This window comes from Bufo gargarizans, chromosome 1 (assembly GCF_014858855.1).
Source record: "Bufo gargarizans isolate SCDJY-AF-19 chromosome 1, ASM1485885v1, whole genome shotgun sequence".
In the NCBI taxonomy this organism is placed as follows: domain Eukaryota; kingdom Metazoa; phylum Chordata; class Amphibia; order Anura; family Bufonidae; genus Bufo; species Bufo gargarizans.
The window spans coordinates 34,107,737-34,251,915 of NC_058080.1; the positions used below are offsets into that span (position 1 = coordinate 34,107,737).

Consider the following 144,179-nt stretch of genomic DNA (forward strand, 5'->3'; position numbering starts at 1 on the left):
CAATATGGTTGACAAAAGCTTGCGCCAACGTTTTAGCACTGGGTAAACCAGGGAAGGGTACGAAATGAGCCATCTTGCTAAAACGGTCCACCACCACCAGGATCACCGACTTCACTGAGGAACGAGGAAGATCCGTGATAAAGTCCATGGAGAGGTGTGTCCAAGGACGGGAAGGTATGGGTAACGATAACGGGAGAAGGGGACCTGAAGGCCGAAAACGAGGGACCTTAGCGCGAGCGCACGTCTCACAAGCAGCCACAAAACCCTCCACCGACTTACGGAGAGCCGGCCACCAAAATCTCTGAGCAATGAGATCTACGATGGCTCTACTCCCGGGGTGACCAGCAAGAACGGTATCATGATGTTCCTTGAAGAGTTTGTGACGTAACTCAGGAGGCACAAACAACTTCCCAGGAGGACAACGGGGAGGTACCTCAGTCTGGGCAGCCTGGACCTCGGCCTCCAAATCAGAATACAGGGCAGAAACAACCACCCCCTCCGCTAAAATGGGACCCGGGTCCTCGGAGTTTCCTCCTCCCAGAAAACAGCGAGAGAGAGCATCAGCCTTCACATTTTTGATCCCAGGGCGGAATGTAACAACAAAATTGAATCTGGAGAAGAAGAGAGACCATCTGGCCAGATTCTTATGGTCGGTAAACACGGTGATAGGGTGCCTGGCTCCCTCCAACCAATGGCGCCACTCCTCGAAAGCCAACTTGATGGCCAACAACTCCCTATCCCCCACATCATAGTTTCTCTCTACCGGGGAGAGCTTTTTAGAGAAAGAGAAAAAAGCACAGGGTCGCCACTTGGCAGGAGAAGGGCCCTGGGACAAAACCGCACCCACACCCACCTCGGAAGCATCCACAATAAAAGGTAAGGAAACATCGGGATGCACCAAGACGGGAGCAGACGCAAAACTCTTTTTAATCTTAGAAAAAGCTGCAAGCGCCTCCTCCGACCAAGAGGAAAAATCCGCCCCCTTTTTTGTCATGTCAGTGAGGGGTTTGACAACAGAGGAATAATTCAAAATGAACTTTCTGTAATAGTTCACAAAACCCAGAAAGCGCATCAATGCCTTCTGATTCTCAGGAAGCTCCCACTCCAGCACAGCACGGACCTTCTCCGGATCCATGCGAAAACCAGAAGCAGAGAGGAAAAAACCCAGAAATCGAATCTCCGATACCATAAAAACACATTTCTCCAGCTTGGCGTACAATTTATTCTCCCGCAGAATCCGCAGAACCTGAAAAAGATGATCCTGATGGGTCTGAACATCAGGGGAAAAAATCTAAATATCATCAAGATACTAGAGTTGTTGCGATACCAAATTTTTGATTCGGTTTCGATACCATGAAAAAGTATTGCGATGCTCGATACCATTCGATACCACGCGAAAAAAAATAAACCAAAAAAGCCACGTGCATTCCGCATGTTTAAAAATGGCGAATCGCGCAGTTTTTATTAATTTTTTTCTGTTCCGGCGTTCACCACCTAGATTTTTTTTTATATTTTAATAGTTTGGACTTTTCTGACGTGGCGATATGTAATATGTTTATTATTTATATATTTTATATATGTGAAATTGGGAAAAGGGGGTCATTTATACTTCATATTTTGGTGGGGGGTTTTTTCCTTTTTTTTTTACACTTTTTATTTAATAACTATTTCCCCCCTTAAGCTACTTTCACACTAGCGTTCGGGTGTCCGCTTGTGAGCTCCGTTTGAAGGGGCTCACAAGCGGCCCCGAACGCATCCGTCCAGCCCTAATGCATTCTGAGTGGATGCGGATCCGCTCAGAATGCATCAGTCTGGCAGCGTTCAGCCTCCGCTCCGCTCAGCAGGCGGACACCTGAACGCTCCTTGCAGCTGCGCCTGGCCGTGCGGAGGCAAGCGGATCCGTCCAGACATACAATGTTTACAATGGAAGTCAATGGGGACGGATCCGTTTGAAGATGACACAATATGGCTCAATCTTCAAACGGATCCGTCCCCTATTGACTTTCAATGTAAAAGTCTGGACGGATCCGTTCAGGCTACTTTCACAGTTAGAATTTTTTTTTACAATATAATGCAGACGGATCCGTTCTGAACGGATCCACCATCTGCATTATATGAGCGGATCCGTCTCAGACGGATCCGTTCTTAACGCAAGTGTGAAAGTAGCCTTAGGGGCTAGAACCTGGGATCTTTCATCCCTTGTCCTATTCAGCTCTATCAGGGTGAATAGGACTTCACACTGTCCCTGCTGCTCTGTGCCTTGTGCACACAGCATCAGGGATGTTACCATGGCAACCAGGGCTTCTGTAGCGTCCTGGCTGCCATGGTAACTGATCGGAGCCCCAGGCTTACACAGCTGGGGCTCCGATCAGAAGCTGCCACTGCACCACCAATGAGGGGGAGGGGAGAGGTCCCTGTGGCCACTGCCACCAATGATTTTAATACTGGGGGGTTGAGAGGGGCCGGCGCACTGTGCCACCAATGATTTTAATGGGATGGGGGGTTGAGGGGCACACTGAACCACCAATGATAAATTACCCCTTTATACAGGAGGCGGGTACTGGCAGATCAGCAGTTAACCCCTTAGGTGCCGCACCTGAGGGGTTAACTGCCTCTGATCGCAGCTCCCTGTCAGGGGCAGGGTGCCGGCAATGCGATTCTGCTGCCGGCACCCGCCTCCTGTATTGTGTTAGTGAAAGTCAGTCTATCAGGCCACACAGAGCGACGCCCAGCGATGTCCCAGCACTCACCATTAGTCCTGGGCGCCGCTCCGTTCGCCTGCAGTGCTCCATTACTGTCTCCTCTCCTGCTCCACATGCTGCTGAATCTTACTATCGGAGCGATGGGAGGAGACATCAGCTTCACTAGTGGGCGTTCCTTCTTCCTGGCTGTAGCGCTGTCCAATCGCAGCGCAGGGAGAAGGAACGCCCACTAGTGAAGCTGATGTCTCCTCCCATCACTCCGATAGTAATCAGCAGCATGTGGAGCAGGAGAGGAGACAGTAATGGGGCACTGCGGGCGAACGGAGCGGCGCCCAGGACTAATGGTGAGTGCTGGGGCATCGATGGGCGCCGCTCTGTGGGAAATGGGAATAGTCCTATTTGGTAGCGCAGAGCGCCCGCCCCTCCTCCGCCCCTCTATCCTCATTGGTGGCGCAGTGCGCCCGCCCCTCCTCCCCCCCTCTCTTCTCATTGGTGGCAGCGGTAGCAGCACAGGGGGAGGGAGGACAGCTTCCTTCTCCCTGTGCTGCTGAGAGAACATGAGCGCGCCGATAGCAGTGCGCTCATGTTCAGAGATACTAGGCTGCGCAGAAGCGCAGCCCAGTATCGAAAAAACGGAAATCCCGGTATCGTATCGATACCGGGACAAAAGTATCGATTGGGTATCGAAATTTCGATACCCGCAACAACCCTACAAGATACACCAATACAAATTTCCCCATTAAATGGTAGAAAATACTGTTAACAAAATGCTGAAAGACGGCCGGAGCATTCATCAGGCTGAAAGGCATAACGAGATTCTCAAAATGCCCATTAGGGGTATTAAAGGCCGTTTTCCATTCATCCCCCTCTCTGACCCTGACCAGGTTGTATTCGCCTCTCAAATCCAACTTGGAAAAAACCTTGGCCCCAACAATTTGGTTGAAGAGGTCCGGGATCAGAGGAAGGGGATAGGGATCGCGAATCGTGATACGGTTCAGCTCCCTAAAATCTAGGCAAGGTCTCAGAGAGCCATGTTTCTTTTTAACAAAAAAAAACCAGCGGCAACAGGAGATTTTGAGGGACGAATATGCCCCTCATCGAGACTCTCAGAAATATAAGTTCGCATTGCGATTCTTTCCGGTTGTGAGAGGTTGTAGAGGCGTGCTTTTGGCAGCTTGGCGCCGGGAATGAGGTTAATGGGACAGTCAAACTCCCGGTGAGGAGGTAGCTCCTGAACACCGCTCTCGGAAAACACGTCCGAGAACTCAGAGAGAAATGATGGCACCGTTTTAGTAGACACCTCTGCAAAAATCGCTGTGAGACAATTCTCTCTACAAAACTCACTCCACTCAATTATTTGCCTTCCTTGCCAATCAATAGTGGGGTTATGTCTAATAAGCCAGGGTAACCCCAAAACTAGAGGAGAAGGCAATCCGTTAAGGACAAAACAAGATATATCCTCCACATGAGTGTCACCTATCGCTAACCGGATATTGTGAACAATGCCCTTCAGAGATCTCTGTGAGAGTGGAGCAGAGTCAATAGCAAAAACAGGTATATCCTTTTCTAATGTGCAAACCTGAAAACCATGCAAGGCTACAAATTGAGTATCAATAAGATTGACGGCCGCTCCACTATCGACAAAATTTTCACAAGAAATGACTTTGCTCCCTAGCACTACCCTGGCAGAAAGGAGAAAACGGGAACTGCAGGTCAGAGGAAAAGCATCAATTCCTACATCAACTTTGCCCAAAGTAGCAGATGAAGCAGAATTTGATGATTTACTTTTTGAGGTGTTTCTCTTATTATAACTCTTAGTACAGTTCAAGAATCTCCTAGACGGACAAACATTAGCCAAATGACCTATGCCCCCACAACAAAAACACACCATTCTCTGAGGACTAAATCCTCCTTTATCTGGGGCAAGTCGACCTAGCTGCATGGGCTCCTCCACAGAGGGAACCGAGAGAGGATGAGGCCCCTGCACACTAAATGAGTCTGCACCATTGCCCCATGACTGAAAATGACTGGACAGAGAGGTCTCGTTTCTTTCTCTTAGACGCCTGTCAAGGCGTACCGCCAATGACATGGCAGACTCTAAGGATGTTGGTCTCTCATGGAAAGCAAACGCATCTTTCAATCTCTGTGAGAGACCATGAGAGAACTGACTCCGGAGTGCAGCATCATTCCAACCTGTATCAGCTGCCCATCTCCGAAATTCTGAACAATAAAGCTCAGCAGACAGTTTGTCCAGGCATAACAAACGTAAGTTAGATTCAGCCAGAGCAACACGATCCGGGTCATCATATATCTGCCCCAGGGCTAAAAAAAATCTTTCTACGGATCGAAGGGAGGGATCCCCCGATGGCAACGAGAAAGCCCAAGTCTGAGCATTACCCCTGAGCAGGGAGATGACAATCCTCACCCTTTGTTCCTCATTACCAGAGGAATGGGGACACAAGCAAAAATGGAGTTTGCATGCCTCTCTGAAACAAACAAAATTCTCACTGCCCCCGGAGAACGTCTCCGGAAGTGAGACCTTTGGCTCGCAACAGACTCCATGAGCCGGAGCAGAGCCCAATGCTTGAAGCTGAGTCATAGATTGACGGAGATCCGCTACCTCTAAAGAAAGACCCTGCATGCGGTCAACCAGGTCAGAAAGCGGATCCATGTCAAAAAAGGACGGTTTGGCGGATTATAATGTCACGGCTGTAAATGAGCAACAAGAGTGTACACAGAGAATAACAACTGACGGACCCACTCTAGGGAGGAATAAGGGTGACCCCTGCCAGACCCTAAAAGCTCTCCCTAGGCTGCTATGCGCATGTCCGGATCCGAATGGTAGATCGAGACATGCCCGCGTACCTAAGGCTGAAGACCACTGAAACCCCTACAATAGTGGAAGGGGCACGGCCACCAGTGCCCTGCTCAGTATATGGACGGAACCGGGGTCGCCTCGGATCCAGTCAGCAAAGAACAGATAAACACAATGTCTGTACACTTAACTGAGGCGCTGCAGCCGCAGTGCAACAGATCCGAAGTCAGCAGACGATATCTGAAGTACTCGCATCAGCAGGACACAGATCCAGTGAAGAGAAGTAACACAGGTGAAGACACTCAAGCGAGAGATACAGCTCAAAATGAAGAGTATAATCCGCAGCTCTACAAAGGAGGAGGGGTGATTTAAAGGCAGCAAAATCAAACACAGGAGGAACAGCTGGGAGGAAGGAAACCAAAAGTAAAGACCTCATCACAGAGGCGGAGAAACAGGGAAGAGAACTCCTCCTAGCTCTAGTAGTGACATCATCACAGGGGTGTGGAAACAGAGCTATGAGAACGTCTCAAAGCTCTGGTAGTGACAGCATGTCATAGCAGAGAATCAGGCTTCACGTCAGCCACCACTGCAACAGTCCATTGTCACATATTTACGCCCAGGTACCCAGTTAGAGGAGAGAGGTCCCGTAACAGAGAATCTGGCTTCATGTCAGCAGAGAATCAGTCTGCATGTCATAGCAGAGAATCAGGCTTCACGTCAGCCACCACTGTAACAGTCCATTGTCATATATTTAGGCCCAGGTACCCAGTTAGAGGAGAGAGGTCCCGTAACAGAGAATCTGGCTTCATGTCAGCAGAGAATCAGTCTGCATGTCATAGCAGAGAATCAGGCTTCACGTCACCCACCACTGTAACAGTCCATTGTCATATATTTAGGCCCAGGCACCCAGCCAGAGGAGAGAGGTCCCGTAACAGAGAATCTGGCTTCATGTCAGCAGAGAATCAGTCTGCATGTCATAGCAGAGAATCAGGCTTCACGACACCCAACATTGGAACAGTCCATTGGCATATATTTAGGCCCAGGCACCCAGGCAGAGGAGAGAGGTCCCGTAATAGATAAACTGGCTTCATGTCAGCAGAGAATCAGTCTGCATGTCATAGCAGAGAATCAGGCTTCTCGTCACCCAACATTGGAACAGTCCATTGTCATATATTTAGTCATTCAACTTTGAGTTGCCCCGCAATATAATGGTAAAATGAAAATAAAAATAGGATTGAATGAGGAAGTGCCCTGGAGTACAATAATATATGGTTAAGGGGAGGTAATGTCTAATCTGCACAAGGGATGGACAGGTCCTGTGGGATCCATGCCTGGTTCATTTTTATGAACGTCAGCTTGTCCACATTGGCTGTAGACAGGCGGCTGCGTTTGTCTGTAATGACGCCTCCTGCCGTGCTGAATACACGTTCAGACAAAACGCTGGCCGCCGGGCAGGCCAGCACCTCCAAGGTATAAAAGGCTAGCTCTGGCCACGTGGACAATTTAGAGACCCAGAAGTTGAATGGGGCCGAACCATCAGTCAGTACGTGTAGGGGTGTGTACACGTACTGTTCCACCATGCTAGTGAAATGTTGCCTCCTGCTAACACGTTGCGTATCAGGTGGTGGTGCAGTTAGCTGTGGCATGTTGACAAAACTTTTCCACATCTCTGCCATGCTAACCCTGCCCTCAGAGGAGCTGGCCGTGACACAGCTGCCTTGGCGACCTCTTGCTCCTCCTCTGCCTTGCCCTTGGGCTTCCACTTGTTCCCCTGTGACATTTGGGAATGCTCTCAGTAGCGCGTCTACCAACGTGCGCTTGTACTCGCGCATCTTCTTATCACGCTCCAGTGCAGGAAGTAAGGTGGGCACATTGTCTTTGTAGCGTGGATTCAGCAGGGTGGCAACCCAGTAGTCCGCACACGTTAAAATGTGGGCAACTCTGCTGTCGTTGCGCAGGCACTGCAGCATGTAGTCGCTCATGTGTGCCAGGCTGTCCAGAGGTAAGGACAAGCTGTCCTCTGTGGGAGGCGTATCGTCATCGTCCTGCCTTTCCCCCCAGCCACGCACCAGTGATGGGCCCGAGCTGCGTTGGGTGCCACCCCTCTGTGACCATGCTTCATCCTCATCCTCCTCCACCTCCTCCTAATCCTGGTCCTCCTCGTCCTCCAGTAGTTGGCTCTGGCTGGCCACATTTGTACCTGGCCTCTGCTGTTGCAAAAAACCTCCCTCTGAGTCACTTCGAAGAGACTGGCCTGAAAGTGCTAAAAATGACCCCTCTTCCTCTTCCTCCTCCTCCTGGGCCACCTCCTCTTCCATCATCGCCCTAAGTGTTTTCTCAAGGAGACATAGAAGTGGTATTGTAACGCTGATAACGGCGTCATCGCCACTGGCCATGTTGGTGGAGTACTCGAAACAGCGCAACAGGGCACACAGGTCTCGCATGGAGGCCCAGTCATTGGTGGTGAAGTGGTGCTGTTCCGCAGTGCGACTGACCCGTGCGTGCTGCAGCTTAAACTCCACTATGGCCTGCTGCTGCTCGCACAGTCTGTCTAGCATGTGCAAGGTGGAGTTCCACCTGGTGGGCACGTCGCATATGAGGCGGTGAGCGGGAAGGCCGAAGTTACGCTGTAGCGCAGACAGGCGAGCAGCAGCAGGATGTGAACGCCGGAAGCGCGAACAGACGGCCCGCACTTTATGCAGCAGCTCTGACATGTCGGGCTAGTTGTGAATGAACTTCTGCACCACCAAATTCAGCACATGCGCCAAGCAAGGGATGTGCGTCAAACCGGTTAGTCCCAGAGCTGCAACGAGATTTCGCCCATTATCGCACACCACCAGGCCGGGCTTGAGGCTCACCGGCAGCAACCACTCGTCGGTCTGTTGTTCTATACCCCGCCACAACTCCTGTGCGGTGTGGGGCCTGTCCCCCAAACATATGAGTTTCAGAATGGCCTGCTGACGTTTACCCCGGGCTGTGCTGAAGTTGGTGGTGAAGGTGTGTGGCTGACTGGATGAGCAGGTGGAAGAAGAGGAGGAGGAAGCTGAGTAGGAGGAGGTGGCAACAGGAGGCAAAGAATGTTGCCCTGCGATCCTTGGCGGCGGAAGGACGTGCGCCAAACAGCTCTCCGCCTGGGGCCTAGCTGCCACTACATTTACCCAGTGTGCAGTTAGGGAGATATAGCGTCCCTGGCCGTGCTTACTGGTCCACGAATCTGTGGTTAGGTGGACCCTGCCACAGATGGCGTTGCGCAGTGCACACTTGATTTTATCGGATACTTGGTTGTGCAGGGAAGGCACGGCTCTCTTGGAGAAGTAGTGCCGGCTAGGAACAGCATACTGTGGGACAACAAGCGACATGAGCTGTTTGAAGCTGTCTGTGTCCACCAGCCTAAATGACAGCATTTCATAGGCCAGTAGTTTAGAAATACTGGCATTCAGGGCCAGGGATCGAGGGTGGCTAGGTGGGAATTTACGCTTTCTATCAAATGTTTGTGAGATGGAGAGCTGAACGCTGCCGTGTGACATGGTTGAGATGCTTGGTGACGGAGGTGGTGGTGTTCGTGGTACATCCCCTGTTTGCTGGGCGGCAGGTGCCAACGTTCCTCCAGAGGCGGAGGAAGAGGCCGAGGCAGCTGCAGCAGAAGAGGCCGAGGCGGCAGCAGCAGAAGAGGCCGAGGCGGCAGCAGCAGAAGAGGCCGAGGCGGCAGCAGCAGAAGAGGTAGCAGGGGGAGCCTGAGTGACTTCCTTGGTTTTAAGGTGTTTACTCCACTGCAGTTCATGCTTTGCATGCAGGTGCCTGGTCATGCAGGTTGTGCTAAGGTTCAGAACGTTAATGCCTCGCTTCAGGCTATGATGGCACAGTGTGCAAACCACTCGGGTCTTGTCGTCAGCACATTGTTTGAAGAAGTGCCATGCCAGGGAACTCCTTGAAGCTGCCTTTGGGGTGCTCGGTCCCAGATGGCGGCGGTCAGTAGCAGGCGGAGTCTCTTGGCGGCGGGTGTTCTGCTTTTGCCCACTGCTCCCTCTTTTGCTACGCTGTTGGCTCGGTCTCACCACTGCCTCTTCCTCTGAACTGTGAAAGTCAGTGGCACGACCTTCATTCCATGTGGGGTCTAGGACCTCATCGTCCCCTGCATCATCTTCCACCCAGTCTTGATTCCTGACCTCCTGTTCAGTCTGCACACTGCAGAAAGACGCAGCAGTTGGCACCTGTGTTTCGTCATCATCAGAGACGTGCTGAGATGGTATTCCCATGTCCTCATCATCAGGAAACATAAGTGGTTGTGCGTCAGTGCATTCTATGTCTTCCACCGCTGGGGAAGGGCTAGGTGGATGCCCTTGGGAAACCCTGCCAGCGGAGTCTTCAAACAGCATAAGAGACTGCTGCATAACTTGAGGCTCAGACAGTTTCCCTGGTAGGCATGGGAGTGATGTGACAGACTGATGGGGTTGGTGTTCAGGCGCCATCTGTGCGCTTTCTGCAGAAGACTGGGAGGGAGATAATGTGAACGTGCTGGATCCACTGTCGGCCAGCCAATTGACTAATGCCTGTACCTACTCAGGCCTTACCATCCTTAGAACGGCATTGGGCCCCACCAAATATCGCTGTAAATTATGGCGGCTACTGGGACCTGAGGTAGTTGGTACACTAGGACGTGTGGCTGTGGCAGAACGGCCACGTCCTCTCCCGGCACCAGAGGGTCCACTAACACCACCACGACCATGTCCGCATCCGCGTCCTTTACTAGATGTTTTCCTCATTGTTATCGTTCACCACAACAATAAAAATATTATTTGACCCAATGTATTGAATTCAAATTCAGGCCTTTTTTTTAAGACACCTAACACTATCTGGCTATCTATTTAGGTACCGTATTACACTAATACAGGCACAGCAGTAACCACTGATTTAGCTGACTATAAATTTGAGGCCTAGTATTTAGGCGCTGGGTGACAGGTATACGTTTACTGACAGAATTAGACTTGGATATGCACAGTAGCGTGTGTGTGCAGTTATTCAGAATGACCCTATCTGCACCTTGAATATTATATACCCTTTTAGGGATAGATTTAAAATAGCTCTGATACAGCAGAAACCACTAAATTAGGAAATTGCTAAATTGGGAATTGTTCAACCCAGAACAAAAACTGTGCTTTGACGGACACTAAATAAATTGACCAGCCACAGCAGTAACGACAGATTTAGCTGAATATAAATTTGAGGCCTATTATTTAGGCGCTTGGTGACAGGTATACGTTTACTGACAGAATTAGACTGGGATATGGCCAAAAAATAACCACACTATTGATGGTTAAATGCACTTGGTGTAACAGCTTGACCAACCACACTATTGAGGGTTAAGTGCACTTGGTGACAGCTTGCCCCTGATGTAGTATATGGCCAAAAAATAACCAGACTATTGATGGTTAAATGCACTTGGTGTAACAGCTTGACCCTGATGTAGGATTTAGCCAAAAAACAACCACACCATTGAGGGTTAAATGCACTTGGTGACACTTGCCCCTGATGTAGTATATGGCCAAAAAATAACCACACTATTGATGGTTAAATGCACTTGGTGTGACAGCTTGACCCTGATGTAGGATTCAGCCAAAAAACAACCACACCATTGAGGGTTAAATGCACTTGGTGACAGCTTGCCCCTGATGTAGTATATGGCCAAAAAATAACCAGACTATTGATGGTTAAATGCACTTGGTGTGACAGCTTGACCCTGATGTAGGATTTAGCTTAAAAACAACCACACTATTGAGGGTTAAATGCACTTGGTGGCAGCTTGTGCTGGCGCACCACAAGACACAAAATGGCCGCTGATCACCCCAGAAAAAAGTGACTGAAAAACGCTCTGGGCAGCCTAAAAACAGTGAGCAATTCAATAGCAGCAGTTCAATCATCCACAGCTGCAGATCGATCTCTGAATGAAGTCTTTTGGAGGAGTTAATCACTGCCTAATCTCGCCCTAACGTCGCAGCTGCAACCTCTCCCTATGCTGATCAGAGCAGAGTGACGGGCGGCGCTATGTGACTCCAGCTTAAATAGAGGCTGGGTCACATGGTGCTCTGGCCAATCACAGCCATGCCAATAGTAGGCATGGCTGTGACGGCCTCTTGGGGCAAGTAGTATGACGCTTGTTGATTGGCTGCTTTGCAGCCTTTCAAAAAGCGCCAAGAAAGCGACGAACACCGAACCCGAACCCGGACTTTTACGAAAATGTCCGGGTTCGGGTCCGTGTCACGGACACCCCAAAATTCGGTACGAACCCGAACTATACAGTTCGGGTTCGCTCATCCCTAATCCCTACATGTGTAAGAGGGGGCTTAGAAATGATAGACACCATTAAGTGCTTAACCCTGAGGTAATTGAATATCTCTCCAGCAGAAAGCTGGAACATCTGTTGGGCAGTGGTGAACGGGAGGACTCCCTCAGAACAAATAAGCTGAGAGACCCTCTCGATCCCCTGATCACGCCATATGCGTAGACTGATGTCCTTCAAAATCCACTCCAGAGAGCAGGTTTCTAAGTGGGAAAATAGGGCGTCAGTAGAGTCTGTGTATGCGTTGTGAAAATGTAACCAGAACTTCCCCACATGCTTTACGGTCCGAAGGTAAAGATCAGGTACCTTCCTGCTCCATAAAATACTAATCAACAAGTCCCTTAAGATGCCTCCTTAATTGAGTGAGATTCAATTTGATGCCAAGCTTTATTGCAATCCTTGTCCCACCATTCCCTAGCAAGTGACAGTCCAATGGCCCTGTGATAATCACTGATACAAGGTAGTCCCAACCCTCCTGCTCTTTTCCGTAGGAAAAGCTGTTTTTGGGAAATTCTGGGTTTAGACGGTTTCCAAACATATTTGGACAGTATTGCCTGCGCTTTTCGAAAAAACAGATCAGGAACTGAGATAGGGAGAGCTCTAAATATATATATCAATTTAGGAAGTGTCATCATCTGAAACGCTGCTACCCTACCAACCCACGATATTTCCTTCATGGAGTAGAGGGAGAAATCAGACGACATAGTTTCGAGGAGGGGTTCATAATTCCGTTTATACAAAAGAGAGCAGGGGTACGTCAGCTTGATTCCCAAGTATGGAAGTTCCAATCCTGCCAGTCTAGGGGAAATCGGGACTTTAACACCCCAACATCCTCCTGAGGAATATTGAGTAATAGTAATAAAGCTTGGGACTTGGAATTATTAATTTTATAATATGAAAGTGTGCCAAAATGTGCTATTATGTCAAAGGCCGAGCTTAAAGGGATTCTGTCACCAGGTTTCACCCCCTCCAGATAAAAATATGGTTATGTTCAGTGAGCTTTAACCATTCCTAATGTGGTCTTATAAATGTAATCTGTAGGCTAATTTTGCTAAAACTACGCTATTACTAACCTGTCATTCATAAAAATAAGGTGCCCAAGGGGATGTAAATGGATCCAAGCTGCCGCCCGCACCAGACCCCGTTCGTGCCCAGCTCCGCCTCATAATCTTCTGTGACGCCTCCCGCTCTCCCTCCCCCTCCTCCTGCTGTAAGATTGCTGTGACGCCTCCCCCTCCTCCTGCTGTAAGATTGCTGTGACGCCTCCCCCTCCTCCTGCTGTAAGATTGCTGTGACGCCTCCCGCTCTCCCTCCCTCCCCCCTCCTCCTGCTGTAAGATTGCTGTGACGCCTCCCGCTCTCCCTCTCTCCCTCCCCCTCCTCCTGCTGTAAGGCCGGGAGGCGTCACAGCAATCTTACAGCAGGAGGAGGGGGGTGGGAGGGAGGGAGAGCGGGAGGCGTCACAGCAATCTTACAGCAGGAGGAGGGGGGATCAATCTTCTAGTGTTATCTGATGATATACGGCCCTTAACAAACCCTGTTTGGTCATCTTTGATCAAGGAAGGGAGTATAGCTGACAATCTATTGGCTATTAACTCGGCGAAAAATTTGATGTCTGAATTCAGTAGCGAAATTGGCCTGAAATTTTGAGGAGCGTCTGGGGTTTTCCCGGGTTTTGGTAGTGTAACTATAAAGGCCGTGAGCATCTCGGGTGGGAATGGGGTTCCTTCAAGGGCGCGGTTAAAAATATCCAGGATATAGGGGGATAGTACGGGAAGGAAATGTTTGTAGTACTCATTAGACAAGCCGTCCGGGCCTGGGGATTTATCTGAGGGGAGGGTTGCTATTAGTTTTTAAAGTTCTATGGACGTGAGGGGGACATTTAATGAATGGAGCTGGTCGGGAGAGAGGGTAAGTTGATCGGATTGAGTCAGGAAGTTCTCCACCAATTCAGGGTAACTATCGGGTAGGGCAACTGTGTCCTTAAGGTTATATAAGCTGTCATAGTAGGTGCAGAATTGTTCCGCGATATCTCTAGGGTCTAGTAGTTTTGCTTTAGATGTCGGGTGGATGAGGAATGGGATTTTAGATTTGGTTTGCTGAGCCTTGAGTTGATTAGCCAATAGTTTGCCAGCCCTGTTCCCCTGAGCATAATACCTCGACTTTAATCTGAGCAGGGATCTAGAATAGTTACGTGACAGCAGACTGCCCAATTTGTCCCTCTCTAGTCTCAGTAGGGAGGATGTTTGAGTTGTAGGTGACGTCTTATTCCGATTCTCGAGGTCTGCAATGGATTTAAGCAGCTGAGAATTTTCCCTTTCTTTAACTTTCTTTAGTTTGCATTTCAATCTAATCAGGAAGCCTCGAAGGAACGCCTTCATGGGTCTGCCACAGGATATATTTATCCGCGACAGAGCCATCATTGAAGGTGAAAAACTCCCGCATTTCAGCAGACATCTCCCTAATTTATTCTGGGTTGGAAAATAAATATGGATCATTGCGCCATATGGGAGCACGTGGGAATTGGTATAGATCCTCTAGGGTCAATGTTCTTGGGGCATGGTCGGACCACTGAATGAGTCCAATATCAGAAAATATTGTATGCAGCAAGGTGGCTTGATCTACAAAAAACATATCAATGCGCAAATATGAGAGATGAGGAGTAGAGAAAAAGGTATAGTCTCTTTCCACACTATGTTGAGCTCTCCACACATCAATGAGACCTTCTGCAATAGCCGCAGAAAGATGGTTAAGGCAGCAAATTGGTGAGGAGAATTGATGGGTAGGGAAAAACAACAGGGAAAGGGAAAAGTAATACAACTCCAGACGATCAGACCCGTCTGTGCAATATTGGTGGCGTAAATCCACTGGTGAGGCTGAGAGGAGCCTTAACTATACGGGATATGCAAGCATAAAGACCGCACCTAAACATAAAAGGTTAGACAGCAGACCCCATTTGAACAATGCAATATTGTCTCCACTCCACTGAACCTCTGATGATCCATGGTAAAATACTAGTAACAACTCCTTCTTTTTCAACCTGGATCCATGTTAGTCCCGTTGAGGAAATCAACTGTCCTGAGTTCCAGTCGCGGATATTTGATCATCCCGTCTGCGATTCCCTCTTCTTTCCAACTGAAGAGGAATGTCCCAAGACAGTAGTAATTCTCGCCCGTCTGTTACGGATTTCACCACATGGGTTTTTCCATCTTTCCGGATCAGCATTTTTTGCGGATAACCCCATTTATATTGGATGTCATTATCCCTGAGGGCAAGGGTGACCGGCTGCAGTTCCCACCTTTGCCTCAATGTCGCCATGGAAAGATCGGCAAAAAGCCTGACTATTTAAAAAGGAGCAGGTAGTTTGTCGCAGTTTCTAGCTGCCAACATTAAGGCCTCTTTAGTGTGGAAAAAATGAATCCGAGCTAGCGTGTCCCTTGGGATATCTGCACTGAGATGCGACGGCTTTGGAATTCTATGAGCCCTGTCAATGATCATGTCAGGGACAGGGATTCTTGGTAGCAACGCTTTAATGAGGCTCTTGAGATATGACTGTAGGTCTCGAGGTGCTATTTCCTCTGAAATGCTCTGGAATTTTACATTATTCCTTCTGGAGCGATCCTCCATATCTGCTAATTTGCTTTTGATAATCTCCAGTTAATCTGCCATGTCATTATGGGCATCTATAATGTTATTTTGTGAAGTGGCAAAGTCTGCCATCTTACTCTCCACATGCATGATTTTATCTGCAGTTTCTTTAACTTTGGACGCCAGAGGGTTAATCAACCCTGCCATATCTGAGCGCAGGGACTGGTGCAAAGCCAATAGCATGTTCTTAATGGAGGCCTCACATAAGGGCTTATCTGAGGTCTGATAGGCATTGATGGGGATTACTGAGGGAGTCTTAGATTTTTGAGTAGAAGTTATGTTAACAACATTGGTATACTCCCATTAGGCTAGTAAGGGGTTAACACAGGTGTGTAGTGAAATTAGGTCCTGGAGGTGTGCTACCTTTTTATGATGCAATTGGACTTCTCCAGGTTCTTTCTTTTTAGATTTTTTTTGGCACATTATAAGTTTATGAAATGTTGGAGGGCGGCATGCGTTCGTCTGAAACGCGTAGCATGTGAATTAGCACAATATGCACTTTCTAAGAAGTGACCAATAAAGAATTGCTTTTATCAACATGCTGTGCTGGATTGTTCTCATGTGTAACCCTACATATTAGAGATGAATTTGGAATTCATCCGGCTTGTTTTGCAATTTGTTTTGAGTAAATCAAGAAAGATCCGCATGTGAAAAACGTGCAGTTCAACTTTCAACCCAAAAGGATTAAAAAACAGCATAGCCACCCAGTCATTGCTCTGCCATTTAAACAGACATGTAGCATAAGGCCTCATGCACACGGACATTTTTTTTTTGCGGTCCGCAAAAACGGGTCCCATAGTTCCGTGATCCGTGTCCGTTTTTCCTTCCGTGGGTCTTCCTTGATTTTTGGAGGATCCACGGACATGAAGGAAAAAGTCGTTTTGGTGTCCGTCTGGCCGTGCGGAGCCAAACGGATCTGTCCTGACTTACAATGAAAGTCAATGGGGACGGATCCGTTTGACGTTGACACAATATGGTGCAATTGCAAACGGATTCGTCCCCATTGACTTTCAATGTAAAGTCAGGAGTCCCTATTATACCATCAGATCTGAGTTTTCTCCAATCCGATGGTATATTTTAACTTGAAGCGTCCCCATCACCATGGGAACGCCTCTATGTTAGAATATACCATCGGATTTGAGTTACATCGTGGAAACTCATATCCGACAGTATATTCTAACACAGAGGCGTTCCCATGGTGATGGGGACGCTTCTAGTTAGAATATACTGAGAACTGTACATGACTGCCCCCTGCTGCCTGGCAGCACCCGATCTCTTACAGGGGGCAGTGATCCGCACAATTAACCCCTCAGGTACCGCACCTGAGGGGTTAATTGTGTGTATCATAGCCCCCTGTAAGAGATCAGGGGCTGCCAGGCAGCAGGGGGCAGACCCCTCTCCCTCCCCAGTTTTAATGTCATTGGTGGCCAGTGCTGCCCCCTCCCTCCCTCTATTGAATTAATTTTAATGGTGGCCAGTGTGCGGCCTCCTCTCTCCCCCCCCTTCCCCCGATCATTGGTGGCAGTGGAGAGTTACGAATCGTTGGGGCTCCGATCGGTAACCATGGCAACCAGGATGCTACTGCAGTCCTGGTTGCCATGGTTACTTAGCAATATTAGAAGCATTATACTTACCTGCTGGCTGCTGCGCTGTCTGTGACCGGCCGGGAGCTACTTCTACTGGTAAGTGACAGGTCTGTGCGGCGCATTGCTTAATGATCTGTCACTTACCAGTAGGAGGAGCTCCCGGCCGGTCACAGACAGCGCAGCAGGTAAGTATGATGCTTCTAATATTGCTAAGTAACCATGGCAAGGCAACCAGGACTACAGTAGCATCCTGGTTGCCATGGTTACCGATCGGAGCCCCAGCGATTAAACTGGGACTCCTATCGGAACTCTCCGCTGCCACCAATGATCGGGGGGGTGCGGGGGGGCCTGCACACTGGCCACCAATGAAATTAATACAATAGAGGGAGGGAGGGGGGCCGGGGGGGATGCACACTGGCCACCAATGAAATTAATACAATAGAGGGAGGGGGGCCGCACTGGCCACCAATGAAATTAAAACTGGGAGGGAGGGGGGTCTTCCCCCTGCTGCCTGGCAGCCCCTGATCTCTTATAGGGGGCTATGATGTGGCACCTGAGGGGTTAATTGTGCGGATCACAGCCCCCTGTAAGAGATCGGGTGCTGCAGGGGGGCAGTCATGTACACAGTTCGTAGTATATTCTAACTAGAAGCGTCCCCATCACTATGTGAAAACTCAGCTCTGAAAAAGCTTTTATGCAGACTGATCTTCGGCTCCGTCTGTATGAAAGTAGCCTACGGACACGGATCACGGACACGGATGCTAATCTTGTGTGCATCCGTGTTTTTCCACGGACCCATTGACTTGAATGGGTCCATGAACCGTTGTCAGTCAAAAAAATAGGACAGGTCTTATTTTTTTGATGGACAGGATACACGGATCACGGAGGCGGATGACAAACGGTGCATTTTCCGAGTTTTCAACGGGCCCATTGAAAGTCAATGGGTCCCAGAAAATCACGGAAAACGGAACAACGGCCACGGCCCACGGGTGCACACAACGGTCGTGTGCATGAGGCCTAACTAGGAGAACAGCTAAGTCACAGCTACAACTAGCTTTTTTATTTTAAAACCATTCACATGGCTTAAAATATAATTTGGGGGGGGGGCCTGACTGCTGTCTGTGATGGATGCTTGAGCCTACAGCTCCATCACACTAAACACTGGAATACCGCCACACAGAGAGCAGTACTTGCTTATAATGGTCAAAACTGGGAGAGAAAAGAGAGGTGACATACCGAAACACCTAAAGCCCATAAAGTCCAGAAGGAATTTCAGAAATCCTCTAGACAAAAGGGTGCTTGCTCAATGAATAAGTCTTTCAAGATGGCTCCAGGGGCAGACGAAGCAGGAGCAAATGGCGAAGCTACCGACATGGAGAGTGAACAAGGCACTGCGAACAATGCACCGCGCTTGCGCCTAGCTCAACACCATATCTGAAAAATACATTATTACAGGCTATAAAACCTGTGTTGTCTGAGCTAGCTGACATTGAGACTGATGTACAACAGATTGCTCAGAGTGTAGAGTTTGGAGACCGTGCAAGCTGGAGTGACTACTATCTCAGGGGTCTTGGCCTCACAGGTGGCCTATCAAGCTAATAATATTTGTAAGGCACTAGCTGTTATAGAAGACCAGCAGAACCGCAGGGCAGGAGGAAGAAATTTGAATCAAATGCCTACCAGAATTTAGGGCACTAGACACATTACCCACCGTGTCAAATCTACCATACTCCTGTAGACCTGTATAAAGCCACCCAGAGTCAATTGCATATGGAACCACTGGAGGTCCCTTCATGGCTGCCGTTGCAAGATCAAGAGACTTTGCTATCTTTCCACATGGAGCCCTGGAAGAAAGCAGCCAGTGCCAAGTCTCCTAAAAAGAAGATGTCTGCAGAACATCCTATTTGAGTGATATGCTTAACCTTACTTGGTAATTTTTGGTTATTTATGCTGTTGTTTCTTCTAGGTGGTTGGGTATACACAAGTTTTTGTTTTAACCCTTCTGGGCTTAAAGCCTACTACCTCATGGAGATGCAGAGAAGTTGTACTCTATATGTTCTATGGTTTGGGGTTTCTTTACCCACTTGGTCAAGCAAGAATGCAGTACTTGTGATCCCCTGGTTCTCTGACGATTCCAGAGGGCGAGTTATGAAGTCAGTGTAACACCTGTAGCTGGATGTCTGGCTGATAGCCCTGTGTCGTGCATACTCCTATTGGTTTCTATAGACACTGTTTTCCGCCCTAGGCTTGGGATGTGATGTCCGATTTCACTTGCCTTACAGAATGGATCATTATTTGCCATTTTTCTCATAAATTCTGACCTGATGCCATAATTCTAGTTCATTGTTGTTCTCCAAGCTACCGGGACACACAACGCTGATCACTTCTGACCAGAGATGAGTGAATCAAAGCTAATGAAGTCAAATTTGTTCAGAATTTCAGGAAATATTAGTTTCTGAACAAATGCAATTTTCCTTGTGCTTCGTTGTAACAAATTGCATTTTTTCCTAACATGGCGGCTAAAATGGTGGCTACATGTGTGAGGACATGGGGCAAGGAACTCTGGGAAGGCGGGATGACCCATAATGCCATGCATGCAGCCAATCAGCAGCGGTGATGTCACAGCCCTATAAAGATGGCGGCCATCTTAGAGTCTGCCATTCACTCTCGTACTTTGTTCAGGGACAGACGTGTATGCAGGCGCTCGGGAGAGTGAAAGAAAAACTAATTGTTAAAAAAGAAAAGGAAATAAGCGATTTACTAGTGCAGGGAGAGGATAGTGAGAGGAATAATTTCACAGGCAGGGAGAGACGTGTGCAGATGCCGGGGAGTCATAGGAAAATCCTCATTGTGAAAAAAGTCTCATAACAGTCTCATAATACCTCTCTGTCCTTTCAGCTATTAGTTATCGGGCTGGTTGTGCTTTGTGGGAAGCCTTTAGTGGCTTTTATCTGTGGAAAAAGAGATATATATACGCAGGTCACGTTTGCGGTTAACTGCACTGATATAATTTAGTGGCCTATTTCACTACAATACCAGAAATATATACTGTACGCAGGTCACTTTTGTTGTTATTTTCGCTGAAAGCATTTCTTGTCATATTTCACTACAATACGAGAAAATTAGACACAGTTCACATTTGGTGTTATTTGCGCTAAAAGCGTTTATTGTATAAATCAATTCCTTAGAAAAAGGACCTTGGCTGAATACATCTAAAACATAACTTTTACTGATGATATTTTAAATCTAAACCAACATCGTGCTCGTATAAACGGTGAAAAAATAGAAAAAAATATAAAAAAAAAAAAAAAAAAGGGGGGTATTAAATATACCAGTAGACAGTAGCGTTTATTGCCATATTTCTAGAGAAAAAGAGAAAAACAGACTTAGTTCATATTTGGTGTTATTTGCTCTAAAAGCGTTTCTTGTCATATTTTGCTACAATACGAGAAAAATAAACGCAGTTCACATTTGTTGTTATTTGCGCTAAACATGTTTATTGCCATATTTCTAGAGAAAAAAAGAAAAATAGACGCAGTTCACAATTGGCGTTATTTACTCTAAAAGCATTTTTTTGTCATATTTCCAGAGAAAAATACACGTCGTTCACATTTAATGTTATTTGCGGTAAAACCATTTATTGTCAGTTCAGTACATTACGAGATAATTTGACGCATTTGGTGTTATTTGTACTAAAAGCGTTTCTTGTCACATTTCTAGAGAAAAAGAGAAAAATACACGCCGTTCACATTTGGTGTTATTTGCGCTAAAGAAGTGTATTGCCATATTTCACTACAATACGAGAAAAATAGACCAAGTTCACTTTTGCTATTATTTTTGCTAAAAAGCATTTATTATCATATGTAAGAAAAAAAGAGAGAAAAATATACACCGTTAACTTTTTCTGTTATTTACGCTAAAATAATTTAGTGGCCTTTTTTAGTAGAATACGAGAAATATATAGGCAGTTCACGTTTACTAGTATTTGTGCTAAAAGCGGTTAGTGGACTATTTCTGTCCAAAAAGAGATATAGGGGCTTTTAGGTGTTTTATTTATTATTTATTTAGTTCAGCTAAAAGTATGTCAGGCAGAGAAGTGCCAGGCCGTGCACAGAGGAGTGGCCGAGGCATACATGTTTCTGGGGCAGGAAGAGGTTGCAGCAGATTAATGGGGAATGGCAGCAGGAGTCGCAGCGAGAGGCCTGAGCTCCTGGTGTTATCTAGCAGTCGTGTCTTGACCAGCAACCCAGCGGTTCTTAATTGGTTAACTCTGTCATCCACTTCATAACAAGTGTCATCAGACATCCCCAGCCAACAGTCGGTGGGTTTGTCAGACACAACCCTTAGTTGGCATGGCCCAGGAGCAGGCCCTGTTCCCTCACCTGTCCTCAACCTGCCTCTGTCCTTTGCTGTTCTCTCAGCCAGAGAAATACAATATGCTGTGGTCTCAACTACACTATACAGTGAGAACGAGGTACTAGAGGACAGTCAGCAGCTACTGCCCAGCCAAGATCTAGAGGAGACATCTACCGCTTCCTCCACTAGATGGGCAAGTAGTGTTGAGGAGTGGCATTGGAGATGGTGTTCTGAGCGGTCAGGCTACTGACTCAGAGACTGTCGAGGAGGACATCAGTGACGTGCAGACACTACTCCATGATGATGTAGCCGATTGGACTTGGGAGCCGGGTGAAAAAGGGGCTTCATCGTCATCGGGAGAAGAGGGTGGCAGCATGCCCATGAGGCAGCGGTGGAGCTAACAAGGTGGTAGCATGGCTGGGAGGCAGCAGGGTGGCAGCAGTGGGAGGTCGGTAGTCAAACTGGCCCGGGTAGACCACCCGCTTTGCAGCAGCCTACCTGCCCGGAAAGGAGTGGTGCATGGGTTCATGGTAGCAGTGGCACTAGCAGTCAGTCAGTGCGGAGTGTCAAGACTCCAGAGGAGGTGAACATGGCCATATGTTGAATCTGTGGGCAGAAGGTGAAGCGTAGCCAGGGTACCAATGTTGGCACCACTGCCCTGCGACAACATATGCAGCGACACCATAAAGTGGCATGGGACAACCGTGGCTCTGATGTGGTGATCCAGCCTGCCGCAACAACCGCTGCATCACCCAGTGGCACGCACCCCATTGCAGGCACTCAAGGCTCCACCAGCTCAGCCGAAGTGTCCTTTACGGCCAACTGGTTGAATGTGATTCCTGAACAGCCACACCAGCAACTTGGCCAGGTGACGCCACTTCCGCCTCCATGTTGTCACGCCGTTGGTCCTGCGACATGTCCTCCTCTGCCTCCTCATCCTCTACCGTGTTCTCATCCTCCACTGCATGGACAAGTCAAAGTGCCCCTCCAGCATACCACATGTGCAGGGCATGGCGGTATCATGCGGTTCTGCACCTAGTTTGCCTGGGCGAACGTAGTCACACAAGGGAGGAACTGCTCTGTGTCCTTCAGAATGAAATGCTGGCTTTCTCTGCGACAACTGAAAATCAGAACCAAGGTGACCGACAATGGGAAGAACATGGTGTTGGCGCTGCTTGTAGGAAGGCTGAGCCATGCGCCGGCGTGCCACACGTGTTTAATCTGGTTGTCAAGCGATTCCTAAAGTCTTCCACTCATCTGCAAGCCATCCTAAAATGGCCAGGAAACTTTGCCTGCACTTCAGCCACTCATACACAGCAAAGCACACCCTCCTTTATCTGCAGCGGCAGAATGGCATCCCCCAACATAGACAGATATGCGACGTTTCCACCCGTTGGAATTCCACCCTCCATATATTGGACCGACTACACGAACAGAGAAAGGCCATAAACGATTTCTTGATGATCCAAGCGGATAGGAGTACTCCCCGGTGTATCTTCGATGTCAGCCAGTGGCAGCTAATGCTTGACACCTGCCGTTTGCTCAGGACCTTTTAGGAGGCCACGTTATTTGTCAGTCGCCAGGACTACGGGATGAACATGTCATTCCACTTATTCATGTCCTGGAACAGATGCTGATGAATCTGGCTTTTCAGGGGACATGTGAGCCCTGTGGGGGCTGAACTGGAAGAGGAGGAGGAGAGGGAGGAGGACATTGGAGCACAGGCAATGTGTAGAGAAATGGGTAGTTTTTCTACTCAGGTGACAGGAGAGGAGGAGCAGGAGCAGCCGGAGGAGCAAGATCGTGATGAGGAAGATGAGACAGAGGACCCAGACACACCGTGACAGTATGCAGTGGAGATGGAGGCAGGGAATCCCTCCGAGTCACTTGCACAATTGGCCCGCTGCATGCTCACTTGTTTGCGTAGTGACTGCAGATTTGTCACCATTCGGAAGAGGGATGACTTCTGGCTCTCCACCATGTTGGACCCTCGGTACCAGTCCAAATTGGGGGCATTTTTTACACCCACTGAGAGGGGGGATAAACTGAAGTACTACAGAGACATCCTATGTAGTCAGTTGGCCACTGCCTATCTGCGCCATCGTCCATCCTCTCGCAGGTCTGACTGGGGGGGGCCCTCTGTGCTCACATTCCACTGCCATGGCTCCTGGGGAGGGGTGGCAGGAACAGTAGCAGCTCCATCAGCAGCAGCCTGAGTCTAGAGTCCATGATGAGCTGCTTTCTTCACTCGCATAGTGAAGAAACTACTCACCAACAGCAGCAACTAGACCTGGAGCAGGACCTGAACCAGCAGGTGGTGGCATACTTGGACAGCAAAACCAATAACCCCAAAGAAAAGTGGGAGACACACATATAAAATCTATGTAATTTATTGAGACATGATCAAATAACAAACAATATATGAAACATAAGGCACAAGTGTACGGAGGGGGGGGGGGGGGGAGACCTCATGTAAGGAGGTCAGATACAACCTCTCTCCCAAACACACAACTGGCTCCTGATGAAGCCGCTCCAGGTGAAACGTACGTTGAGGTGCAGCCTTTGGTCACACGCTCTGGGTCCAGCATATCATGGGTAATACATGTTTTGTTGTTTTGCTCAGTTAGTTATTTTTATATCTCTATTACCACCTGCACTTGGCACACTTGCCTCTGTCTGTACTGTACAGTTCAATGGCTATGTGCATATCTTATGCGGTCATCCCAGGTCTTTGGGTGGGCTAGTTTGCCTTGTGCTAGTTGTACATTTTTTCATTTATCTTTCTGTGCATGCGACATACAGACCAGTACATGTTACTTTGAGTGAACCTACAGTTCTCACAATTTTCATGCTGATGTAGACCTAGGGCTGTGACATCTTTTTCCCTGCCAGTTGGGTGTTTGGGAGAGAGGTTGTATCTGACCTCCTTACATGAGGTCTCCCCCGTCCCCCCCTGTACACTTGTGCCTTATGTCTCATATATTGTTTGTTATGTGATCATGTCTCAATAAATTACATATATTTTATATGTGTGTCTCCCACTTTTCTTTGGGGTTATTGGTTTTGTTTTTGGGTTGGCTCAGCATATTATACTAGACCCCAGTGTTATCTACACATTATATGTGAGTTTTTTTTTATAGGTTGGTTATACTTTGACAGCACCCTGCCACCCCACATTGAAGATCCACTGGACTACTGGGCAGCCAAACAGGATTTGTGGCCGCAACTGGCCGAGTTTGCCCTGGAAAAGCTGTCCTGTCCGGTCTGTAGTGTGGTATCAGAGTGGGTGTTTAGTGCGGTGGGGGCCATAGTTACCCCAAACTATGGAGAGACTTAATTTTGTCAAGATGAATCAGAAATGGATCCGCCAGGATTTCCACCCACCGATGCCTGATGCATCAGATTAGATCATCCATGTCACCATGCCACTCTGTGGCATCCTGATGCTGCCATCTCCACACAATGTCACCATGCCACTCTGTGGTATCATGCTGCTGCTGTTGCTGCCATCTGCACACTAAGTCACCTTGCCACTCTGTGGCCTACTAATACTGCTGCTGTCATCTCCACACTTTGTCATTGTGCCACTCTGTGGCCTCCTAAAGCTGCCGCCACCTCCAGACCCGTTCATTCTGCCACTTGATGTTCTTCGCATGACGGGGTCGCTATTGTCCTTGTTTGGACTTCTTGAAATCGGTCACAAGGAAGGAAAAATTAGATGCACACCGGATCCTGTCTGTGTAGCAGCTGTAAGGACTGTATGATTTGGTAGCCAAAAGCAGGAGTGGGTGCAAAACACAGAAGACATGCAAATATTCAATTCACGTGTCATCTCTGATTTGGATCCACTCCTGTTTCATTTTGGCATTAGCAATACTGATGGATTACTGACCAAATGTTTACCGAGTGAAGGCGGAGGCTCCACAGACAGGATCCGTTTTTTGTGGGTTATTGTTGTGACGGATCAGAGGAAGGGCAAATTAATCAGTAACGTCAACACACACTTACTGCTGACCCCCTCTCCACTCTGTCGGGGGCTCTACTTGTATAAGCATTTAATAGAACAGGTTCTGTAGACATCTATGTGGAATCAGCTGACGACAGTGTAAAAGGAGTGCGCTTCTTCTTGGCGCTAACATCGACCTGTAAGGCTGAGTTCATAGTTATTTGGTCAAATTTGGCCCCGTAACTGCCCAAATAAGTGCAGTGTGTAGTGATTCTAAGAGCGACGCCTGTCATCTGCATGTCATACGGAATCACAGTATTATTTCACTACCACAGCAGACTCCCTATGCGTGTTACTGCAAGGCGCACTGTTCTACACCACTATACAGGCACAGTGTTCTACACCGCTATACAGGCACAGTGTTCTACACCACTATACAGGCACAGTGTTCTACACCGCTATACAGGCACAGTGTTCTACACCACTATACAGGCACAGTGTTCTACACCGCTATACAGGCACAGTGTTCTACACCACTATACAGGCACAGTGTTCTACACCGCTATACAGGCACAGTGTTCTACACCACTATACAGGCACAGTGTTCTACACCGCTATACAGGCACAGTGTTCTACACCACTATACAGGCACAGTGTTCTACACCACTATACAGGCACAGTGTTCTACACCGCTATACAGGCACAGTGTTCTACACCACTATACAGGCACAGTGTTCTACACCGCTATACAGGCACAGTGTTCTACACCGCTATACAGGCACAGTGCACTACACTGCTATACAGGCACAGTGTTCTACACCGCTATACAGGCACAGTGTTCTACACCACTATACAGGCACAGTGTTCTACACCGCTATACAGGCACAGTGTTCTACACCGCTATACAGGCACAGTGTTCTACACCACTATACAGGCACAGTGTTCTACACCGCTATACAGGCACAGTGTTCTACACCGCTATACAGGCACAGTGTTCTACACCACTATACAGGCACAGTGTTCTACACCGCTATACAGGCACAGTGTTCTACACCGCTATACAGGCACAGTGTTCTACACCACTATACAGGCACAGTGTTCTACACCACTATACAGGCACATTGTTCTACACCGCTATACAGGCACAGTGTTCTACACCGCTATACAGGCACAGTGTTCTACACCACTATACAGGCACAGTGTTCTACACCGCTATACAGGCACAGTGTTCTACACCGCTATACAAGCACAGTGTTCTACACCGCTATACAGGCACAGTGTTCTACACCGCTATACAGGCACAGTTTTCTACACCGCTATACAGGCACAGTGTTCTACACCGCTATACAGGCACAGTGTTCTACACCGCTATACAGGCACAGTGTTCTACACCACTATACAGGCACAGTGTTCTACACCGCTATACAGGCACAGTGTTCTACACCGCTATACAGGCACAGTGCTCTACACCACTATACAGGCACAGTGTTCTACACCGCTATACAGGCACAGTGTTCTACACCACTATACAGGCACAGTGTTCTACACCACTATACAGGCACAGTGTTCCACACCACTATACAGGCACAGTGTTCTACACCACTATACAGGCGCAGTGTTCTACACCACTATACAGGCACAGTTTTCTACACCGCTATACAGGCACAGTGTTCTACACCGCTATACAGGCACAGTGTTCTACACCGCTATACAGGCACAGTGTTCTACACCACTATACAGGCACAGTGTTCTACACCGCTATACAGGCACAGTGTTCTACACCGCTATACAGGCACAGTGCTCTACACCACTATACAGGCACAGTGTTCTACACCGCTATACAGGCACAGTGTTCTACACCACTATACAGGCACAGTGTTCTACACCACTATACAGGCACAGTGTTCCACACCACTATACAGGCACAGTGTTCTACACCACTATACAGGCGCAGTGTTCTACACCACTATACAGGCACAGTTTTCTACACCGCTATACAGGCACAGTGTTCTACACCGCTATACAGGCACAGTGTTCTACACCGCTATACAGGCACAGTGTTCTACACCACTATACAGGCACAGTGTTCTACACCGCTATACAGGCACAGTGTTCTACACCGCTATACAGGCACAGTGTTCTACACCGCTTTACAGGCACAGTGTTCTACACCGCTATACAGGCACAGTGTTCTACACCGCTATACAGGCACAATGTTCTACACCGCTATACAGGCACAGTGTTCTACACCGCTATACAGGCACAGTGTTCTACACCGCTATACAGGCACAGTGTTCTACACCGCTATACAGGCACAGTGTTCTACACCGCTATACAGGCACAGTGTTCTACACCGCTATACAGGCACAGTGTTCTACACCTCTATACTGTCACGGCTGAGGATGGGTAAAACCCTCAGCCGTGCGATGACAGAGGATAGTAGTCACGACTTGGCCAGAACCACAAAATTAGGGAGCAGGTCACCTCCTATTGCTTCCCTAATCTGACAATGTTCTACACCGCTATACAGGCACAGTGTTCTACACCGCTATACAGGCACAGTGTTCTACACCGCTATACAGGCACAGTGTTCTACACCGCTATACAGGCACAGTGTTCTACACCGCTATACAGGCACAGTGTTCTACACCGCTATACAGGCACAGTGTTCTACACCACTATACAGGCACAGTGTTCCATACCACTATACAGGCACAGTGTTCTACACCACTATACAGGCGCAGTGTTCTACACCACTATACAGGCACAGTTTTCTACACCGCTATACAGGCACAGTGTTCTACACCGCTATACAGGCACAGTGTTCTACACCGCTATACAGGCACAGTGTTCTACACCACTATACAGGCACAGTGTTCTACACCGCTATACAGGCACAGTGTTCTGCACCGCTATACAGGCACAGTGTTCTACACCGCTTTACAGGCACAGTGTTCTACACCGCTATACAGGCACAGTGTTCTACACCGCTATACAGGCACAATGTTCTACACCGCTATACAGGCACAGTGTTCTACACCGCTATACAGGCACAGTGTTCTACACCGCTATACAGGCACAGTGTTCTACACCGCTATACAGGCACAGTGTTCTACACCGCTATACAGGCACAGTGTTCTACACCGCTATACAGGCACAGTGTTCTACACCTCTATACTGTCACGGCTGAGGATGGGTAAAACCCTCAGCCGTGCGATGACAGAGGATAGTAGTCACGACTTGGCCAGAACCACAAAATTAGGGAGCAGGTCACCTCCTATTGCTTCCCTAATCTGACCCTAACTCCTAGCGACATGAGCCGACCTTGAAGGTAGCAGGGCTCATGCTCTGGAACCTCGTGCACACCAGACATACAAAGTGCATAACATGCACACACACACCTAACTGAGAGGTTGCTAGGTGCAACCGCATGAACATTGCCGCAAGCTGCCTAGCACCAGCTCAGGCTGCTCTACTGCGACAATACAAAATAACTTGTTGCCCGCGGCAACCCCAAGTGAGGCAGCAAACTAGCCGCCCTCACTTGTGGTTGAACACCCAATAACAAACCGCAGGCAACAGCATGCGTTCAGGAGTCACGACCATGACCATGGCCATGACACTCCCACCCCTCAAAGCCCCCCCACCAAAAAAAGAAAACTGGTGCGGGACCCAACAAGGGGATAGGAGAAGGGGAATCAGTGTCAGTACCTGCAAGTCTCCCCAGGACTGCTGCCGGACCCTGGAACAACACACAGGAACCAGGATCCGACTGCCAGCCTCTGGAACAACACACAGGAACCAGAGACCAGCAAAGAAACAGCTCGAGGAGACCGCACTGACACTGTGTCCACTCTCTATTAACGTCCCCACTCCAGTCGCTGCCAACAGACACTCCTACCCAGCACACAGCCGGAACACTAACGGAATGCTGCCAGCAGACGACCAGAGATAGGAACATAGAGAGGGACGAGGGATCACCAACACGGACACAGAAGGTAAGGTGGCGGGGAAAAAGCCACCAGCCGCTGTTAACGGTGATCCCCAAAACGCTCTCCCTCTGGAGAACGCGCATGCAGGCCGAAAGCAGATGGCGCTGTATGCTGCACCCTCTTTCGAAGGTGTGCTACCGCACACAAAACAAACAAACATGCAATATAAAAATAAGGGGACGCCAAAACGGAACACGGTGAAGGAATGGCGGGGAAAAGCCACTTACCGCGCCGTCAGCAGCGAAACCCCCACAACGTTCTCCCTCCGGAGAACGCGCATGCACCCCATCAGTATATGGCGATGCATGCTTCACCCTCCTTCGAGGGAACGCCACGTGAGAAGCATTTGTGGTCATACTGTCACGGATGAGGATGGGGAAAACCCTCAGCCGTGCGATGACAGAGGATGGTAGTCACGACTTGGCCAGAACCACAGAATTAGGGAGCAGGTCACCTCCTATTGCTTCCCTAATCTAACCCTAACTCTAAGCGACATGAGCCGACCTTGAAGGTAGGAGGGCTCATGCTCTGGAACCTCGTGCACACCAGACATACAAAGTGCATAACATACACACACACCTAACTGAGAGGTTGCTAGGTGCAACCGCATGAACATTGCCGCAAGCTGCCTAGCACCAGCTCAGGCTGCTCTACTGCGACAATACAAAATAACTTGTTGCCCGCGGCAACCCCAAGTGAGGCAGCAAACTAGCGGCCCTCACCTGTGGTTGAACTTCCAATAACAAACCGCAGGCAACAGCATGCGTTCAGGAGTCACGACCATGACCATGGCCGTGACACTCCCACCCCTCAAAGCCCCCCCACCAAAAAAAGAAAACTGGTGCTGGACCAAACAAGGGGATAGGAGAAGGGGAATCAGTGTCAGTACCTGCGAGTCTCCCCAGGACTGCTGCCGGACCCTGGAACAACACACAGGAACCAGTATCCGACTGCCAGCCTCTGGAACAACACACAGGAACCAGAGACCAGCAAAGAAAGCCAGAGGAGACCGCACTGACACTGCGTCCACTCTCTATTAACGTCCCCACTCCATTCGCTGCCAACAGACACTCCTACCCAGCACACAGCCGGAACACTAATGGAATGCTGCCAGCAGACGACCAGAGATAGGAACATAGAGAGGGACGAGGGATCACCAACACGGACACGGAAGGTAAGGTGGCAGGGAATAAGCCACCAGCCGCTGTTAACGGTGATCCCCAAAACGCTCTCCCTCTGGAGAACGCGCATGCAGGCCAAAAGCAGATGGCGCTGCATGCTGCACCCTCTTTCGAAGGTGTGCTACCGAACACAAAACAAACAAACGTGCAATATAAAAATAAGGGGACGCCAAAACAGAACACGGTGAAGGAATGGCGGGGAAAAGCCACTCACCGCGTCGTCAGCAGCGAAACCCCCACAACGATCTCCCTCCGGAGAACGCGCATGCACCCCATCAGTATATGGCGATGCATGCTTCACCCTCCTATGAGGGAACGCCACATGAGAAGCATTTGTGGTCATACTGTCAAGGCTGAGGATGGGGAAAACCCTCAGCCCTGCGATGACAGAGGATGGTAGTCACGACTTGCCCAGAACCACAGAATTAGGGAGCAGGTCACCTCCTATTGCTTCCCTAATCTGACCCTAACTCCTAGCGACATGAGCCGACCTTGAAGGTAGGAGGGCTCATGCTCTGGAACTTCGTGCACACCAGACATACAAAGTGCATAACATACACACACACCTAACTGAGAGGTTGCTAGGTGCAACCGCATGAACATTGCCGCAAGCTGCCTAGCACCAGCTCAGGCTGCTCTACTGTGACAATACAAAATAACTTGTTGCCCGTGGCAACCACAAGTGAGACAGCAAACAAGCGGCCCTCACCTGTGGTTGAACACCCAATAACAAACCGCAGGCAACAGCATGCGGTTCAGGAGTCACGATCATGACCATGGCCGTGACACTCCCACCCCTCAAAGCCCCCCCACCAAAAAAAGAAAACTGGTGCGGGACCCAACAAGGGGATAGGAGAAGGGGAATCAGTGTCAGTACCAGCGAGTCTCCCCAGGACTGCTGCCGGACCCTGGAACAACACACAGGAACCAGGATCCGACTGCCAGCCTCTGGAACAACACACAGGAACCAGAGACCAGCAAAGAAAGCCCGAGGAGACCGCACTGACACTGAGTCCACTCTCTATTAACGTCCCCACTCCAGTCGCTGCCAACAGACACTCCTACCCAGCACACAGCCGGAACACTAACGGAATGCTGCCAGCAGACGACCAGAGATAGGAACATAGAGAGGGACGAGGGATCACCAACACGGACACGGAAGGTAAGGTGGCGGGGAATAAGCCACCAGCCGCTGTTAACGGTGATCCCCAAAACGCTCTCCCTCTGGAGAACGCGCATGCAGGCCAAAAGCAGATGGCGCTGCATGCTGCACCCTCTTTCGAAGGTGTGCTACCGCACACAAAACAAACATACGTGCAATATAAAAATAAAGGGACGCCAAAACAGAACACGGTGAAAGAATGGCGGGGAAAAGCCACTCACCGCGCCGTCAGCAGCGAAACCCCCACAACGCTCTTCCTCCGGAGAACGCGCATGCACCCCATCAGTATATGGCGATGCATGCTTCACCCTCCTATGAGGGAACGCCACGTGAGAAGCATTTGTGGTCATACTGTCAAGGCTGAGGATGGGGAAAACCCTCAGCCCTGCGATGACAGAGGATGGTAGTCACGACTTGCCCAGAACCACAGAATTAGGGAGCAGGTCACCTCCTATTGCTTCCCTAATCTGACCCTAACTCCTAGCGACATGAGCCGACCTTGAAGGTAGGAGGGCTCATGCTCTGGAACTTCGTGCACACCAGACATACAAAGTGCATAACATACACACACACCTAGCTGAGAGGTTGCTAGGTGCAACCACATGAACATTGCCGCAAGCTGCCTAGCACCAGCTCAGGCTGCTCTACTGCGACAATACAAAAAAACTTGTTGCCCGTGGCAACCACAAGTAAGACAGCAAACTAGCGGCCCTCACCTGTGGTTGAACACCCAATATCAAACCGCAGGCAACAGCATGCGGTTCAGGAGTCACGATCATGACCATGGCCATGACATATACAGGCACAGTGTTCTACACCACTATACAGGCACAGTGTTCTACACCACTATACAGGCACAGTGTTCTACACCGCTATACAGGCACAGTGTTCTACACCGCTATACAGGCACAGTGTTCTACACCGCTATACAGGCACAGTGTTCTACACCACTATACAGGCACACTGTTCTACACCGCTATAAAGGCACAGTGTTCTACACCGCTATACAGGCACAGTGTTCTACACCGCTATACAGGCACAGTGTTCTACACCGCTATACAGGCACAGTTTTCTACACCACTATACAGGCACAGTGTTCTACACCACTATACAGGCACAGTGTTCTACACCACTATACATGCGCAGTGTTCTACACCACTATACAGGCGCAGTGTTCTACACCACTATACAGGCACAGTGCTCTACACTGCTATAAAGGCACAGTGCTCTACACCGCTATACAGGCACAGTGTTTTACACCGCTATACAGCCACAGTGTTCTACACCGCTATACAGGCACAGTGTTCTACACCTCTATACAGGCACAGTGTTCTACACCACTATACAGGCACAGTGTTCTACACCGCTATACAGGCACAGTGTTCTACACCTGTCACGGACGGTGTAAAGGAAACAAGACAATACAACATGCATATATGACTCACTGGATCCAAAGCTAAGGAACCAAAAGGGAGACCCCTGCACAAGAGCTGGCACTTTCCCTGGCTGCTCAGCCTATGCAAAAATCCCAAAGGTGGATGGTTGCATATCCACGTACCTCGACTATATAACACCTGAACACCCTACAATAGTGAGGGGACACGACCACCGGCTCCCTACACTAGACACAGAGGGAGTCAGGGTCACCTGGGATCCAGCAAACAGAAAATAACAGATAAATGAACAGCACTTAACTTAGTAACAGACTGGGAAATAGGATCAGCATGCACACACACTCCAGAAAAAAGTATAAGCCGCCCAGTAAAGCATTATGGGGAGGAATTTAAAGGGAAGCAATCAGTCCAACTACATGACAGCTGAGAGAGGCTAACGAGATGAGGAACTGAATACCACAACAAAGAAAACTCAAGGAGGAGGTTCTGAAAGGCCTCTGTCAGAGCTTCTCAGCTGTCTGGTTGTGACAGTACCCCTCCCTCTACGAGTGGACTCCGGACACTCAGAACCCACCTTCTCAGGATGGGACCTATGGAAAGCCCTGATGAGACGAGAGGCCTTAATGTCCGTCACTGGGACCCACATCCTCTCCTCAGGACCATAACCCTCCCAATGAACAAGGTACTGAAGAGAACCACGGACAAGACGAGAATCCACAATCCTAGAGACCTAAAATTCAAGATTCCCATCAACCACAATCGGAGGAGGAGGCAAAGGCGAGGGTACAATGGGTTGAACATAAGGTTTCAATAAGGACTTATGAAAAACATTATGGATCTTCCAAGTCTGAGGAAGATCAAGACGGTAGGCAACAGGATTGATGACAGACAGGATTTTGTAAGGCCTAATAAACCTAGGACCCAACTTCCAGGAGGGAACCTTCAATTTGATATTCTTGGTAGACAACCACACCAGATCACCAACATTCAGGTCCGGACCAAGCACACGTCTCTTATCTGCCACACGCTTATATCTCTCATTAATGCTCTTTAGATTATCCTGAATCTTTTGCCAAATAGATGACAAAGACAAGGAGAATCTGTCCTCATCAGGTAAACCAGAAGACCCCTCTCCCGAGAAAGTCCCAAACTGCGGATGAAACCCATATGCACCAAAAAATGGTGACTTATCAGAGGACTCCTGACGACGGTTATTTAAAGCAAACTCAGCAAGGGACACCAATCCTCTTGATTCTCCGCCACAAAACAGCGCAGATATGTCTCCAGATTCTGATTGACGCGCTCTGTCTGGCCATTCGACTGCGGGTGGAAAGCAGAAGAGAATGACAACCGAACCCCCAAGCGAGAACAGAAAGCCTTTCAGAATCTGGAAACAAACTGCGTGCCCCTATCAGAGACTATGTCTGAAGGAATACCGTGCAATTTGACAATGTGATCAATAAATGCCTGCGCCAGCGTCTTAGCATTGGGCAAACCAGGAAAAGGGATGAAATGCACCATTTTGATAAAACGGTCCACCACCACCAGAATCACAGTCTTCCCCGAGGAACAAGGCAGGTCCGTTATGAAGTCCATGGACAGATGTGTCCAAGGACGGGAAGGAATGGGTAAGGGAAGGAGAGGACCTGATGGCCGTGAATGAGGGACTTTGGCACGAACGCAAGTCTCGCAGGCTGCCACAAAACCCTCAACCGACTTACGAAGCGCAGGCCACCAGAATCTCCGAGCGATGAGATCCAGTGTGGCTCTTGCCCCCGGGTGCCCAGCAAGGACCGTTTCGTGGTGTTCCTTAAAAATCTTGTGTCCTAAAGCGAGAGGCATAAACAACCTCCCAGGAGGACAAAGATCAGGAGCCTCTGACTGGGCTGCCTGCACCTCTGCCTCCAATTCAGAAAAAAGAGCAGAGACCACCACACCTTCAGCCAAAATGGGACCCGGGTCTTCAAAATTCCCGCCTCCCGGAAAACAACATGACAGGGCATCTGCCTTCACATTTTTAACTCCAGGGCGGAACGTGACAACAAACTTAAACCTAGAAAAGAACAAAGACCATCTGGCCTGTCTCGGGTTCAGACGCTTGGCTGACTCCAAGTAGGCCAGATTTTTATGGTCAGTAAATACGGTAATAGGGTGTCTGGCTCCCTCTAGCCAATGGCGCCATTCCTCAAAAGCCAACTTGATGGCCAACAATTCCCTATCTCCCACATCGTAATTTCTCTCTGCGGAGGAGAGTTTTTTCGAGAAAAAGGCACACGGTCGCCATTTGGCAGGAGAGGAACCCTGAGACAAGACCGCCCCCACACCCACCTCAGAAGCATCAACCTCAACTATGAAGGGTAAAGAAATATCAGGTTGCACCAAGATGGGAGCGGAAGCAAAACTCTCCTTGATATTAGAAAAAGCCTTACGCGCCTCTACTGACCAAGAAGAAAAATATACCCCCTTTCTGGTCATATCAGTGAGTGGTTTAACAATAGAGGAATAATTCAAAATAAACTTCCTGTAATAATTGGCAAAGCCCAAAAAACGCATCAGCGCCTTCTGATTCTCAGGAAGCTCCCACTCAAGCACAGCGCGGACCTTCTCGGGGTCCATGCGAAAACCAGAAGCAGAGAGAAGAAACCCCAGAAATTGAATTTCTGGAACCGCAAACACACATTTTTACAGTTCCGCACATAATTTATTCTCCCGCAGGATGAGCAAGACCTGATGTAAATGTTCCTTATGAGTTTTGAAATCAGGAGAAAAAATCTAAAAGTCATCCAAATACACCAATACAAATTTTCCCATCAAATGATAAAAAATGCTGTTCAGGAAATGCTGAAAAACGGCTGGGGCATTCATCAAACCAAAAGGCATAACCAAATTCTCAAAATGGCCCTCAGGGGTATTGAAGGCCGTCTTCCATTCGTCTCCTTCTCTGACCCTGACCAGGTTGTATGCCCCTCTTAGATCTAATTTGGAAAAGACTTTAGCCCCAACAACCTGGTTAAACAGGTCCGGGATCAGAGGAAGCGGATAAGGGTCACAAATAGTGATACTGTTCAGCTCCCTGAAATCCAGACAAGGTCTTAAAGAACCATCTTTTTTCTTAACAAAGAAAAAACCAGCGGCCACAGGTGACTTCGAGGGTCGTATGTGTCCCTTTCTCAGACTCTCAGAGATATAAGCACGCATAGCGATCCTTTCAGGTTGGGAGAGATTGTATAAACGAGATTTAGGCAGCTTGGCGCCTGGGATGAGATTAATAGGGCAATCGTACTCCCTGTGCGGGGGCAAATCCTGGACGTCTAGAGTATGCTTGATATTTTATTTTTTATTTTAGCACTGTTGTGGCAGTAGTGCTGATTGATTTGCAGTTGCTGTTATATAATTAGCCTTTATTTTTATATACTGTTAGCTAATTGGATACTTTGTTTGTACCCTTAATCTGATGAAGTATAATCAGTTTTTACTGATGTTGAATACTTTGTATCTGCTCACTCTGCTATCTGTTGTCTCACTATTACCGGCTGATTACTGTAGCCGTATATTGCAACATTCACTGCCTTGAATGACCTATAGCTAATTTTGTGATACTGTTGCTATTCACCCTGCTGCCTTCTAGTGGTGCTGTTGCTTTTGTCAAGCTGCCTTATTATTTGACTATTGGTAACACCTATCTGCTGTATCTACTGACGATGAACTGGCTTTTTTGCGGCTTTCTCTAATAGCTTGTAGTGCTGATGCCGACGGTATGTCTGTCAAGGCTGTCACTGTGTGAGTCAGGCGCTTTATTAGAAGAATCTATATGTCCTAGAGTCTAAAATCTAATTACTGCCCCCCGACATGTTTCGCCATATCCATGGCGTCTTCAGGGGATCGGGCAGTCTAATAAAGCGCCTGACTCACACAGTGACAGCCTTGACAGACATACCGTCGGCATCAGCACTGCAAGCTATTAGAGCGAGCCGCAAAAAAGCCAGTTCATCGTCAGTAGATACAGCAGATAGGTGTTACCAATAGTCAAATAATAAGGCAGCTTGACAAAAGCAACAGCACCACTAGAAGGCAGCAGGGTGAATAGCAACAGTATCACAAAATTAGCTATAGGTCATTCAAGGCAGTGAATGTTGCAATATACGGCTACAGTAATCAGCCGGTAATAGTGAGACAACAGATAGCAGAGTGAGCAGATACAAAGTATTCAACATCAGTAAAAACTGATTATACTTCATCAGATTAAGGGTACAAACAAAGTATCCAATTAGCTAACAGTATATAAAAATAAAGGCTAATTATATAACAGCAACTGCAAATCAATCAGCACTACTGCCACAACAGTGCTAAAATAAAAAATAAAATATCAAGCATACTCTAGACGTCCAGAGATAGTTTTATTAAGTAGGTTAGATAAAAAGTCCACTATTTATTAATAATAAATAAATAAAAGCTAAATTTTAAACCAGTAAACACAAGTGCACATGTCAAGAGCAGGCAATCAGTAGTCTATGACTAAATGTATATATAATAAAAGTGCCTCTACATGTGCAGGGTATATATGAATGTAACATATATAGGGGCAAATCCTGAACTCCACTCTCAGAGAAGACATCCGAAAATTCAGAGAGAAAAGATGGTACAGTCTTAGTAGCAACCTCAGAAACAGATGTCGTGAGGCAATTCTCTCTGCAAAAGTCACTCCAACCATTTATTTGCCTCGCTTGCCAATCAATGATGGGGTTATGTTTAGTGAGCCAGGGTAGCCCCAACACTAGAGGAGTAGGCAAACCGCTAAGGACGAAACATGACACATCCTCAACATGAGCATCACTCACAATTAAACGGATATTGTGAACTATGCCCTTTAATGATTTCTGAGAAAGTAGAGCGGAATCAATAGCAAAAACAGGAATATCCTTTCCCAAAGTGCGCACCTGGAAACCATGAGTTATTGCAAATAGATTATCAATGAGATTGACAGCTGCTCCACTATCCACAAAAATCTCACAAAAAATGCTCTTGCTCTCTAGCGCCACCCTAGCAGGCAGGACAAAACGGAAACTACAAGCCAACGGAAAACCTTCAATTTCCGCCTCAACCCTGCCAATAGTAACAGACGGAACATTTTTAAAAGATTTTTTCCTGTTTGTTTCTTTATTACTCCCAGAAAACTGCCTGAATCTCCTAGAGGGACAAACATTTGCCAAATGATTTATACCTCCACAACAAAAACAAACCCTCCCATGCGGGCTGAATCTTCTATTGTCAGAAGCAATCAACCCCAGCTGCATGGGCTCCTGCTCAGAAGGGGCTGACAGCGACCTAGACCCCTGCGCACAGAATGAGACCGCTGCACTGTCCTGGGACTGAGTATGACAGGAAGGAGATATCTCTCCTCTCTCTCTAAGACGCCTGTCAATACGAACGGCCTGAGACATAGCAGAGTCCAAGGAAATAGGCCTCTCATGAAAGGCAAATGCATCTTTCAATCCCTCTGAAAGACCATGGCAAAATTGACTTCGGAGTGCAGCATCATTCCAACCAGTATCAGCTGCCCATCTCCGAAATTCTGAGCAGTATATCTCTGCGGATTGTTTACCCTGGCATAGGAGACGTAGTCTAGACTCAGCCAGAGCAATACGATCCGGATCATCATATATCTGACCCAGGGCTAAAAAGAATTCATCCACTGAACGGAGAGGCCGTGCCCCCTCCGGCAGCGAAAAGGCCCAGGACTGAGTGTTACCCCTGAGCAGCGATATAATGATCCCCACCCTCCGTTTCTCATCACCAGAGGAATGGGGAAGAAGGCGAAAATGCAGTTTGCAAGCCTCTCTAAAATGCACAAAATTCTCACTACCCCCGGAGAACGTATCCGGGAGCGAGATCTTAGGCTCAGAACAAACTCCATGAACGCAAGCTGAACCGGTCACTTGAAGCTGAGAAAAAGTCTCACGGAGATCAGCTACCTCCAATGAAAGACCCTGGAAGCGTTCAGCCAAAAGTGAAACGGGATCCATGCTTGAGACGGTTTTGGGCGGCTTATAATGTCACGGACGGTGTACAGGAAACAAGGCAAAGCAACATGCATAAATGACTCGCTGGATCCAAAGCTAAGGAACCAAAAGGGAGACCCCTGCACAAGAGCTGGCACTTTCCCTGGCTGCTCAGCCTATGCAAAAATCCCAAAGGTGGATGGTTGCATATCCACGAACCTCGACTATATAAGGAGACCACGGCACTCGTTTTTTCGTATGTAAGAAAATTATTTTTATATTTTCATATTTTCATTTCATGATTTTCATTTCATTTCATGATATTATTCCAAAATTTCATTGTTTTAAAGCATCCAGGAATGCAAAAGACTTGGCCAACGTTTAACGTTTCGGTCCTTGTATGGGACCTTGATCACGGCCTGGAGTAAAATACAATATAATATGTCAAGAGACATTATATATAATAAGATAGTATATGTTACATCATTGTTCATGGTATATATTACAAGTATGTCAAAAATAGTCAGCTCTCATATCACTTAGGAGCACAGAGGATGACAGGTAAGTATACTGTCATATTATATAGGTATCATCTATAGTAAAGTTGCATATAATTGGGGACAGTAGTATGATAATAGAGCTACACGTTGTTGAGTACAGTTAAGTACAACATTAGGCGGCAAAATTGAAAATAGGAAAAAGGAAGAGAAAACAAGAAAAAGCAAGACAAAAATACAAGACAAAAATACATAGAGGAGCTGGAGTCCACAAGCAATAAGGCGATAGTGTATCATGCGAAATTCATGGTTGACAATGGCAAAGTTGAGCCGACAATATGGCAGTATGGCAGAGCTTCTCTGGGGTGACAAGACCTGTAGGGTATTGCAGAGGTTAAGTAATGGTATACAGACATGTAGATATATATAAATAGAAAAGTAGAGCCTCCGATAAGATGCTAGGTAAGGGTCAGGGTCACATCCCATAGGGACATATTGTCGGGGTTTGCCACAGGAGAGTAGAATAGATGGAGCGTCCATTACCTTTGTCCGTGTTGCATGTTGCCTGCTGTGGGATGCGCTGGTGTAGGCAGCGCTAGTGCCATATTTAAGTGTGTCGCCGGTGTGGGCTGGCGTCCTGCGCACGCCTCCGGCTCCGTCGCACACATGCCGCAGCCGCGCGCAGGCGGATGACGTCACTGCGGCGGCCGCGCCGGCGCATGCGCAGTAGGCCCGCCGAGACCTGTGCTGGCAAAGTAGTACTGGCATAAGATGTATGGGGATTTGTACACTAACGGAGGCATCAGTGGCTTGCCGCAAAGGCCCATTTAGACTATAACAATGCAGGCAGAAGTAAATGTAGGCAGAGGTAAATATATCAAACCAGGGTATTAAGATAATAATAGTGGCTATAATAATGGCTATTAGTAATGGCCAAAGAAAGGAACGGTCAGTCTAGATGAAATTCTATAACCAGTATGATATAGATATAGTATAGTTTGCTATGGATTACATCTTATGTTCTATACGGCTATAAGGAAAAAATACTACATCTTTTGTTCTATACGGCTATAAGGAAAAGATACTCTATGACTATATTATCATATACTACCTGGTTGGGATGGACTTTAAGAGTCATTTTGTCTGTGGGAGGTAAAGAAAAATAAGTATTAGTAAATATCATTAATAAATGTCACATTATAAACAGAGGTCATTTATATCAGATATGAAAAGGAAAAGATAAGTATAGGATATTGAATGTCCAGTTGTATTAGACTTGCCACACATATAGTAATGTCAATCTGAGAAAAGTTTATCATGATGTGCAAAAATCAAAGTCCCGATTCATACCGTTTGGAAAGAGGGTATTAAGTTCAAATATCCAGAATGATTCGCGTTCTTTTAGGCGCGCGATCCGGTTACCGCCTCGTCGTCCTGTCGGTATTTGTTCCAGTATTTGGAATCTAAGTTGGCTAATTTGGTGTTTTGCAAGGGAAAAGTGATGTGGGATGGGTTGTTCAGTTCTGTTACATCGGATATCGGATTTATGTTTGGAAATTCGGTCGCGTATGTTTTGTGTAGTCTCCCCCACATAGGCCAGGCCGCATGGGCATTTGATTAGATACACTACAAATGAGGAGCTGCATGTAAAAAAGTTTTTTGAATGGTAGATTTTGCCCGAACGGGGATGTGTTATACGATTCCCTTTGATAACGTTGGTGCACTGTGCACAGTGGAGGCATGGGTATGTACCTGTTTTTTTCGGGGCTAGGGTGGTTTGTTGTGGTGTGGCTTTGAGGGGACCGATGTCGGCATGTACTAATTTATCTCTCAAATTATTTGGTCTCTTGTAGCACATTCGGAAGGGATGTTTGAATTCGGCGACTTCGGGGTAGGATTGTTGGAGTAGAGGCCAGTGTTTTTTGACAATAGACTGAATCTTTGGAATGAATGGATGGTACGTCACTACCAAGGGGACTCGTGGTGGGGAGATAGTTTTAGGTGGTGTAGAAGCTGCGGATGTGGCCAGAACCAATTCCTTAGTGAGTAGGGAAGTGGGGTAACCCCTGTCTTTGAATTTATTGGACATTTCGGTGAGTCGCTGTTCTTTCATAGTGGGATTTCCTACGATCCTGGTTACTCTTTTGAATTGTGAGCGTGGTAGGGATTTTTTGGTGTTTTTTGGGTGACAGCTGGAAAAATGTAGTAATGTATTTCGGTCAGTGGATTTAGTATACAAATCTGTTGTGAGAGTACCTACCTCGGTTTTCAGGACTACTGTGTCTAAGAAGCTGATGGATAGCGTATCTGTGTGGGAGGTGAATGTTAGGTCAGGGTCCTGGCTATTGATATACTTGGTGAATTCCGTAAATGAATTTATATCGCCATGCCAGATGCAATAAATGTCATCGATGTATCGGTGCCAAGTTTTGGCATAGGTCAAGAAAAGGGGGTTGGGGGGGCGGAGCTTGCGCCGGACTGATATGGACGTCTGTGTGTGAGCTCTGTGAGGAAGACGCCACTTTACTAAAGCTCACTTGAGACCCCGGACTAAAAGATGGTCAAGATCGGTCAGCAGAAGACTGGAGATTCGTCCCAACACCAAAAGATCTCAGTGAATAGCGGAGACATGGACCGCTTCGTCAAAAAAGCTGCCGCTGTATTCGTGGCCAAGGAAGCTAAGATGGCGCCGGTCCATTGCAGAGAGCCCGCTGAGTTAGACCCGGACGCTCAAGAGGACACAAGCGACACCGAAGGTGCCAAAAGCCTCAAGTCTCTCCCGATTTCTAGAAAATACCTAGATCTGGCCCTCCAGAAAGCGATGGGACCTCTGGTAGGTGAAATTTCTTCACTGAGGGAAGATATTAAACACGTGGGTGGAAGAGTAGAAGCTTTAGAGGAGACGCAGGCCGCGATGCTAGACTTTCAAACTGCCTCGTCCTCTAGCCTGCAGAAATGCCAGGTACACCTAAATGCGGTCTACAATGCCCTGGAAGACCAGGAAAACCGCGGCAGGAGGAATAACCTCAGGTTTAGAGGGGTCCCTGAGTCAGACTCTCCGAGTGAAATCCCGGATATTGTCAGAACCATCTGCTTGGACTTACTGGGTCCGGACTGCCCCGACCCTCTAATTATCGAAAGGGCCCACCGAGCTCTACGTCCGAAACCGGACGCAAACAACCCTCCTAGAGACATCATATGCCGCTTTTTACATTTTCCAGACAAGGAAGCTGTCCTGTTTAAAGCCTGTAGACCCGAAGGAGTGAGGTACAACGGAGCGGCCATTTCAGTCTTTCAAGACCTCGCACCTATTACCCTCCAGAAAAGGAAAGCACTAAAACCGCTAACAGAATGGCTTAGAAACCGGAAAAGACTTTATAGATGGAATTTTCCGTTCAGCCTCTCCTTTGCGTTTAACGGCAGAAGAGTCACTATCAGGACCCACGAAGATTTGGAGCCATTATATGATCTACTGGACATTTCTCCATTAGATATAGAGGACTGGGACTTGGTTAGGGACTTAACTTCACTGCCGGATATACCCAAGCTCACTCCCTTTGAAACCAAAGGCACTCCTAAATCGCGCCGCCAAAAGAAAAGAAATCAGACTCTTACCCCAAGGCGCATTGCATCAGAAGATCGCTGACATCAGCCCAGAATACCCGAAGTGCGGTTCAACGGCGACCTCCTGCTGAAAGATCCTGTGTTGTTGTGAAACATCCATGGACTGCCCCGTATGTCTTCTGCAAAGAACTCACCCTGGGGTGACCCTTCCCCTATCTCCAGGATGGAACGCCAGAGAGTTTTGTTTCTCCACCGCACCACCTGACCACACAGGTCACAGCGGACCCCTCTCCCCCAGAGGGGCAAGAACAGGGCTATGTATATGCAAATCTCTTCCTGTTTCTACTCTGCTCTCTTACCCCAGAAGGATTTTTTCCCTAGACCGCTTAACTCTTTCCTCTCCTGTCATTGTCTTTATCCACTTTCCTTAATATCCTCTTCTCCTCTCCTCTCCCCCCTCTCCTCCCCCCCCCACCTCCTCTCCCTTTGCCCCTGGCCTTTACTCCCCACCTTCTATATTAGTACCTTCTGACCCGTTTTTTAGGTCCGAGACCCTTACTTGATCGCCCCACAATGTTCGCCTACTGATTTGGGTCTAATTATATCCCTTCTTAGTAAAGTGGTTGTCATTTAATGGTAACTAACCTTTACCCCCCGCTAGACAGTATCTGGCACTTTTACGCTGCCTCTTTACTCCTGTTTTCCAAGTTACAGATGTTATTTCTGTTTTTTCTTATGTTTTGTTTTTTATGGTCCTTAAACAGATTCTCTAAGCTACATCTGAGGCGGAGGATTTCTCCCATACACCGGCGAGGTGGAAAAGATAAGTCTCAGCCAATTTCTCTCCTTACACACTTTTGTCATTTAGGTGCTCAATCAGCTACCCAGAACCGCTACACTCCCTTAAGATGGCTATCGAATTAGCTTCATTCAACGTAAGGGGTTGTAACTCGCCCTCAAAGAGGAGCCACATTTTTGGGATCCTGAAGAAAATGAAAGCAAACATTATTTTTCTTCAAGAGACCCACTTTAAATTAAATCACTTCCCCAATCTTTCTTTCTCTATGTTCCCCCTTTGGTTCCACAGTGGTTCCCCCTCATCCAACTCAAAGGGAGTTAGCATTGGGTTCCACAAAAAAATTCCTTACCTTCTAGTGGATCAAATATGCGACCCAGAAGGTAGATTTATCATGATAAAAGGTACAATAGGTCAGCATCTATACACTTTTATAAATATTTATGCTCCTAACTCCAATCAAATACATTGGCTAAGGGATATCTTAAAGAGAATGGAAGCATTCAGAGAGGGATTTACCTTCCTCGGGGGAGATTTTAATTTAATTTTTAACCCATTCCTAGACTCCTCTTCGAAAAAATCAGCACAATCCCAAAAAGCCCTCAGTTCTATTCTAAAAAACTTAGCTAGAAATCATCTGATAGATGTGTGGCGCACGCTCCATCCAGATATAAGGGATTATACATTCTTCTCCCAGGTACATGGTTCATATCAACACCTAGACCATTTATTTGTGTCTAGAGAGCACCTCCAGCACTGTTCCGGGGCGGAGATCGGAACAATCACCATCTCAGATCATGCCCCCATCTCTCTCACTTTTATGTCCCCGCCAAATCGTCGCCCCACTAGAAATTGGCGCCTTAATGAAAAATTATTAGGCCTTCCTGACACCAAAGCTCGTCTAAAAACCCTTCTGGAAGGCTATTTTGAAACTAATTGCACCTCTGACGTGACACCGCACACAATCTGGGATGCCCATAAGGCCTTTATAAGGGGTCACTGCATAAGCATAGGAGCCCATATCAAAAAAATTAGGTCGAAACAGATCGATGATCTACATGAGAAAATAAAAGCTCTTGAAGGTGCCCATAAAAATTCGCTTCTCCAAACACATCTAAAGGAACTTTCAATATGTAGGGCCACTCTTAAAAATCTCCTAAATGAGGCATCTGCAAAATATTATTTGCACTCACAACAAAAGATTTTTGCCCACGGGAATAAAGCATCCAAATTCATGATGCAAAGACTCAAAAGGAGAAAACTGAACAACTATGTTCATAAAATGCGAACCCCAGAAGGTTCTTTGACCTTTGACCCAGACCGAATAGCCTCCCTTTTTAGAGATTTCTATGAGTCCCTCTATAACCTACACCCTTCGAACCAGGCTAATACAATCCCTGAAGCTGTCCCTGACCACATGTCTTTCCTAAAAGGCCTCGATCTTCCGCAGTTAACGGTCCCAGATAGACTCCGTCTTTCTGCCCCCTTTACCCCGGAAGAACTACTAAAGGTCATCAGAGATTCCCCAAAAGGAAAATGTCCGGGCCCGGACGGTCTGCCCACTCCCTACTACAACACTTTTCATGATATATTGATCCCGCACCTTCTACCTATTTTCAATGCAACACTGCAGGGTGTCCCTCTAACCGGAGATATGACCAGAGCAAATATAACTGTGATCCCTAAAGAGGGCAAGGATCACACGCTCTGCCCTAATTTCAGGCCCATCTCCTTACTTAACATAGATCTGAAGCTTTTAGCAAAGCTCCTCGCCAATAGACTAGCTAAACTTCTCCCTAACTTGATACACAGAGACCAGGTAGGTTTCATCAAAAATAGAGAGGGGAAAGATAATACAGCTAGGGTACTTAACATTCTTCATTATGTCAAGAAACGGGCTCTGCCCCTGGTCCTTCTCAGCACAGATGCTGAGAAGGCCTTTGATAGGGTAAGTTGGCCATTCATGTACTCAGTTTTATACGCAATCAATTTCCCTCCTCACTTCATTAAAGCAATACATGCCATGTACTTAAATGCCTCGGCCTCCATTTCAGTTAATGATGCCTTGTCAGCTCCTTTCCGGATAGGTAATGGCACGCGCCAAGGTTGTCCCCTCTCACCCCTCCTCTTTGTCTTATCCTTAGAACCCTTATTACAATCGATTAGGTTAGATGAGGATGTTCAAGGTATCACCCTAGGGGACCAACAACACAAAATAGCCGCTTTCGCGGATGACATGTTGATAATGATCCGCAATCCATCTATAGCCCTCCCTAAGATCTATAACCATTTAGATAATTATGGCAGTCTGTCTAACCTCAAGATCAACCATAACAAATCGCTCATAATCTCTACTGGTATCTCTAATGCCTTAAAGAGGGAATTGATCCAGACCTCACCTTTTAATTGGTCCTCCCCACACTTAACATTCTTAGGTGTCAAGCTCGGCACAGACCCCGGCCAATTTTTCAGCCTGAATTATCTCCCTCTTTTACAGAAAATTAAAACTGAGCTAGGAGCTTTAGATATCCCCATCCTCTTGTGGTTTGGGAGAAAGAATATACTAATGTCCCTGATCATACCTAAACTGACATATCTTCAACAAACACTTCCAATACCGGTACCCACTACCTACTATTCCTCTCTCCGCCACCTATTTAGAACTTTCATTTGGTCTGGAAAGAGGGCTAGGATAGCATATAGAGCTTTAACCTACTCAAAAGAGAAAGGGGGCATCTCTCTTCCGGACCCAGAATTATATGGTAGAGCTGTCCTGCTGGCGAGAGTAGTAGATTGGGTGAGATCCCCTTCTCACAAATCATGGGTGACAATGGAACAATCCCTTCTTGGCTCAACATTTTCAGCCTTTTTACTCGGCAAACCGTCCTTTACCCCTCCCCGCTCTGGTATATCTCCGGTTATGAAAGCTACTTTTCAAGCATGGAACGCTCTGCAGAGATCCCTTATGGGTATACCTTTTCCTTCCCCAACTCTGACTGTGGGAGATGTTTTTAATCTGACTCCTCAAGAACTTAGAGACAGTATCCCACACAAGATTAAATTCTCTACTGTGAAAATCATCGATTTATACCATGAAGGCTCCCTAATCTCCACAAATGACATGCACAAACTTCTAGATATTAGCCCTTCACGGTGTAACTTAATACATTTTCTCAGAACGTACATGACCTCACATGGGGGACTAAATAACCTCCTTAGACCCCTCACGTGGTTCGAGAACGTAATTTCTCAGACGCAACCCCCTCGTAAGATTATTTCCCAACTTTACAAAAAACTAAGAGACCCTCCTGCTTCACTAACTCCGGCTTTTATCCGCTTGTGGGAGAAAGACCTACATAGGACCCTCCAGGGAGATGAAATCCAGAGAATATTTATCTCCCCTCATATTGCTTCCAGATGCGTGAGGATTCAAGAGAATAGCTACAAAATAATCTCTAGGTGGTATAAAACCCCTGACAAAACATGTTTGTACTCTGCTTCGGCTCTGGACGTGTGCTGGAGGTGCTCGTTGGATAGGGGTTCATACTTCCACATCTGGTGGAGCTGTCCAAAAATTCTCTCCTGGTGGGAAAACATTTTCAGGCAAAGCAACCAGATATGTGGATCCAGCTACCCGGCTTCACCCGAATCTGCCCTTCTAAACCTCTTTCCCAAGGCCCCTCATTCTCCCAAATTAAAACTATTTAAATACCTACTAAGTGCGGCCAAGCTTTTGATCCCAACTGTGTGGCTCTCTCAAGATCTCCCATCTTGGGAACTATGGTTTCTCAGGATTGACCAGATCTATAGACTAGAGGAGATTTCCTCCTGGGAAGAGCGATCTCATCACAACTTTGAAAAAGTGTGGAGGGAATGGAAATCCTTCAGGGGATACAATCCCTAAAGTTCCTGCAACACCCCCCCCCCCTATTTTGTAGGGTCGGTTGGGGTACTACGCGAGACAAATACCCACTTACAATAGCACCATAGCCATATGATCCGCAGCTGCTGGAGTTCCACCGCCAAACCGCCTCAGACTAAGAGTCTAGCCTTATTTATCTTATCTCTTGACTTTAGATTTATTACCATAGAGTAAAATATCTATACGCCTTGCCTCATATAGGTACAAACTTGTGACCATTTGTTTTTGGTTTACTGTTTACTTTGTTTCCCTCTTTCTCCCCCCCCCCCCTTTTTATTGATGCAATGCTCATTGAAGATACATTGTACTTTACGGTACAGTTATACTTTGAAGCTGACATGTGATCATCTATATTTTCTTGATGCTTTATTTCTGTACCTGATATTTTGCTCAATAAAAGAGTTGAGAGAAAAAAAAAAAAAAAAAAAAAAAAAAAGAAAAGAAAAGGGGGTTGGTGTAGACCAAATCTTCTTCAAATTTGGCCATAAAAGCATTGGCATACGGTGGCGCCACGTTGGCCCCCATAGCCGTACCCCGCTGTTGTACATAGAAGTCGTCGCCAAACATAAAATAATTGTTCTCTAGTACAAATCTGAGTAGGTCCGTGCAGAACCTTTGTGTATCTGGGGAGTAGTCGGAGGTGGTTAAGAGAGCTTCGACGGCCTGAATGCCTTTGTTATGTGAGATGGAGGTATAAAGACTGTTGACATCGAGTGTTATCAGAAGATCCTCAGGAGTGATGTTAGTGGTATTTAAGATGATGGATAGAAAATGTGATGTGTCGAGAATAAAAGAGCGTGTCCTTTTTACCAATGGTGTCAGTATTTTTTCTAGAAAAATTGACAGGGGAGAGAGTATAGAGTCAGTGGAGGCTACAATAGGCCTGCCTGGTGGGTTGGACATGTTTTTGTGTATTTTGGGTAGTGTGTAAAGTACTGGGGTAACTGGATTCTCGTTATTGAGAAATGTGTATGTAGCCTTATCAATAGTGCCTAATTGGAGGTGGTGGTCAAGAAAATTAGTAATTTCTTTTTTAATGCGGAAGAGTGGGTTGAGTGTAACTTTTTTGTATGTACTAGCATCGGTCAGTTGTCGTCTGATCTCAGCTATATAAGCTGTGGTATCCATTACCACAATTGCTCCTCCTTTGTCTGCCGGTTTGATGGTTATGGATTTGTCATCTTGGAGAATTTTGAGGGCCATGTGTTCCTCACTTTTCAGGTTTTGTGGGATATGTAGAGCTCCTGTTTTTAGATCATTTATGTTCTTAGTAATATCATTCTGTACAAGGTTAATAAAAGTTTCAGCAGCATGATAATGTTTAGGGGGCATGTATTTACTTTTATTGCTTAGATTTAGGGATTTTAGAGTAAGTTCTGTGGTGGTGCTAGGTATTGAAGTTGTTAGTGGTGTTAGTGGCTGTGTGGAGAAATGTGCTTTTAGGCGTATAGATCTGTAGAATCTTTGGAGTTCCTGTTCAAGTGTGAAACGACGTAGGTTGCCATAGGGGCAGAATGATAGGCCTTTTGAAAGTGTATTGAATTCTGCCGGGGATAGTGTGCGTGAGGAAATATTTACAATTATGTTCCTACCTGGGAGCGGGTCTGGATGCCTGTCTGGTTGTGATCGGTGGGAGCCTCGTCCTCGGCGTATGTGGCGGGTCTTCTTCTCCCCGTTCGGTATCCACGTCGGTGAAAAAAACGTTGGTTGCGGTAATTGTTTGGTCTGTCGCTGCCTGAAGAGGAGGATGCGTATCCTGGGAAAGAGTAGTCGGAGCCCTTGGAGGTACTTTGCTATTGCCAACGATAGATCTTCTTTAGGTGGTATTCTTCCGAGTCACGAATAAATTTATTTCTTTTGGTATTCTCCAGGAATTTTCGGTGTTCCTCTAGGATATTTTCGGTCTTTTTCTTGAGTTCGGACCATTCGTCAGTTGAGATTGTCGAGACTAATTGGGTTTCAATGGCCGTTAGTTTTTCTTGTGATTCTTTGATTGATTGTTGTAGAAAAGTGAGGAACACATGGCCCTCAAAATTCTCCAAGATGACAAATCCATAACCATCAAACCGGCAGACAAAGGAGGAGCAATTGTGGTAATGGATACCACAGCTTATATAGCTGAGATCAGACGACAACTGACCGATGCTAGTACATACAAAAAAGTTACACTCAACCCACTCTTCTGCATTAAAAAAGAAATTACAAATTTTCTTGACCACCACCTCTAATTAGGCACTATTGATAAGGCTACATACACATTTCTCAATAACGAGAATCCAGTTACCCCAGTACTTTACACACTACCCAAAATACACAAAAACATGTCCAACCCACCAGGCAGGCCTATTGTAGCCTCCACTGACTCTATACTCTCTCCCCTGTCAATTTTTCTAGAAAAAATACTGACACCATTGGTAAAAAGGACACACTCTTTTATTCTCGACACATCACATTTTCTATCCATCATCTTAAATACCACTAACATCACTCCTGAGGATCTTCTGATAACACTCGATGTCAACAGTCTTTATACCTCCATCTCACATAACAAAGGCATTCAGGCCGTCGAAGCTCTCTTAACCACCTCCGACTACTCCCCAGATACACAAAGGTTCTGCACGGACCTACTCAGATTTGTACTAGAGAACAATTATTTTATGTTTGGCGACGACTTCTATGTACAACAGCGGGGTACGGCTATGGGGGCCAACGTGGCGCCACCGTATGCCAATGCTTTTATGGCCAAATTTGAAGAAGATTTGGTCTACACCAACCCCCTTTTCTTGACCTATGCCAAAACTTGGCACCGATACATCGATGACATTTTTTGCATCTGGCATGGCGATATAAATTCATTTACGGAATTCACCAAGTATATCAATAGCCAGGACCCTGACCTAACATTCACCTCCCACACAGATACGCTATCCATCAGCTTCTTAGACACAGTAGTCCTGAAAACCGAGGTAGGTACTCTCACAACAGATTTGTATACTAAATCCACTGACCGAAATACATTACTACATTTTTCCAGCTGTCACCCAAAAAACACCAAAAAATCCCTACCACGCTCACAATTCAAAAGAGTAACCAGGATCGTAGGAAATCCCACTATGAAAGAACAGCGACTCACCGAAATGTCCAATAAATTCAAAGACAGGGGTTACCCCACTTCCCTACTCACTAAGGAATTGGTTCTGGCCACATCCGCAGCTTCTACACCACCTAAAACTATCTCCCCACCACGAGTGCCCTTGGTAGTGACGTACCATCCATTCATTCCAAAGATTCAGTCTATTGTCAAAAAACACTGGCCTCTACTCCAACAATCCTACCCCGAAGTCGCCGAATTCAAACATCCCTTCCGAATGTGCTACAAGAGACCAAATAATTTGAGAGATAAATTAGTACATGCCGACATCGGTCCCCTCAAAGCCACACCACAACAAACCACCCTAGCCCCGAAAAAAACAGGTACATACCCATGCCTCCACTGTGCACAGTGCACCAACGTTATCAAAGGGAATCGTATAACACATCCCCGTTCGGGCAAAATCTACCATTCAAAAAACTTTTTACATGCAGCTCCTCATTTGTAGTGTATCTAATCAAATGCCCATGCGGCCTGGCCTATGTGGGGGAGACTACACAAAACATACGCGACCGAATTTCCAAACATAAATCCGATATCCGATGTAACAGAACTGAACAACCCATCCCACATCACTTTTCCCTTGCAAAACACCAAATTAGCCAACTCCGATTCCAAATACTGGAACAAATACCGACAGGACGACGAGGCGGTAACCGGATCGCGCGCCTAAAAGAACGCGAATCATTCTGGATATTTGAACTTAATACCCTTTTTCCAAACGGTATGAATCGGGACTTTGATTTTTGCACATCATGATAAACTTTTCTCAGATTGACATTACTATATGTGTGGCAAGTCTAATACAACTGGACATTCAATATCCTATACTTATCTTTTCCTTTTCATATCTGATATAAATGACCTCTGTTTATAATGTGACATTTATTAATGATATTTACTAATACTTATTTTTCTTTACCTCCCACAGACAAAATGACTCTTAAAGTCCATCCCAACCAGGTAGTATACGATAATATAGTCATAGAGTATCTTTTCCTTATAGCCGTATAGAACAAAAGATGTAGAATTTTTCCTTATAGCCGTATAGAACATAAGATGTAATCCATAGCTAACTATACTATATCTATATCATACTGGTTATAGAATTTCATTTAGACTGACCGTTCCTTTCTTTGGCCATTACTAATAGCCATTATTATAGCCACTATTATTATCTTAATACCCTGGTTTGATATATTTACCTCTGCCTACATTTACTTCTGCCTGCATTGTTATAGTCTAAATGGGCCTTTGCGGCAAGCCACTGATGCCTCCGTTAGTGTACAAATCCCCATACATCTTATGCCAGTACTACTTTGCCAGCACAGGTCTCGGCGGGCCTACTGCGCATGCGCGCCGGCGCGGCCGCCGCAGTGACGTCATCCGCCCGCGCGCGGCTGCGGCATGTGTGCGACGGAGCCGGAGGCGTGCGCAGGACGCCAGCCCACACCGGCTGACACACTTAAATATGGCACTAGCGCTGCCTACACCAGCGCATCCCACAGCAGGCAACATGCAACACGGACAAAGGTAATGGACGCTCCATCTATTCTACTCTCCTGTGGCAAACCCCGACAATATGTCCCTATGGGATGTGACCCTGACCCTTACCTAGCATCTTATCGGAGGCTCTACTTTTCTATTTATATATATCTACATGTCTGTATACCATTACTTAACCTCTGCAATACCCTACAGGTCTTGTCACCCCAGAGAAGCTCTGCCATACTGCCATATTGTCGGCTCAACTTTGCCATTGTCAACCATGAATTTCGCATGATACACTATCGCCTTATTGCTTGTGGACTCCAGCTCCTTCATGTATTTTTGTCTTGTATTTTTGTCTTGCTTTTTCTTGTTTTCTCTTCCTTTTTCCTATTTTCAATTTTGCCGCCTAATGTTGTACTTAACTGTACTCAACAACGTGTAGCTCTATTATCATACTACTGTCCCCAATTATATGCAACTTTACTATAGATGATACCTATATAATATGACAGTATACTTACTTGTCATCCTCTGTGCTCCCAAGTGATATGAGAGCTGACTATTTTTGACATACTTGTAATATATACCATGAACAATGATGTAACATATACTATCTTATTATATATAATGTCTCTTGACATATTACATTGTATTTTACTCCAGGCCGTGATCAAGGTCCCATACAAGGACCGAAACGTTAAACGTTGGCCAAGTCTTTTGCATTCCTGGATGCTTTAAAACAATGAAATTTTGGAATAATATCATGAAATGAAATGAAAATCATGAAATGAAAATATGAAAATATAAAAATAATTTTCTTACATACGAAAAAACGAGTGCCGTGGTCTCCTTTAATATTCATTATCTCACATTACCACTGAGCACCGTGCAAAAAAGATTTTTTCAGGAGTGCCGTCCAACTCAAGTGTACCTCGACTATATAACACCTGAACACCCTACAATAGTGAGGGGACACGACCACCGGCTCCCTACACCAGACACGGAAGGAGTCAGGGTCACCTGGGATCCAGCAAACAGAAAATAACAGATAAATGAACAGCACTTAACAGTGTTCTACACCACTATACAGGCACAGTGTTCTACACCGCTATACAGGCACAGTGTTCTACACCGCTATACAGGCACAGTGTTCTACACCGCTATACAGGCACAGTGTTCTACACCGCTATACAGGCACAGTGTTCTACACCACTATACAGGCACAGTGTTCTACACCGCTATACAGGCACAGTGTTCTACACCGCTATACAGGCACAGTGTTCTACACCGCTATACAGGCACACTGTTCTACACCGCTATACAGGCACAGTGTTCTACACCACTATACAGGCACAGTGTTCTACACCGCTATACAGACACAGTGTTCTACACCGCTATACAGGCACAGTGTTCTACACCGCTATACAGGCACAGTGTTCTACACCGCTATACAGGCACAGTGTTCTACACCGCTATACAGGCACAGTGTTCTACACCGCTATACAGGCACAGTGTTCTACACCGCTATACAGGCACACTGTTCTACACCGCTATACAGGCACAGTGTTCTACACCGCTATACAGGCACAGTGCTCTACACCGCTATACAGGCACAGTGTTCTACACCGCTATACAGGCACAGTGTTCTACACCGCTATACAGGCACAGTGTTCTACACCGCTATACAGGCACAGTGTTCTACACCGCTATACAGGCACACTGTTCTACACCGCTATACAGGCACAGTGTTCTACACCACTATACAGGCACAATGTTCTACACCGCTATTCAGGCACAGTGTTCTACACCGCTATACAGGCACAGTGTTCTACACCACTATACAGGCACAGTGTTCTACACCACTATACAGGCACAGTGTTCTACACCGCTATACAGGCACAGTGTTCTACACCGCTTTACAGGCACAGTGTTCTACACCCCTATACAGGCACAGTGTTCTACACCGCTATACAGGCACAGTGTTCTACACCGCTATACAGGCACAGTGTTCTACACCGCTATACAGGCACAGTGTTCTACACCGCTATACAGGCACAGTGCTCCACACCACTATACAGGAAAAGTGTTCTATACCACTATACAGGCTCAGTGCTCTACACCACTATACAGGCACAGTGTTCTACACCGCTATACAGGCACAGTGTTCTACACCGCTATACAGGCACAGTGTTCTACACCGCTATACAGGCACAGTGTTCTACACCACTATACAGGCACAGTGTTCTACACCGCTATACAGGCACAGTGTTCTACACCGCTATACAGGCACAGTGTTCTACACCACTATACAGGCACAGTGTTCTACACCACTATACAGGCACAGTGTTCTACACCGCTATACAGGCACAGTGTTCTACACCGCTATACAGGCACAGTGTTCTACACCGCTATACAGGCACAGTGTTCTACACCGCTATACAGGCACAGTGTTCTACACCACTATACAGGCACAGTGTTCTACACCGCTATACAGGCACAGTGTTCTACACCGCTATTCAGGCACAGTGTTCTACACTACTATACAGGCACAGTGTTCTACACCACTATACAGGGACAGTGTTCTACACCTCTATACAGGCACAGTGCTCTACACCACTATACAGGCACAGTGTTCTACACCACTATACAGGCAAAGTGTTCTACACCACTATACAGGCACAGTGTTCTACACCGCTATACAGGCACAGTGTTCTACACCGCTATACAGGCACAGTGTTCTACACCGCTATACAGGCACAGTGTTCTACACCGCTATACAGGCACAGTGTTCTACACCGCTATACAGGCACAGTGTTCTACACCGCTATACAGGCACAGTGTTCTACACCGCTATTCAGGCACAGTGTTCTACACTACTATACAGGCACAGTGTTCTACACCACTATACAGGCACAGTGTTCTACACCGCTATTCAGGCACAGTGTTCTACACTACTATACAGGCACAGTGTTCTACACCACTATACAGGGACAGTGTTCTACACCTCTATACAGGCACAGTGCTCTACACCACTATACAGGCACAGTGTTCTACACCACTATACAGGCAAAGTGTTCTACACCACTTTGCAGGATCTCTGCTGCCCAGAAATTGCTGTTTTTATCGCAATTTGCTGCAAATATATTCAGATTGAAGCAAATTTTACATCATATGACCAGTGGACTCTTCGGGCTGAGAACATCATGTCTGACGTTAGAGTACACCATGTGACCCTATGAGAAAATCATTTCTGAATCTCAAAGAGAGAAGTTTTCTGTACCTCACATTCATGTAGTCGTTCAGTCCAGGTCTTATTGGAAGTTTTCTCTTGACTTTCCTACTAAATAATTGAATATAAAATGTTCTACATGAAACTCTTTTCTCCTGTGTCCTGCAGATCAGCTATGGAGCCACCGAACACTCGTTATCCGATAGGTTCCTCTATCCACATGTCTTCAGAACTGTCCAGAATCACCACATCCACAATATGGTCGTCACCAAACTGTTGGAGCACTTTGGCTGGACCTGGGTTGGGATTTTAGTGTCGGATGATGATACCGGAGAGAATGAACTGCAAATACTGACAAAGTACATGAGAGAGCACGGGATCTGTGCCGCCTTCACCATAAAACTTACACAGCAGAATGTCAACGACAATGAGCGGATTTTACAAGTTATGAAGAATCCACAAATCAATATCATTATAATGTGTGGGACCTTATCTGTCAATGGAGGTGACTTACTAATTTTCCATCCATCTGTATCTATAGACAAAATCCTTATCCTTCCACCATCCTGGGCTTCCAGTTACTTCATTACAGAATATCAGTACCCAGAACTGAATGGAAGTCTAGCAGTTGAATTTTCATCACAGACTTTTCCGGGAGAGGAAGATTTGCTGAGAAATTACAGGAAACTCCCCAATATATACCATGATGAGCCTATGTGGACAATATCAGATATAATAGCAGGAACTGGAGATAAAGATTCCTTCATTACAAATAATTATACTGATATAGAGAATAATGAGACTAAAACAGAAACTATGCCAAGTCTGAGGAATTACCTCTCGTCAGGGGTCTCTCCGCGACTGTATTATGCAGTAGAAGTCCTGGCAAAAGCTCTACATGAAATGTTCTCATTTATAAGAGACCAATATGGAGAAAACTCAATGACCAGAGTCAGACATTACACGCGGAGGTTACAGCGCTACATACAAGGGATGAAGAATCCACTGGATCCAATGAAACCTTCATATTACTTTAATGAAGAAGGAGAAGCTGTACATCCATATGAGATAATAAACTGGATAATTATAAATAAGACCACACAGATGGATGTCCGTAAGGTAGAAGTAGGAAATTTTACACCATGGGCCGTCAGTGGAGAACAACTTCACATAAACACCCAGTCAATAACATGGAAACAGACAAAGGAGGTAAGAAGTGTTATACTATGTATGTGATTATGGACTGTCCACCCTCATCATTGTATGGGTAGCAGAATAGTGGGTGCAGCATTTGCAGCGTGCCGCCACCCTGGGGACGATCGGGTCCTAGTGTTCACGAAGGCCGATTGGTATGTTGTGTCCCTAATAGTTTGTGTCACTGTGCTCCTACCTGGATACTATCGCTCCCTAGGGATAGGCTCCATAGCAAGAAAGGAGTTGTAGTTGGTGGAGTAAGAGTCCAGACTTGGTAAAGTTCAATAGTTTTACTTGAATAAATTTGTGACATCCAAACAATACTTGATCCTTCTCTAGGCTCCAGCAATCTAAGGGTTAACTGGCAGGTGGATATGATTACTTTGCTTTCTCTCTCTGCTGCTGTGCTAATCTCTGGCTTCAGTCGGGTTACTGGACTTTCTAGAGGTTCTGGTAACGCTGAGTGGGGTGCCTTTGGCTGTTGACCCCCTAGTAATACTCTATCAACTGCAAGGGGTCGTGGTGCTTTACAAGCTGCTTCCCCTGGAAGAATCCTGCCGCAGGAGGTGGAAACACTCCCCTCAATGCCCAAGCTCTGGTCCCTTTCCAACTCACAACTAACTATATCTTCCTGGAACCCTTCCATTGGTAGGAAGCAGGACTAGCCCACTTCTGCCCAAAAAGGGGGAGAATGTAATGGGCAGTTCCATTCTATATAAAGGTACTCTCTGCCAGATACACTGCCACCTGCTGTTGAGCCAGGCACAGTACATGAACATACCAGATTTTGCTGCTGATGGTACAGTTGGTGGTGCAAACCAATGCAATAGAGGCAAACAGGCTAGCAACAGGAATGTCGGAGTGGTAGTGTCTCTGTTAAAAAACTTCACAATAATTTGTCCATCAAACAAATTTGAAGCTTTTGTCATTTGTTTCGGACGCCCAGCACCATTTTAATATCGGCAGGGAAACCACAAGAGAGTAAGAAGATTACATGACACTGGGAGTAAGTGGGGGGAGGGTTTTCCCTGATTGGTTCAGAGCCTAAAAGACAACCTCATCAGCCAATCAGGGGGGCAGAAGGTAGGGGGATGCCCTGTTTCATAACTAGAACTGACTGCTGAGACCAACAGCAAATTTTTGAACAGGCTTCTCACAACCCCCCTTTTCCCAAAGATATAAAGAGGACTTTTCACAGAGGTGGTAACCAGATTGGGGTGTGTCCCTGCACAGTTTGATTCTGTCCACTCAGTGCTGCCATTGTCAGTATGTGCAGGTACACCCCCCCAACTGGAGATGAGAAAATTATCAAAAAATTCAATTCACCGGTTTGCCATATTTTTTGAGAAAAATTTGGATCAATAAGAATATACTCATGGCAAATTGCGTTAAAAAAAAAAAGGTAATTTCCTGGCTGCAGAGAGCCTTTATAGGGGTGTAGAGCACTGTGCCTGTATAGCGGTGTAGAGCACTGTGCCTGTATAGCGGTGTAGAACACTGTGCCTGTATAGCGGTGTAGAACACTGTGCCTGTATAGCGGTGTAGAACACTGTGCCTGTATAGCGGTGTAGAACACTGTGTCTGTATAGCGGTGTAGAACACTGTGCCTGTATAGCAGTGTAGAACACTGTGCCTGTATAGAGGTGTAGAACACTGTGCCTGTATAGTGGTGTAGAACACTGTGCCTGTATAGCGGTGTAGAACACTGTGCCTGTATAGCGGTGTAGAACACTGTGCCTGTATAGCGGTGTAGAACACTGTGCCTGTATAGCGGTGTAGAACACTGTGCCTGTATAGCGGTGTAGAACACTGTGCCTGTATAGCGGTGTAGAACACTGTGCCTGTATAGCGGTGTAGAACACTGTGCCTGTATAGTGGTGTAGAACACTGTGCCGGTATAGCGGTGTAGTACACTGTGCCTGTATAGCGGTGTAGAACACTGTGCCTGTATAGCGGTGTAGAACACTGTGCCTGTATAGCGGTGTAGAACACTGTGCCTGTATAGCGGTGTAGAACACTGTGCCTGTATAGCGGTGTAGAACACTGTGCCTGTATAGCGGTGTAGAACACTGTGCCTGTATAGCGGTGTAGAACACTGTGCCTGTATAGCGGTGTAGAACACTGTGCCTGTATAGCGGTGTAGAACACTGTGCCTGTATAGCGGTGTAGAACACTGTGCCTTGCAGTAACACGCATAGGGAGTCTGCTGTGGTAGTGAAATAATACTGGGAGTCAGTATGACATGCAGATGACAGGCGTCGCTCTTAACAGTGACCTGTACAGTACCCCGCCCCTTAACTCTGACCTCCATTAGATACGGTCCCCTTATCTGTGACCTCCACTGTTTCCTGCCCCTTAACAGAGATCTCCACAGCGCCCGCCACTTTAACAGTGATCAACACAGTGCCTGACCCTTAACACTGATCATCCACAGTGCTTGCCCTTTAACAGTGACTGCACAGTACCCCACTGCCTTAAAAGTGATCACCTCCACAGCTTCCCCCTTAATAGTGACCTCCACAGTGCCCATCCCTTTAACAGTGACCCACATAGTGGCCTGCCCCCTTAGCAGTAACATCCACAGTGGACGCCCCTTTAATAGTGACCTTCACAGCAGCCGCCCCTTTATTAGTGACTTCCACAGTACCCTGTCTCCTTAACAGTGATTTCCACATAACCCACCCTTTTGAGAGAGACTGCCACAGTACCCCGCTGCCTTAAACGTGACCCCCACAGCAGCATCCCGTTTAATAGTGACCTCCACATTCCCCTGCCCCCTTGACAGTGTCCTCCACAGCGGCCGCTCCTTTATTAGTGATCTCCACAGTACCCCGTCTCCTTAACACCTTAACAGTGGTTTCCACAACAACCTGCCCCCTTAGCAGTGACCTCTACAGCATTCTGCCCCTTAACACTAACCTCCATAGCGGATCATCCCCTTTACTGTGACCTCCACAGCACTCCGCCTCCTAAACAGTGTCATCCACAGCGCCCTGCCTATTTAAAGGTGACCTACAGCAGTGAAAATAAATGACTGGGTTGTTAAGGACACCTGGTGTAAAACTGTGTGCATGTCGAAACTGAATGACCTTCAGGCTTGGTGCCATATTAGCATTTTTTTAAGAATATCTTAGAAAAGGAATGTCCTAGAGAGCTGAGACCCGGTATAAAACCTTCACCAAATTTGGTCGTGCATAAAGAACAAACAGACAGACAGAGACTCATTTTTATATATACAATAGATAAGAGACCAGCAGAAGGAGCCGGCTTCGCACGGGTATATTTCATCTGTTTAACCCCCTCAGCCCCCCTAGCTTAAACCCCCTTAATGACCAGACCACTTTTTACACTTCTGCACTACACTACTTTCACGGTTTATTGCTCGGTCATGCAACTTACCACCCAAATGAATTTTACCTCCTTTTCTTCTCACTAATAGAGCTTTCATTTGGTGGTATTTCATTGCTGCTGACATTTTTACTTTTTTTGTTATTAATCAAAATTTAACTACATTTTTGCCAAAAAATGACATTTTTCACTTTCAGTTGTAAAATCTTTAAAAAAAAAACAACATCCATATGTAAATTTTTCGCAAAATTTATTGTTCTACATGTCTTTAATAAAAAAAAATGTTTGGGTAAAAAAAAATGGTTTGGGTAAAAGTTATAGCATTTACAAACTATGGTACAAAAATGTGAATTTCCGCTTTTTGCAGCAGCTCTGACTTTCTGAGCACCTGGCATGTTTCCTGAGGTTCTACAATGCCCAGACAGTAGAAAAACCCCACAAATGACCCCATTTCGGAAAGTCGACACCCTAAGGTATTCACTGATGGGCATAGTGAGTTCATAGAACTTTTTATTTTTTGTCACAAGTTAGCGGAAAATGATGATTTATTTTATTTTATCCCTTACAAAGTCTCATATTCTACTAACTTGTGACAAAAAATAAAAACTTCCATGAACTCACTATGCCCATCATGAAATACCTTGGGGTGTCTTCTTTCCAAAATGGGGTCACTTGTGGTGTAGTTATACTGCCCTGGCATTTCAGGGGCCCAGATGCGTGAAAAGTAGTTTGAAATCAAAATCTGTAAAAAATGGCCTGTGAAATCCTAAAGGTGCTCTTTGGAATGTGGGCCCCTTTGCCCACCTAGGCTGCAAAAAAGTGTCACACATGTGGTATCGCTGTACTCAGAAGAAGTAGGGCAATGTGTTTTGGGGTGTCTTTTTACATATACCCATGCTGGGTGAGAGAAATATCTCGGCAAAAGACAACTTTTCCCATTTTTTTATACAAAGTTGGCATTTGACCAAGATATTTATCTCACCCAGCATGGGTATATGTAAAATGACACCCCAAAACACATTCCCCAACTTCTCCTGAGTACGGCGATACCACATGTGTGAAACCTTTTTGCAGCCTAGATGCGCAAAGCGGCCCAAATTCCTTTAGGAGGGCATTTTTAGACATTTGGATCCCAGACTTCTTCTCACGCTTTTGGGCCCCTAAAAAGCCAGGGCAGTATAAATACCCCACATGTGACCCCATTTTGGAAAGAAGACACCCCGAGTTATTCAATGAGGGGCATGCCGAGTTCATAGAATTTTTTATTTTTTTTGGCACAAGTTAGCGGAAATTATAAAAAAAAAATTTTTCTCAAAAAGTCTCCCTTTCCGCTAACTTGAGACAAAAATGTCAATCTTTCATGGACTTAATATGCCCCTCAGCGAATACCTTGGGGTGTCTTCTTTCCAAAATGGGGTCATTTGTGGGGTGTTTGTACTGCCCTGGCATTTGAGGGTCTCCGCAATCATTACATGTATGGCCAGCATTAGGAGTTTCTGCTATTCTCCTTATATTGAGCCTACGGGTAATGAGATTTTTTTTTTTGTTTAGCCTCTGGGCTGAAAGGAAAAATGAACGGCACAGATTTCTTCATTCGCATCGATCAATGTGGATGAAAAATCTTTGCCAAAAAAAAAATAGGAGGGGAAAGGCGTCTGCCCGGACATAGGAGCTCCGCCCAACATCCATACCCACTTAGCTCGTATGCCCTGGCAAACCCGATTTCTCCATTCACATCAATCGATGTGGATGAATACATCATTGCCGGGATTTTATTTATTTTTTATATATATATACAAAGTGTTTGCCAAAGCATATGAACACCGCCGCCTCCTCAGCTCATATGCCTCGGCAAACGTATCTTTTACTGCAGAGGAGAAATCTCGTCTTGCAGCGCCGCATACACCGACTTTTGTGTAATCTGACAGCAGCGCAATGCTTCTGTCAGAATGCACATCAGTGCTGCAGCTAGTCGATCGGTTGGTCCACCTGGAAGGTACAAAAAACAAAAGAAAAAAGAAAAAACCAGGCCGCAACGCAATAAATTTATTAACTTTATAATAACTTTTGAACAGAACATATAAACTTTATTTAACTTTTTGAACATAACGTTAACTTTTTTGCTCACTGGTGATTTTTTATTTTTTTTACCTTTATAGGACAAACCTCTCCTTCCCCATGGGACAATGTGCAAAGCGCAAATCGCCCAAAGATGTGGTGAAGTGCGTTATGCACTTTGTCCCAGGTGAAAGGAGAGGTTTTCAGCAGCTCTGTGTGAATAGGCCCTAATAGCCCTATGTGCCTGTCCTGTGAGATGTGATCCCTATGCTAGGTGTACCTGTGTGTGGTACTTCCGGAAACACTCTCCAAAGCATAGGGCAGGGTGGTCAGGACAGTCAGGACAGAAATAGCGGGTGTCACGCCTTATTCCACTCCTGCTACAGACACAACATCTTTTTCGGGGTGACGTTTGGGCTGTGGCACCGGAAACGACACTGGGGAAATGTTGCTCGTGTAGACGGCTCACTACACTGGTGGATGGGGCCACGGAACCTCCTGGATACAGGAGGTTCTCGATGATCTCTTCCTGAAATTTGAGGAAGGATCCTGTTCTCCCAGCCTTACTGTAGAGAACAAAACTATTATATGCAGCCAATTGAATTAAATATACAGACACCTTCTTATACCAGCGTCGGGTGCGTCCGGAAACTAAATACAGAGCCAACATCTGGCCATTGAAGTCCACCCCTCCCATGAGCGAATTATAGTTGTGGACACAGAGGGGGTTTTCAATGACACTGGTTGCTCGTTCAATTTGTATTTTCGTGTCTGCGTGAATGGAGGAGAGCATGTAAACGTCACGCTTGTCTCTCCATTTCACCGCGAGCAGTTCTTCGTTACACAAGGCAGCCCTCTCCCCCCTTGCAAGACGGGTGGTAACGAGCCATTGGGGGAAGCACCTGCGACTAGGTCGTGCGGTGCCACAGCAGCCAATCTGTTCTAGGAACAAATGCCTAAAGGGGGCACACTTGTGTAGAAATTGTCCACATAAAGATGGTACCCCTTGCCAAATAAGGGTGACACCAAGTCCCAGACTGTCTTCCCACTGCTCCCCAGGTAGTCAGGGCAACAGACCGGCTCCAGGGTCTGATCTTTACCCTCATAGATCCGGAATTTGTGGGTATAGCCTGTGGCCCTTTCACAGAGCTTATACAATTTGACCCCATACCGGGCGCGTTTGCTTGGGATGTATTGTTTGAAGCCAAGGCGCCCGGTAAAATGTATAAGGGACTCGTCTACGCAGATGTTTTGCTCAGGGGTATACAAATCTGCAAATTTCTGGTTGAAGTGGTCTATGAGGGGCCGAATTTTGTGGAGCCGGTCAAAAGCTGGGTGGCCTCTGGGAGGGGATGTGGTGTTATCGCTAAAGTGCAGGAAACGCAAGATGGCCTCAAATCGTGCCCTGGACATGGCAGCAGAGAACATGGGCATGTGATGAATTGAGTTCGTGGACCAATATGACCGCAATTCATGCTTTTTGGTTAGACCCATGTTGAGGAGAAGGCCCAGAAAATGTTTTAATTCAGAAACTTGGACGGGTTTTTACCGGAAAGGCTGGGCATAATAGCTTCCCGGGTTGGCGGCTATAAATTGAGTGGCATACCGATTTGTTTCTGCCACGACTATGTCCAAGAGCTCCGCAGTCAAGAACAGCTCAAAAAATCCTAGGGCCGAACCGATCTGAGCTGTCTCAACCCGAACTCCAGACTGGGCTGTGAAAGGGGGAACTAATGGTGCGGCTGAAGTTGGGGACTGCCAATCAGGGTTTGCCAGCACCTCAGGGATTCTAGGGGGTCTACGGGCCTGTCTGTGCGGTGGGTGCGACGGGGTAACTATTGCACGTGCCACCGTACCAGCTTCAACTGCCCTTCTGGTGCTCGCCACTTCACCATGTTGTACGGAAGTGCTGGTACTAGGTCCAGGGTGGGCTGCACTGCTGGTGTATGCCTCACCACGTAATCCGACAGCGCCAGCCCCACTCTGCTGCCCTTGAAGCGGATCCTGCGCAACCTGTGGTCTAGCAACACGGGGCCGGGTACGCCTGGTGGTATCAGGGACCTCCTCGTCCAAACTTTGAGTCAGACTGCCACTGCTTTCTACAGGTTCATATTCTGACCCGCTAGATTCGTCAGATCCGACTGGGTCAGAATCCTGTAAGCCTCTTCAGAAGAATACCCCTTGTTTTACATTTGGACTACTAAATTCAGGGGGTATTCACTGAGACTGCCCAAGAAAAAAAGCAAGCCTGTCTTACAAATGGGAGGCTAGCAAAGTACCGGAGGCCGCTGCGATTGATAAAAAATATCAAAACAGATTTTTTTTATCGCCGCAGCGCTTGTAAAGTGATTGTGCAGTGATCCCCAAAAAATAATTTTTTGTCACTGCGGCAGGGTGAACGCACGTGTGGGCGACCGATCAGGCCTGATCGGGCAAAACACTGCGTTTTGGGTGGAGGGCGAACTAAGGTGACACTAATTCTATTATAGATCTGACTGTGATCAGTTTTGATCACTTACAGATACTATAAAAGTACAAATGCTGATTAGCGATACGCTAATCAGCGAATCAGTGACTGCGGTGTGGTGGGATGGGCGCTAACCGATGCTAACTGCCTAACAAAGGGGCCTAAACTATCCTAAACCTAACCGTCAATACTAGTAAAAAAAAAAAAGTGACAGTTTACACTGATCACTTTTTCCCCTTTCACTAGGTGATTTACAGAGGCGATCAAGAGGTTAATTGGGGTGATGGAGGGTGATCTGGGGGCTAAGTGAAGTGTTTGGTGTACTCACTGTGAACTGTGCTCCTCTGCTGAGACCAACCGACCAAAAGAATAAGCAGAGGAGCACAGCAGCCATTTATCACCTTATATTTATAAATATAAGGTGTTAAATGGCCTGTGATTCGTTTTTAAAAAAATCATCAGCCTGCCAGCGATGATCATTGGCTGGCAGGCTAATGATGCAATCCCCCTCGAACTTTTGCCGGCCCGCGATGCGCATGCGCGGGCCGGCTGTGCGCGCCCTCTCGCGTCTCGCGAGATAAAGCATATATGAGTGACTCTGCCTGAGACTGCCACCTCCGGACCGCGATCCTGTGTTAGGCGGTCCGGAGGCGTTTAAACTCCTTAATCAGTATTTTATGGAAGCAGGTATATCAAACCCCTTAATCAGTATTTGGTGGAAACAGGTATATCACACCCCTTAATCACTGTTTTATGGAAGCAGGTATCTCGCAGGCCTTAATCAGTATTTGGTGGAAGCAGTTATATCAAACACCTTAATCAGTATTTTGTGAAGCAGGTATATAGAACCCTTTAATCAATATTTGGTGTAAACAGGTATATTGCACCCCTCAATCAGTATTTTGTGGAAGCTGGTGCATCGTAGGCCTCAATCAATATTTGGGGAAAGCCGGTATATCAATCACCTTAATCAAAATTTTGTGGAAGCAGTTATATAGAACCCCTTAAAAATATTTGATGGAAGCAGTTATATCAATCTTAGAAATAAAAATTTTGTGGAAGAAGGCATATAGAACCCCTTAATCAATATTTGGAGGAATCAGGAATATCGCAAACCTCAATCTGTATTTTGTTAGAGCAGGTATATCAAACCCCTTAAACAGTATTTTGTGGAAGCAAGTATATCGCACCTCTTAATCACTATTTTATGGAAGCAGGTATATTAAACCCCTTAATCAGTATTTTATGGAGGCAGGTATATTGCACCCCTCAATCACTATTTTATGGAAGCAGGTATATTAAACCCCTTAATCAGTATTTTATGGAAGCAGGTATATTGCACCCCTCAATCAGTATTTTGTGGAAGCAGGTATATGAAACCCCTTAAATCAGTATTTTGTGGAAGCAGGTATATTGCACCCCCAATCAGTTTTTTAGGGGCAACAGGTATATCACACCAGTTGCATTTAGTTTAGTTACATCTTTAAAGGGGAAATATTAGAATTAAAGCAACCGATATAAAATCAGATTGTACTGCGATTATATGTATGTGAGGTCTGAGCAATCAGATATTGGCCAGCGCTGCAATGTACCTGTCTAGTTAAGTGATTGTATGGTATTGGGTGTACTGATGGTTCACCTCCCTGTGGTGCACCCTGGGTAACCCTAAATGAATTAATTTGTTAAAGCAGGTATATTGCATCCGTTAATCTGTATTTTGTGGAAGCAGGTATATCAAAACCCTTAATCAGTATTTGGTGGAAACAGGTATATCGCACCCCTTAATCAGTGTTTTGTGGAAGCAGGTATATAGAACCCCTTAATCAGTATTTTGTGGAAGCAGGTATATCAAACCCCTTAATCAGTATTTTGTGGAAGCAGGTATATAGAACCCTTTAATCAATATTTGGTGGAAACAGGTATATCGCATCCCTTAATCAGTGTTTTGTGTAAGCAGTTATATAGAACCCCTTAAAAATATTTGATGGAAGCAGTTATATCAATCTTAGAAATAAATATTTTGTGGAAGAAGGCATATAGAACCCCTTAATCAATATTTGGAGGAAGCAGGTATATCGCAAACCTCAATCTGTATTTTGTTAGAGCAGGTATATCAAATACCTTATACAGTATTTTGTGGAAGCAGGTATATCGCACCTCTTAATCAGTATTTTATGGAAGCAGGTATATCAAACCCCTTATACAGTATTTTATGGAAGCAGGTATATCGCACCCCTCAATCAGTATTTTGTGGAAGCAGGTATATAAAACCCCTTAATCAGTATTTTGTGGAAGCAGGTATATTGCACCCCCAAATCAGTTTTTTAGGGGCAACAGGTATATCACACCAGTTGCATTTAGTTTAGTTACATCTGCAGATCTGCGGTCCGGAGGCGGCAGCTCTGCGTAGAGGGACGCATATACGCGTCATCTCGCGAGAGCCATGACTTCCTGTGAACGCGCGCACACAGGCGCGCGCGTTCACAGGAACGGAAGGTAAGAGACAGGATCTCCAGCCTGCCAGTGGCGATTGTTCGCTGGCAGGCTGGAGATGTGATTTTTTTAACCCCTAACAGGTTTATTAGACACTGTTTTGATAACAGCGTCTAATATACCTGCTACCTGGTCCTCTGGTGGTCCATTTTGTTTGGATCGACCACCAGAGGACACAGGTAGCTCAGTAAAGTACCACAAAACACCACTACACTACACTACACCCCCTTGTCACTTATTAACCCCTTATGAACCCCTGATTACCCCATATAGACTCCCCGATAACCCCCCTGTCATTGATCACCCCCCTGTCATTGATCACCCCCCTGTCAGGCTCCGTTTAGACGTCTGTATGATTTTTACGGATCCACGGATACATGGATCGGATCTGCAAAACAAATACGGACGTCTGAATGGAGCCTTACAGGGGGATGATCAATGACAGGCGGGTGATCACCCATATAGATTCCCTGATCACCCCCCTGTCATTGATCACCCCCCTGTAAGGCTCCATTCAGACGTCCGTATGATTTTTACAGATCCACGGATACATGGATTGGATCCGCAAAACAAATACGGACGTCTGAATGAAGCCTTACAGGGGGATGATCAATGACAGGCGGGTGATCACCCATATAGATTCCCTGATCACCCCCCTGTCATTGATCACCCCCCTGTAAGGCTCCATTCAGACGTCCGTATGATTTTTACGGATCCACGGATACATGGATTGGATCCGCAAAACAAATACGGACGTCTGAATGGAGCCTTACAGGGGGATGATCAATGACAGGCGGGTGATCACCCATATAGATTCCCTGATCACCCCCCTGTCATTGATCACCCCCCTGTAAGGTTCCATTCAGACGTCCGTATGATTTTTACAGATCCACGGATACATGGATCGGATCCGCAAAACACATACGGACGTCTGAATGGAGCCTTACAGGGGGGTGATCAATGACAGGGGGGGTGATCACCCATATAGATCCCCTGATCAACCCCCTGTCATTGATCACCCCCCTGTTATTGATCACCCCCATGTAAGGCTCCATTCAGACGTCCGTATGTTTTTTACGGATCCACGGATACATGGATCGGATCCGCAAAACACATACGGACGTCTGAATAGAGCCTTACAGGGGGGTGATCAATGACAGGTGGGTGATCCCCCATATAGATTCCCTGATCACCCCCCTGTCAATGTTCACCCCCCTGTAAGGCTCCATTCAGACGTCCGTATGATTTTTACGGGTCCACGGATACATGGATCGGATCCGCAAAACAAATACGGACGTCTGAATGGAGCCTTACAGGGGGATGATCAATGACAGGCGGGTAATCACCCATATAGATTCCCTGATCACCCCCCTGTCATTGATCACCCCCCTGTAAGGCTCCATTCAGACGTCCGTATGATTTTAACGGATCCACGGATACATGGATCGGATCCGCAAAACACATACGGACGTCTGATTGGAGCCTTACAGGGGGGTGATCAATGACAGGGGGGGTGATCACCCATATAGACTCCCTGATCACCCCCCCTGTCATTGATCACCCCCTTGTCATTGATCACCCCTCTGTAAGGCTCCATTCAGACGTCCGTATGTTTTTTACGGATCCACGGATACATGGATTGGATCCGCAAAACACATACGGACGTCTGAATGGAGCCTTACAGGGGGGTGATCAATGATAGGGGGGTGATCACCCATATAGACTCCCTGATCACCCCCCTGTCATTGATCACCCCCCTGTAAGGCTCCATTTAGACATTTTTTTGGGCACAAATTAGCGGAAATAGATATTTTAATTTTATTTTATTTTTCTTACAAAGTCTCATATTCCACTAACTTGTGTCAAAAAATTAAATCTCACATGAACTCACCATACCCCTCACGGAATCTAAATGCATAAAATTGTTTAGACATTTATATTCCAGACTTTTTCTCACGCTTTAGGGCCCCTAAAATGCCAGGGCAGTATAAATACCCCACATGTGACCACATTTCGGAAAGAAGACACCCCAAGGTTTTCCGTGAGGGGCATATTGAGTCCATGAAAGATTGAAATTTTTGTCCCAAGTTAGCGGAAAGGGAGACTTTGTGAGAAAATACAAAAAAATAAAAATCAATTTCCGCTAACTTGTGCCAAAAAATAATAATTTCTATGAACTCGCCATGCCCCTCATTGAATATCTTGGGGTGTCTTTTTTCCAAAATGGGGTCACATGTGGGGTATTTATACTGCCCTGGCATTTTAGGGGCCCGAAAGCGTGAGAAGAAGTCTGGGATCCAAATGTCTAAAAATGCCCTCCTAAAAGGAATTTGGGCCGCATTGCGCATCTAGGCTGCAAAAAAGTGTCACCCATCTGATATCGCCGTACTCAGGAGAAGTTGGGCAATGTGTTTTGGGGTGTCATTTTACATATACCCATGCTGGGTGAGATAAATATCTTGGTCAAATGCCAACTTTGTATAAAAAAAATGGGAAAAGTTGTCTTTTGCCAAGATATTTCTCTCACCCAGCATGGGTATATGTAAAATGACACCCCAAAACACATTCCCCAACTTCTCCTGAGTACGGCAATACCAGATGTGTGACACTTTTTTGCAGCCTAGGTGGGCAAAGGGGCACACATTCCAAAGAGCACCTTTCGGATTTCACCGGTCATTTTTTACAGATTTTGATTTCAAACTACTTCTCACGCATCTGGGCCCCTAAAATGCCAGGGCAGTATAATTTTATATTTAGTTTTTATTTTTTGTCACAAGTTAGTTGAATATGAGACTTTGTAAGAAAAATAAAATAATAAATAATCATTTTCCGCTAACTTATGACAAAAACTAAAAAGTTCTATGAACTCACTATGCCCACCAGTGATTGCCTTAGGGTGTCTACTTTCCGAAATGGGGTCATTTGTGGGGTGTTTGTACTGTCTGGGCATTGTAAAACCTCAGGAAACATGACAGGTGCTCAGAAAGTCAGAGCTGCTTCAAAAAGCGGAAATTCACATTTTTGTACCATAGTTTGTAAACGCTATAACTTTTACCCAAACCATTTTTTTTTTTTACCCAAACATTTTTTTTTTATCAAAGACATGTAGAACAATAAATTTAGCGAAAAATGTATATATGGATGTGTTTTTTTTGCAAAATTTTACAACTGAAAGTGAAAAATGTCATTTTTTTGCAAAAAATTGTTACATTTCGATTAATAACAAAAAAAGTAAAAATGTCAGCAGCAATGAAATACCACCAAATGAAAGCTCTATTAGTGAGAAGAAAAGGAGGTAAAATTCATTTGGGTGGTAAGTTGCATGACCGAGCAATAAACGGTGAAAGTAGTGTTGTGCAGAAGTGTAAAAAGTGGCCTTGTCATTAAGGGTGTTTCAGCTAGGGGGGCTGAAGTGGTTAAAGGGGAAACATTAGATTTAAAGTTACCGATATAAGATCGGATTGTATTGCGATTATATGTATGTGAGGTCTGAGCAATCAGATATTGGCCAGCGCTGCGATGTACCTGTCTAGTTAAGTGACATTACTGTATTGGGTGTGCTGCTGGTTCGCCTCCCCGTGGTGCACCCTGGAAAATGCAAAATAAACCTACAAATACTTTTTGTCCGACAAACAAAGCTCATGGACATAAAATTAAATCTATATATATTGTGTGTATGGTATATAGTGAGTGGTGTATATTGCATGCTAGGAAAATGGACGTGCTATGTGTATGTGATAGATATTTATGGGTTGTCCATGCAAGTAACAAGAATACTCAGTTCACCAATCAGTAGTATCTTCTATTGGGGGGAGGCGGCGGAGGAAAACTGCAACTTATGAGATATTAATGAAGCAGTGAATTCAACTGCGGCTGATTAGATAGGTTAAATACCTGACACATAAATATTAGCCCCTAGTCTGCATTCTAGTTACCCCAAATAACTGGACAAAGAGTAATAAATAGGCGAGCAAAAAGAGTTCACACCAGAACCTTACAAAAGACAGTTCATTTCATTCACCCCACTCCGGGATCTGAATATATATAAGAAGTTCGGATGTAAACCCGATAGTTTTAACCTACTCGTTTTTGGGATGTTTTAAGGAATTGAAATAAAGTTTATAATTTTATATGTAGATAGAACCCCTAAAGGGATATTCATTTGATCTGACGATCGATTGTGAGAATAACACTACTATAAAGGCTCTCTGCAGCGAGGAATCAGTAATTTTTTTGTTTTACGTCACACATAAATTTTAATCGCATCAATTTTTTTTCTGTCCAAATCAAATTTTTTAACAATCCGCTTATCTCTACAAGCCATGTAGGCGACACACCAAAGGTGCTCTGGTCACATCAGACAAAAGTTGAACTTTTTGGCCTAAATGCAAAACTAACCCTGCACATCAAACTGAACACACCATCCCCACCTTGAAACATGGAGGTGGCAGCATCATACTGGGGGGAGGCTTTTCTTCAGCAGGGACCGGGACGCTGGTCAGAGTTGATAGGAAGATGGATGGAGCGAAATGCAGAAAAAGTGGTAGAGGCTGCAAAAGACTTGAGAATGGGGCGGAGGTTCACCTTCCAGCAGGACAACAACCCTAAAGATCCAGCCAGAGCTACAATGGAAGGGAATAGATCCATGCATCTTCGTATATTGCACCCCTCAATCAGTATTTTGTGGAAGAAGGTATATAGATCCCCTTAATCAATATTTGGTGGAAACAGGTATATAGCACCCCTCGTTCTGTATTTTTTGGAAGCAGGTATATCAAACCCCTTAATCAGTATTTTGTGGAAGCAGGTGTATCGCAGACCTCAATCAATATTTGGTGGAAGTAGGTATATCAATCCTCTTAATCAGTATTTGGTGGAAGCAGGTATATAGAACCCCTTAATCAATATTTGGTGGAAGCAGATATATCACACCACTCAATCAGTATTTTGTGGAGGCAGGTTTATAAAACCCCTTAATCAATATTTGTATATAAATCCCCTTAATTAGTATGTTGTGGAAACAGGTATATAGAACCCCTTAATCATTATTTTGTGGAAGCAGGTTTATCGCATCCGTCAATCTGTATTGTGTGGAAGCAGGTATATCAAACCCCTTAATCAGTATTTGGTGGAGACAAGTATATTGCACCCCTCAATCAGTGTTTTGTAGAAGCAGGTATATCAAACCCCTTAATCAGTATTTTGTGGAAGCAGGTGTATCACAGGCCTCAATCAATATTTGGTGGAAGCAGGTATATCAATCCCTTTAATCAGTATTGTGTGTAAGCAGGTATATCGCAGGCTTAATCAGTATTTGGTGGAAGCAGTTATATCAAATTCCTTAATCAGAATTTTGTGAAAGCAGGCCTTAATCTGTATTTAGTGGAAGCAGGTATATAGAACCCTTTACTCAATATTTGGTGGAAACAGGTATATCGCACCCCTCAATCAGTATTTTGTGGAAGCAGGTATATCGCACCCCTCAATCAGTATTTTGTGGAAGCAGGTATATCGCACCCCTCAATCAGTATTTTGTGGAAGCAGGTATATTAAACCCCTTAATAAATAGTTGATGGAAGCAGTTATATCAATCTTATAAATAAATATTTTGTGGAAGCAGGTATATCGCACCTCTTAATCAGTATTTTTGGGAAGCAGGTATATAAACCCCCTTAATCAATATTTTGTGGAAGCAGGTATATTGCACCCCTAAATCAGTTTTTTAGGGGCAACAGGTATATCACATCAGTTGCATTTAGTTATTCCAATAGCGTTTGTCCCTCTGTATAGCTGCCGTATAGCAGCAGAACCGCACACAACTGCTGCATAATACAAATTCACTATAATAAACTTTTTATGTTAGAATGTATATTATAAGTATATTACACCCCTCAGTATATTACTCCTATCGATAGTACACCTATACCAGTCCTTAAAAGGAGTTTCATGGCACTATTAGCTAGCATTTGCTGTCCCTAACAGTCTTTTTCTGCTGCACAAAGCAACCTCTCCCTACACTGAATGTAAAATAGCTGCCAGATCGGGTTCTGTTATAGGGTGGGGGTGTGTCCATTAGCTGAAACGTCTCAATTGGCTGTCCTGTCCCACCTGATGGATGTGTCATGGGTCAAAGTTCGGCCGAATGCAAAAGAATATGGTGCATGCGAACATCGCCATATGTTCGCATGTTCATTGAATCGTCAACGCGCAAAGTTCACCAGCGAAACGACCGCCAGTCGAACTGCAAGGCTATCTCTACTAACAGCCACAACGTAAATAGTATGGTGGCAAACAAAAGGTTAATGTATGCTGGTTGGTGTTTTATACGATTGTGATTAGTCTGTATTTGTATGGCTTGAAAAAGGCTTATATCAAAGGGGTATTCCACATAGAGAAAGTGATCCCCTTTAAGTGGAAATGTTGCTATGCTTCATATATATCTGTAACCTAAAGCTAGAAGAAATCGGACCTGCTGGCGTCACTCTTCTATGTAATATTCGGAGAACCGCTGGTGCTGTCTTCATTTACTTCTTATGATGGTGACGTCACTTTCTGTAGTCCACCCTTCTAGGTCTCCTCATTACTATTATCACATTTGTGCCTTTTCTCTTTTCCATCAGGTCCCGGTATCCCGCTGCTCAGACCCGTGTTTACCTGGAAGCCGGAAAAAGACAAGATCGACAATTCACATCTGCTGCTATGACTGCGTCCCATGTTCAGAAGGAGAGATATCCAATATAACCGGTATGTAGTAGTATGAGTTGCAGTACTGTGTTACCAGTGGTGATGATCAGAGATGAGCGAATCAAAGCTGACAAAGTGAAATTCGATCTGAATTTCAGGAATTATTTGATTCGCACCGAATCCGAATTTCCTCAAGTTTCGTGGAAACGAATCAAATTTTTTTCCTAAAATGGCCACTGCACATGTTAGGACATGGAGCAAGGAACGCTGGGAATGAGGAAACCCCCACAATGCCATGCATACATCTAATCAGCAGCCAGCCCTGTGATGTCACAGCCCTATAAATAGCCTCAGCCATCTTGGATTCAGCTTTTTTCCAATGCAGGGAGAGACGTCAGCAGGAGATAGGGACAGTGCTAGCAAAGACTTGAAAACTTATATTTTGCTCAATGTGGTGAAGTGAGAAAATTAAAGCCCTTTTTGGTGTGTAATAATTTCCTTTTTATTTACTTAAGTATGTCAGAGAAGTGACCAGTGATGGCCAGTTCGCATTGTTCGCTCGCAAACACATGCTGGCTGCCATCTTTTCTCACAAGTCTGGTGAGGCACAGGGAAGCCCTTACCTGTGCCTGTTCCGGGAGCCGGTCTTAAGCAAATGCGGTCACCGGGAGCAGGCAGTTCCGAGAACAGCCGCGGGGGGCCTACATCAGACTGTTCTCGGAACTGCCTGCGCCCGGTGACCGCATTTGATTTCAGACCGGCTCGCGCACAGGCACAGATAAGGGCTTACCTGTGCCTCGCCGAACTTGTGAGAAAAGATGGCAGCCCGCATGTGTTCGCGGGAGAACAATGTGAACTGGCCATTACTGGAAGTGACAGGCCCTGCACAGGGGAGTGGCAGTAGCCAAAATGTTTCGGGTGCAGGAACAGGTCACAGCAGAGTAAGGGGTCGTGGCAGCAGGGGTCACTTCGTGTGGCCTGATCTCCCAGTGTCAGCTAGCGGTCGTGTCTTGACCAGTAACCCAGCGGTTCTTGAATGGTTGACTCGATCTTCGACTTCATCGTAAGTGACATCAGACACCCCCAGCCAAAAGTCGGTGGGTTCGTCAGACACAACCCTTAGTTGGCATGGCCCGGGAGCAGGCCCTGTGCCCTCACCTGTCCTCAACCTGCCTCTGTCCTTTTCTGATCCCACAGCCAGAGAAGTATTATATGCTGTGGGCTCAGCTCCACTATACAGCGAGGACGAGCTACTAGAGGACAGTCAGCAGCTACTGCCCAGCCAAGATCCAGAGGAGACATCCGCCGCTTCCTCCAGTAGGTGGGCAAGTAGTGATGAGGACGGTGGTGTGGGAGCTGATGTTGTGAGCAGTCAGGCTCCTGGCTCAGAGATCATTGAGGAGGACATCAGTGACGTGCAGACACTACTCGATGTTGATTTAGCTGATCGCCAATTGAAAGCCGGGTGACGAAGGGGCTTCATCATCATCGGGAGAAGAGGGTGACAACTTGCGTGTGAGGCAGCACTAGAGCCAGTAAGTCAGTAGCGTAGCCGGGATTCATCAGGGTGGCAGCAGTGTGAGGTGAGATGTCAAACGTGCCCGGGTTAGACCACCTGCTTCGCAGGAGCATACTGGCCCGGAAAGTAGTGGTGCAGGGGTTCACAGATGCAGTGCCAGTAGCAGTCAGTCAGTGCGGAGTGTTGGAGGTAAAATCACCTACTCGGCGGTGTGAAAGTTTTTTGTTAAGCAGCCGGGGAGGTGAACATGGCAATTTGTCAAATCTGTTGGCAGAAGGTGAAGCGAGGCCAGGGTGCCAATGCTGGCACCACAATGCTGCGTCAACATATGCAGCGTCAATATAAAGTGCCCTTGTGGCACCAATCTGGTGGTCCAGCCTGCCGAAGCAACCTCTGCATCATCCAGTGGCACGCAGCCGATTTCAGGCAGTCAAGGCTCCACCAGCTTAGTCGAAGAAAGCTTTCTGTCCTCCCCATCATCTGCTGGTCCTGATGCTCCTGCTCCTCCTGCTCCTAGTCAGTCATTCCGTCAGCAATCGATCACCGAAGCGATTGCCAAGAGACAACAGTATGCGTGCACTCATACAATGGCGCAGAAGCTGAATGTGCTCCTGGCCAATATACTGGTACTGTAGTCCCTTCCTTTCCAAATGGTGGACTGTGGATCTTTCAGAGAACTGATGGCTTGTGCCGAGCCGAGGTGCAGAGTCCCAAGCCGTTATTTATTTGCCAAAAAAAGGTAGAATCATTTCAGAACTTTTTCCACCTTTAATGTGACCTATAAACTGTACAACTCAATTGAAAAACCAACTGAAATCTTTAAGGTAGAGGGAAGAAAAAAAAAATATATAATATGGTTGCATAAGTGTGCACACCCTTAAACTAATACTTTGTTGAAGCACCTTTAGATTTTATTACAGCACTCTGTCTTTTTGGGTATGAGTCTATCAGCATTGCACATTTTGACTTGACAAGATGTCCCAATCTTCTTTGCAAAAACACTCCAAATCTGTCAGATTGTGAGGGCATCTCCTGTGCACAGCCCTCTTCAGATCACCCCACAGATTGTCAATCGGTTTCAGGTCTGGGCTCTGGCTGGGCTATTCCAAAACTTTAATCTTCTTCTAGTGAAGCCATTCCTTTGTTCATTTGGATGTATGCTTTGGGTTGTTGTCATGCTGAAAGATGAAGTTCCTCTTCATGTTCAGCTTTCTAGCAGAGGCCCGAAGGTTTTGTGCCAATATTGACTGATACAGTATTTGGAACTTTTCATAATTCCCTCTAGCTTAACTAAGGCCCCAGTTCCAGCTGAAGAAAAACAGCCCCTTGGCACGATGCTGCCACCACCATGCTTCACTGTGGGGATGGTGTTCTTTTGGTGATGTGCAGTGTTGTTTTTGTCCCAAACATATCTTTTGGAATTGTAAGAAAAGCCTTTCGTCTTGCCCCTCTACCCCATAGCCCAGACATATGAAGAATACGGGAGATTGTTGTCACATGTACCACACAGCCAGGATTTACCAGATATTCCTGCAGCTCCTATAATGTTGCTGTAGGCCTCTTGGTAGCCTCCCAGACCAGTTTTCTTCTTGTATTTTTATAGATTTTGGAGCGACGTCCAGTTCTTGGTAATGTCACTGTTGTGCCATATTTTCTCCACTTGATGTTGACTGTCTTCACTGTGTTCCATGTTATATCTAATGCCTTGCACATTCTTTTGTACCCCTCTCCTGACTGATACCTTTTAACAATAAGATCCCTCTGATGCTTTGGAAGCCCTCTGTGGCCATGGCTTTTGCTGTGGAATGTCACCAGGCAGTCTAATGTATTTCTGCCTTTATCTTGTTCACCTGCTGCAGCATTCATACTTAATTTGTTCTAATATACAAAGAATTACTGTGTGTCAGACTCACCTGCTGCAGCATTAACATTAATCTGTTAATATATATATTGTGGTAATGTGTAAAGTGCAGGACGACGTGTGCATCTCACCCAGATAACTGAATTCCAGAAAGCTGCAGTGGTTTCAGCAAAGTGTAGTTTGCCGAGACAGGTTTGTTTAGGTTCTGTTCTGGGCTGGATTTTATTTGGACTGGTAGGTAGGTTTGGTAGTGGGACCTCCCAGTCCACAATCCCCCCAGTACATGTTCTTTCGCTAGCCAGAGATGATCCCAGGTGAGGCTTGCTGACATCATCACTGGGGTAAATAAAATAGATCCCAGACTGTAAGTCTGAGGGAGTAATTCCTGGAAAGCTAACCTACATGGTTACAGCCTAGGAAGCTGGTGGACTTGCTAACTGTTGAAGCCTGATTCCCCATGTGTGAACTGTGCTCTATAGGTGAGATATAGACAACCTGTGTATTAGTTAGAACCCAGACTGATAGGTATTTTGTTTTTAGGTTTTGTGGTCCTATAACCTCACCTCACCTAGTGACGTTATAACTGGGACAATGTCATGTACTGCTGAAGTGAAATAATAAAGCACTGTTTGAGATTTGAAACCTGCTTTTTGTCGAGAGGTCTGTCATCGCCGCCCTTCTTGAGAGAGTGATCCCTTACGATATGTGTATATATATATATATATCTTTACTGTGCGTCAGCCTCAGTCTTAACAGGTGGTTTAAAATATTGCTGCATTTATCTTGCTCGCCTGCTGCGCCATTCATACTTAATCTGTTCTTATATAAAGACACTTACTATGAGTCAGACTAAGGGGTTATTTCCTGACAGAAATACGTCTATAAGGGGTTTTGGGGTATTTCTGGTGCAGATTGCGGCGCAAAGGTTCTTTTTGCCGAAATCTGAGACTTTTCCCCGCTCACGTCAACTCTAAAAAAGTGGTCCAGGTGTGGGTGTGGTAAGGGGATGGGCTGGCAGGCCAGTCTGATTCATCATTTTCTATGCCAGGGAGTTGGCGTGGATTTAGAAGCGGCGGTGGTGCTGCTGGAGATCTGTCTAAAATGACGCTATTAATAAATGTCCCCTTATTTTCAACATGCGGTTTTAATATATAGGCTCATTTATCTAGTTCACCTGGCGCGCCATTCATACTTAATCTGTTCTGTTATATATAGACTTACTGTGCGTCAGAGCCATTGTCAGCAGGCGGTCTAATATATAGGCTCATTTATCTAGTACACTTGCTGTGCCACTCATACTTAATCTGTTCTGTTATATATAGACTTACTGTGCGTCAGAGCCATTGTCAGCAGGCGGTCTAATGTATAGGCTCATTTATCTAGTACACCTGGCGCGCCATTCATACTTAATATGTTCTGTTATACATAAACTTACTGTGCGTCAGAGCCATTGTCAGCAGGCGGTCTAATATATAGGCTCATTTATCTAGTACACCTGGCGCGCCATTCATACTTAATATGTTCTGTTATACATAAACTTACTGTGCGTCAGAGCCATTGTCAGCAGGCGGTCTAATGTATAGGCTCATTTATCTAGTACACCTGGTGCGCCATTCATACTTAATGTGTTCTGTTATACTTTAAATGTTCTGTTACTGTGTGTGTCAGACTCAGTCTTAAAAGGCTGTCTAATATCTTGTTCACCTGCTGCAGCATTCATACTTCATCTGTTCTCATATACATAGACCTAGTGGGTTTCATCTTGTAACAGATATACGACACTTTTTGGTGTATATCTGTTGCAACTTGCAACGCAAAGGTTTTTTGTGCCACAATCTGCGACTTTTCCCCACTTACGTCAGATGTAGAAAACAGGACGTGGTGTGGGCGGGAAAGAAAATGGTCTAAATCTACACCAGCAAGGGAGCTGGCATAAATTTAGGCAGGCGCTAGATATGCTGAAGGTATGTAGAGACCGGCGCCTCTACATAAATTGAGCAAATCCACCACCAGTTAAAGGGGCATTAACGCCAGCGTCTAAAACACAGCTCTTAATAAATGCCCCCACTGTGCATTAGACTTAGTATTAACAGCTGGTCTAGTATTCACCATATTTATCTTGTTCACCTGCTGCGCCATTCATACTTTTCTGTTATACATAGACTTATTGTGCGTCAGACTTAGTTTCAATAGGTGGTCTAATATATTGCAGTGTAAATCTTGTTCACCTTCTGTGCCATTCATACTTGATCTGTTACATTACTAATTCAGTTACTGTACACCAGGGATGCCCAACCTGCAGCCCTCCAGCTGGTACAAAACTACAACTCCCAACATGCCCTGATAGCTGTCGTTGTCCAAGCATGATGCAAGTTGTAGTTGTGTACCAGCTACAGGGCTGCAGGTTGGGCATTCCTGCTGCACACTATGGCCAACAGACAGTTTCCTAGATCCTCAAAAGGAAAGGACAGTGGCAAAAGTGTTACTGTAGCGGACACAAGTAGAAGCAGAGAATGGAAGGGGGGGTAGCAGCAGCCACAGCAACAGGCCAGATCTGCGGTTGTGTTTTGACCAACAGTCCAGCTGTACTGGAATGGTTGACTCGCTCTTCAACATCGTCTCAGGTGACAGCAGATACACACAGCCACGGATCGGTGGGTTGATACCAGGCTTAGTTGGCATGGGTCAGGACCTGTCTCTGTGCCCTCACCTGTCCTGAAGCTGCCTTTATCTTTTGCTACTGCTTTTGCTAGCCAAGCAATGGCAGCCACCGGCTCTGCTCCACTTTTCAGCATAGATGAGCCTTTTGAGGACAGTCTTCAGTTACAGGCCAGCACAGACTTGGAGGAGAGATCCACTGGGGATTAGTCTAGGCATGCAACTAGCGATTATGACAGTTGGTTGGGACCACATGTTGCGAGAGGTGTGGGACGTGCGCAAGAGACAGGTGCCACTTGGAACCTGAGTTTGGGAAATATTTTTTTACAGTAGAAATCAATTTATAAAGTTATTCCCTGAAGTCTCGCGAGACTTCGCAAAGTAATAACTTCGGCTCATAGGAGCCAAAACATTTTAATACTGTACGGAGTGCTCACTCCAGACAGTAGTGAAACGAAGTTATATGCGAATCGACTTCGGATGTTTAATCCGAAGTTGATTCGCTCATCCCTAGTGACATTAGTGAGGAACACACCGATGTAGATGACATTGGGAGCCTGGTGAAGAGGGGGCATCATCAGGGTCTAAGGGTGGCAGCATGCTCATGAGACAGCAGGGTGGAAGCGTACCCATGAGACAGCAGGGTGGAAGCATACCCATGAGACAGCAGGGTGGAAGCGTACCCATGAGACAGCAGGGTGGAAGCGTACCCATGAGACAGCAGGGTGGAAGCGTACCCATGAGACAGCAGGGTGGAAGCATACCCATGAGACAGCAGGGTGGAAGCGTACCCATGAGACAGCAGGGTGGAAGCGTACCCATGAGACAGCAGGGTGGAAGCGTACCCATGAGACAGCAGGGTGGAAGCGTACCCATGAGACAGCAGGGTGGAAGCGTACCCATGAGACAGCAGGGTGGAAGCGTACCCATGAGACAGCAGGGTGGAAGCGTACCCATGAGACAGCAGGGTGGAAGCGTACCCATAAGACATCAGGGTGGAAGCACACCCATGAGACAGCAGGGTGGCAGCATGCTCATGAGACAGCAGGGTGGAAGCGTACCCATAAGACAGCAGGGTGGAAGCACACCCATGAGACAGCAGGTTGGAAGCGTACCCATGAGACAGCAGGGTGGAAGCGTACCCATTAGACAGCAGGGTGGAAGCGTACCCATGAGACAGCAGGGTGGAAGTGTACCCATGAGACATCAGGGTGGAAGCGTACCCATTAGACAGCAGGGTGGAAGCGTACCCATGAGACAGCAGGGTGGAAGTGTACCCATGAGACATCAGGGTGGAAGCATACCCATGAGACAGCAGGGTGGAAGCGTACCCATGAGACAGCAGGGTAGAAGCGTACACATGAGACAGCAGGGTGGAAGCGTACCCATGAGACAGCAGGGTGGAAGCGTACCCATGAGACAGCAGGGTGGAAGCATACCCATGAGACAGCAGGGTGGAAGTGTACCCATGAGGCAGCAGGGTGGAAGCGTACCCATGAGACAGCAGGGTGGAAGAATACCCATGAGACAGCAGGGTGGAAGTGTACCCGCGAGACAGCAGGGTGGAAGCGTACCCATAAGACATCAGGGTGGAAGCACACCCATGAGACAGCAGGGTGGCAGCATGCTCATGAGACAGCAGGGTGGAAGCGTACCCATAAGACAGCAGGGTGGAAGCACACCCATGAGACAGCAGGTTGGAAGCGTACCCATGAGACAGCAGGGTGGAAGCGTGCCCGTTAGACAGCAGGATGGAAGCGTACCCATGAGACAGCAGGGTGGAAGCGTGCCCGTTAGACAGCAGGATGGAAGCGTACCCATGAGACAGCAGGGTGGAAGCGTACCCATGAGACAGCAGGGTGGCAGCATGCTCATGAGACAGCAGGGTGGAAGCGTACCCATAAGACAGCAGGGTGGAAGCACACCCATGAGACAGCAGGTTGGAAGCGTACCCATGAGACAGCAGGGTGGAAGCGTGCCCGTTAGACAGCAGGATGGAAGCATAAGGAGATGTACAGCCAAACGCAGGAGGGGTACACCGTCTGCTAGTCAGGAGACTACCTGTGAGGAACTTACCAGCAGCATATAGGTTCAGGACAGCAGCAGCATACAGGCATCACGTAGGGGTCTAGGTAAAATGCCATACTTGGCATTGTGAGAATTTTTCAGCATATCGCTGGTGGATGTTAGCGTGGCACTATACAGGATTTGTGGCCAGAAGGTGATGTGCAGCCAGGGTGCTAATTAGCGATGAGGAAAGTGTTAAAAAATTAGATTAATTGCAAATTAATTCATCACTAGTGTTGGGCGCAAATATTCGAATCACAAATATTAATAGCGAATATCGCCACATCGAGAATTTGCGAAGATTTTGAATATAGTGCTATATATTCGCATTCACGAATATTCTAGATTTTTTTTCCCATCAGTAACCGCCCTTCTTGCTTGTGGGCCAATGGGAAGGCTGCAATGTCTTTGTCAGAGCTTAGCAACATCCCTAGTAACCAATAGGAAAGTTGCCCCTCCCCCTTACTATATAAGAACCTCCCCAGCCGCCATTTTCTGTAGTTTTATGGAGTTCTGAGAGAGAGAGAGCAGTGACATTGCTGTGGTCTGTGCTTTACTGTTTAATTACGTTAGTTAGTTAGGCTACTTTCACACTAGTGTTCGGTGTTCCGCTTGTGAGTTCCGTTTAAAGGCTCTCACAAGCGGCCCCGAACGCATCCGTCCAGCCCTAATGCATTCTGAGTGGACGCGGATCCGCTCAGAATGCCTCAGTCTGGCGGAGTTTGTCCTCCGCTCCGCTCAGCAGGCGGACACCTGAACGTTGCTTGCAGCCGCGCCTGGCCGTGCGGAGCCAAACGGATTCGTCCAGACTTACAAAGTCAATGGGGACGGATCCGTTTGAAGTTGACACAATATGGTGCAATTTCAAACGGATCCGTCCCCCATAGACTTTCAATGTAAAGTCTGGACGGATCCGTCTGAGCAACTTTCACACTTAGAATTGTTTCTGAAATATAATGCAGACCGATCCGTTCTGAACGGATCCCATCGTCTGCATTATAGGAGCGGATCCGCTCCGAACGCAAGGGTGAAAGTAGCCTTAGTTAGTTAGATAGTTCGTTATCCCATATACAGTCATGTGAAAAAATTAGGACACCCTTTGAAAGCATGTGGTTTTTTGTAACATTTTTAATAAAAGGTTATTTCATCTCCGTTTCAACAATACAGAGAGATTAAAGTAATCCGACTAAACAAAGAAAACTGAAGAAAAGTCTTTTCAAGATCTTCTGTAAATGTCATTCTACAAAAATGCCTATTCTAACTGAGGAAAAAGATAGGACACCCTCACATGTATTCCCTCTTAAATTGGCTCAGATCTCACACAGGTATATCACACCAGGTGCACATAATTAGTAGATCGTTACTCTGCATGTTGAATGAGGCTTGCCCTATTTAAACCTCAGACATTTAGTTTGGTGTGCTCCTGACTGTTGAAGTGAGAGTGAGCACCATGGTGAGAGCAAAAGAGCTGTCAGAGGACTTCAGAAAAAAGATTGTAGCAGCCTATGAGTCTGGGAAGGGATTTAAAAAGATCTCAAAAGATTTTGAAATCAGCCATTCCACTGTCCGGAAGATAGTCTACAAGTGGAGGGCTTTCAAAACAACTGCCAACATGCCCAGGACTGGTCGCCCCAGCAAGTTCACCCCAAGAGCAGACCGCAAGATGCTAAAAGAGGTCTCCAAAAACCCTAAAGTGTCATCTCGAGAACTACAGCAGGCTCTGGCTACTGTTGATGTAGAAGTACATGCCTCTACAATCAGAAAGAGACTGTACAAGTTTAACTTGCATGGGAGGTGTGCAAGGAGGAAACCTTTGCTTTCCAAGAGAAACATCGAGGCCAGACTGACATTTGCCAGAGATAAAGTTGACAAAGACCAGGACTTCTGGAATAATGTTCTTTGGACAGATGAGTCCAAAATTGAATTATTTGGACACAACAGCAGAGGACATGTTTGGCGTAAACCAAACACAGCATTCCAAGAAAAGAACCTCATACCAACTGTGAAGCATGGAGGTGGAAGTGTCATGGTTTGGGGCTGCTTTGCTGCAGCAGGACCTGGTCAGCTCACCATCATAGAATCCACGATGAATTCTACTGTGTATCAGAAGGTGCTTGAAGAACATGTGAGACCATCAGTTAGAAAATTAAAGCTGAAGCGGAACTGGACCATGCAACATGACAATGACCCAAAACATACTAGTAAATCAACCAAAGATTGGCTGAAAAAGAAGAAATGGAGAGTCCTGGAATGGCCAAGTCAAAGTCCAGATTTGAATCCCATTGAGATGCTGTGGGGTGACTTGAAAAGGGCTGTACGTGCAAGAAACCCCTCAAACATCTCACAGCTGAAAAAGTTCTGCATTGAGGAGTGGGGTAAAATTTCCTCAGACCGATGTCGAAGACTGGTAGATGGCTACAAGAACCGTCTCACTGCAGTTATTTCAGCCAAAGGAGGTAACACTCGCTATTAGGGGCAAGGGTGTCCTATCTTTTTCCTCAGTTAGAATAGGCATTTTTGTAGAATGACATTTACAGAAGATCTTGAAAAGACTTTTCTTCAGTTTTCTTTGTTTAGTTGGATTACTTTAATCTCTCTGTATTGTTGAAACGGAGATGAAATAACCTTTTATTAAAAATGTTACAAAAAACCACATGCTTTCAAAGGGTGTCCTAATTTTTTCACATGACTGTATATAATACAGATAGTTAGTGGGAGATAGTCCGTGTAGGTTCTATCCTGATATAGTGGAGCTGATAGGGTCCAGTGCAGGGTGGTAGGCAGTGTGATAGGGATTAGTGTCCATACATACAGCTACAGACATAGTGATGTCACAACAATACTTAGTGCACCAATCAGTAATATCTACTCAGACCTGATAAAATGTGAAGTTGCACGTATTGCAAAAAAATATACGCATTAATAATTGCAGATTTGCGCAATGGCGAATACCTTGGAGCCCTCTATCTGCATATAAAGCTATTGTAATGTTCTGCCGACCATTTTCTCCAGTCTCAGGAAACTTGAAAAAGCAGCTTGAAAAATGTAGTAACAGCGACCAACGTCTGTATTTCACGTGCATAATACATTGCCGATTTTCGCAATCAAGAAAATACTTGCAAATTCTCTAATTCTCGAATATAAGATGAATATTTGGGTGAATATTTGCAAAATATCACAAATTCGAATATTGCCCCTGCCACTCATCACTATTCATCACAAAGTGCATTGTCAGGTCTATCCTGGCCTGCAGTTATAGGAAGAGTATATCTCGGTGTACATCATTGTGCAGTGCAGCAACATGCATAGCTAGTCCTTTCTGGAAGCAAAATAGTTACTGTGCATCTGAATGACAGGAAGGTCTCATATATAGACGTATACATCATTGTGCAAGCCACCAACATTCCAAGCTGACCCCCAGCTAAACAAACAAACAAACAAACATGTTGTGGCTGCAGACGCATGCTTTTGAATCCCTTCTGTTAGCTGTAGAATGACTGTGCATCATTATTAGGCCTGGTTCACACTTCAGTTATTTGGTCAGTTATTGTAAACCCAAAGCAGGTGGGGGTCAAACCCACAGAGCAGATGCAGATCTATTCATGATACCTAATCAGAGAGTAGTCTCAGCACCTAAACTCATGGAAATAACTGAACAAATAACTGAAGTGTGAACTCGGAGTGCACTTAACCGTGCAGTGGCCCAAGATTCAAGTAGTGGCCACATGACAATGAGGAGGATGTCAGCAGTAAGGCTGTGTTCACACCACTCTTTATTTTGAGCATCTGCCTTCAAAGAGTCAGTATTTGGTGAGCATTTGATCAGTATTTGTAAAGCAAAAACTGGAATGGGTCCAAAACAGATGACATGTGATGGCAATATTTGAATGTCTTCTGTGTCTTGTACCCACTCCTGCTTTTGGCCTCCAAATCATGATCAAATCCTGATGCAAAATACTGACCGTGTGATAGAGGCCTCATGCTCAATTTGCATGAATTTTGACCTTTTGCCTCTGAAATCCGTTTTATTCGGATGGAAAAGAAACCCTGCATGCAGGACTTTAATGGCTTCTATCACATAGTCAGTTTGAGATCAAGAGTTAAGTTGCTACTGATGGAGCTGGTACTGCTCCTGCACCACCACCCCCTCTAATAGTCATGGCAGTGGAGCAGGAGCTCAGAGGGTTCCCCTAGTTAGGCCTTCTTTATGATTGGTGATGGCACCCATAGGCAGCGGCCAACTGACTACAAAGGATGTCTCGATAGTAGTTGAGTTTTTCATCTCTCTCAGAAGGTGTAAAAAATGACCCCCTTTCGACTGGTAGCGTGGGTCTAACATTGCGGCATGCCAGTAGTCATCACTCTGCTGAATGGTGGCAATATGGTTGTCACTACACAAACAACTCAGAATGCATCTGGCCATTTGCGCAAGGGACTCGGAGGGACTCCTTGCCTCCATTAGTGATGAGCGTCATATGCAATAATCCTTTTCGCAATATTTTTTAATTTTTTTGCATAATATTCTCAATAAATTCACAAATTCTAGAATTCGTGATCTCCAGATGTTATTCGTGAATGCGCAAATCAGCACTAATGATGCACATATTTTTTGCGCAATGCATGCAACTTCACATTTTATCAGGTCTGAGTAGATATTACTGATTGGTGCACTAAGTATTGTTGTGACATCACAGCACTGTGTCTGTAGCATGTATGTATGGACACCTACACTAGATCACTATCTAACCTATACTGACTGTCTCCCACTAACTATCTGTATTATATACAGGTCCTTCTAAAAAAAATTGCATATTGTGATAAAGTTCATTATTTTCTGTAATGTGCTGATAAACATTAGACTTTCATATATTTTAGATTCATTACACACAACTGAGGTAGTTCAAGCCTTTTATTGTTTTAATATTGATGATTTTGGCCACAGCTCATGAAAACCCAAATTTCCTATCTCAAAAAATTAGCATATTTCATCCGACCAATAAAAGAAAAGTGTTTTTAATACAAAAAAAGTCAACCTTCAAATAATTATGTTCAGTTCTGCACTCAATACTTGGTCGGGAATCCTTTTGCAGAAATGACTGCTTCAATGCGGCGTGGCATGGAGGCAATCAGCCTGTGGCACTGCTGAGGTGTTATGGAGGCCCAGGATGCTTCAATGCGGCGTGGCATGGAGGCAATCAGCCTGTGGCACTGCTGAGGTGTTATGGAGGCCCAGGAGGCTTCAATGCGGCGTGGCATGGAGGCAATCAGCCTGTGGCACTGCTGAGGTGTTATGGAGGCCCAGGATGCTTCGATAGCGGCCTTAAGCTCATCCAGAGTGTTGGGTCTTGCGTCTCTCAACTTTCTCTTCCCAATATCCCACAGATTCTCTATGGGGTTCAGGTCAGGAGAGTTGGCAGGCCAATTGAGCCCAGTAATACCATGGTCAGTAAACCATTTACCACTGGTGTTGGCACTGTGAGCAGGTGCCAGGTCGTGCTGAAAAATGACATCTTCATCTCCATAAAGCTTATCAGCAGATGGAAGCATGAAGTGCTCTAAAATCTCCTGATAGCGGCTGCATTGACCCTGCCCTTGATAAAACACAGTGGACCAACACCAGCAGCTGACATGGCACCCAGACCATCACTGACTGTGGGTACTTGACACTGGACTTCAGGCATTTTGGCATTTCCCTATCCCCAGTCTTCCTCCAGACTCTGGCACCTTGATTTCCGAATGACATGCAAAATTTGCTTTCATCCGAAAAAAGTACTTTGGACCACTGAGCAACAGTCCAGTGCTGCTTCTCTGTAGCCCAGGTCAGGCGCTTCTGCCGCTGTTTCTGGGGAATGCGGCACCTGTAGCCCATTTCCTGCACACGCCTGTACACGGGGGCTCTGGATGTTTCTACTCCAGACTCAGTCCACTGCTTCCGCAGGTCCCCCAAGGTCTGGAATCGGTCCTTCTCCACAATTTTCCTCAGGGTCCGGTCACCTCTTCTCGTTGTGCAGCGTTTTCTGCCACACTTTTTCCTTCCCACAGACTTCCCACTGAGGGGCCTTGATACAGCGCTCTGGGAACAGCCTATTCGTTCAGAAATTTCTTTCTGTGTCTTACCCTCTTGCTTGAGGGTGTCAATAATGGCCTTCTGGACAGCAGTCAGGTCGGCAGTCTTACCCATGATTGCGGTTTTGAGTAATGAACCAGGCTGGGAGTTTTTAAAAGCCTCAGGAATCTTTTGCAGGTGTTTAGAGTTAATTAGTTGATTCAGATGATTAGGTTAATAGCTCGTTTAGAGAACCTTTTCATAATATGCTAATTTTTTTTTATAGGAATTTTGGGTTTTCATGAGCTGTATGCCAAAATCGTCAATATTAAAACAATAAAAGGCTTGAACTACTTCAGTTGGTGTGTAATGAATCTAAAATATATGAAAGTCTAATGTTTATCAGCACATTACAGAAAATAATGAACTTTATCACAATATGCAAATTATTTTAGAAGGACCTGTATATGAGATAACTAACTATCTAGTGTAATTGGATAAGGAATAGGATACAGAATGACACTGCTTTCTCTCTTAGAACTGCAAAAAAACTGTAAAAAATGGCTGCAGCCTTCTGATTGGCCCACAAGCAAGAAGCAGTGAGGTTACTGATGAAAAAGAATCTAGAATATTCGTGATTACGAATATATAGCACTATATTCTACATCTTTGTGAATTCTCGAAGTGCCGATAATCGCAATAAAAATTTGCGATCAGAATATTTGCGATCTGATTCATCCAGGGTAGAGAAGGGAAAGACAACGCCCACAGAATCTTCCATGCAATCCATGCATCTGTTAAGCATAGATGCGGAAAAGGCATTTGACAGTCAACTGGAACTTCATGGAAATGACGCTAGAAACATTTGCCATACCAGAACCTTTCATACACTCAATATTCACTCTCTATCAGCAACCCCATGCCAGGCTGAAGGTCAATGGCACGCTGTCTCCAACCTTTGATATCTCAAACGGCACTTGGCAGGGATGCCCATTGTCCCCCTCCCTATTCATCTTGGTTGTAGAAAACGCTTATCCAGTTAGTCAGACAGGCCCCTGGGATTAAAGGAGTTAGTCATGGTAAAGTGGACTTGAAATGTACTGCTTTCGCAGATGATCTTTTATTTCTGGTGACTAACCCTGAGACAGGACTAGATCACTTAACCAAAAAGACTGAGATTTTTAGCCAAATTTCAGACTTCAAGGTCAACCATTCGAAATATTAAACATCTTATTCTCTGAAGCACGAGCAACTTCCCTTCAGTCCCACCTTCCTTTTCACTGGGCCAAAGGCCCTTTAAAATATCTTGGGATACTGATACCTAGATACCTGGAGGATTTATATAGATGTAACTTTGCTCCCCTCAAAAGCAACACTTCACGACTGTTACAAAAATACAATTTGCCATACTTATCCTGGATGGGTCGGAAGAATGTGATTAAAGCCTATATTTTTCCCAAGATCCTGTATGTAATGCAAATGGTCCCAATTCACTTGCCAAAAACATTTTTTCAGGAGATAAGGAGACTCTTTTCACAGTTCTTATGGAACGGAAAGAGATCTAGACTCTCACATAATCTCTTAGTTAGACATAAAGTTAGAGGAGGTTTGGGCCTCCCGGACGTTTCAAAATATTACCAGGCTATACAGCTAAACAGATGGCTAGAATCAGTAGACCCAAAGAGACAACTGGATGTACATGACCTAATGCAACAAAATGTAGGACCCATGCTCCAGAGACTCCTCTGGCTGCCCGACACAAACCAGGATAAGAACAGGGATCTCGGATCTCGACCCCTTATTGAAAGGGATCAGAGAGACTTGGAAAGAGCTAAATAATACACTAGCTCCGAACCCATCTCCACTATTGCAAGCAAACCTCATCCCTGACCTACTAGGTAAAAGTAGCGATATTCACTCGGAAATCTGGTCTTCTTTAACCCAAACTAGAATAGGCGACTTATTCCCGAACACAGAAGCAGCCATATTGAGTAGACTCCCAGAACGAATCAAAGACTCACCGGGTTTTTTCCTAACAAAAGCGTACTTGGGTGCTGTGTGCGGTGGACTGGGAAAGAGGTGCACACCAGGTAGATCTTAAACTGACTTCGAAAAGATAATAATCTCACCACTCCCTAAGCAGAGGAGAATCGCATCACTCTATACTTTGGTGGGAGCTGAGGGCGAGGCGAAAAAAACACTCTACGTCAGGGAATGGGAGCGAGAACTTGATACTGTCTTCTCTGATCAGGATCTCAAAAAGATTTTAGCATTCTCACATGGAACTTCACCGTGTATACGCTTACAGGAAAATCACTTCAAGCTTCTTACCAGATGGTATAGAACTCCGGAGTTCTTACATAGATGTGGTGTGGCCCCTGATCGACTGTGCTGGAGATGTGGCAAAGGCACAGGTTCACTATCTCATATATGGTGGTCGTGCCCACTGATCATACCCTTCTGGGAAAATATCTCCAAGATAATTAAAAAATTTACCACCCCTGAATTCAAGATCACAGCAGAAATGGTTTTCTTCTCCCTACCAACTGACCTATATAGGCCATCTAAGCACAATTTAGCGACCCATCTCATTTCGGCAGCTAACGCCATTATCCCTCTCCACTGGAGAAATACCAACACCCCTTTCATACAGGAATGGAAAGCCAAAGTTAATCAAATATCCCAATTCGAAGAAATGACGAGTTGGATTAACAGAAACCACGAGAAATTCTTAAAAACCTGGCAACCTTGGAGGACACTGAATGAGGGTGGACGAGGTGGCTTGTTCTAGAGTTGTGCCGAGAGTAAGTTCAGAGGCAAAGATCATCACGTAACCAATAAGGCAAATAGTCGTTTCTCAGGATATTGACGGACTCAATTGTCTTATGCTTCGGCGTATACATTCCCCCCCCCCCTCTTTTCCTTAGTTTCTTCTCTCTTTTCCCATCTCAACTTTTCTTTTCATATTATTTTCTTCATACCATTGTCTATGTTTTTATTGCATGTATGTAGCATATGACTTACACATCGATATATAGCCAGGATGACCCTAAATAGTCAGATTTATGGTACTTTGGAACTAGGAAGGTTGATTTGAATATAGCACATTGCTAGGTACCATCCACAACATAGCTGGCTGTCACTATTGGAATGACTATGACATTTTCGTGTGATACCTAATTTTGTCATGCCTGGAATCTGTATCCCCCTTTTTAAAGAGGTCAATTATTGCCTTCTGGATACTTTTTGTTTGTATCTCTATTAAAAATTCTGAAAATAAAGAATTTATAAAAAAAAAAAAGAATATTTGCGATCAACACTAGCCTCCATCTCCACTGCATACTGTGACGATCTGTCGGGTTATCTGTGTTGTCCTTGCCCTCACCCTCTAGCTCCTCTACCCAGTGGGCTGTAAAGGACTTATATAGTGTCCTTGACCATAGTTCTACGTGTCAGTGCTGGCATGGACTGTATCAGAATTCAACAGGCTCAAGGACTGGCCCATCTTCTGCTCAACATAACTCTACAGGGCTAGTACAGCTTTTAAAGAGAAGTAATGATGGCTTGGGACTCTCCACCTTGGGTGGACACAAACCATCAGTTCTCTGAAACGTTCAGAGTCCACAATATGGAAAAGGAGGGACTGTAGTATCAGTAACTTAGGCCAGGTCCACATTTAGATTCTGCGCCATTGGATGACTGCACACATACTCCTGTCTCTGTGCGATCAGTGATCAATTGCTGGCGAAACACTTGATGAGGAGTAGGAAGAGGGGAAGGAGCATCAGAAGCAATAGACAAAGGAAAGAAATGACCGCTTACTTCTGCTGAGGTTGAGGAGCCTTGACTGCTGGAGAAGGCATGTGGGCCACTGGGAGATACAGTGATTGCTGCATCAGGCTGCACCACTACATTATTGCCAAGGTTTTCCCAGGTCACTTTATTATGATGCTTTATGTGATGACACAGGGCCATGGTGCCAATGTTAGCACCCTGACCATGCTTTACCTTCTGCCCTCATATCCTGTATACCGACACGCTAACGTCCTCCAGCAACTTGATTTAAAAAAAATCCCACACAGCCGAGTATGGCATATTTCCCCCACTACTCCGAGCTGAATGCCTGCTGCCGCCTTTATGAACCCATGCACTGCTAGCGGTTTCCTGACAGGCAGGATCCTGAGTAGCAGATGGTCTACCCCAGGCGCGTTTGGCTCCAGATCTCCCACTGCTTCCACCCTGCTGGCTTATCAGCTTGCTGCCACCCTGCTGTGTCTCATGGGCACCCTGTCACCCTCACCTCCTGATGATGATGATGCCTCCTCTTCACCCGGCTCCAAGGTGTGGCTAAGAAATCTAGCAAAATTGTCTGTTCGTCACTTATGTTACCCTCACCAGTCTCATGACCACTCACAACACATGCTCCCACCTGACTGTCATCATCGGTAGTTGTACACCTAAGGAAGGACACAGGGGATCTCTTCTCCAAGTCTGTGCTGGCATGTAGCTGCTGATTGTCTTCACTAAGCAGAGATGAGCCGGCAGCATGTCTTACTTCCCGAGCAGAAGGAGCAGCAAAAGAAAGAGGCAGTTGTAGGACAGGTGAGGGCACAGAGGCAGCCCCTGGCAGGGGCGTAGCGTGCGGGGGGGCAGGGGGGCCGTTGCCCCAGGCGCCAAACTGCAGGGGGGCGCTCCAGCGCCAGCTGCTAAAGGTTATACGTTTTTCAGGAACAAGGCAGCTCTCTGCCGGAGTGCCGGGCCCTGCGCAACGGCCAGAGAGCTGTTTGAGTGCGCCCAGCCGGCCCTGATGATTCATTTGTGCGGTGCGGTCGCGGCGCACTACTGGCCGGGTTAGTTAATGTTAATATAATGTACATACATAGGGTCGGCGTCAGGATAGGCAATCATTAGGCTGGCCTGGCTCCCTCCGGCTCCGCCCACTTTCCAGGCGGGAAACACAGTGCGGAGCGCGGGAGCCAGAGCCAGCAGACACCAGTAAAGCTCTCAGAGAACTGTTGAGTCAGTCAGTGACTGACCAGTCAGCCGGCCCTGAGTGAGCCCTGAGCCAGTGAGCCTAGAAGAGTCCGAACTACAGAGCAGAGGTAGAGGCCAGAGGGGGAGCCAGGCAGCTGCTGCCCCACAGCGCTGAGGCTGAGTTAGTGTCACTAGTGATTAAGTTGGGTTGCCATGTCACCATGATGACCTCCCTCCCTGAGTCTGTGTGTGGGGGGATGGTGGCTGGTGGGTTTACAGTGTGCACCACTGTCTGGGCATGCAATAATAATGGTAATAAATCAATGAGTGAAGTGCCAGAGGTCTGCCAGGCCAAATAGGTGGCTGGCATTTATGGTACTGATGTGGCAGGATAATGGTAGAGAGGCACTGAGACAGTACTGCCTCTGGGATGCCATCTGCCCATCTCTATACCAGGCCTACCCTGGGGCTTGGCTGGTATGGACAGCAGAGATGGTCAGAAGATGGCATCCTAGAGTCAGTACTGTCTCTGGTGTCTGGTCACCCTTCATCAGCACCCTGACTGCCACCTGCATGGCCTGCCTGGCTCTCATGGCACTTCACTGCATACCTGCTGTTTGGCTATCAGCTTCCTCTTCACCTCATGTCCAGACGGCTACTTTCACACTTGCGTTCGGAGCGGATCCGTCTGGTATCTGCACAGACGGATCTGCTCCTATAATGCAAACGATGGTATCCATTCAGAATGGATCCGTCTGCATTATATTTAAGAAAAAAGTCTAAGTCCAATTTGTAGTCAGACGGATCCGTCCAGACTTTACATTGAAAGTCAATGGGGGATGGATCCGTTTGAAATTGCACCATATTGTGTCAACGTCAAACGGATCCGTCCCCATAGACTTACATTGTAAGCCATATGGAACCCTGTATTTTATGAGATCCTGCAATAAATTGCGGTATATGTCTCTTTTATAGTATTAGTGGTAATATTGGTCTTGGTATGCCTGTAGGGCGTCATTCTATAAAAAGGCGCATGCACAAAAGTTAGGGGGCGCCATACTAGGTTCGCCCCGGGTGCTGGCAACACACGCTACGCCACTGGCTCCTGGGCCATGCCAACTAAGTCTGGTTTCAGAGGAACCCACAGATTCCTCACTGTGAGTATCTGTTGTCACCTGAGAAGATATTGAATAGTCAACCATTCCAGCACAGCTAGATTGTTGCTCAATACACGACCGCTCGATGACAGTGGCAGCTGTGGCTAGTTGCTGCAGCAGCTGCTACCACCAACCCCTCTTCTTCTGCTGCTTGTGCCAGCTTCAGCAAGATTTTTGCCACTGCCCGTTCCTTTTGAGGGTCCAGGCAACTGTCTGTTATCTACAGTGTACAGTAACTGAATCAGTAATGTAACTATGTAGCTGAGTATGAATGGCGCAGCAGGTGAACTAGATAAATGTGCTTATATATTAGACTGCTTGCTGACAATGAGTGTGATGTAGAGTCAGTCTACGTGTAACAGAACAGATTAAGAATGGATGGCACAGCAGATAAACAAGACGCACAGGGCGATTGCTCTGAGTCGGCTCTGTCCCTGCAGTCTTCCTATGCTCTCCCTATTCATTACCTACATTGTCTACAAACACTCCCTACGATCTCCCTACACTGTCCCTATCCAATATTTTACAATTGAAAGCTTTCTAAAACACTGTCCCTAGTGCCTGCCACTTCTCTCGCTATGTTATGCACAGTGAGATGGCGGTGACCGTGCTGGTTGAGGCTTTTATAGGGCTATGACATTACAGGGGATGGCTATTTGCTGATTGGCTGGCTGCACAGCATTATTGGTCATAACTAGGGATGAGCGAACTCGAACTGTATAGTTCGGGTTCGTACCGAATTTTGGGGTGTCCGTGACACGGACCCGAACCCGGACATTTTCGTAAAAGTCCGGGTTCGGGTTCGGTGTTCGTCGCTTTCTTCGCGCTTTTGTGACGCTTTCTTGGCGCTTTTTGAAAGGCTGCAAAGCAGCCAATCAACAAGCGTCATACTACTTGCCCCAAGAGGCCATCACAGCCATGCCTACTATTGGCATGGCTGTGATTGGCCAGAGCACCATGTGACCCAGCCTCTATTTAAGCTGGAGTCACATAGCGCCGCCCGTCACTCTGCTCTGATTAGCGTAGGGAGAGGTTGCGGCTGCGACAGTAGGGCGAGATTAGGCAGATTAACTCCTCCAAAGGACTTGATTAACTGATCGATCTGCAGCTGTGGATCATTGAGCTGCTGATCCTCAATTGCTCACTGTTTTTAGGCTGCACAGACCGTTTGTCAGTCTCATTTTTCTGGGGTGATCGGCGGCCATTTTGTGTCTTGTGGTGCGCCAGCACAAGCTGCGACCAAGTGCATTTAACCCTCAATGGTGTGGTTGTTTTTTGGCTAAAGCCTACATCAGGGTGAAGCTGTCACACCAAGTGCATTTAACCAGCAATAGTCTGTTCATTTTTTGGCCATATACAAAATCAGGGGCAAGCTGCGCCTGTCACCAAGTGCATTTAACCCTCAATGGTGTGGTTGTTTTTTGGCTAAAGCCTACATCAGGGTGAAGCTGTCACACCAAGTGCATTTAACCAGCAATAGTCTGTTCATTTTTTGGCCATATCCCAGTCTAATTCTGTCACTAAATCCATACCGGTCACCCAGCGCCTAAATACTAGGCCTCAAATTTATATCCAGCTAAATCTGTCCCTAGTGCTGTAGCTGGGCGAGTTATTTAGTGTCCGTTCAAGCACATTTCTTGTTCTGGGTTGAAATACAATTCCCAATTTAGCAATTTCATAATTTAGTGGTTCCTGCTATATCAGAGCTATTTGAAATCTATCCCAAAAAGGGTATATAATATTGAAGGTGCACATAGGGTCATTCAGAATAACTTCACACACACCCGCTACTGTGTATTTCCAAGTCTAATTCTGTCACTAAACCCATACCTGTCACCCAGCGCCTAAATACTAGGCCTCAAATTTAAATCCCTCTAAATCTCTCGTTACCGTTGTCCTGTTGTGGCTGGGCAAGTTATTTAGTGTCCGTCAAAGCACATTTTTTGTTCTGGGTTGAAGTACAATTCCCAATTTAGCAATTTCATAATTTAGTGGTTCCTGCTATATCAGAGCTATTTGAAATCTATCCCAAAAAGGGTATATAATATTGAAGGTGCACATAGGGTCATTCAGAATAACTTCACACACCCGCTACTGTGTATTTCCAAGTCTAATTCTGTCACTAAATCCATACCGGTGACCCAGCGCCTAAATACTAGGCCTCAAATTTAATTCCCTCTAAATCTCTCGTTACCCACCGCTGTACTGTTGTTGCTGGGCAAGATATTTAGTGTCCGTCAAAGCACATTTTTTGTTCTGGGTTGAAGTACAATTCCCAATTTAGCAATTTCATAATTTAGTGGTTCCTGCTATATCAGAGCTATTTGAAATCTATCCCAAAAAGGGTATATAATATTGAAGGTGCACATAGGGTCATTCAGAATAACTTCACACACACCGGTTACTGTGTATTTCCAAGTCTAATTCTGTCACTAAACCCATACCTGTCACCCAGCGCCTAAATACTAGGCCTCAAATTTAAATCCCTCTAAATCTCTCGTTACCGTTGTCCTGTTGTAGCTGGGAAAGTTATTTAGTGCCCGTCAAAGCACATTTTTTGTTCTGGGTTGAAGTACAATTCCCAATTTAGCAATTTCATAATTTAGTGGTTTCTGCTATATCAGAGCTATTTGAAATCTATCCCTAAAAGGGTATATAATATTGAAGGTGCACATAGGGTCATTCAGAATAACTTCACACACACCCGCTACTGTGTATTTCCAAGTCTAATTCTGTCACTAAACCCATACCTGTCACCCAGCGCCTAAATACTAGGCCTCAAATTTAAATCCCTCTAAATCTCTCGTTACCGTTGTCCTGTTGTAGCTGGGAAAGTTATTTAGTGCCCGTCAAAGCACATTTTTTGTTCTGGGTTGAAGTACAATTCCCAATTTAGCAATTTCATAATTTAGTGGTTTCTGCTATATCAGAGCTATTTGAAATCTATCCCTAAAAGGGTATATAATATTGAAGGTGCACATAGGGTCATTCAGAATAACTTCACACACACCCGCTACTGTGTATTTCCAAGTCTAATTCTGTCACTAAACCCATACCTGTCACCCAGCGCCTAAATACTAGGCCTCAAATTTAAATCCCTCTAAATCTCTCGTTACCGTTGTCCTGTTGTAGCTGGGAAAGTTATTTAGTGCCCGTCAAAGCACATTTTTTGTTCTGGGTTGAAGTACAATTCCCAATTTAGCAATTTCATAATTTAGTGGTTTCTGCTATATCAGAGCTATTTGAAATCTATCCCTAAAAGGGTATATAATATTGAAGGTGCACATAGGGTCATTCAGAATAACTTCACACACACCCGCTACTGTGTATTTCCAAGTCTAATTCTGTCACTAAACCCATACCTGTCACCCAGCGCCTAAATACTAGGCCTCAAATTTAAATCCCTCTAAATCTCTCGTTACCGTTGTCCTGTTGTAGCTGGGAAAGTTATTTAGTGCCCGTCAAAGCACATTTTTTGTTCTGGGTTGAAGTACAATTCCCAATTTAGCAATTTCATAATTTAGTGGTTTCTGCTATATCAGAGCTATTTGAAATCTATCCCTAAAAGGGTATATAATATTGAAGGTGCACATAGGGTCATTCAGAATAACTTCACACACACCCGCTACTGTGTATTTCCAAGTCTAATTCTGTCACTAAACCCATACCTGTCACCCAGCGCCTAAATACTAGGCCTCAAATTTAAATCCCTCTAAATCTCTCGTTACCGTTGTCCTGTTGTAGCTGGGAAAGTTATTTAGTGCCCGTCAAAGCACATTTTTTGTTCTGGGTTGAAGTACAATTCCCAATTTAGCAATTTCATAATTTAGTGGTTTCTGCTATATCAGAGCTATTTGAAATCTATCCCAAAAAGGGTATATAATATTCAAGGTGCACATTGGGTCATTCAGAATAACTTCACACACACGCTACTGTGTATTTCCAAGTCTAATTCTGGCACTAAATCCATACCGGTCACCCAGCGCCTAAATACTAGGCCTCAAATTTATATCCCGCTGAATTTGAATACAATACATTGGGCCAAATAATATATTTGTTGTTGTGGTGAACCATAACAATGAGAAAAACATCTAGTAAGGGACGCGGACGTGGACATGGTCGTGGTGGTGTTAGTGGACCCTCTGGTGCTGGGAGAGGACGTGGCCGTTCTGCCACATCCACACGTCCTAGTGTACCAACTACCTCAGGTCCCAGTAGCCGCCAGAATTTACAGCGATATATGGTGGGGCCCAATGCCGTTCTAAGGATGGTAAGGCCTGAGCAGGTACAGGCATTAGTCAATTGGGTGGCCGACAGTGGATCCAGCACGTTCACATTATCTCCCACCCAGTCTTCTGCAGAAAGCGCACAGATGGCGCCTAAAAACCAACCCCATCAGTCTGTCACATCACCCCCATGCATACCAGGGAAACTGTCTCAGCCTCAAGTTATGCAGCAGTCTCTTATGCTGTTTGAAGACTCCGCTGGCAGGGTTTCCCAAGGGCATCCACCTAGCCCTTCCCCAGCGGTGAAAGACATAGAATGCACTGACGCACAACCACTTATGTTTCCTGATGATGAGGACATGGGAATACCACCTCAGCATGTCTCTGATGATGACGAAACACAGGTGCCAACTGCTGCGTCTTTCTGCAGTGTGCAGACTGAACAGGAGGTCAGGGATCAAGACTGGGTGGAAGACGATGCAGGGGACGATGAGGTCCTAGACCCCACATGGAATGAAGGTCGTGCCACTGACTTTCACAGTTCGGAGGAAGAGGCAGTGGTGAGACCGAGCCAACAGCGTAGCAAAAGAGGGAGCAGTGGGCAAAAGCAGAACACCCGCCGCCAAGAGACTCCGCCTGCTACTGACCGCCGCCATCTGGGACCGAGCACCCCAAAGGCAGCTTCAAGGAGTTCCCTGGCATGGCACTTCTTCAAACAATGTGCTGACGACAAGACCCGAGTGGTTTGCACGCTGTGCCATCAGAGCCTGAAGCGAGGCATTAACGTTCTGAACCTGAGCACAACCTGCATGACCAGGCACCTGCATGCAAAGCATGAACTGCAGTGGAGGAAACACCTTAAAACCAAGGAAGTCACTCAGGCTCCCCCTGCTACCTCTTCTGCTGCTGCCGCCTCGGCCTATTCTGCTGCTGCCGCCTCGGCCTCTTCCTCCGCCTCCGGAGGAACGTTGGCACCTGCCGCCCAGCAAACAGGGGATGTACCACCAACACCACCACCACCACCTCCGTCACCAAGCGTCTCAACCATGTCACACGCCAGCGTTCAGCTCTCCATCTCACAAACATTTGATAGAAAGCGTAAATTCCCACCTAGCCACCCTCGATCCCTGGCCCTGAATGCCAGCATTTCTAAACTACTGGCCTATGAAATGCTGTCATTTAGGCTGGTGGACACAGACAGCTTCAAACAGCTCATGTCGCTTGCTGTCCCACAGTATGTTGTTCCCAGCCGCCACTACTTCTCCAAGAGAGCCGTGCCTTCCCTGCACAACCAAGTATCCGATAAAATCAAGTGTGCACTGCGCAACGCCATCTGTAGCAAGGTCCACCTAACCACAGATACGTGGACCAGTAAGCACGGCCAGGGACGCTATATCTCCCTAACTGCACACTGGGTAAATGTAGTGGCAGCTGGGCCCCAGGCGGAGAGCTGTTTGGCGCACGTCCTGCCGCCGCCAAGGATCGCAGGGCAACATTCTTTGCCTCCTGTTGCCACCTCCTCCTTCTCGGCTTCCTCCTCCTCTTCTTCCACCTGCTCATCCAGTCAGCCACACACCTTCACCACCAACTTCAGCACAGCCCGGGGTAAACGTCAGCAGGCCATTCTGAAACTCATATGTTTGGGGGACAGGCCCCACACCGCACAGGAGTTGTGGCGGGGTATTGAACAACAGACCGACGAGTGGTTGCTGCCGGTGAGCCTCAAGCCCGGCCTGGTGGTGTGTGATAATGGGCGAAATCTCGTTGCAGCTCTGGGACTAGCCGGTTTGACGCACATCCCTTGCTTGGCGCATGTGCTGAATTTGGTGGTGCAGAAGTTCATTCACAACTACCCCGACATGTCAGAGCTGCTGCATAAAGTGCGGGCCGTCTGTTCGCGCTTCCGGCGTTCACATCCTGCCGCTGCTCGCCTGTCTGCGCTACAGCGTAACTTCGGCCTTCCCGCTCACCGCCTCATATGCGACGTGCCCACCAGGTGGAACTCCACCTTGCACATGCTGGACAGACTGTGCGAGCAGCAGCAGGCCATAGTGGAGTTTCAGCTGCAGCACGCACGGGTCAGTCGCACTACAGAACAGCACCACTTCACCACCAATGACTGGGCCTCCATGCGAGACCTGTGTGCCCTGTTGCGCTGTTTCGAGTACTCCACCAACATGGCCAGTGGCGATGACACCGTTATCAGCGTTACAATACCACTTCTATGTCTCCTTGAGAAAACACTTAGGGCGATGATGGAACAGGAGGTGGCCCAGGAGGAGGAGGAGGAGGATGAGGAAGAGGGGTCATTTTTAGCACTTTCAGGCCAGTCTCTTCGAAGTGACTCAGAGGGAGGTTTTTTGCAACAGCAGAGGCCAGGTACAAATGTGGCCAGCCAGGGCCCACTACTGGAGGACGAGGAGGACGAGGATGAGGAGGAGGTGGAGGAGGATGAGGATGAAGCATGGTCACAGCGGGGTGGCACCCAACGCAGCTCGGGTCCATCACTGGTGCGTGGCTGGGGGGAAAGGCAGGACGATGACGATACGCCTCCCACAGAGGACAGCTTGTCCTTATCCCTGGGCAGCCTGGCACACATGAGCGACTACATGCTGCAGTGCCTGCGCAACGACAGCAGAGTTGCCCACATTTTAACCTGTGCGGACTACTGGGTTGCCACCCTGCTGGATCCACGCTACAAAGACAATGTGCCCACCTTACTTCCTGCACTGGAGCGTGATAGGAAGATGCGCGAGTACAAGCGCACGTTGGTAGACGCGCTACTGAGAGCATTCCCAAATGTCACAGGGGAACAAGTGGAAGCCCAAGGCCAAGGCAGAGGAGGAGCAAGAGGTCGCCAAGGCAGCTGTGTCACGGCCAGCTCCTCTGAGGGCAGGGTTAGCATGGCAGAGATGTGGAAAACTTTTGTCAACACGCCACAGCTAACTGCACCACCACCTGATACGCAACGTGTTAGCAGGAGGCAACATTTCACTAACATGGTGGAACAGTACGTGTGCACACCCCTCCACGTACTGACTGATGGTTCGGCCCCATTCAACTTCTGGGTCTCTAAATTGTCCACGTGGCCAGAGCTAGCCTTTTATGCCTTGGAGGTGCTGGCCTGCCCGGCAGCCAGCGTTTTGTCTGAACGTGTATTCAGCACGGCAGGGGGCGTCATTACAGACAAACGCAGCCGCCTGTCTACAGCCAATGTGGACAAGCTGACGTTCATAAAAATGAACCAGGCATGGATCCCACAGGACCTGTCCGTCCCTTGTCCAGATTAGACATTAACTACCTCCCCATAACCATATATTATTGGACTCCAGGGCACTTCCTCATTCAATCCTATTTTTATTTTCATTTTACCATTATATTGCGGGGCAACCCAAAGTTGAATGAACCTCTCCTCTGCCTGTGTGCTAGGCCTAAATATATGCCAATGGACTGTTGCAGTGGTGGCTGACATGAAGCCTGATTCTCTGCTATGACATGCAGACTAATTCTCTGCTGACATGAAGCCAGATTGTCTGTTACGGGACCTTTCTCCTCTGCCTGGGTTCTGGGCCTAAATTTATGAAAATTGACTCTTACAGTGGTGGGTGACGTGAAGCCTGATTCTCTGCTATGATATGAAGACTGATTCTCTGCTGTCATGAAGCCAGATTGTCTGTTACGGGACCTCTCTGCTCTGCCTGTGTGCTAGGCCTAAATATATGCCAATGGACTGTTGCAGTGGTGGGTGACGTGAAGCCTCATTCTCTGCTATGACATGCAGACTGATTCTCTGCTGACATGAAGCCAGATTGTCTGTTACGGGACCTCCCTCCTCTGCCTGGGTGCTGGGCCTAAATATATGCCAATGGACTGTTGCAGTGGTGGCTGACGTGAAGCCTCATTCTCTGCTATGACATGCAGACTAATTCTCTGCTGACATGAAGACAGATTCTCTGTTACGGGACCTCTCTGCTCTGCCTGTGTGCTAGGCCTAAATATATGCCAATGGACTGTTGCAGTGGTGGGTGACGTGAAGCCTGATTCTCTGCTATGATATGAAGACTGATTCTCTGCTGACATGAAGCCAGATTGTCTGTTACGGGACCTTTCTCCTCTGCCTGTGTGCTAGGCCTAAATATATGCCAATGGACTGTTGCAGTGGTGGGTGACGTGAAGCCTGATTCTCTGCTATGATATGAAGACTGATTCTCTGCTGACATGAAGCCAGATTGTCTGTTACGGGACCTTTCTCCTCTGCCTGGGTTCTGGGCCTAAATTTATGAAAATTGACTCTTACAGTGGTGGGTGACGTGAAGCCTGATTCTCTGCTATGATATGAAGACTGATTCTCTGCTGACATGAAGCCAGATTGTCTGTTACGGGACCTTTCTCCTCTGCCTGGGTTCTGGGCCTAAATTTATGAAAATTGACTCTTACAGTGGTGGGTGACGTGAAGCCTGATTCTCTGCTATGATATGAAGACTGATTCTCTGCTGACATGAAGCCAGATTGTCTGTTACGGGACCTTTCTCCTCTGCCTGGGTTCTGGGCCTAAATTTATGAAAATTGACTCTTACAGTGGTGGGTGACGTGAAGCCTGATTCTCTGCTATGATATGAAGACTGATTCTCTGCTGACATGAAGCCAGATTGTCTGTTACGGGACCTTTCTCCTCTGCCTGGGTTCTGGGCCTAAATTTATGAAAATTGACTCTTACAGTGGTGGGTGACGTGAAGCCTGATTCTCTGCTATGATATGAAGACTGATTCTCTGCTGACATGAAGCCAGATTGTCTGTTACGGGACCTTTCTCCTCTGCCTGGGTTCTGGGCCTAAATTTATGAAAATTGACTCTTACAGTGGTGGGTGACGTGAAGCCTGATTCTCTGCTATGATATGAAGACTGATTCTCTGCTGACATGAAGCCAGATTCTCTGTTACGGGACCTCCCTCCTCTGCCTGGGTGCTGGGCCTAAATATATGCCAATGGACTGTTGCAGTGGTGGCTGACGTGAAGCCTCATTCTCTGCTATGACATGCAGACTAATTCTCTGCTGACATGAAGACAGATTCTCTGTTACGGGACCTCCCTCCTCTGCCTGGGTGCTGGGCCTAAATATATGCCAATGGACTGTTGCAGTGGTGGCTGACGTGAAGCCTCATTCTCTGCTATGACATGCAGACTGATTCTCTGCTGACATGAAGCCAGATTCTCTGTTACGGGACCTCTCTCCTCTGCCTGTGTGTGTGCTGGGCCTAAATATATGCCAATGGACTGTTGCAGTGGTGGCTGACGTGAAGCCTCATTCTCTGCTATGACATGCAGACTGATTCTCTGCTGACATGAAGCCAGATTCTCTGTTACGGGACCTCTCTCCTCTGCCTGTGTGTGTGCTGGGCCTAAATATATGCCAATGGACTGTTGCAGTGGTGGCTGACGTGAAGCCTCATTCTCTGCTATGACATGCAGACTGATTCTCTGCTGACATGAAGCCAGATTCTCTGTTACGGGACCTCTCTCCTCTGCCTGTGTGTGTGCTGGGCCTAAATATATGCCAATGGACTGTTGCAGTGGTGGCTGACGTGAAGCCTCATTCTCTGCTATGACATGCAGACTAATTCTCTGCTGACATGAAGACAGATTCTCTGTTACGGGACCTCCCTCCTCTGCCTGGGTGCTGGGCCTAAATATATGCCAATGGACTGTTGCAGTGGTGGGTGACGTGAAGCCTGATTCTCTGCTATGATATGAAGACTGATTCTCTGCTGACATGAAGCCAGATTGTCTGTTACGGGACCTTTCTCCTCTGCCTGTGTGCTAGGCCTAAATATATGCCAATGGACTGTTGCAGTGGTGGGTGACGTGAAGCCTGATTCTCTGCTATGATATGAAGACTGATTCTCTGCTGACATGAAGCCAGATTGTCTGTTACGGGACCTTTCTCCTCTGCCTGGGTTCTGGGCCTAAATTTATGAAAATTGACTCTTACAGTGGTGGGTGACGTGAAGCCTGATTCTCTGCTATGATATGAAGACTGATTCTCTGCTGACATGAAGCCAGATTGTCTGTTACGGGACCTTTCTCCTCTGCCTGGGTTCTGGGCCTAAATTTATGAAAATTGACTCTTACAGTGGTGGGTGACGTGAAGCCTGATTCTCTGCTATGATATGAAGACTGATTCTCTGCTGACATGAAGCCAGATTGTCTGTTACGGGACCTTTCTCCTCTGCCTGGGTTCTGGGCCTAAATTTATGAAAATTGACTCTTACAGTGGTGGGTGACGTGAAGCCTGATTCTCTGCTATGATATGAAGACTGATTCTCTGCTGACATGAAGCCAGATTCTCTGTTACGGGACCTCCCTCCTCTGCCTGGGTGCTGGGCCTAAATATATGCCAATGGACTGTTGCAGTGGTGGCTGACGTGAAGCCTCATTCTCTGCTATGACATGCAGACTAATTCTCTGCTGACATGAAGACAGATTCTCTGTTACGGGACCTCCCTCCTCTGCCTGGGTGCTGGGCCTAAATATATGCCAATGGACTGTTGCAGTGGTGGCTGACGTGAAGCCTCATTCTCTGCTATGACATGCAGACTGATTCTCTGCTGACATGAAGCCAGATTCTCTGTTACGGGACCTCTCTCCTCTGCCTGTGTGTGTGCTGGGCCTAAATATATGCCAATGGACTGTTGCAGTGGTGGCTGACGTGAAGCCTCATTCTCTGCTATGACATGCAGACTGATTCTCTGCTGACATGAAGCCAGATTCTCTGTTACGGGACCTCTCTCCTCTGCCTGTGTGTGTGCTGGGCCTAAATATATGCCAATGGACTGTTGCAGTGGTGGCTGACGTGAAGCCTCATTCTCTGCTATGACATGCAGACTGATTCTCTGCTGACATGAAGCCAGATTCTCTGTTACGGGACCTCTCTCCTCTGCCTGTGTGTGTGCTGGGCCTAAATATATGCCAATGGACTGTTGCAGTGGTGGCTGACGTGAAGCCTCATTCTCTGCTATGACATGCAGACTAATTCTCTGCTGACATGAAGACAGATTCTCTGTTACGGGACCTCCCTCCTCTGCCTGGGTGCTGGGCCTAAATATATGCCAATGGACTGTTGCAGTGGTGGCTGACGTGAAGCCTCATTCTCTGCTATGACATGCAGACTAATTCTCTGCTGACATGAAGACAGATTCTCTGTTACGGGACCTCTCTCCTCTGCCTGGGTGCCGGGGCCTAAATATCTGAGAATGGACTGTTCCAGTGGTGGGTGACGGGAAGCCAGATTCTCTGCTATGGAACCTCTCTCCAATTGATTTTGGTTAATTTTTATTTATTTAATTTTTATTTTAATTCATTTCCCTATCCACATTTGTTTGCAGGGGATTTACCTACATGTTGCTGCCTTTTGCAGCCCTCTAGCTCTTTCCTGGGCTGTTTTACAGCCTTTTTAGTGCCGAAAAGTTCGGGTCCCCATTGACTTCAATGGGGTTCGGGTTCGGGACGAAGTTCGGATCGGGTTCGGATCCCGAACCCGAACATTTCCGGGATGTTCGGCCGAACTTCTCGAACCCGAACATCCAGGTGTTCGCTCAACTCTAGTCATAACGCTTTCACAGGCTTCTTATTTTTACTTTGTAACACGTGTAGTCATTTTAGGAAAAAACTATTTGTTACCATGAATTGTGAGGAAATTCTGATTCATGGTGAATAGAATTTTTCCAGAAATTCTGATCAAATTGAATTTTTTTCACTTGAATTCGCTGAACACTAGTGTCACGTACAGGAACCGCCCTGTCACTTGACCTGGGTGCGACTGCCAATGGTCGATCTATTTCACGCACTCAATGTCTCGCTCCCTACACACAGGCCTCAGATTAAACCTAGATCACACCCCGACACAATCTGTCATGCACGCTGCCACCATCTATGACATTTAAATTAATACACCAATGAAAAAGGAGCTCATAGAAAACCCCACGGCGCCCCCACTCGCAAGCTGCGCTCAGTAGCACAGGCCACACTTTCAGCAGATACGCGGTAACACAAACCGCACTTATACACTTAAAAGTGGAGGTAACTGGACTCATTCAGGGCACAAGGCAAAACAAATAAAAGATGTAGCTTCAATGTAATAAAAGTGTAAAGGACTTAGTTCTACAAATTACAAGAAATAAGAGACTTACATAAACGTGCACAAAACAGTTATAAAAATGGAAGGATAAAAACAGAAAGGTTCTTACTACTCAAAGAATTGAGTGATCAGAGTCTGTTCCGATTTCCGGGGACAGGAAGACGTGAAACACAACCCAATGTTGATCGGATCCCCAAATAGTGTCAATGAAATGTTCTCAATCGTTCATTTTTATCCCCATTGGGCAGAGGGTGGAGATGAGGAGTCTCCTTACTATTCCATCCCAGCCTTCTGGGAAGGTCCTCATTACCTGTGCACGCTCCACCTCTCTTACTCAGCTGGCAGACATGAAATACTAATAAAACATGTCTTCCCGTCCACAGTAATGGATATTCGGGCCGACATTTTTTAATGATGCATATATTATCAGGCTGATTGTTTTGATACCACATATGACCGATCTAGGGGTCCCAGAAGGTGAGATACTTGTTATGTGGGATTGTTGGCTGTCAGGGGTGGGATGTCTGGACTCCCTACGATGCCCACATTATACTGAATGCAATGATTACAATAATTAATATGTGAGTTGCACCAGAGATAAGTATTTGCTTATGAGACATTTCCTTCATCTTCTATTTGAAAAGCTTCTGGGCCCCTCTGGGTGACCTTCTATTCTGTCTGGGTTTATGTATTTCCAGGAGGCTCTAGTGTCCCGTACAGGAAACCTCGTTACCACTACCTTTATTAACAAGGGGATGCTAATTGTGTATTAGCTCCTACTGATCCAGACGGAATGGCATCACACCGAGTGGCATGGAAACATATGGAGTCACAAAACAGATATAAAAACCTGCACAGATAATAAGTTAAGAGAAATGTTCTCCAGTGATGAGTTAATTGGTTCGACTTGATAAGGAGAAACTGAATTTGTTGGTCATGTTATCGTTACTGTAGCCGATGACTCTCTTTATAGTGCTGTTAAAATGTTTTATTTCCGATGAGGCCAGATTAATGAGGCCGCTGGTCTCGCAGGACCTTCTCAATCACATGTTCAAATATATTTCATTAAGAATCCAGACCTGGGTTTATTATGGTTGTGATGCACACTAAAAACCCCAGGTTCGGATTATTAGTGAAGTATAGTCATGCATACGTCACTTCTGACAACACTGGTCCATGCGATACGGATGGCCCTCTTAATCTGGCCTCATCAGAAAGAATACATTTTACCAGTGTTATAAAGACGGCCAGTAAAGATAATATAATGAAGGAATTGGGGTTGTAATGGGACAAACCAATGTGCTCATCACAATGAGGGTGCCCGGCCTAACTACACTGCTCTACAATAAATGTTACTGATGCCATTCTGCCTACAATCTGCCAGCCTTGCTAAGCAGCCTAACAGGAATGCCCACCAATATGCAGCATCTGGATGTTCTAGTGGGTAATGTGTAGCGAGGACCTGCTCCTTCACCCCACTAGGCAGCTGTGCAAGTAAAAGAAATCAGTCTGGCTCACATTCTAGGGCAGGCTGCTTGTGGCCATTTTAAATCATTCTTCGACAACATCTTCAAGGATAGGCAGCTGAACCACTGACACCTTGTGGAAGCTTTGTTGTGCCACACACCCTTACTAAAGAAGCCAATGCTCCAGGTTCATCCCCACCAGATGGTACAGTAGGTGCAACTGTGGTCGATGGATATACAGACGAAGCAAGTGCCAAATAACTGTATGGCCTGTTCTGTTAATAGTGCAGTGCATCACGGTTTATTGTGTTTGCTATTTGAGTAATTTTGGTTTTCTAATATAACGTTAATAAGAGTCACTAAACAACCATCGTAGGCATATTATGTGGATGATGTAATAAACCATGCTGTTTAGCATCGCTACTACTGTGTATGAGATGGGGAGATAGATATAAGATGTTATGACATTTTCCTACAGATTCTGACAGCTGCATTAAATGCCAAAGTGATGAATGGCCTAATGAGAAGAGAGACCGATGCCGGCCCAAAGTAGTGGAATTCATCTCTTACCAGAACGACACCATTGCTTCTGTCTTCTCCTGTGTCTCGGTCTTCGGATGTCTTGTGACCGGTTTCATATTTGGAATATTCATTTCCCATCGAGACACTCCTATCGTTAAAGCCAATAACCGGAACCTGAGTTATCTCCTCCTGGTCTCCATCATCTTCAGCTTCCTCTCTGTCTTCTTGTTTCTGGGTCGTCCCAATGATGTGACTTGTAGATTACGTGAAACCAGTTTTGGAATCTTCTTCTCAGTAGCCGTCTCTTCACTTCTCGCCAAGACTGTCATGGTTTGTGTTGCTTTTAAGTCCACCAAGCCTGGAAGCCCTTGGAGAAAATGGCTCAGTGTGAAACTACCATATACCATAGTGTCATTGTGTTCATCCTTTCAAGCTGTAATCTGTGTTATCTGGTTGTCTATTTCTCCTCCATTCCAGGACCTGGACACTGACTCTTATCCTGGGAAGATCATCATTCAGTGTAATGAAGGCTCCGATATCTGGTTCTACTCCATGTTGGGTTATCTGGGGCTCCTGGCAGCTGTGAGCCTTGTTCTGGCTTTCATGGTGAGGACATTACCGGACAGTTTTAATGAGGCCAAGTACATCACCTTCAGCATGCTGGTGTTCTGCAGCGTCTGGATCTCCATGATCCCGGCTTATCTGAGCACCAGAGGAAAGAACATGGTGGCTGTGGAGATATTTGCAGTAATGGCTTCCAGTGCTGGACTTTTAGGTTGTGTGTTTTTCCCAAAATGTTTTATCATTTTATTTAAATCTGAAATGAACAGAAAAGCTGACCTGCTGGGGAAAAGAAAGAACTGACGGCAAAATGGTCACCCCGATAATAGTGATTAACTCTGAAAATAACAACTTGTAGATATCATCTTATACTAGAAAGAAATAAAGCAAATATAATTTGAATTCCAATCGTTACATTGTCTCAGCAGTGCATTTATTAGGAGGAGAAGGAGAGGATCTCCCCATGTCTACCTGCTGATATGTAGGAGATACACAGGCATTACTGCTCCTTGCTATAGCTAATGAATTCATACATCTGACATGGTGTCAAAGACATCGGACCAAAAATATCAGTCCCTTGAGGTTACGGGGGCTTTGTAATTGTCTTTCTTTGTCTGGGTAAGGAATTTTCTATCACAAGACTCTACATACATATACAATGTAGGGCAGAGTGATGTCATAAGGTCATTCAGGATAAAAACTGGAGACCTTGAGAACAAATACATTCACCAATATGTGTTTATTTTTGTTACCCAAAAATGCCCCCATGGAATTAAGGGTGGATCAGATCCATAAGTTATGTCAAGAGCTAAGATTATAAATCAAGTAACGGACGTGGTGGCTAAACTTCATAACCATTTTTCCAATGTGCGGTTTTTGGGATATTTCTTTTTGGACATTGGTCAGACAAAGTCAGCATTTAAAATGTTTGCCTTGGCTCTTCAGAGGGAAGACATTAAATATAGCTGAGGAATCTCCCTTCTCCATGAAGAGATAATTGATTAAGACAGTATAAGAAGCAAAGGATGTCTTTATGAGAGAATTCGTATGCCTGCTCCTGAAGGCCTGTAAGTTTAGGAAACTTTAGCTTTGGTGGTGAGGGTTAGGGAAACATGGCGCCTATACTGTAGAAATTGTGCTAGGAGTTACATTATTATTATTATTTTTTCTCTCTTTCATTTTTCTCAATCTTCTATCTCTCTGGTGGGGAGGCGAAAGAAGAGAAGAAGATGGTAGGAAAGAGAAAAAGGTTAAGTGATATATATATACACTCACCTAAAGAATTATTAGAAACACCTGTTCTATTTCTCATCAATGCGATTATCTAGTCAACCAATCACATGGCAGTTGCTTCAATGCATGTAGGGTCGTGATCCTGGTCAAGACAATCTCCTGAACTCCAAACTGAATGTCAGAATGGGAAAGAAAGGTGATTTAAGCAATTTTGAGCGTGGCATGGTTGTTGGTGCCAGACGGGCCGGTCTGAGTATTTCACAATCTGCTCAGTTACTGGGATTTTCACGCACAACCATTTCTAGGGTTTACAAAGAATGGTGTGAAAAGGGAAAAACATCCAGTATGCGGCAGTCCTGTGGGCGAAAATGCCTTGTTGATGCTGGAGGTCAGAGGAGAATGGGCCGACTGATTCAAGCTGATAGAAGCGCAACGTTGACTGAAATAAACACTCGCTACAACCGAGGTATGCAGCAAAGCATTTGTGAAGCCACAACACGCACAAACTTGAGGCGGATGGGCTACAACAGCAGAAAACCCCACCAGGTACCACTCATCTCCACTACAAATAGGAAATGAGGCTACAATTTGCACGAGCTCACCAAAATTGGACTGTTGAAGACTGGAAAAATGTTGCCTGGTCTGATGAGTCTTGATTTCTGTTGAGACATTCAAATGGTAGAGTCCGAATTTGGTGTAAACAGAATGAGAACATGTATCCATCATGCCTTGTTACCACTGTGCAGGCTGGTGGTGGTGGTGTAATGGTGTGGGGGATGTTTTCTGGGCACACTTTAGGCCCCTTAGTGCTAATTGGCCATCGTTTAAATGCCACGGGCTACCTGAGCATTGTTTCTGACTATCTCCATCCCTTCATGACCACCATGTACCCATCCTCTGATGGCTACTTCCAGCAGGATAATGCACCATGTCACAAAGCTCGAATCATTTCAAATGGGTTTCTTGACCATGACAATGAGTTCACTGTACTAAAATGGCCCCCACAGTCACCAGATCTCAACCCAATAGAGCATCTTTGGGATGTGGTGGAACGGGAGCTTCGTGCCCTGGATGTGCATCCCTCAAATCTCCATCAACTGCAAGATTCTATCCTATCAATATGGGCCAACATTTCTAAAGAATGCTATCAGCACCTTGTTGAATCAATGCCACATAGAATTAAGGCAGTTCTGAAGGCAAAAGGTGGCCCAACACCGTATTAGTATGGTGTTCCTAATAATTCTTTAGGTGAGTGTATATATATATATATATATATATACATATATATAAAAAGGTGGCCTGCTATGAGAGTGGACCTGCTCAGGGGGAGACCAGAGCCCTGGGAACCTGAGACCAATAGGCCAGCGGTAGGGGTGACCACTACTTTGGTGGAAGAGTGGGAGACAATCCCGCTAAGTGTGATGGTGTGAGACATGGAGGACTTGCCGCCGGGTCCTGAGCTGGCAGACCTCAATGTCTCTGGGGATAATTTTGATACCGCCCAACACCGGGACCCAACCCTTTCCCGAGCCTGGGAAAATGTATTAATATTAGATGGTGAACCACAACAACCAGGGGCAGAGTCGGTGTTCCCCCGTTTTGTGGTTCATTAGGGTATGTTGTACTGGGTAAACCAGCTTTGAGGTGAATCTATTGAACAGTTGGTGGTGCCCCAGGCTTATCGCAAACTCGTGTTAGAGCTAGCCCACCAACATGTTCTCGGGGGTCATCTGGAAATGCAGAAGACACAGGAACGGATACTACAACGGTTTTACTGGCCTAGTGTGTTTAGGGAGGTGGAAGAATTCTGTAAGTCTTGCCCGACCTGCCAGGCAACTAGCCCCCAGCACCTTCTTCACAGTCCCTTGGTACCTCTCCCTATCATCGAGGTGCCGTTTGAGCGAATCACTATGGACCTCGTAGGCCCAGTACCAAAGTCCGCTAGATGACACCAACATATCTTGGTCGTCCTGGACTACGCCACTCGGTACGCGGAAGCGGTGCCACTGCCACATACATCTGCAAAGCTTATAGCTAAGGAGCTAAAGGAGATGTTCTCTCGAGTGGGGCTACCTAAAGAGGTTCTGACTGACCCCTTTTATGTCCAAGGTCATATCAGACAGTTACGGACGTCCGTGTACCATCTGCAAACGGAAGGACTGGTTGAAAGGTTTAACAAAACTCTAAAAACTATGTTAAAAAGGGTGGTGTCTAAAGATGGGAAGGATTGGGACCTACTTCTGACCTATCTCGTGTTTGCTGTGGGAGATGTAACCCAGGCTTCTACTAGGTTCTCGCCCTTCGAATTATGGCAGACATCCTCGAGGTCTGTTGGACGTGGCCAAAGAGGCATGGGAACAGCAGCCCACTCCGCATAAAAATGTCCTGGAGTATGTTATCAAAATGCAACAGCGAATAGAGAACGTTTTGGCTCTTGTCAGGGAGCATATGGAGGCCGCTCAGCGAGCCCAGATCCGGATCTATAATCGTCAGGCTCGGGTCCGGATCTTTAACCTAGGTGATCAGGTTTTGGTTCAGGTACCAACCGTGGACAGTAAGTTCCTGGCTAGATGGCAGGGGCCCTACGAGGTACTCAAGAAAGTTGGAGAGGTAAATTACAAGGTCCACCGACGGCGGAAGCTGGAGCAGGTTTACCATGTTATTTTACTTAAACCTTGGAAAGATAGGGAGACCTGTACTGAAGACAGCACACGGCCAGGTTCTCTAGGGGAAGAGGTTCAGGCTCCTATGTCTGATGCAAGGAAAGCGGTTGCCACAGTAAAAATTGCAGACAGCCTCTCCTCTAAATAGGCTCAGGAGACCAGGGACTTCGTTAGTCGGAACACAGATGTGTTCTCTGACCTCCCTGCACGCACTTGCGCAATCTAGCATAACATTGTCACTGAGCCTCAGGCAAAAGCCATACCGGGCACCCGAGGCTCGGCGACAAGCCATCTTGGAGGAAGTGCAGCTCATGCTGCAGGTAGACATCATCGAGGAGTCTAAAACTGAGTGGGCCAGTCCTATAGTCTTAATACCCAAGCCAAACGGGACGTTGCGGTTTTATAACGATTTTTGTATTAAGCTGAACGAAATATCTAAATTCAATGCATATCCCATGCATCTGGTGGATGAGTTTATCGAAAGGTCAGGACAACCCATGTATTTTTCTATTTTGGATCTCACAAAAGGGTACTGGCAGGTACCCTAGTCAGAGGCTGCCAAAGAGAAAACTGCCTTCATTACACCAGAGGGGCTGTACCAATATAAGGTTACCCTTCGGTCTGAATGGCGCCCCTGCCACTTTTCAACATCTAATGGACATTGTGCTTCGTCCACATCGGCGGTATGCCTCGGCTTACCTGGATGATATTGTCATTCACAGTACCTACTGGGAAAGTCACCGTACCAAAGTACAGGCTGTGGTGGACTCCCTTCGAAAGGCTGGTATAACCCCCAAAAAATTTGCGATAGGGTTAGAGGAGACCAAATACCTAGGTTATGTCATTGGGCGTGGAGTCATCGAACCCCAAGTAAACAAAATAGAGAGATAAGGAAATGGCCCCGACCAGTCGCCTCTAGGCAAGTAAAGTCGTTCCTGGGAATGGTGGGCAATTATATGAGGTTTGTTCCCCACTACTCTCTCATGTGGATGAGCCAGGCCAAAGAGAGGAAAGCTCGGGTCACCAGATGGTTCTTGTCCTTGCGAAATTTTAAGTTTACAGTAGAACACAGGGCAGGCCGGTTACAGGGAAACGTGGATGCCCTGTCCCGGGTACACTGTCTGGCATGTGTTCACTCCCTCAGGGTTGAACAAGGGGGGGGGGGGGGGGGGGTGTTTGTGACATAGCAAGGGGTTTTGTTTGGGATCTGATTTCCAGCCAGGTGAGATCAAATACCGGACCGGAGTTTAAGTGCCGGTCTGGATTTTGCCAGCACCTGGTTGTCCTTTAAATACCCAGCTGGGCTCAGTAGCTGAATCTCTGTATTGGGATCTAAAGCATGGTGCTGTGCTTGAAGACTGAGTGCCGCACGAGGGCTGCACGCTGGGAAACAGGCTCCCTAAAGCTGGCTGTGAACTGCGGGGGATAAAACGGCTATAAAGGTGACGTGACTGTTCTATGGACTTTGCATTGTGTGAATTTAACACCAAGACTATATTAAGTTGTTTTTCTTTTGCCTTTCTTTTGTGTGAAATAAACCCTGAAATTTTTTTTTACGAACTTTTTTTGCCTCTCTACTGCATCCGCTTACCCTGCCTACCAGAGTAAATCCTCACAATTGTTGGCTTGGAGCGGGCGGATTTAGCTGGAATGGTAATTGGGAGCTATGTCACATATAAAGACACCCAGAGGTGGCCCTATAGTGGAAACCCCCAAAAAGTGACCCATTCCAGAAATTAAACCTCTCAAGGAATATTTCAAGGTGTGCAGTGAGCACTTTGACCCATCAGGCGTTTCACAGAATTAGGAAACATGACCAGGCCATTTTTTGCAAATCTGACCAGTGTCACTTTAAGTGCTGATTAGGGATGAGCGAACTCGAACTGTATAGTTCGGGTTCGTACCGAATTTTGGGGTGTCCGTGACACGGACCCGAACCCGGACATTTTCGTAAAAGTCCGGGTTCGGGTTCGGTGTTCGTCGCTTTCTTCGCGCTTTTGTGACGCTTTCTTGGCGCTTTTTGAAAGGCTGCAAAGCAGCCAATCAACAAGCGTCATACTACTTGCCCCAAGAGGCCATCACAGCCATGCCTACTATTGGCATGGCTGTGATTGGCCAGAGCACCATGTGACCCAGCCTCTATTTAAGCTGGAGTCACATAGCGCCGCCCGTCACTCTGCTCTGATTAGCGTAGGGAGAGGTTGCGGCTGCGACAGTAGGGCGAGATTAGGCAGATTAACTCCTCCAAAGGACTTGATTAACTGATCGATCTGCAGCTGTGGATCATTGAGCTGCTGATCCTCAATTGCTCACTGTTTTTAGGCTGCACAGACCGTTTGTCAGTCTCATTTTTCTGGGGTGATCGGCAGCCATTTTGTGTCTTGTGGTGCGCCAGCACAAGCTGCGACCAAGTGCATTTAACCCTCAATGGTGTGGTTGTTTTTTGGCTAAAGCCTACATCAGGGTGAAGCTGTCACACCAAGTGCATTTAACCAGCAATAGTCTGTTCATTTTTTGGCCATATACAAAATCAGGGGCAAGCTGCGCCTGTCACCAAGTGCATTTAACCCTCAATGGTGTGGTTGTTTTTTGGCTAAAGCCTACATCAGGGTGAAGCTGTCACACCAAGTGCATTTAACCAGCAATAGTCTGTTCATTTTTTGGCCATATACAAAATCAGGGGCAAGCTGCGCCTGTCACCAAGTGCATTTAACCCTCAATGGTGTGGTTGTTTTTTGGCTAAAGCCTACATCAGGGTGAAGCTGTCACACCAAGTGCATTTAACCAGCAATAGTCTGTTCATTTTTTGGCCATATCCCAGTCTAATTCTGTCACTAAATCCATACCGGTCACCCAGCGCCTAAATACTAGGCCTCAAATTTATATCCAGCTAAATCTGTCCCTAGTGCTGTAGCTGGGCGAGTTATTTAGTGTCCGTTCAAGCACATTTCTTGTTCTGGGTTGAAATACAATTCCCAATTTAGCAATTTCATAATTTAGTGGTTTCTGCTATATCAGAGCTATTTGAAATCTATCCCTAAAAGGGTATATAATATTGAAGGTGCACATAGGGTCATTCAGAATAACTTCACACACACCCGCTACTGTGTATTTCCAAGTCTAATTCTGTCACTAAACCCATACCTGTCACCCAGCGCCTAAATACTAGGCCTCAAATTTAAATCCCTCTAAATCTCTCGTTACCGTTGTCCTGTTGTAGCTGGGAAAGTTATTTAGTGCCCGTCAAAGCACATTTTTTGTTCTGGGTTGAAGTACAATTCCCAATTTAGCAATTTCATAATTTAGTGGTTTCTGCTATATCAGAGCTATTTGAAATCTATCCCTAAAAGGGTATATAATATTGAAGGTGCACATAGGGTCATTCAGAATAACTTCACACACACCCGCTACTGTGTATTTCCAAGTCTAATTCTGTCACTAAACCCATACCTGTCACCCAGCGCCTAAATACTAGGCCTCAAATTTAAATCCCTCTAAATCTCTCGTTACCGTTGTCCTGTTGTAGCTGGGAAAGTTATTTAGTGCCCGTCAAAGCACATTTTTTGTTCTGGGTTGAAGTACAATTCCCAATTTAGCAATTTCATAATTTAGTGGTTTCTGCTATATCAGAGCTATTTGAAATCTATCCCTAAAAGGGTATATAATATTGAAGGTGCACATAGGGTCATTCAGAATAACTTCACACACACCCGCTACTGTGTATTTCCAAGTCTAATTCTGTCACTAAACCCATACCTGTCACCCAGCGCCTAAATACTAGGCCTCAAATTTAAATCCCTCTAAATCTCTCGTTACCGTTGTCCTGTTGTAGCTGGGAAAGTTATTTAGTGCCCGTCAAAGCACATTTTTTGTTCTGGGTTGAAGTACAATTCCCAATTTAGCAATTTCATAATTTAGTGGTTTCTGCTATATCAGAGCTATTTGAAATCTATCCCTAAAAGGGTATATAATATTGAAGGTGCACATAGGGTCATTCAGAATAACTTCACACACACCCGCTACTGTGTATTTCCAAGTCTAATTCTGTCACTAAACCCATACCTGTCACCCAGCGCCTAAATACTAGGCCTCAAATTTAAATCCCTCTAAATCTCTCGTTACCGTTGTCCTGTTGTAGCTGGGAAAGTTATTTAGTGCCCGTCAAAGCACATTTTTTGTTCTGGGTTGAAGTACAATTCCCAATTTAGCAATTTCATAATTTAGTGGTTTCTGCTATATCAGAGCTATTTGAAATCTATCCCAAAAAGGGTATATAATATTCAAGGTGCACATTGGGTCATTCAGAATAACTTCACACACACGCTTCTGTGCATTTCCAAGTCTAATTCTGTCACTAAATCCATACCGGTCACCCAGCGCCTAAATACTAGGCCTCAAATTTATATCCCGCTGAATTTGAATACAATACATTGGGCCAAATAATATATTTGTTGTTGTGGTGAACCATAACAATGAGAAAAACATCTAGTAAGGGACGCGGACGTGGACATGGTCGTGGTGGTGTTAGTGGACCCTCTGGTGCTGGGAGAGGACGTGGCCGTTCTGCCACATCCACACGTCCTAGTGTACCAACTACCTCAGGTCCCAGTAGCCGCCAGAATTTACAGCGATATATGGTGGGGCCCAATGCCGTTCTAAGGATGGTAAGGCCTGAGCAGGTACAGGCATTAGTCAATTGGGTGGCCGACAGTGGATCCAGCACGTTCACATTATCTCCCACCCAGTCTTCTGCAGAAAGCGCACAGATGGCGCCTAAAAACCAACCCCATCAGTCTGTCACATCACCCCCATGCATACCAGGGAAACTGTCTCAGCCTCAAGTTATGCAGCAGTCTCTTATGCTGTTTGAAGACTCCGCTGGCAGGGTTTCCCAAGGGCATCCACCTAGCCCTTCCCCAGCGGTGAAAGACATAGAATGCACTGACGCACAACCACTTATGTTTCCTGATGATGAGGACATGGGAATACCACCTCAGCATGTCTCTGATGATGACGAAACACAGGTGCCAACTGCTGCGTCTTTCTGCAGTGTGCAGACTGAACAGGAGGTCAGGGATCAAGACTGGGTGGAAGACGATGCAGGGGACGATGAGGTCCTAGACCCCACATGGAATGAAGGTCGTGCCACTGACTTTCACAGTTCGGAGGAAGAGGCAGTGGTGAGACCGAGCCAACAGCGTAGCAAAAGAGGGAGCAGTGGGCAAAAGCAGAACACCCGCCGCCAAGAGACTCCGCCTGCTACTGACCGCCGCCATCTGGGACCGAGCACCCCAAAGGCAGCTTCAAGGAGTTCCCTGGCATGGCACTTCTTCAAACAATGTGCTGACGACAAGACCCGAGTGGTTTGCACGCTGTGCCATCAGAGCCTGAAGCGAGGCATTAACGTTCTGAACCTGAGCACAACCTGCATGACCAGGCACCTGCATGCAAAGCATGAACTGCAGTGGAGGAAACACCTTAAAACCAAGGAAGTCACTCAGGCTCCCCCTGCTACCTCTTCTGCTGCTGCCGCCTCGGCCTATTCTGCTGCTGCCGCCTCGGCCTCTTCCTCCGCCTCCGGAGGAACGTTGGCACCTGCCGCCCAGCAAACAGGGGATGTACCACCAACACCACCACCACCACCTCCGTCACCAAGCGTCTCAACCATGTCACACGCCAGCGTTCAGCTCTCCATCTCACAAACATTTGATAGAAAGCGTAAATTCCCACCTAGCCACCCTCGATCCCTGGCCCTGAATGCCAGCATTTCTAAACTACTGGCCTATGAAATGCTGTCATTTAGGCTGGTGGACACAGACAGCTTCAAACAGCTCATGTCGCTTGCTGTCCCACAGTATGTTGTTCTCAGCCGCCACTACTTCTCCAAGAGAGCCGTGCCTTCCCTGCACAACCAAGTATCCGATAAAATCAAGTGTGCACTGCGCAACGCCATCTGTAGCAAGGTCCACCTAACCACAGATACGTGGACCAGTAAGCACGGCCAGGGACGCTATATCTCCCTAACTGCACACTGGGTAAATGTAGTGGCAGCTGGGCCCCAGGCGGAGAGCTGTTTGGCGCACGTCCTGCCGCCGCCAAGGATCGCAGGGCAACATTCTTTGCCTCCTGTTGCCACCTCCTCCTGCTCGGCTTCCTCCTCCTCTTCTTCCACCTGCTCATCCAGTCAGCCACACACCTTCACCACCAACTTCAGCACAGCCCGGGGTAAACGTCAGCAGGCCATTCTGAAACTCATATGTTTGGGGGACAGGCCCCACACCGCACAGGAGTTGTGGCGGGGTATTGAACAACAGACCGACGAGTGGTTGCTGCCGGTGAGCCTCAAGCCCGGCCTGGTGGTGTGTGATAATGGGCGAAATCTCGTTGCAGCTCTGGGACTAGCCAATTTGACGCACATCCCTTGCTTGGCGCATGTGCTGAATTTGGTGGTGCAGAAGTTCATTCACAACTACCCCGACATGTCAGAGCTGCTGCATAAAGTGCGGGCCGTCTGTTCGCGCTTCCGGCGTTCACATCCTGCCGCTGCTCGCCTGTCTGCGCTACAGCGTAACTTCGGCCTTCCCGCTCACCGCCTCATATGCGACGTGCCCACCAGGTGGAACTCCACCTTGCACATGCTGGACAGACTGTGCGAGCAGCAGCAGGCCATAGTGGAGTTTCAGCTGCAGCACGCACGGGTCAGTCGCACTACAGAACAGCACCACTTCACCACCAATGACTGGGCCTCCATGCGAGACCTGTGTGCCCTGTTGCGCTGTTTCGAGTACTCCACCAACATGGCCAGTGGCGATGACACCGTTATCAGCGTTACAATACCACTTCTATGTCTCCTTGAGAAAACACTTAGGGCGATGATGGAACAGGAGGTGGCCCAGGAGGAGGAGGAGGAGGATGAGGAAGAGGGGTCATTTTTAGCACTTTCAGGCCAGTCTCTTCGAAGTGACTCAGATGGAGGTTTTTTGCAACAGCAGAGGCCAGGTACAAATGTGGCCAGCCAGGGCCCACTACTGGAGGACGAGGAGGACGAGGATGAGGAGGAGGTGGAGGAGGATGAGGATGAAGCATGGTCACAGCGGGGTGGCACCCAACGCAGCTCGGGTCCATCACTGGTGCGTGGCTGGGGGGAAAGGCAGGACGATGACGATACGCCTCCCACAGAGGACAGCTTGTCCTTATCCCTGGGCAGCCTGGCACACATGAGCGACTACATGCTGCAGTGCCTGCGCAACGACAGCAGAGTTGCCCACATTTTAACCTGTGCGGACTACTGGGTTGCCACCCTGCTGGATCCACGCTACAAAGACAATGTGCCCACCTTACTTCCTGCACTGGAGCGTGATAGGAAGATGCGCGAGTACAAGCGCACGTTGGTAGACGCGCTACTGAGAGCATTCCCAAATGTCACAGGGGAACAAGTGGAAGCCCAAGGCAGAGGAGGAGCAAGAGGTCGCCAAGGCAGCTGTGTCACGGCCAGCTCCTCTGAGGGCAGGGTTAGCATGGCAGAGATGTGGAAAACTTTTGTCAACACGCCACAGCTAACTGCACCACCACCTGATACGCAACGTGTTAGCAGGAGGCAACATTTCACTAACATGGTGGAACAGTACGTGTGCACACCCCTCCACGTACTGACTGATGGTTCGGCCCCATTCAACTTCTGGGTCTCTAAATTGTCCACGTGGCCAGAGCTAGCCTTTTATGCCTTGGAGGTGCTGGCCTGCCCGGCAGCCAGCGTTTTGTCTGAACGTGTATTCAGCACGGCAGGGGGCGTCATTACAGACAAACGCAGCCGCCTGTCTACAGCCAATGTGGACAAGCTGACGTTCATAAAAATGAACCAGGCATGGATCCCACAGGACCTGTCCGTCCCTTGTCCAGATTAGACATTAACTACCTCCCCATAACCATATATTATTGGACTCCAGGGCACTTCCTCATTCAATCCTATTTTTATTTTCATTTTACCATTATATTGCGATGCTACCCAAAGTTGAATGAACCTCTCCTCTGCCTGTGTGCTAGGCCTAAATATATGCCAATGGACTGTTGCAGTGGTGGCTGACATGAAGCCTGATTCTCTGCTATGACATGCAGACTAATTCTCTGCTGACATGAAGCCAGATTGTCTGTTACGGGACCTTTCTCCTCTGCCTGGGTTCTGGGCCTAAATTTATGAAAATTGACTCTTACAGTGGTGGGTGACGTGAAGCCTGATTCTCTGCTATGATATGAAGACTGATTCTCTGCTGTCATGAAGCCAGATTGTCTGTTACGGGACCTCTCTGCTCTGCCTGTGTGCTAGGCCTAAATATATGCCAATGGACTGTTGCAGTGGTGGGTGACGTGAAGCCTGATTCTCTGCTATGATATGAAGACTGATTCTCTGCTGACATGAAGCCAGATTGTCTGTTACGGGACCTCCCTCCTCTGCCTGGGTGCTGGGCCTAAATATATGCCAATGGACTGTTGCAGTGGTGGCTGACGTGAAGCCTCATTCTCTGCTATGACATGCAGACTAATTCTCTGCTGACATGAAGACAGATTCTCTGTTACGGGACCTCCCTCCTCTGCCTGGGTGCTGGGCCTAAATATATGCCAATGGACTGTTGCAGTGGTGGCTGACGTGAAGCCTCATTCTCTGCTATGACATGCAGACTGATTCTCTGCTGTCATGAAGCCAGATTGTCTGTTACGGGACCTCTCTGCTCTGCCTGTGTGCTAGGCCTAAATATATGCCAATGGACTGTTGCAGTGGTGGGTGACGTGAAGCCTGATTCTCTGCTATGATATGAAGACTGATTCTCTGCTGACATGAAGCCAGATTGTCTGTTACGGGACCTTTCTCCTCTGCCTGGGTTCTGGGCCTAAATTTATGAAAATTGACTCTTACAGTGGTGGGTGACGTGAAGCCTGATTCTCTGCTATGATATGAAGACTGATTCTCTGCTGACATGAAGCCAGATTGTCTGTTACGGGACCTTTCTCCTCTGCCTGGGTTCTGGGCCTAAATTTTTGAAAATTGACTCTTACAGTGGTGGGTGACGTGAAGCCTGATTCTCTGCTATGACATGCAGACTAATTCTCTGCTAACATGAAGACAGATTCTCTGTTACGGGACCTCCCTCCTCTGCCTGGGTGCTGGGCCTAAATATATGCCAATGGACTGTTGCAGTGGTGGCTGACGTGAAGCCTCATTCTCTGCTATGACATGCAGACTAATTCTCTGCTGACATGAAGACAGATTCTCTGTTACGGGACCTCCCTCCTCTGCCTGGGTGCTGGGCCTAAATATATGCCAATGGACTGTTGCAGTGGTGGCTGACGTGAAGCCTCATTCTCTGCTATGACATGCAGACTGATTCTCTGCTGTCATGAAGCCAGATTGTCTGTTACGGGACCTCTCTGCTCTGCCTGTGTGCTAGGCCTAAATATATGCCAATGGACTGTTGCAGTGGTGGGTGACGTGAAGCCTGATTCTCTGCTATGATATGAAGACTGATTCTCTGCTGACATGAAGCCAGATTGTCTGTTACGGGACCTTTCTCCTCTGCCTGGGTTCTGGGCCTAAATTTATGAAAATTGACTCTTACAGTGGTGGGTGACGTGAAGCCTGATTCTCTGCTATGATATGAAGACTGATTCTCTGCTGACATGAAGCCAGATTGTCTGTTACGGGACCTTTCTCCTCTGCCTGGGTTCTGGGCCTAAATTTTTGAAAATTGACTCTTACAGTGGTGGGTGACGTGAAGCCTGATTCTCTGCTATGATATGAAGACTGATTCTCTGCTGACATGAAGCCAGATTCTCTGTTACGGGACCTCCCTCCTCTGCCTGGGTGCTGGGCCTAAATATATGCCAATGGACTGTTGCAGTGGTGGCTGACGTGAAGCCTCATTCTCTGCTATGACATGCAGACTAATTCTCTGCTGACATGAAGACAGATTCTCTGTTACGGGACCTCCCTCCTCTGCCTGGGTGCTGGGCCTAAATATATGCCAATGGACTGTTGCAGTGGTGGCTGACGTGAAGCCTCATTCTCTGCTATGACATGCAGACTGATTCTCTGCTGTCATGAAGCCAGATTGTCTGTTACGGGACCTCTCTGCTCTGCCTGTGTGCTAGGCCTAAATATATGCCAATGGACTGTTGCAGTGGTGGGTGACGTGAAGCCTGATTCTCTGCTATGATATGAAGACTGATTCTCTGCTGACATGAAGCCAGATTGTCTGTTACGGGACCTTTCTCCTCTGCCTGGGTTCTGGGCCTAAATTTATGAAAATTGACTCTTACAGTGGTGGGTGACGTGAAGCCTGATTCTCTGCTATGATATGAAGACTGATTCTCTGCTGACATGAAGCCAGATTGTCTGTTACGGGACCTTTCTCCTCTGCCTGGGTTCTGGGCCTAAATTTATGAAAATTGACTCTTACAGTGGTGGGTGACGTGAAGCCTGATTCTCTGCTATGATATGAAGACTGATTCTCTGCTGACATGAAGCCAGATTGTCTGTTACGGGACCTTTCTCCTCTGCCTGGGTTCTGGGCCTAAATTTATGAAAATTGACTCTTACAGTGGTGGGTGACGTGAAGCCTGATTCTCTGCTATGATATGAAGACTGATTCTCTGCTGACATGAAGCCAGATTCTCTGTTACGGGACCTCCCTCCTCTGCCTGGGTGCTGGGCCTAAATATATGCCAATGGACTGTTGCAGTGGTGGCTGACGTGAAGCCTCATTCTCTGCTATGACATGCAGACTAATTCTCTGCTGACATGAAGACAGATTCTCTGTTACGGGACCTCCCTCCTCTGCCTGGGTGCTGGGCCTAAATATATGCCAATGGACTGTTGCAGTGGTGGCTGACGTGAAGCCTCATTCTCTGCTATGACATGCAGACTAATTCTCTGCTGACATGAAGACAGATTCTCTGTTACGGGACCTCCCTCCTCTGCCTGGGTGCTGGGCCTAAATATATGCCAATGGACTGTTGCAGTGGTGGCTGACGTGAAGCCTCATTCTCTGCTATGACATGCAGACTGATTCTCTGCTGTCATGAAGCCAGATTGTCTGTTACGGGACCTCTCTGCTCTGCCTGTGTGCTAGGCCTAAATATATGCCAATGGACTGTTGCAGTGGTGGGTGACGTGAAGCCTGATTCTCTGCTATGATATGAAGACTGATTCTCTGCTGACATGAAGCCAGATTGTCTGTTACGGGACCTTTCTCCTCTGCCTGGGTTCTGGGCCTAAATTTATGAAAATTGACTCTTACAGTGGTGGGTGACGTGAAGCCTGATTCTCTGCTATGATATGAAGACTGATTCTCTGCTGACATGAAGCCAGATTGTCTGTTACGGGACCTTTCTCCTCTGCCTGGGTTCTGGGCCTAAATTTATGAAAATTGACTCTTACAGTGGTGGGTGACGTGAAGCCTGATTCTCTGCTATGATATGAAGACTGATTCTCTGCTGACATGAAGCCAGATTGTCTGTTACGGGACCTTTCTCCTCTGCCTGGGTTCTGGGCCTAAATTTAAGAAAATTGACTCTTACAGTGGTGGGTGACGTGAAGCCTGATTCTCTGCTATGATATGAAGACTGATTCTCTGCTGACATGAAGCCAGATTCTCTGTTACGGGACCTCCCTCCTCTGCCTGGGTGCTGGGCCTAAATATATGCCAATGGACTGTTGCAGTGGTGGCTGACGTGAAGCCTGATTCTCTGCTATAACATGCAGACTGATTCTCTGCTGACATGAAGCCAGATTCTCTGTTACGGGACCTCTCTCCTCTGCCTGTGTGTGTGCTGGGCCTAAATATATGCCAATGGACTGTTGCAGTGGTGGCTGACGTGAAGCCTCATTCTCTGCTATGACATGCAGACTAATTCTCTGCTGACATGAAGACAGATTCTCTGTTACGGGACCTCCCTCCTCTGCCTGGGTGCTGGGCCTAAATATATGCCAATGGACTGTTGCAGTGGTGGCTGACGTGAAGCCTCATTCTCTGCTATGACATGCAGACTAATTCTCTGCTGACATGAAGACAGATTCTCTGTTACGGGACCTCTCTCCTCTGCCTGTGTGTGTGCTGGGCCTAAATATATGCCAATGGACTGTTGCAGTGGTGGCTGACGTGAAGCCTCATTCTCTGCTATGACATGCAGACTGATTCTCTGCTGACATGAAGCCAGATTCTCTGTTACGGGACCTCTCTCCTCTGCCTGTGTGTGTGCTGGGCCTAAATATATGCCAATGGACTGTTGCAGTGGTGGCTGACGTGAAGCCTCATTCTCTGCTATGACATGCAGACTGATTCTCTGCTGACATGAAGCCAGATTCTCTGTTACGGGACCTCTCTCCTCTGCCTGTGTGTGTGCTGGGCCTAAATATATGCCAATGGACTGTTGCAGTGGTGGCTGACGTGAAGCCTCATTCTCTGCTATGACATGCAGACTGATTCTCTGCTGACATGAAGCCAGATTCTCTGTTACGGGACCTCTCTCCTCTGCCTGTGTGTGTGCTGGGCCTAAATATATGCCAATGGACTGTTGCAGTGGTGGCTGACGTGAAGCCTCATTCTCTGCTATGACATGCAGACTAATTCTCTGCTGACATGAAGACAGATTCTCTGTTACGGGACCTCCCTCCTCTGCCTGGGTGCTGGGCCTAAATATATGCCAATGGACTGTTGCAGTGGTGGCTGACGTGAAGCCTCATTCTCTGCTATGACATGCAGACTAATTCTCTGCTGACATGAAGCCAGATTCTCTGTTACGGGACCTCTCTCCTCTGCCTGGGTTCCGGGGCCTAAATATCTGAGAATGGACTGTTCCAGTGGTGGGTGACGGGAAGCCAGATTCTCTGCTATGGAACCTCTCTCCAATTGATTTTGGTTAATTTTTATTTATTTAATTTTTATTTTAATTCATTTCCCTATCCACATTTGTTTGCAGGGGATTTACCTACATGTTGCTGCCTTTTGCAGCCCTCTAGCTCTTTCCTGGGCTGTTTTACAGCCTTTTTAGTGCCGAAAAGTTCGGGTCCCCATTGACTTCAATGGGGTTCGGGTTCGGGACGAAGTTCGGATCGGGTTCGGATCCCGAACCCGAACATTTCCGGGATGTTCGGCCGAACTTCTCGAACCCGAACATCCAGGTGTTCGCTCAACTCTAGTGCTGATAACTTTAAAATGCTTTGACTTATCCAGGCGGTTCTGAGATTGTTTTTTCGTCACATATTGTACTTCATGGCACTGGAAAAATGAAGTCCCCCAATTTTTTTTTTTTTGCATAAAAAAAAAACTAATTTACCCAAAATTTGAAAAGATTAGCAAATTTAAAAGTTTCAGTTTCTCTTCTTCTGTAATACATAGTAATACCCCCAAAAATTGTGATGACTTTACATTCCCCATATGTCTACTTCATGTTTGAATTATTTTGGGAATGATATTTATTTTTTTTGGGGATGTTACAAGGCTTAGAAGTTTAGAAGGAAATCTTGAAATTTTTCAGAAATCCAATTTTTAGGGTCCACTACAGGTCTGAAGTCACTTTGTGAGGCTTACATAATAGAAACGACCCAAAAATGACCCCATTCTATAAACTACACCCCTCAAGGTATTCAAAACTGATTTTACAAACTTTGTTAACCCTTTAGGTGTTGCACAAGAGTTATTGGCAAATGGGGATGAAATTTGAGAATTTCATTTTTTTGCCTAATTTTCCATTTTAACCAATTTTTTCCACTAACAAAGCAAGGGTTAACAGCCAAACAAGACTGTACCTTTATTGCCCTGACTCTGCCGTTTACAGAAACACCCCATATGTGGCCGTAAACTACTGTATGGCCACACAGCGGGGCGTAGAGTGAAAGGTGCGCCGTTTGGTTTTTGGACTGCAGATTTTGCTGGACTGGTTTATTTACACCATGTCCTATTTGAAGCCCCCTGATGCACCCCTAGAGTAGAAACTCCAAAAAAGTGACCCAATTTTAGAAACTACGGGATAGGTTGGCAGTTTTGTTGGTACTAGTTTAGGGTACATATGATTTTTGGTTGCTCTATATTACACTTTTTGTGCAGCAAGGTAACAAGAAATAGCTTTTTTGGCACCGTTTTTTAAATTTTTTTATTTACAACATTCATCTGACAGGTTAGATCATGTGGTAATTTTATAGAGCAGGTTGTCACGGACGCGGCGATACCTAATATGTATACAATTTTTTTATTTATGTAAGTTTTACACAATGATTTCATTTTTAAAACAAAAAAAAATGTTTTAGTGTCTCCATAGTCTAAGAGCCATAGTTTTTTCAGTTTTTGGGTGATTATCTTAAGTAGGGTCTCATTTTTTGCGGGATGAGATGATGGTTTGATTTGCACTATTTTGGGGTGCATATGACTTTTTGATCGCTTGCTATTACACTTTTTGTGACATAAGATGACAAAAAATGGCTTTTTATACACCGTTTTTATTTTTATTTTTTTACGGTGGTCAGCTGAGGGGTTAGGTCATGTGATATTTTTATAGAGCCGGTCGATACGGACGCGACGATACCTAGTATGTATACTTTTTTTATTTATGTAAGTTTTACACAATGATTTCTTTTTTGAAACAAAAACAATCATGTTTTAATGTTTCCATAGTCTAAGAGCCATAGTTTTTTCAGTTTTTGGGCGATTATCTTGGGTAGGGTATGATTTTTACGGGATGAGATGACGGTTTGATTGTTACAATTTTGGCATACATGCGACTTTTTTGATGACTTTAATTACCTTTTTTTGGGAAGTAAGGTGGGCAAAATTTTAATTTCATCATAGTTTTTTATTTTTTATTTTTATGGCGTTCACCGTTCGGGTAAAGTAACATGAGCGTTTTATAGATCAGGTCGTTACGGACGCGGCGATACCAAATCAGTGATAAATGTGTTTTTTGATTTTTACTTTTTTTTTCTATTTTTTTTACTTTTTTTTACCCAGACCCACTTGGTTCTTGAAGATCCAGTGGGTCTGATGTCTGTATAATACAGTACAATATATATTGTACTGTACTGAATTTTACTTACACTTTGCCATGGGAACCTTCCCCGTCTGCTTAGTAGTGGCCAGAACTGCGCAGACGGGGAAGGGTAAGGACGAGGCTTCGGGGGCTGTCTGGGGGCTCTCTCCCTCTCCCATCGGGGGGCTGCAAAGGCACAGCAGCCCCCCGATGGGAGAGGGAGGGAGCTCCCTGAGCTGTTAACCTTTTCCATACAGCGGTCAGTACGGACCGCGGTATGGAAAGGGTTAAATGGCTGACATCGCGACACAGATGTCAGCCGTTTATACCAGGGTGTCAGCAATGTGCTGACACCCTGGTATACCCACTAGACGCCAACGATTATTCAATGGGAGGCGGGCGGTGGATCGTGATCCCGCCTGCCGCAACGCCCGCCTCCCGCACCGACCGCAACCCTCCCCCTGCACCTCCCACCCGGATAAAATCATTCAGGGGTGCAGGGGGAGGGATACATTTATATTTTACGAATGCTAAAGTATCAGAAACTGCAGAAATCGCAGCAAACCGCAGGTCTGAATTGACCTGCGGTTTGCAGCGATCGCCGATACGGGGGGTCACAGGACCTCCCTCGGCATTGTAACAGCCGGGATCTCAGCGCTGTCACCATGTCTGCAGACATGGTGACAGTTGAATGCCATGACGTGTATACTCGTCATGGAGCGCTAAGTAGCAGTGCTCCATGACGAGTATACTAGTCATAGGTCGGGAAGGTACATCAGCTTTTCACACTCTCTCCTTCTCTGATCGCTTCCCTGACAGAGAAGGAGAAGCACACAGTCCCTCCCTAACCCCCCCTTACCTGCCCCGATGCGCTTCGATTGGTCCCTCTGCAGTATTGGACCAATCACAGCGATCGTGGGCGGGTCAGATCTCCAATGCAGTTCCCACCGGCTTCTCTGGTTGCCTAGCAACCCCAGCACGCCGGCTTCACTGAACCTTCAGCGCTTCACTCCCTGCGCTGACAGAGAAAGCCGATCACGTACATGCACGTGGGGATGCGGTGAGGCACCACATTCCCCCACACACATGCACGTGATGTTGCGTGAAGGGGCTAGAGATGTCGTGAACATAAAATTTTCCGTTCGCAAATGTCAAACGCGAATTTCCGCAAATGTTTGCGAACGGGCGAACTGGGTGAACTGGAGGGGGATCCATGGCAAAACGCCCATGGAAAATTACATAGTTGATGCAGAGTCGGGTTTTAATCCATAAAGTGCATAAATCACCTAACAATCCTAAATTGTTTGGAATAACGTGCTTTAAAACATCCAGTGTGTGTATACGATCAGGTATGATGTTGTATCGATCAGGTAGTGTAGTACTTTTTAGCAAACAGGTGTCTCATAGAAGGCAGAATTACTTGAGAGAAGCATTTCAAAGCACACATTTGTAAAAATAAAAAATTACTAGCAGACCCCAATTTTTCATTTTCACAAGGGGTCAAGGGAGAAAATGCACCCCAGTATATGTTCCCCATTTTGGGAACACCCCAAATGTGCTCGTAGCCTGCTGTTTTGGCGCACAGCAGGCCTCTAGAGGCAAAGTGCAAAATATGTTTTTTGCAGGCCTGAATTGGCAGACATGGATTTTAGCTGCCATGTCACATTAAAAAAATTTCCTGAGGTCCCCAGAAATTAAAAACCCCAAGAAGTGACCCATTTTGGAAAGTGGACCCCTGTACAAACAGTTTAAGTGGTGGAAAGGGCACTTTTGACCTAACAGGTGTTTCATAGAAATGAATAAGTAGTGCTTGGTGAAAAGTGGATATGTAAGCGAGGTGGACTAAATCAGAGGCATAAGGTGGTAAAATTACAGGGTACATCAAGGATGAAATTAATACTCCATGGATATGTGGTAGATTCTGAAACACTCCTGCATGCAAAGGCCAGGTTTTTCAGGACAGGTTTTGCAGTGATAAATGTGTCTTTCCTTGTCACCCTTTTGGAAAACACCCTGCATCTTTTTTGGGTTGGGTCCTTCCTTTCCTTGCTGTCTGGGGGACTTGACCTGAAAAATGTTTTCCTAGTATGACACGGGCACCATGACTTCCAGAAGTACTGGGACCCTCCTCGGCCTGGCTTTAAAAAAATAGGGCCTTGATAACCACCTTATGGAACTGGAGGAAAGTTCCTGTGTGGCCTGCAGATTGAAATAGCACATACGCATTGGACATTGCCACCTGTACAATGTGTACGGCCGGCTTTTTGTACCACACTTTTGTTTTTCGTGTGGCACTGTAGGGATTCAGAACTTTATCTGAAAGATCAACCCTTCACATGTGCCTATTGTAGTCCAGGATGCAGTCTGGCTTGGGGACCATGGTTATGGTACCTCGTACAGCGGCAGGGGAGCTGGTGTTACTGTGAATGGTGGTCAGTAAAAGGACATCCCCCTTAGGGCTGTTTTACACGAGCGGATGCCGTGCGTGGCATCCGCTCCGTGAAAGAGTGCCAAGACCCGATGCAGACTGCAGAGGCACGGAGCTTTAACATGACTGATAATGCACCGTGCCTCTCTGCGACCTCTTTACTACGAAATCACCTGTGATTTACTGCCTAGCTAAAGTACGTTAAAAAAACTTTATTTAGTAATATTAAAAATGAAACTCCACACAAATAGGCTAGTAAGGTGAACTGGATTTTTTACAGATTAATTATATGCTGATTCCTAGTAACACCCTACTACACAGACTCCTTTATGTTTAGGAGTATATAAATTAAAGGATAATTCCTCTTGTGACCCTAAGAAAAGGTATTGCACTCCATATACAGGGTTGTGGACCTCTTAGTAAGTGCTAACTAGAACCTCACACTCAGAGGATTTTTCCCTAACAATAATGTATCAACCTGTCCACTAGTTAGAGCACGGGTATATCTGTATAGCCAAAAATTGGTGAATGTCACCTGACAATGTAACAGAATTTTTTTTGAAATTTATTAACCTGTCTACTAGGAAGAGCAGGGGTATATCACAGCCAAAAATTGCTGCATTTCACCCGACAATGTAACAGACAAATTAGTGAAATTTATTAAACTGTCCATTATGCAGAGCATGGGTTTATCACACCCAAAAATTGGTGAATTTCAACCGACAATGTAACAGACAAATTTGTGAAATGTATTAACCTGTCCACTAGGTAGAGCAGGGGAAAATCACAGCCAAAAATTGGTGAATTTCACCCGACAATGTAAAAGACAAATATGTGAAATTTATTAACCTGTCTACTAGGAAGAGCAGGGGTATATCACAGCCAAAAATTTATGGATTTTACCCGACAATGTAACAGACAAATTAGTGAAATTTATTAAACTGTCCACTAGGTAGAGCAGGGGTATATCACAGCCAAAAATTGGTGAATGTCACCCAACAATGTAGCATAAAAATTTGTGAAATGTATTAACCTGTCCATTAGGTAGAGCAGGGTTATATCTTAAAAAGCCCAAATTGATGAATGTCACCAAACTATAAAACAGAAAAATGTGTGAAATTTATTAACCTGTATACTAGGTAGAGCAGGGGTATATCACAGCCAAAAATTTGTGAATTTTACATGACAATGTACGTAAAAGACAAATTAGTGAAATTTATTAACCTGTCCACTAGGTATAGCAGGGGTATATCAAAGCCAAATATGTTGTATATGTAACCAAACAATGTATCAGACAAATGAGTGAATTGACTTAAAATAAAATACTTAAAAAATAACAACAAAAAAATCTTGATGTATGAGGTGCAGGTCCATATGGAGTAGAAGGTTGAGGAGGTGTTGGACCTAGCGGTGTAGGTGGAAGCGGCGATGGAGGAGGACGAGGTAGCCAACACTGATTTTTGGTTTTAATTCTTTATTTTTATTTTTTAAGTTAGGGTACACTCCAAAAAATACAACAATGAGCAATTGTGCTGTAGTATAACAATGTCTGGGTAAGGCCGGTATAGGTGTCTCTTTGGCACAAGGTACGGACAAGTCCTGTGGGGTCCATGCCTGGTTCATTTTAATGACCGTGAGCTTGTCCACATTGGCTGTGGACAGGCGGCTGCGCTTGTCTGTGATGACACCCCCTGCTGTGCTAAACACACGTTCAGACAATACACTGGCTGCAGGGCAGGCCAGCACCTCCAAGGCGTAACGGGCAAGCTCAGGCCATGTGCCCAATTTGAAGAGACCCAGAAGTTGAATGGGGAAGACCAATCATTCAGTACGTGTAGTCGTGTGCACACATACTGCTCCAACATATTGCTGAAATGCTGCCTTTTGCTAAGACTTTCCATATCAGCTGGTGGTGCCGGTTGTTGTGTCGTGCTGACAAAGCTTTTCCACATTTCGGCCATGCCAACCCTGCCTTCTGAGGTGCTGGTGGTGCCCCAGCTCCGTGGGCGACCTCTTCCTCCTATTCTGCCTTTGCTTTGTGCTTCCACTGTGCCCACGCTGTCAGGTGGGAATGCCACCATCAGCATGTCTACCAGCGTGCGCTTGTACTTGCACATCTTATGATTACGCTCCAGTGACCGAATTAAGGACGGGACGTTTTCCTTGTAACGGGGATCCAGCAGCGTGGTCACCCAGTAATCAGCACAAGTTAGAATGTGGGCAACTCGGCAGTCGTTGCGGAGACACTGCAGCATGTAATCACTTATGTGTGCCAGGCTGCCCAGAGGCAATGAAAAGGTGTCCTCTGTGTGGGGGTGTATCGTCTGTGTCCTCTGTATCCCCCCAGCCACACACCAGTGATGGCCATGAGCTTGTTTGGGTGCCACCCTGCTGTGAACATAGTTCCTCCTCCTCCATCTCCTAATCCTCCACCTCGTCATCTTCTAGAACTGTGCCCTGGCTGGACAATTGTGTACCTGGCATTTGTGGGTGCAGGAACCCACCCTCAGAGCCACTTATGAATGACTGGCCTGAACCCCTATGAAAAGATCCCTCTTCCTCCTCCTCCTCCTCCTGTGCCACATCATCTTTCATCATCGCAGGAAGCGTTTTTTCAAGGAGGCATAGAAGTGGGATATTAAAGCTAAGAACGGCGTCATCGGCTCTGGCAATGTTGGCGGAGTACTCGAAACAGCGCAACAAGGAACTCAAGTCTTGCATGGAGGACCACTCATTGGTGGTGAAGTGCTGCTGTTCCGCAGAGCGACTCACCCGTGCGTGCTGCAGCTGAAACTCCACCATAGTCTGCTGCTCCTCACACAGTCTGTCCAGCATGTGCAAGGTGGAGTTCCACCTTGTGGGCATGTCGCATATGAGGCGGTGAGCGGGAAGGCCGAAGTTACGCTGTAGAGCTGACAGGCGAGCAGCAGCAGAATGAAACGCCCAAAGCGCGCACAGACGACCCACACTTTCTGCAGCAGCTCTGACATCGGGGTAATTTTTAAGGAATCTCTGCACCACCAAATTCAGCACATGCGCCAGGCAAGAGATGTGCGTCAAACCAGCTAGTCCCAGAGCTGCTACAAGATTTTGCCTATTATTGCACACCACCAGGCCGGGCTTGAGGCTCACTGGTACCAACCACTCATCGGTCTGTTGTTCCATGACCTTCCACAGCTCCTGTGTGGTGTGGGGTTTGTACCCCAAACAGATAAGTTTTAAAACTGCCTGCTGTCGTTTACCCCTGGCTGTGCTGAAGTTGGTGGTGAAGGTGTTACGCTGACCAGATGAAGAGCCGGTAGAGGATGAGAAAGCGGAGTAGGAGTAGGAAGCAACAGGAGGCAAACTGAAGCGCCCTGCAATCCTCGGTGGTGGAAGGACATGCGTCAAACTGCTATCCGTCTCAGGCCCAGCCGCCACTGCATTTACCCAGTATGATGTTAGGGAGATAAAGTGTCCCTGACGGCGCTTACTGGTACAGGTATCCGTAGTTAGGTGGACCTTGCCATAGATGGCGTTGTGCAGTGCACACCTGATTTTGTCCTCCACTTGGTTGTGCAGGGAAGGGATGACTCACCTGGAAAATTAGTGGCGGCTGGGCACGACATACTGTGGAACAGCCACTGCCATAAGGCCTTTAAAACTATCCGTCTCCACCAGACGGAATTACTGTATTTCAAAGGCCAGTCATTATTTTGAAATGCTGGCATTCAGGGCCAGGGATCACGGGGGGAAGGGGGAAGGGGGACTTCCTCTTCAGCTCAGCTCCAATGTTTGGTAGATAGAGAGCTGAACGCTTCCATTGGACATTGTGGAGATGCTTGGTGACCCAGGTGGTGGTGTTGCTGGCAGATCCTCTGTTTGCGGGGTGGCAGGTGCCACTGTCACTCCAGAGGTGAATGAAGAGGCCGAGACTGCAGCAGAAGAGGAAGCAGGAGGAGCCATAGACCTTTCTTGGTTTTTGAGGTGTCTACTCCACTGCAGCTTGTGCTTTGCACTTAAATGCCTGGTCATGCAGGTTGTGCTCAGGTTGAGAACGTTTATGCTTTGCTTCGGGCTCTGACTGCACAGCGTGCAAACCACTCGTGCCTTGTCGTCAGCATATTGTCTGAAGAACTGCCAAGCCAGGGAACTCCTTGGAGCTGGCTTTGGTGTGCTCGGTCCCTTGGTGTGGTGGGCAGTAGCAGGCGTACTGCCTAGGGGACTGCCGCTCCGCTTTTTAACCCTGCTCCCTCTTCTGCTCTAAGCGACCACCGCCTCTTCCTCTGAACTACACAGGTCACTCGCATGACCTTGATTCCATGTGGGGCAGACGACCTCATCGTCCTCCACATCATCTTCCACCCAGTCTTCACCCCTGCCCTCATTGTCTGTCTGCACACTGCAGAAAGCCACAGCATTTGGCACCTGTATTTCTTCATCATCCGAGACGTGCTGCGATGGTCCTCCCATGTACTCATCCTGAAACATTAGTGGTTGGGCATCGGTGCACTCAATCTCTTCCACTTCTGGGGCAGGGCTATGTGGATGGCCCTGGAAAGCCCTGATAGCAGAGTCATCAAAAAGCCGAAGAGACTGCTGCATGACTTGAGGCTCAGACTGCTTGGCTGATTTGCAAGGGGATGAGGTGAAAGACTGATGGACATCGGCTGCAAGTGCCAACTGTGGTCTTTTAGCAGGAGACTGGGTGGGAGACAATGTAAAGAAACTGGAGGCACTGTCAGCAACCCAATCTACTATCAGCTGTACTTGTTCTGGCCACACCATTCGTAGAGCAGCATTAGGCCTGATCAAATAACACTGAAAGTTCTGTCGCCTACTCGCACCTGAGGAAGGGGTTTCACTTGTGCGTGTAACTGGCTTGGATCAACCACATCCTTTCACTGCAATAAAAGCTCCACCAGCAGCACCACGACCTGGGCCACGTCCTTTATTTGACGCTCTCCTCATTCTCAGCAAATGTAGGATCTTGCCCAAAATGGGTGTTTTTTTAATAACAGAATATAACAGCAGTATCTAAAGCTTGTTTTTCACACTGACAGATGCAGCAAAAGCCCCAGATGTAGGGTATTTCACAAAAATGTTAGTTTTTTTTTATAACAGAATAATATTGCAGTATTTCAAGCTTGTATTTCACACTGACAAATGCAGCAAAGGCCCCAGATGTAGGGTATTGCCAAAAATTGGTGTTTTTTTTTAAACCCAGATTATTATTGCATTATTAAAAGCTTGTATTACACAATGATAGATACAGCAAAGAATCCTGATTTAGGGTATTGCCCAAAATTTGTGTTTTTTTAAACCCAGAATATTATTGCAATATTTAAAGTACAGATGCAGCAATGGCCCCAGATGTAGGGTATTGCCAAAAATGGGTGTTTTTAAAACCCAGAATATTATTGCAGTATTTCAAGCTTATATTTTACACTGACAGATGCAGCAAATTTAGAATTTTGCCCAAAATGGGTGTTTTTTTTTATTAACAGAATAGTATTGCAGTATTTCAAGCTTGTATTTCACAATGACAGATCTAGCAAAGTCCCCAGATGTAGGGTTTTGCCAAAAATGGGTGTTTTTTAAAACCCAGAATATTATGGAAGTATTTTAAGCTTGTATTTCACACTGACAAATGCAGCAAAGGCCGCAAATTTAGAATTTTGCCCAAAATGGGTGTTTTTTTTAATAAAAGAATAATATTGCAGTATTTCAAGCTTGTATTTCACAATGACAGATGCAGCAAAGGCCCCAGATGTAGGGTATTGCCGAAAATGGGTGTTTTTTAAACCCAGAATATTATGGCAGTATTTTAAGCTTGTATTTCACACTGACAGATGCAGCAAAGGCCCCAGATATAGGGTATTGCCAAAAATGTTTTTTTTTTTTTTTTTAAATAACAGAATATTATTGCAGTATTTCAAGCTTGTATTTCATACTGACAGGTGCAGCAAAGGCTGCAAATGTAGTATTTTGACCAGAATTTGTGTTTTTTTTATAACAGAATAAAATAGCAGTTTCTAACTCTTGTATTTCACACATTTTATTGAGAAAAATGTAAAACATACATATGAAGTATATGTTATAATAGTAACATTTGGTATGACAGGTATTAGACAGCAAAATTCTGTTAAAATGATAGGATACTTAGAGATAATAATCATTACACATAGTAGCCTTCACATTTTCATATTTCTCGCAGTTTCCATGTTGCAATTACATTTTTTAGCATTCTAGCCTTAAAGGCCCAAGGCCTTTAAAGGCGAAGCCTTCATGATAGGGTGTTTAAAAAAAGTTTCTATATGTAATCCAGGCACTAGATCTGAAGGAGTTAAACCTACGATTTTCCCAAGCCGAGATCTCCTCAAATCTGTATATCTGATCCAATTTCTCTATCCATTGAGATATGGAAGGGAGGTCAGAAGATAGATAACATACAATAGAAAAGCCGAGTGGGGTCCCTTTAGAGGTCGAAGGATTAGATCCCAATAAGGCTAATTGGGGTGATACTGGAATTACTAACTTACATATTGTGTTGGCCATGCTGAAGATCTCGGCCCACCACTTCTGTACAAGAGGACACGACCACCAGATATGAGAAAAGGAACCTCTTTGTTCTTTACATCACCAGCATGTGTCCGAACCGTTCAAACTGTACATACAAGTGATATCAGGAGACCTATATAAACGAGTTAAGATCTTATAACCGTTTTCCTGGGTTCGGACACATCTGGATGACTTATGAGGTAGCAATAAGAGTTGTGAGACGTCGGCTTGAGAAAAAGCAGTACCTAGATCTCTCTCCCATAGGCCTATAAATGCCGGTTTGATCAGGGTCACTGGTGTATTTAATTTTTTATAGCGTTGGGATATCAGTTTAGTGTGCCTGGAATGGTCCACTAATAGGCTTTCAAACCACGTTAGGGGGCGTAAGAGAGCTTCCATAGGGATATTTTTAACAATAAAAGAACGTAAAAAGGATAGTAGAGGAGGAAAGGGTTTACAGTCCAGGAAAATATGCAAGATTACTCTATTGTTTAAGACTGTACCCTCTTCAGCATATAAGGAGAGAATCGGAACTGTGGAGTTCCTAATTGAATAAGGTAAACAAGTCTCTTATCTGAATCAGAGGTGACAGAAGGGGTACAGCGTGTTGTGATGACTGGAGCCACTTCCATGCCGACAGAGTCGACTTTACAACCGGGTTAAGAGGTCTATCCTGGGCAGGGAAATTTTCCATTCCCACCAAGAGGCCTGAGGAGCTCGAGCCAAGATGTCTCTGCTCCATGAAGACCCAAGGTTTCCCTATAGGGTTTGTTAGCCAGTCAACTACCCTTGATAGTAAGACAGCTCTCCCATAAAGCTCAGGATCTGGTAATCCTATCCCCCCCTTAACCTTTGGTCTACAAAGAACAGAGCCAGCCAGTCGAGCCCTCTTCCCATCACAGACAAATGCACTGATTTGACGTTTAAGTTTAACATAGTATGTCTTTGGGATTGGAATAGGTAAAACCTGTTGAAGGTATGTCAGTCTGGGTAGGACAAGGGGGGTGACCATATTTTTTCTGCCAAAACACAAAAGCGTGTTTTTTTTTTAACACCATTAGTTGATCCGTTATTGATTTCAGGAGAGGAGTATAATTCAGGTGGAAAAGTGATGTAGGGTCTGGACCAATCTTAACACCAAGATAGGTGATATAGGGAGTATCCCAGTTAAAGGGAGAGCTGGCCTTCATTAGATTTCTGAGTGGAGATGGGAGATCTATGCTAAGGATATGGGACTTGTTCTAGTATTTTGTATATCAAAGGAAGGGCCTTAACTGGGTTAGTATTCAATATAAGGAGGTCATCAGCGAATGCAGCCACTTTATGTTCGTGTTGACCAATTTTAATGCCCTCAATCCCTTTCTCTCTCCTGAGTGCCTGCAGCAGTGTTTCCATAACTAATACAAAAATTATTGGGGACAGGGGGCATCCCTGTCTGGTGCCATTACGGATAATAAAAGACGGGGATAAGGTGTCGTTTATGATAATAGAAGCTGATGCATGAGTATACAGTGATAGAATGGCTTTAATATACGGGTCGGGAAAGTTAAAGGCCAAAAAAAAACTCTCTCATATACTCCCAGCTAACCCTATCAAAAGCTTTTTCTGCGTCCGTGCTAAGGAGGACCAGAGGGCGCTTAGACCTTTTGGCATAGTATATTGCATTCAAGACCCTGGCAGTGTTATCTCTGCCCTCCCTACCACGGACAAAGCCTACCTGGTCTCCTCTGATTAGGAAAGGGAGAAAGCTGGAAAGGCGAATCGCTAACATTTTGGCTAGTATTTTTAAATCCAAATTTAATAAGGACATAGGGCGGCAATTACCACAAAGGGAACCATCCTTCCCCTCTTTTGGGATAAGCGTGATGTGTGCTCTGGTCATATCCGTGGTAAGTGGGACACCAGACAAGGAGCTATTATAAATTGAAAGTAAATATGGACCCAGTGTATTTCGAAAGGTATGGTAATATAAAGCAGGGCAGCCGTCTGGTCCTGGGCTTTCAAAATAGATGTTTTTTAATAACAGAATATAACAGCAGTATCTAACGCTTGCATTTCACACTGACAGATGCAACAAAGGCCCCAGAAGTAGTCTATTGCAAAAAAAGTTTTTTTTTTTAATAACAGAACATTATTGCAGTATTTCGAGCTTGTATTTCACACTGACAGATGCAGCAAAGGCCGCAATTTAGTATTTTGCCCAAAATGTTTTTTTATTTTTTATTAACAGACTATAATAGAAGTATCTAACGCTTGTATTTCACACTGACAGATGCAGCAAAGGTGGCAAATTTTGTATTTTGCTCAGAATGTTTTTTTTTTTTTTTATTTGTTTTTTTTTGCCCATAATATTATTGCCGTATTTCAAGCTTGAAATTTACACTGAAAGATGCAGCAAAGGTGGCAAATTATGTATTTTGCCAAAATGGGTGTTTTTTTAAATAACAGAATATAACAGCAGTATCTAACGCTTGTATTTCACACTGACAAATGCAGCAAAGGCTAAAAATTATGTATTTTGCCCAAAATGGTAGTTCTTTTAAACCCAAAATATTATTGCAGTATTTCAAGTGTGTATTTCACACTGACAGATGCAGCAAAAAAAGCAGCAAATTTTGTATTTTGCCCAAAATAGGTGTTTTTATAATAACAGAATATATAAGAAGTATTTAACGCTTGTATTTCACACTGAAAAAAAAACAACAAAGGCCGCAAATTATATATTTTGCCCAAAATAGGTGTTTTTTTAATAACAGAATATTATTACAGTATTTCAAACTTGTATTTCACTCAGACACATGCAGCAAAGGTCCCAGATGTAGTGTTTTGCCAAAAATTGGTGTTTTTTAAACCCAGAATATTATTGCAGTATTTCAAGCTTGTATTTCACACTGACAGATGCAGCAAAGGCCGTAAATGTAGTATTTTTTCAAAAAATTGATGTTTTTTAATAACAGAATATAACAGCAGTATATAACGCTTGTATTTCACACTGACAGATGCCACAAAGGCTGCAAATTTTGTATTTTGCCCAAAATTTGTGTTTTTTCATAAAAGAATATAACAGCAGTGTCTAACGCTTGTATTTCACACTGACAGAATAAGCAAAGGCCGAAAATTTAGTATTTTTCCCCAAAATAGTTGTTTTTTTAATAACAGAATATTATTGCAGTATTTCAAACTTGTATTTCACACAGACACATGCAGCAAAGGCCAAAGATGTAGTGCATTGCCAAAAAATTGTGTTTTTTTTAACCCAGAATATTATTGCAGTATTTCAAGCTTGTATTTCACACTGACAGATGCAGCAAAGGCCGCAAATTTTGTATTTTGTCCAAAATGGGCGTTTTTTTATAACAAAATATTATTGCAGTATTTCAAACTTGTATTTCACACTGACAAATGCAGCAAAGGCCCCATATATAGGGTATTGCAAAAAAAATTAGTTTTTTTTTTAAACCCAGAATATTATTGCACTATTTCAAGCTTGTATATCACACTGACAGATGCAGCAAAGGCTGCTAATGTAGTATTTTGCCCAAAATGGGTAATTTTATAATATATATCTAACGCTTGTATTTCACACTGACAAAAGCAGAAAAGGCCGCAAATTAATTATTTAGCCCAAAATGGTTTTTCTTTTTTTAATAACAAAATATTATTGCAATATTTCAAGCTTGTATTTCACACTGACACATGCAGCAAAGGGCAAAAATGTAGTATTTTGCCCAAATTTTTTTTTATTTTAATAACAAAATATTATTGCAGTATTTCAAGCTTGTATTTCACACTGATAAATGCAGCAACGGCCCCAGATGTAGTGTATTGCCAAAAATGGGTGTTTTTTTAAACCCAGAATATTATTGCAGTATTTCAAGCTTGTATTTCACACTGACAGATGCAGCAAAGGCCACAAATTTAGTATTTTGTCCAAAATGGGCGTTTTTTAATAACAGAATATTATTGCAGTATCTAACAATTGTATTTCACACTGACAGGTGCAGCAAAGGCTGCAAATGTTGTATTTTGCCCAAAATGGGTGTTTTTATAAACCCAGAATATTATTGCAGTATTTCAAGCTTGTGTTTTACACTGACAGATGCAGCAAAGGCCACAAATTTAGTATTTTGTCCAAAATGGGCGTTTTTTAATAACAGAATATTATTGCAGTATCTAACAATTGTATTATACACTGACAGATGCATCAAAGGCCGCTAATTATGTATTTTGCCCAAAATGGGTGTTTTTTAATAACATAATATAACAGCAGTATTTAACGCTTGTATTTCACACTGACAGATGCAGCAAAGGCCACAAATGATGAATTTTGCCCAAAATGGGTGTTTTTAAACCCAGAATATTATTGCAGTATTTCAAGCTTGCCTTTCACACTGATAAATGCAGCAAAGGCCCCAGATGTAGGGTATTGCCCAAAATGGGTGTTTATTTAAACCCAGAATATGATTTCAGTATTTCAAGCTTCTATTTCACACTGACAAATGCAGCAAAGGCTGCAAATTATGTATTTTACCCAAAATGGTAATATTTTATAACAAAATGTTATTGCAGTATTTAAAGCTTATATTTCACACTGACAGATGCAGCAAAGGCCTCAAATTTAGTATTTTGCCCAAAAGGGTGTTCTTTAATAACAGAATATTATTGCAGTATCTAACGCTTGTATTTCACACTGACAGCTGCAGCAAAGGCTGCAAATTTTGTATTTTGCCCAAAATGGGTGTTTTTTAAACCCAGAATATTATTGCATAATTTCAAGCTTGTATTTTACACTGACAGATGCAACAAAGGCCGCATATGTAGGGTATTGTCAAAAATGGGTGTTTTTTTAATAACAGAATATTATTGCAGTATTTCAAACTTGTATTTCACACCGACAGATGCAGCAAAGGCCGCAAATTTTGTATTTTGCCAAAAATGGGTGTTTTTTAATAACAGAATATAACAGCAGTATTTCAAGCTTGTATTTCACACTGACAAATGCAGCAAATGCCCCTGATATAGTGTATCAGAAAAAATCAGTTTTTTTTTTATAACAGAATAATATTGCAGTATTTCAAGCTTGTATTTCACACTGACAGATGCAACAAAGGCCGCATATGTAGGGTATTGTCAAAAATGGGTGTTTTTTAAACCCAGAATATTATTGCATAATTTCAAGCTTGTATTTTACACTGACAGATGCAACAAAGGCCGCATATGTAGGGTATTGTCAAAAATGGGTGTTTTTTTAATAACAGAATATTATTGCAGTATTTCAAACTTGTATTTCACACCGACAGATGCAGCAAAGGCCGCAAATTTTGTATTTTGCCAAAAATGGGTGTTTTTTAATAACAGAATATAACAGCAGTATTTCAAGCTTGTATTTCACACTGACAAATGCAGCAAATGCCCCTGATATAGTGTATCAGAAAAAATCTGTTTTTTTTTTATAACAGAATAATATTGCAGTATTTCAAGCTTGTATTTCACACTGACAGATGCAACAAAGGCCGCATATGTAGGGTATTGTCAAAAATGGGTGTTTTTTTAATAACAGAATATTATTGCAGTATTTCAAGCTTGTATTTCACACCGACAAATGCAGCAAAGGCCCCATATGTAGGGTATTGCCAAAAATTTGTGTTTTTTTAATAACAGAATAATATTGCAGTATTTCAAGCTTGTATTTCACACTGACAGATGCAACAAAGGCCGCATATGTAGGGTATTGTCAAAAATGGGTGTTTTTTTAATAACAGAATATTATTGCAGTATTTCAAGCTTGTATTTCACACCGACAAATGCAGCAAAGGCCCCATATGTAGGGTATTGCCAAAAATTTGTTTTTTTTTTATAACAGAATAATATTGCAGTATTTCAAGCTTGTATTTCACACTGACAGATTAGTTATATTGCACAAAGTGGGTGTTTTTTTAACCACTTAAGGACCACAGGTTTATACCCCCCTAGTGACCAGGCCCTTTTTTTAGAAATCGGCACTTCACAACTTTAACGGTTTATTGCAAGTCATGCAACTTGGCACCCATATGAATTTTACCTCCTCTTCTTCTCACACATAGAGCTTTCTTTTGGTGGAATTTGATTGCTGCTGAGATTTTTAGTTTTTCTGATATTAATCAGAATCTTCTAAAAAAAAGTGTATTTTTAACTTTCTCTGGTTAAATTGTTCAAATATAATTACGTTTCTATACAAGTTTGTGTCAGAATTTATTGTGCTACATGTCTTTGATAAAAAAAAAATCTGAATGAGTGTATATTTATTGGTTTGCGTAAAAGTTATAGCGTTTACAAACTATGGTACAAAAATGTGAATTTCCGCATTTTGAAGCAGCTCTGACTTTCTGAGCACCTGTCATGTTTCTTGAGGTGCTAGAATGCCAGGATAGTATAAATACCCCCCAAATGACCCCATTTTAGAAAGAAGAAACCCCAAAGTATTCACGGAGGGGGATGGTGAGTTCATGTATGATTTAATTTTTTTTCACAAGTTAGCGGAAAATGACACTTTCTGAGGAAAAAAATAATAATAAAGTTTCCATTTCTGCTAACTTCTGGCAAAAAAAATAAAATCTCCCACGGACTCACTATGCCCCTCAGTGTATACCTTGGGGTGTCTACTTTCCGAAATGGGGTCATTTGTGGGGTGTGTTTACTGTTCTGGCTTTTTGGGCAGGGCTAAATTGTGAGCAACCCTGTAAAGCCTAAATGTACTCGTTGGACTTTCGGCCCCTTTACGTACCTAGGCTGTAAAAAAGTGTCACACATGTGGTATCGCCATACTCAGGAGAAGTAGGGCAATGTGTTTTGTGGTGTATTTTTACATATACCCATGCTGGGTGAGAGAAATATCTCTGTAAATTGACAACTTTGTATAAAAAAATGTAAACAGTTGTCATTTACAGAGATATTTCTCACACACAGTATGGGTATATGTAAAAATACACCACAAAACACATTGCTCTACTTCTTCTGAGTACGGCGATACCACATGTGTGACACTTTTTTGCAGCCTAGGTGCACAAAAGGGGCCAAAATTCCAATGAATACTTTTAGGATTTTACAGGGCATTTTTTA

The 144,179-nt window shown here is 45.8% G+C and overlaps 1 protein-coding gene across 1 annotated transcript; it reads left to right on the forward strand.

The window, feature by feature from the left end:
• Positions 1 to 45,211: 45,211 nt before the first annotated feature.
• Positions 45,212 to 112,920, forward strand: LOC122924388 (vomeronasal type-2 receptor 26-like; the record flags this gene model as incomplete). The annotated part of the gene is made up of 6 exons (XM_044275422.1): positions 45,212 to 45,793; positions 45,866 to 45,922; positions 55,936 to 56,976; positions 73,948 to 74,071; positions 108,598 to 109,492; positions 112,905 to 112,920. Coding segments are annotated over exons 1-6 (2,715 nt in total), but the record flags the coding sequence as incomplete, so codon positions are not given.
• Positions 112,921 to 144,179: the final 31,259 nt, after the last annotated feature.